Below are 144,179 nucleotides of genomic sequence, written 5' to 3' on the forward strand. Positions count from 1 at the left end.
TAGCCCTCGAAGCACGGAACAAATTATCAAACAAAATACCAATGCTATCAATCCACAAGCCTTTAAGCAAACTATCCAAAACATACAAATCCCGAACCTGAATCTTGGAACTCTCAACACGACCAAACAAGGAGAAACTCAAATACTTATGAAAGAAGAACACACAATTGTCCTTAATCAACTTGCTTGAAGAGTTTTTGGAATTAAAATAATCTTGGTCCGAAAGAGTTTGCCAAACCGCATCATTATCAAAAGCTTTAGGCTTATCATAAAAATCAGAAGTAGGGAAACCAAACATATTTCCCATTGCTTCATAGTCAATGGTGTAAGGGATACCATTATTCCTAAAAGAGATTGAAGTTTTCTTCTTGTTCATGGTCAAAGTGACCAAAAATTCCACTACATATTCATTAATACACGGGAAGCGCATATGAACGAATGCTTGCCAACCCAAAGCTTCAATAAAGGTATCAATTCGAGTAGAGAAATTTAATGCTCTTACCGAATGGAAGTCTAAGAAGTGCATATCAACAAATTGGCGGTCGGCTTGAGAAAAATGTTTGAAACGAGCGGCTTCTTCCTCCGAATAGATGTCAAAATAAGCTCCACATTGAACCCGAAGGCGATTAGCTTCCGTAATGGCGGGCTTGTTACCAACACGCTTAGTTCTAACCATGGTGATGGTGTTTTGTGTTTTTAGGGTTTGAGAAGAAGAAGAAGAAGAAAAAGGAATTGAGAGAAAAAGTAAAGCTTGAAGATGAGTTTGGGGTTTGGAATATGGAATTGATTGAATAGAAAAGAGGATAGATATTGCAGGAAATAAATTGGGAAGAGTAAAAGTAGATTTTTGGGGAAGAGTTTGGAGTAAGGGATTGGGTAAAAATAGAGGTGATGTGAGGTTTGTGTAAGAGGTAGGTTTATATAGGGTTGTATATGTAGGTGAATAGGTAGAATAGGAATAGGAATAGGCAAAATCGGATTGAAAAGGGAAAATTATACGCGTGTCGCGACCGCGAATGGCAAAGCCACGGCCGCGGCACGCGATTTTCAGGCAATTTTCGCCCTGAAATTCTGCCAAAGTTGCTGCTCATATCGAGAATTAATGAATTCTCGGTAGAGAATTGGTAAAAATGGCCTATTTTGGTTCCTTTTGACATGGTTTGTGCAATTTTGTTGAGGAAATGGTTCCTGAACTTAATATTTAGTGTTCCTGCACTTAAAACTTAAATAAATGTCATTAATTCCAAGGAAAACCAAAGGTTGAAACTTAATAAATTGAATTAAAGTATAATAAATTGATTATGAAGAATTAATGAAACTTAAATGTTCATGTATGCATATAAGTTAAGAGAACCATATTAAATGCATAATAAGTGCATGGTAATACATATTTAATACATGAATTGAATTGATTAAATGAAAACCTAATGCATTAAAAAGAAATTGAGTTATAAATAAAATTAAATGTAGATATACGTGTGGAAAAATAGAAAACCATATTAGTTCAAGTGAATCCTTTTTATCTTAATTTGAGTAAGAAAAATTAGAAATTACTCATATGAAATATGCTAAGTATAGATAATGGATCAAATGGATAAAAATTAAGAATTGAATGAAATAAGATCGTTATTATTTTAACATATGTACAAGTAATGAAAACAAACTAATAATTAATACAAAACAAAATATATACAAAAAAAAAATAAAATGAAAAACATAAACTATTCTACATATTCATCCCTATCTAACGGGATATTTCTAGCCTTAATACGATCAATTTGAAACTGCACGAAAGTTTCACGTTCCGGTGCAGACAAAAATTGAGGCCCTGCTCGAAAGAGACGTTTTACAAGTCCTTCGTGCTCGAGAAATTCATAGTCAATTGTCGGGAAGAATTCATTATCACTCCAGGGAACATCAATGGTACCCTTTGAACCGAGAATTATTCCACAGATTATATTGCCGAACCCAATCTTCTTATCTTTGGATCGAGAGGCGGCGACAAGACCCTCCATCAGAATTTTGGAAGAATCCACTACATTTCCCTGGAATATATCTCCAAGAACATATAAATATGTGTCACGGACCACACTACTGAATGTGCGCCCGAATAAACTGTGACACAGAAATTTGTGTAAATACAGCATGGAATTGGAGCGAAAAGAGTGATTATAGGCGAGTTTTGAATTGAATCGCCAGAATCCAGTGAGCATTCTCCAAATATCCGAGGATGTCATGTCTCATCCAGGATGACGTTTGATTGTATCCCTCGGGGGAAAACCAAACCAAGCATGCAACTCAGGATAGCCGAAAGTGAAGATTTCGCCTTCTCGACGAAAACTGAGACGTACTCGTCGTTTATTAGTGAAACGCACGGTACAGAAGAATTCGAGCAGTCGCCTATTATTGGAAATCGCATTTGGGCGAATTTTGTCCACCCTAGGCGCTCCATATAGCGGCTCATGTCATCAGAAATGCCTAATTGGCTATTAAGAAATTCATCCATATACAACATTCCTGTGAAGAATTTGTAACGGTGATTCCAATAACGCCTACCTTAATCGTGACTGAAGATAGGAAAAGGCGCCCCATATCGCTTGGATAAGTCTGGGCGTTTGTTGATTGAGGCAGCATTGTGCCTAGATGGGTTGTTCTTGGTAGGCATGGTGCAAAGTTTGTGTTACTTTAGCAAAGAACGGTGTTTGTGAAGAAAATCAGAGTTCTGACAAAGATGAAAAGAATTGTAACAGAACTTGAATCCTCTAAGATTAATTTATAAGAGTTTAAGATGAAAAGAGGTATCGTTTCAATTATGAAAAGGTATAAATTGCACCTTTCGAGAATGAAGAAACTTAATGTTTCGTTTGCCAAGAGGTTTGTCGAAAGGGTTAGAGTGTTTCAGACCTGATAGTGCAGGAAACACGCGTGTCGCGACCGCAAATGGCAAAGCCGCGGTCGTGACACGCTGATTTCCTTGCGGAAATCAGGCGTCTAAGCTACCTCCCGATTCACGGTAGAGAATTTAAAATTCTCGGTATGAACAGAGAAATCCTAACCTATTTGGACTGTTCTAAAAAAGAGGATTCTCGGCAGGGAATTCTAAATTCGCGACAGAGAATTGCCTGAAACTTCAAATTCATCTTAATTTCCTAAAAATTAAATCTAAAATCATGAAATAGAAATATTTTATGCATTTAAATCATAGCATAAAGTCATCTAATCATAAAAATGGCATTTTGGAAAAAATAAAATAAAATAAAATATAAAAAAAAAAATAAAAATAAAATAAATGAACAAACATATAAAAACAATAAAACAAAATAAAATGTGTAAGAAAAACTGAGTAATTTATACGTCAGACAATCTTGTTACGAACTCAATTCCTGGTTGGAAAATATTTTCGTAATAGATTTTACATCGATTACCATTAACTTTGAATCGAACTCCGGTAGGACATTCCAGTTCTAAAGAACCATAATCGAATGTTTTGACGACTAAATATGGTCCTATCCATCTGGACTTAAGTTTTCCTAAAAATAAACGAAGTCGTGAATTAAATAACAGCACTTTATCCCCAACATTAAAGTGTTTGACTTTAATTTTGGCATCGTGCCATTTTTTTACTTTTTCTTTATAAATCTTTGCATTTTCGTAAGATAGATGACATAATTCATCTAACTCATTCAAATTGAGCAAACGTTTCTTACCTGCTTGTTGTAAATCAAAGTTAAGTTCTCTAATAGCCCAATAAGCTTTATGTTCTAATTCGACTGGCAAATGACATGTCTTCCCATACACTAAGGGGTACGGAGTCATTCCTATTGGTGTTTTAAATGCAGTACGGTATGCCCATAATGCATTATTGAGTTTAGAAGACCAATCTTTTCTAGAAGATGAAACTGTTTTCTCGAGAATCCATTTGAGTTCTCTATTTGATATCTCTGCCTGACCATTTGACTGAGGATGGTATGGCGTTGATACGCGGTGGCGTACTCCATATTTTTTCATAAGCGTTTCAAAACTCTTGTTTATAAAATGAGTACCGCCATCACTAACGATAACTCTTGGACAACCAAATCTACAGAATATATCGTCAAGAAAATTAACGACAACTTTAGAATCGTTCGTCGGGGTTGCAATTGCTTCAACCCACTTTGAAACATAATCAACGGCGACTAATATGTAAGTTTTACCATTGGAAGGGGGAAAAGGTCCCATGAAATCTATTCCCCACATATCGAAGACTTCAACTTCTAATATGGTTGTGAGGGGCATCTCATCTTTCCTTCCTAGATTTCCTGTTCTTTGGCACTTATCACAACGAGTAATAAATGAACGGACGTCTTTAAACATCGTAGGCCAAAAGAAACCGCTTTCAAATATTCTAGCAGCTGTCTTGTTAACTCCATTATGTCCTCCATAAGAGCTAGAATGGCATTCCGACATTATGGATTCGTATTCATTTTCACCAACGCATCTCCTAATTATCCCGTCACCACAAGTCTTGAACAAAAAGGGATCTTCCCAAAAATATTGTTTAATATCGAAGAAAAATTTCTTCTTTTGTTGGAAATCTAATCCTTCCGGAACAATATTGGCTGCAAGATAATTAGCAATATCTGCAAACCATGGTGACATGGCACTTTTTATTTGATAGAGGTGTTCATCAGGGAAATCATCTCGTATACCGGTAGTTTCACCTATAGGACCGTTTTCATCTTCAAGTCTCGATAGATGATCGGTGACAAGGTTTTCAACTCCCTTTTTGTCTTTTATTTCTATATCAAATTCTTGCAACAATAAAACCCATCTAATTAGACGTGGTTTTGCATCCTTTTTAGTAAATAGATATCTTAATGTAGCATGATCAGTATAAATAATAACTTTTGAACCTAATAAATATGACCTAAACTTGTCACATGCAAAAACTACGGCTAACATTTCTTTTTCTGTTGTGGTGTAGTTTAATTGTGCACCAGACAGTGTGTGACTTGCATAATAAATGACATGAAGTTTCTTATCTTTCCTTTGACCTAAAACACATCTGACAGCTAATTTCAAATGGTAGATCCCAATCGGGTTTAGCAATAACAGGTGCACTGACTAAAGCTGTTTTCAATGTTTCGAACGCTTTAACGCATTCTTCATTAAAATCAAAGGTTGAATCTTTCATGAGTAAATTAGTAAGTGGTTTGGAAATTACAGAATTTTTTTTAATAAATCTTCTGTAAAAACCAGCATGTCCTAAGAATGATCTTACTCCCTTGACAGTAGTTGGAGGGGGTAATTTCTCTATTACTGAGGTTTTTGCTCTATCTACTTCTAATCATTTTTCAGATATTTTGTGACCTAAAACAATTCCTTCGTCAACCATGAAATGACATTTTTCCCAGTTTAATACCAAATTTGTTTCTTCACACCTAGACAAAACTTTATCCAAATTTTCTAGGCACGAATCAAAAGAATCTCCATAAACTGAAAAATCGTCCATAAAAACTTCCATGATATCTTCAATGAAATCATTAAAAATCGCAGTCATACAACGTTGAAATGTTGCAGGTGCGTTACATAGACCAAAGGGCATTCTTCTATATGCAAATGTTCCGTAAGGACATGTGAAGGTTGTTTTATCTTGGTCATCCGGGTAAATGTATATTTGAAAGAATCCGGAGTAACCATCTAGAAAACAGTAGAAAGCGTGACCAGCTATCCTTTCGATCATTTGATCAATGAAAGGAAGAGGAAAATGATCTTTCCTAGTTGCTTTATTTAAATTTCTATAATCTATACAAACCCTCCAACCAGTGGTGGTTCGCGTAGGTATTAATTCACCTTCTTCATTCCTTACAACTGTTATGCCTCCCTTTTTAGGAACACAATGGATTGGACTAACCCATTCACTATCCGAGATAGGGTAGAGGATTCCATTGTCCAGAAGTTTAGTAATTTCAATTTTTACTACTTCTTTCATGTTCGGATTTAGGCGTCTTTGCCTACCCGCTTTAGGTGGCTTATCTTCTTCTAAGTGAATTCTATGCATTACAATACTTGGATTAATACCTTTTAAGTCTGAAATTTGCCAACCCATACTTCCTATCCTATTTCTAACAACTTCTTTCAATTTCTCTTCTTGGACTTGTGTTAATTTGTTAGAGATAATAATAGGTAGAGAATCGCCTTCGCCTAAGAAAGCGTACCTCAAATGACTTGGTAATTCTTTAAGTTCTAATTTAGGTGGAACTACAATTGAAGGCGGAACTGGTCCATCTTCTCGAATCAAAGGTTCTGGGTCCTTATCTTCTAGTTCCCCACTCATTATAGGTTCTATTATTTCTTCTTTTTGAACAATGTCATTTACACATTCTTCAATTAAATCAAGTTTCATACAAGCGAAATCTTTCATAGGATATTTCATTGCTTGGTTCATATCAAACTCAATCTTATCATCTCCTATTCGTAAAACTACTTTCCCTTCCGACACATCAACTAGAGCACGTCCCGTGTTCATGAACGGTCTACCAAAGATTAGCGGACAATTTACATCATAAGCAAAATCTAAAATAACGAAATCGGTAGGAAAAATAAATTTGTCAACTTTAACTAAAACATCTTCAATTATACCGTATAGTCTTTTAGTGGTTTGATCCGCTAATTGTAAAACCATATTGGTACGTTTGATGTCTTCTTCTAAGCCTAACTTATTAAAAATAGATAATGGCATCAAGTTAATACTTGCTCCTAAATCACAGAGACAACTGGGAAATTCAATATCTCCCAATTTACACAGAATGGTAAAACATCCGGGATCCTTGAGTTTAGTGGACAAATTGCTTGACACAATTGAACTACAATCTTCAGTTAGCGAAATGGATGAAATTCCTTCCCAACTGATTTTCTTTGAAATTAAATCTTTGAGGAATTTACCATAATTGGGAATTTGTGTAATCGCATCCATAAATGTTAAATTAATATGCAAATTCTTAAGTTTGTCTAAAAATGTTAAAAGTTGTTTGTCATAGTCCTTGTTGCGGACTTTGTGTGGAAAAGGTGGTTTGGGTACAAAAGTTTTTGTACTAGAGTCAATCGGTGCATCTTTTTGTTTTAATATATCTTCTTTGGGCTTCGGTAAATCAGTTCCAGGTAAAGTCGAATTTCCGGGCATTTTCGGGCCTAAGTAATTTTTCCCTGAACGAAGAGTGATAGCCTTAACATGCTCTTTCGGATTTTCTTCCGTATGGCTTGGAGACTTCCCTCTTTGCGGGATGGAATTGATTTAGCGAGTTGTCCAATTTGAATCTCCAAATTATGGATGCTGGATGATTGGTTTTTAATAAGCTGATCGAATTTATTCTCGATCCGTTTAAAACCATCGTCGTGATTACTTATTTTTCCACTCATAGCATCAATAAATTTGTCGATTTTAGAAATTAGTAGTACGATTTTGATTAGCATTAACATTATTATTGTCTCTCCAGTTAAAGTTAGGATGATTTCTCCATCCAGGATTATATGTATTGGAATAAGGGTTATTATTTTGGTTTTGCCCTTGGACAAAATTTACCTGTTCAATTTCACTCATACCTTCGTAATCCACATCTGTTTGGATTGGCTTACCATTAGAATCACACGGTGCTATAAACCTATCAATTTTGTGCGATAAGGCAGAAAATTGGGCTTGCAACCTCGCTACTGGATCAAGATTCACTATACCTTTAACTGATGATGTTGTTGAGGATGATGGTTTCGCTGATGGTATGTGTCCACGTTCCGCGGGCCACATACTGCTGTTGATTGCCATTTCCTCCAAAAGTTCTCTTGCTTGGGCAGATGTTTTCTTCATGAATAACCCTCCAGACATAGCGTCCAATGAACCTCTAGTTGTAGGATTTAGTCCATTATAAAATGTTTGCATTAAAAGTTCAGCGGGCAATTGGTGGTGTGGGCACAAATGTTGAAGTTCTTTAAAACGTTCCCAAGCCTCATAAAGAGTTTCACTATCATTTTGAGAAAAAGATATTAACTCTTTAATGACTCTTGCGGTTTTTGCTAAAGGAAATTTTTTTGATAAAAATGCTTGGGCTAATTGCTCCCAAGTCTCAAATGTTGCGGCTGGCATAGAAGTTAACCATTCTTTGGCTCGAGCCTTCAAAGTAAAAGGAAAAAGGCGAAGATTGATTGCTTCTGCAGTCACATTTGGTATTTTAAAAGTGTCACAAATTTCTAAGACATTTGTCAAATGGGTATTAGGATTTTCGTTAGGTAACCCGTAAAACGTTACATTATTTTGCAACATATTAAGCAACACAGGCTTAATTTCAAATTGGTTTGCATTAATTTGGGGTCTAACTATATTGTTTGTTACACCGGCCACTCCTGGCCTAGCGTAATCCATAAGTGTGGCCATAACTTCTGGCTCGGTAATTTTAGTTTTTATTGGGGTTTTGTTTTTGTTTTTCTTCTTTCTTGTTCTCTTTAAGAGTTCTTTCAATTTCTGGATCAATAGGATCTGGTGACGTGCCCGAACTTCGAGAACTGCGCATGAACTTGAAATTTCGCACGAACCGAAACTACCTAAAAAACAGAGTTTGAAAAATAAATATGTTAGTAATTGAAAATAAATAAAATATAAAAGTTTGAATAGGTATGAATAAACCTAGATTCGTACTAAAACACGAAAAATTTAAAATTTTGTCAAAAATTTTGGCGTTCCCCGGCAACGGCGCCAAAAACTTGTTGAGCGATTTCCGCAAGTGCACGGTATACGCTTGTAGTAATAAAAGATATCGATCCCACAGGGAACGTTTTTCAACAAAAACTTATTTTGAATCGGTTAAATTTACTTTTAGGTTTATAATATGGGAAAATCGTTTTAATTGGTTTTGGTTTTGAAATTGCTAGAATGAGAATTAGATTAGAATGTGAAGACGTTAGAAAGTATCTGATCTAAGAATGAATTTGCAAAACAGGATCGTTTTAGTACTTTAGAAAAGTAAACAAGTATATTTGTTTGCATTAAGCAAAGAAAACAACTTTAAACTTTGTACGAATTATAAAGATGAAATAAATGATGGATCCTCTAATTAATAGGCTTTGAACGCGACAAAACCCTTATCCGGGATAATTGCCCTTAACCAAATTAAAACTCTACCGAGATAATAATTTGCCTAAGTGTTCAACAAAGTTTCCTTGTAAAGATTTTGAATTAAACCACGTTTTAATGAAAACACCAGCAGTCACTTTAGTGGATTGGTTACCATAAGTGCTGTATAAAAATCTATCGAATAGAACAGACTTTATTAGATGAAATATAAATTGATACAAGTTTACAGAGAACATGGAGCATTGAATTCTTCGACGGCGTGCAAGTGAACGGGTTGTCAATCCTTTCCTTGGGGTTCGTTAGAGTTTGTCAGGCTCAAGGGCGAATCCTCTACTCAATCTTCTCGCTGAATCTTCGTAATAGAGACTGGGTCGGTCCACTACCAAAATATATACTAAACTGGAACAATGTCTAAACGCTACTGAATTTGTTATTATTTTGTAAACAATGTGTGTACATCATATTGCTTTTGAACAGAATCGAAATCTAATTTCTGAATCACTTGATTCGGAATTTCTGCATAAATTCTACACTAATCTCTTTCTTCTACACATATCATTATATTCAACTCTCCATCAACTCTTTATTTATAGATGTTGAAGAGTCTTGATTGAAGTGTCGTGTCCGTTGTGAAGGATCGTGTCTGCTGTGAAAGGACGTCTTTATCCACCCGAATGATCACATTTCATCGAAAACGAAAGTGTGTAACTAGGCTTCTAAAATCTCCTGCTCGTACCGAGAATATTAAATTCTCTACCGAGAATGGGGGATCATCAACTGTACTTCAGACGAAGGGAAGGAGAGGCTGAGGGACGCGTGTCGCGACCGTGAATTTGGGGGCCGCGGTCGCGGCACGAAGCATTTTTCACTTCTTCGCCCTCGTTCGTGTCCTCGACTTGGCGTTATTAATTTTCGTCGTCTTCAACTCCTTTTGTAGGGTTTTTCTTCTATTTTTGAGCTCTTTTTACTCCTATTTGGATTTTACCAAATATTTATGTACCTTGCATGAAAGAAATATATTCGAGAGTAAAAGCTTTCTAAACAGATATAAATAGCATAAATTCGTAGCAATATTGATGTAATTATTGATGATATTTTAGGTATATTTTGGGCTTAACACAGAGCCAGATCTAACCAGCCATTGGGATGCAACTAACAGGCAGTGATATCAAAATAAGCCAGGATATCCGCCATCATCTTTGGGAGAGGTAGACGAAATCCCCTCTCTACATGACTACTATACACGGATAGATATCCGCCTGGCGGACAGGCTGGTCGCTGATGGGCATCTGCTAGTTGGGTTTCATAATTTTTAATCCACGGAAAGCGATCCGCCAGGCTCGCTAGATCGGCAGAGCTCATACGGGATGAAGTGGACTCTGCTCGGGGATTCTTTTTCCTAGGTCGGGCGGAAGGAGAGGCCATTGTCCCCGAAAAACGCCTAAAATCTACGTCCAGAGCAATACCGGTGGCCGAAGTAGAAAGAATTTGACTCCTAGTGGAACGGGTTCGATAGCGATTACACGCCGAGTTACGCAACTCAACTAAATCGGAGCTAACCGTGTCTTCGGAGGAAGATGAATTTCCCGATGATGAAGTGGTCCAACTAAAACTAACTACAATTTCGGGAGGAGGGGTCAAATTAAAAAGCTCAGAGGTTGATCTAGAGGATGACGAAGAACTCCTAAACATTCAGAAAAAATAGAATGAGAAAAGATGAACTTACATGTAAGCGAAAGCTTTGAAAGAACTCTGAAAACTCCCAGGAAAAGCTTCGAGCAATGAAAAGGTAAATGAAGACGTAATGGGGAAGAGAGAGAAAGAGAAGGAAGAAGAAGGCGTCTTCTCTTTCCTTAGACAGTGCGCCCGTTACACGTGTCACTCTACAATTGGCATCGAACAGAGTGCTCATTAATGCAGGTAGTCATGACGGCGCGTAGAAGCTCAAAAGCCCTAAAGGACTTTAAGGGAACTTTGGGGGGGGGGGCTTCTGATAACATTGAGATATTATCCCGAGGACCAAAATGGATATTCACCTAAAGAACGCCGCGTATTGATCCTCCAAAGAGATCCGACTGGCGGATCACCAAGGTCCCATCAAAAGAGACCCACCAGCGAACCTATGAGGCGAATCTCCTTGAACACTCATTCACCATTAGAACGGCTGGGCCGACCGGCCATAAAGACTACTAATGAGCTATCAATTAGCTAACCGCCGGCTTAAAGGTAACTTGTAACCGCCATTAAAGGAACATTAATGGAGACTTTCTAGTTACTGAAAGTTACAACTTTATAGCTATATATAGCCTACGTCTCAGGCTATCAAGGTACACATTCACTTACCCTTTGTCAATTCAGTTTGCCCTCTTATTCTTCCTTACTGACTTTGGCATCGGAGCTTCCCCCCGTCGAACCCAACGACGCCCCCTCAGGGACGAAAGTTGATCAGAATTTCTCCGCTTGTCATCATTCCTGCAAATCGGCCTTTGAAGCATTTACCCTCAACAGGTCTGGTCCTATCTCTGATACTTGGAAATTCATTTGGGCGCTAAAAATCCCTTACCGTATTAGGAGTTTCTTGTGGCTGGGGGTTAAGGACAGATTGCTTACTAATTCGGATAGGCATAGACGACATCTGGTGGATTCAGGAGCTTGCAGTAGATGCAGAGGCCATGATGAAACCTTGTGCCATGCTCTTAGGGACTGCTCTAAAAGTAAAGAGGTGTGGAAGAAAATTCTCCCACACCACATTCTTTCTTCCTTCCTTGCCCACTCTGAGCGTGACTGGTTCTCTGATGGTGTTAGTGGGAAGTTACTGGCGAACATGGAGCATGGCGATATCTTCTTTGCTATCATCTGTCACCAAATTTGGAAGTGGAGGAACGAGGAGATTTTTGGTGATAAAGCTGTCTTTATTTCTAACTTAGCTGAGTTCTTTTCGAAAAAACTCTCTATTATTACTGAGAGCTTCAAAAGGGATTCCCTTGCCAGGTCTACTCAGAAGAGAGATGTCCACCTCATTGGTTGGAGCAGGCCGAGAGAAGGGGTGGTGAAATTGAATACGGATGGCTCCTGCCTCAATGATGGGAAGATTGCTGCCGGAGGTGTTCTTAGAGATGCGGGGGGCGCCTGGCTGTCTCGGTTCATCCAGAATTTGGGGTTAGACTCTTCCTTTTCTGTGGAGCTTTGGGGTATTCTCTCTAGTATCAAGCTTGCTAAGAGTCTGGGTTTTAAGTTGTTATCTGTGGAGTCTGATTACATGGAGGCCATCAAAATGATTTCTGATAATCATGCTATTTGTCTTAATAGCCGAAACCTTATCAAAGCTATTAAAAGACTATGCTCTTCCTTTGAGGTCATAAAGTTCAGCCACATTTTCAGAGAGCAGAACCGGGTTGCTGATCGCTTGGCAGCGGCTGGTCATGAGGGGATGCTGGGCGTCACTACCCTTTCTGATCCTCCTACCTTTCTCTCTTCCCTTCTTTTAGAAGATAGGATTGGGGTCAGCTTCCCTAGGCTGATCCCAAGATATGTTTTCTTTTGTTGGTTGTTTTTCTTTTCCTATTTCTACCAATATATATATATATATATATATATATATATATATATATATATGTTTTTTTATTTAAAAAACAACTCTTTGAATGTGAAGAAAATAAATTTTAAAGTCTCAAGTAGTGTCTTAAATTTCACATAAAAAAATTCTAACTCACAGAGGTCTAGTAACTCTTAAATTGATTTAAAATGTTATATTTATAAAGGTCTCAATAGCCCTTCAAATGTTATATTATTCAATTTAATTTATTTAAAATGATTTACATCAACTATCTAAATATATTTAGAGTGATTTATGACCTCTAAATTTACTCAAAGTAATATCTATTTTAATTTTTCAAAATCCAATTTTATTCCGTCACCTAAATTGAAGAAGTTAATAATATCATTTTAAACAAATTGGACTTACGAGATACTTTATAAATTTAGGAGGCCAATCAGCTTTTTAAGCCAAACAAACGAAACCTTATTAATCTTCATTGATAAACGGTTTTTTTTTACAAAACTAACTCAATGGAGATGCTCATTTACATTTTTAAACTCATTTAGACTCATTATACCAAACTAGAGTCTTCCAATTCCGGATTACTCAAAACACCCTTTATTCACATAAACCCCTCACATTCTCAATCTTGTTTGATTTTTACGAAAGAAGAGGTGATTTTCGAGGCAATTTTTGGTGATTTGCGAATAAAAAACAAATAGAGATAATGGTCAAATCTGGAAAGAAGATGAAATATGTGGATAAAACCAAATTAAAGGTAAGTTTCATCCATTTCTTTTTATTGTTACATTATGTACTTCAGATATGTTATAGGCTTATGTTTAAGGTTTGATTTTATGGTAATTTAGTATGAATTGAATGTGTTATGTTTGGTTAGAGTTAGTGTTAATGGGTATAATGATGAGTTTCGAATTCATTTGGTTGTATTTGTGTGATTTATTGGTCTATAACTTCTAATTTTTGGCTTCAGCATTCATCTGCATAGTTCAAAATTTATGATTTTGCTTTACAATTACAAAATTACGAAACAATAAACCGATAAACCCTCATCCAGAACTTTGCAAATAAGTAAATGAGAACACTTTTGCTGAAAAAGGGCTTCGTAATTCGTCATAAGTCTTCGCATTTGCCTATTTGCGATGCCTTTTTTTTTCCAGCAAAAAGGCTTTGCAAAATGTATATTGTGAACATTCAACATGGATTGTGATTCACAATTTTTAGTCTGTTTCACAATTGTATGTAAATGCGAATAGTTTTTCTTTGTAATTAGTTAAATGTGAAGTTATTATATTTTATCTGAAATGCAAATATTATTGTCTGAAATGCAAATGTATTGTCTGAAATGCAACTACTTTCGTTTTCACAAAGTCAAGTGCCAAAGGTAAAAAAGGATAATGGTGTTAAATTCAAGTATCTGTGGGACTAGGGTTCAAAAGGCATAGTAACAATAACATGTGATATTGTTGGCATGATTGAATTGCAAAGTAGATTGACGCCTTTATAAATAAAGAATTTCAGAAGTAGATGTTTCAGAAATCTTATGGATTTGGATAAGTGGGTTGCTATATACCGCATCCAAATTCCAGTCCACCGCCCATTTTTGACATATTTGTCCTCCTCACTTTTTCTAACAAAAAATTCAAATTCTCTCAAATTCTCTCTACCTTCTTAGGATTTTCAAAAAACCGAGCTAAAATTCAAATTCTCTCAAATCCTCGGTACCTGAATATACAAAAAATGCATAATAGGTTATCATAATGTACATTAAAAATAAAAAAAAATAGTTCGGGGCAATTTCTCCCCATTTTTTGGCTGAACGGGCAGCCTGCCCGTTTCACCATGGGTGGAAACGGGCAGCGCGTACTGCCCGTTCCGTAGGTGGAACGGGCAGCGCGTACCACCTGTTCCATCGGTGGAGCGGGTGGCGCATACCACCCGTTCCATCGGTGGAACGGGTGGCGCATATTGCCCGTTCCCTAGGCTGAACGGGTAGTTCACCCGTTCAGCCTACGGAACGGGAGTACGCTCTACCCGTTCAGGCAAAAATCGAAAAAATAAATAAAAAATTAATCAAACACGTATTTAAGAATCGTAATATTACCTCGTGTTCGAAATCATTACCTTCGGGAATGTTTGGGTCCATTTTTGTAAAATCCAGGATTTTTGCTCGGGAGAGAAAGGGAGAGAGAGCTTTTAAGGTTTTGGATGAAATAAAATGAGAAGGGCAATATGGTCAAGAGGGGGCGATGGACCGGAATTTGGGTGTGGTGAATAGCAATATCCTTTGGATAATGTCTCCTTTTTTAGTGCCATTGTCCATACGTTGTTAACTAGGGAGATTGAGGATAGGATCTCTCCCTATGGAGATGTGGTTCTCTATTGAAGCAGTTGAAATGAGGTTTTTTGATTGGGAGTTTGGGCTTTTCTCTAGTTTGCGGTTTGGTGACGAAGAGGATCAAAAAGCTAAATAGAAGAGAAATAATCAGGAAGTACTTCAAAGGGGTAGATCTCATAACTCACCATCACCTATTTGAAGTGTTTAGAGGTACTGATTGTAGCAAGAATGATGATAGTGAAGCTGTTAGTATTGTGTTGTTTTTCATAATTCACTGTTTGATCACCATTGAGAAAACTTGGTTGGTGAATACTGATTGGCTAGTGCTTACTTATCATCGAACATTGTTTGATGCCTTTCCATTAGTAGAAGTGGCTTGGTATGAGACTTACAAGCCACCTCTCCCCAAGGCAACACATCAAACAATGTTGGATAATCAATAAGCATTAGCTAATCAATATTCACCAACCAAGTTTTCTCGGTGGTGATCAAACAACGATGTATGAAAAACAACATCTCAATACTAACGACTTCACCGTCATACTTCTTGCTCCAATCAATATCTCTGAACACTTCAAATAGGTGATGGTGAGTTATACGATCTACCTTTTTGAAGTACTTCCTGATTATTTCTCTTATATTTAGCTTTTTGATCCTCTTCGTCGTCTTCTTCAAACCAAACCGCAAGCTAGAGATAAGCTCGAACTCCCAATCACCAAACCTCATTCTAACTCATCCAATAGAGCCACATCTCTCTAGGGAGAGATCCAACATGCTCAATCTTCCTAGTTAACAACCTATGGACAATGGCACCGGAGAAGATGACATTATCCAAATTCATAAGATGTTCGAAACATATACTTCTGAAAGTTTATTTGTGAGGGTTTCAATTTACTTTGTACTTCAATCATACCAGCAATATCACCTCTTATTATTATTGTGTCTTTTGAACCCAAACTCTAGATACTTGATTTTACACCGTTATCTACTTTTACCTTTGACACCTGATTCTGTAAAAATGAAAACAGTTTGCATTTCTAACAATACATCTGCATTTTAGACAATATATTTGTAGTTCAGACAAAACAGAACATCTTTGCATTTCATCTTAAAGTTTCTCATTTTAACTAATTACGAAGCAAAGTATTCATATTTACATACAATTACGAAACAGACAAAAAATTGAGAACCGCAATCCATGTTGAATGTTTGCAATATAAATTTTGTTGGGTTTTATGTCCTATATAGACAATTGTTTTATGATATAAATAGTTGTAAATGAATTGTTCCTTTAATCGTTTGTTTAATAAGATATAGTATGTTTAACTATGTAAAAGCATTAATCTTTTATCAGAACTAATTAAGCTAAATAAAAGAAACCCCAAGTTTATTTAAGCAATTATAAAGTGTTCATACAAGCATGAAGTGAGACCATACTTTATAATAAGTCAATAAACTTAAATCAACCCAAGTCAAGTAATATATTCATGGGATTAATATACTGCTATGGAGAATTGCATGTAATAGTGTCTTTTGTTGTGAAAAAAGAGCTGATCTCACAAGCTGTAGGAGATATCTAGGCAATTACTTGGATCTGATGAAGGAGTTCATTAGGATTGGTGACCCGACTTGAGATAACAACATGGATGGATTTATCTAGTGTCACATCTTCATCTTATTGGTATTAGTAGGTATAAGTAATCCTCAGACTCAAATAAACATTAATTAGTAATTCTAGATTATGGATTGTGATACTTAGACTCTGGTTGTGTGCGAGCAGACGTTGGGTATCACATGAAGTAATTGTAGGGTAGTTAATATTAGATTGAGCATTCGTCACTCCTGATAAATAGGAGAAATATCCAAGGACCGCTTGTGGAGAATTAATTGAAATCCTTGCAAGGTGATAGAGTTAAGAGTTGAAATGAAGATTTCACTTAAACTATCTTTCAGAGTTAATTCTACATGGACAAGTAAAATAGACATCTAGTTATATGTAACTCGACATATTCCATAGTTATAAGCTTTGTCTAAGGATATAGCCGATGAAGGATCGAATTATACTAGGCCTAATACGGAAAGATAAATGTCAATATCAACCTGACTTCTTATCGCTTTGGGGGGAATTTTTACTGATCTGCTAGTAACAATCCTCGAACTCATTCCGTTATATATTTAGTTAAAATTAATCAGGTTGAATTAATTCCAATGAATGTATACACCTAGTAGCGATAAGAACCTAATGGGTCGCACATGGGACTTGGAATCGGAGAACGAAATAGTAATTCTGAGGATGAAGATCATAGGGGCCAAAATTTATATGTGCAGGGATTTAATTAATTTAATTGATAAATGTAATTGGATTATAATTATAGTTAAATTAACTTATTATGTGATAATATTAATTAGGTTTGATGTGATTAAATCTCTAATCAAATCAATTCCTTAACATAAATAAATATCTAATTAGGATTAGAATCACTATTTATTTATATTAAGATATAGATAAAGATAATAATTATATTTATTTATCTAATTAGAAAACCTATTTGGAATAGAATTCTAATTAAGTAATTTAATCTAATGCGATTAGGGTTAGAAATTGAAAGACTATATTTAGTCTCCCATACCTGCAAAATTCGGCCAACACAGTCTCAAGGGAAGAAAATTCTTCTGACCTCCATTCGTCTAATTTGCTCTTTCGTTTACTCTCTTTGATCTCGTGTTGATTCCTTTAAAGGCAGTCAATTTAGATTGCTATTTATTGGTTCATATCTAACTGTTTTCTTTTCTATTGATTTCATTGTTTGTGAAACTTGGTTAGAGGATTAGTGGGCATTTCATTTGCAACGATAGATAGAACGATAGAAAAGGTGCACTTGTTTAATCCATTTTTATATGAAATAAAGATTAACATATCTTGGAAAAAGAAAAATAGATAAAATAGATAGAATTTTCTAATTTCGTTGTGCCTAGACTTGTCTATTTTCCTTCACATTCATGAAGCCCTTTTTCGCCATTCATCACAAGTCTTCGCATTTGCCAATTTATGAAGCCTTTTTGGAAAGTTTCGATTTAGAAGCAAGAATATGCACGTGTAGGAAATGACAACTATCCGAGTTTCCATGTAGACACGTATGTAGAGTTGCGTCTGAAATTCGGTTAACTAATGCTTTTATTAGTGGATAGATAGTTACTACAAAAAAAAAATGAAACACTTAAATTGGCTTACGCTGAGTCTATATGTATATCCAGTTGGCCACTAGTCTGAATGGAAGACATGTGATAACTCTATGAAATTTATCCCCCTGTAATTGGAAGACCATCCACCGGTCGATCGAGAAGTCAAAATAGAAGACCATCTCAAAGTGAAGATGTAGTTCCCAAAAGATGTAGCAGGTGCGGGCTTGATAGGCATAATCGGTACAAAGGAAACAAATAAGTATTAGGCATAATCGGTATAAAGGAAACAAATAAGCAAGTAAATTATATTTTTACAATTCCTATATAAACAAAATATATATATATATATATATATATATAATTCATACCTCAACTATGTGTGCTAGCCATCCTAGTTGATATTTAGCATGAACGATCTTTTCTTTAGACTCAAAAGCTTGCCGTCTTTTAGAGATAGCTATTGTTATAGTCTTGTAAGTCTCATACGAAGCCACCTCACCCCACGGGAACATATAAAAAATGTTGGATAATCAATAAGCACTAGCCAATCAGTATTCACCAACCGAGTTTTCTCGGTGGTGATCAAACAACGATGTATGAAAAACATTGCAATGCTAACGGCTTCACCATCATTATTCTTGCTCCAATAAGTATCTCTGAACACTTCAAATAAGTGATGATGATTTATGAGATCTACCCTTTTAAAGTACTTCCTGATTATTTCCCTTCTACTTAGCTTTTTGATCCTCTTTGTCATCTCCTCTAAATCACCAAACCGCAAGCCAGAGAAAAGTCCGAACTCCCAATCACCAAAACTTATTTCAACTCTTCCAATAGACAACCACATCTCTCTAGGGAGAGATCCAATATGCTCAATCTTCCTAGTTAACAATGTATGGACAATGGCACCGAAGAAGGAGACATTATCCAAAGTCGTAAGATTCCCAAAACATCTACTTCTGAAAGTCTTTATCCATGAGGGCGTCAATTTACTTTGCAATTCAATCATGCCAACAATATCACCTCTTACTATTATTGTGCCTTTTGAACCCAAACTCTGCAGATACTTGAATTTTACACCACTGTCTGCTTTTACCTTTGCCAATTGACTCTATAAAAATGAAAACAATTTGCATTTCAAACGATACATTTGTATTTCAAATAATATATTTGCATTTCAGGCAAAATACTTGCATTTCAGACAAAACAGAAGAACTTCGTATTTCACCTTTAGGCTTCACATTTAACTAATTACGAAGCAAAACTATTCGCATTTACATATAATTGAGAAACAGAGTAAAAATTGCGAATTGCAATCCATGTTGAATGTTTGCAATATATATTTTGCGAAACCCCTTTGGTGAAAAAGAGCTTAGCAAATAGACAAATGCAAAAACTTATAACGAATTGCGAAACCCTTTTTTAGTCAGAGGGCTTCACAATTCATCAGAAAATTTCTCATTTACCTATTTGCCAAGTTCTAGACGAGGATTTATGGGTTTATTGCTTCGCAATTTTGTAATTATGAAGTAAAATAATAAATTGCGAAGTATCGTAGATGAACACTGAAGCAAAAAATTAGAAGTTCTAAACCAATAAACTACAAATATACAAACCCAAATAGGTTCGAAAATCATTATTGACTTTAATCATAACCAAACATAACAAATTTAATTCATGCTAAATCACCATAAATCAAAACTTTAAATATAAACCTATTACATAGCCAAAATACACAATGCAGGATCCAAAAGAGACGTAGGAAACTTACATTTGATTTAGTTTTATTCACATATTGCATCTTTTATGTGTGGATCCATGTTACATATGTCAAAATATATATGAAAGGTCATCCATTTGACATGGAGAACCAAATGCTTCTAATAATTTGTTTTGGTAACCCAAAATTAGAAAAGTCTAGTATAATGCAATGAATTTATATTCTAAAAAGTAAATGAGAATCCATTAGGCTGAGTTTATTAGGTTTGCTCATAGAGCAGAACCGCGTTGCGGACCGTCTTGCGATGGAAGGGCACTCTAGGTTGTTGGGTCTTTCGACCTTTTCTTCTCCTCTGGTCTTCATCTCTTCTTTGATCTTGGAGGATATGGTGGGGTCAGTTTTCCTAGACTGATCCCGGGTTAAGCGGTTTTTGGTTTGTTTTTTTTTCTTTTCCTTTCCTTAAAAAAAAAAAAAAATTAGGCTGGTTTTGTAAAAAACCCTTTAAAAACTCGTTAATCTAATATTTTTTAGATTACATTAATTTATTTCCATTAACACCTCCTATCTCCTATCAAACAAGGGCTAAAATATGGCAAAAATATACAGTTTCAGTCTCTCTCACACACAATCAAATATGGCAATTCTTATTCATGTATGCACTCTTGTTTTCCTCCTAGCTTTGCTTTCCCTATCATCCCACGTTTTTGAACCTTCAAACTCAGGTACGCTGTCCTCTCTTGCTCTATTATGACGGAAAAAAGTGAAATAGTTTACACCTTTGCCTTTTCTGCAGATATACCAAAAGTACCCAATTTTGCGTTTTATTGTCTTCATCAATGATGATGTTTTCAAAGTGTTCGATTCATCTCCAATTTAATGTTTATGCTTCTTTGGAGGTTTTATTTTTCTTTAGGTTTTAACTCTGTCTAGAAGATGTTGTTAGAAAATAAAGGTTATTTTGTTAAAATAATTCATCATGTTAAGCTGATTTTACTTTTTTGCTCCACGCAAGTTTTATTTATGTTGAAAAGCTGAATTTGTTCCAAGCATATTGGAAATGTAATATGTGCCAATGGCTTCAAAACACTAGGGATTGGTTTCAACCTTTTGGACTTTTCATGTTAGAATGCTCAGCAGTCCCAATCTTAGCAAAATACAGTATTATTTAAAGATTAATGTCAATCCAGTACCTAAAGATTAATGGATGCTGATTCCTGCTGTTATTCTGAATTGAAGGACAACTATTTCCATCTGTCTGCATAGCTTCATGGATGGGATGCATTTGGGAATAATGTTTCTTTTGGTTCTGTTTAACACAAACTTAGCATGCTCTTTGTTTGTTTATGTAACTAAAATTAAAGATTGAGCTGTGCTTTTTGGTTCACTTCAAGTGGCTTTTTTTCAGGGTATCTAGATGTTTCCAACTGCCTGGCCTTTTGGAACTTGGAGACAAATATTTGACAAATTTTTTCCAAGATGCAAGTTTTTATACGTCAACAAGATCAATTTCAAGCAACTGAGTCATTAATTGTGCCCCGTATACCAGTAATTACACTTTTATTACTTAAACGTTCATTTATGAGCTCGACGTTTTGGAGGTTTAACTTGGATGATGTTTCCTTGGTGGATGACCTGTTCTTGCTCTTGAAAGTGGTTTTGTCCGATTCAATATTAGGTATTCTGATTTCTCTCACTCTGACTGCTGATTCCGCGACTCTGCTTTTGTCTCCGATGCTAGTGCAATTTCAGCAGCCAATTTGGGAAGAGTTTTCTGTGAAAAGAGATGATAATAAAGCCAAGAGTTTAATCCTAGAGGGCTGTGTAGAAGTGCTCAATGAAGCCCTTCAGTCAGTTCAATATCTTGGGTACTATCTACAAACCTTTTGGTATAATTAACTGTATATTATGTTTATATACTATGATCCCTGTAAACATATATTACTTGTTTATCTTTTAGGCCTAATACACAAATAACCCCCTGAACTTGTCCAAATGTTGCAACTGCCTCCCGAAGTTTCAACTGTAACAACTTACCCCTCAAACTTGTCCAATTGTAAAACATAACCCCAAATTGTTGACATGGACTGCAATTGAAGAAACACGTGAAATACAAAAGCTGCAACGCTCGTGGAGTGTGATAATCGGATCTTTGGCGTGATACGAATCCGGGGAAACGTTTTTATGGTTGCTTGAAGTACGGGGTAAAAAAATTCTCAATTTGGGGTTATGTTTTACAATTGGACAAGTTTAAGGGGTAAGTTGTTACAATTGAAAGTTGGAGGGGGCAGTTGCAACATTTGGACAAATTCAGGGGGTTATTTGTGTATTAAGCCTATCTTTTATATATGTACACATATATTATTTAGAAATCAGAATTTCAGCAGTGAAGATACTGTTCAGATTTCTCTTAATAGGCTAAAGGGAAATGATACAAACCTCTAATTGAGGCTACCTTTTCATATATAATTTATTTTAACAGCGCTTGAATATTTTGGTGCTGGGAATTTTTACTTGAATTGTGTTTTTGGGGAACTTTATTTGCGCTTATGGGCTATGTTTCAGGCAGAGAATCTCACTTCAGGCACAGAATCTACTTTACCAGCTAAGCTCATAGAAACTACTGAGCTGAAACTACTGAGTCGTTACAGTGGCAACCTCTTCAGACGTATGTTTCTATCTCAAAACACTTTGCAGTCAGAGCTAATGGGGTCAGATTTCAGGGCACAATTAATGACTGCAACCTTGTCATGCAACAACTCTTATACCACGTGAGTAATCCCCTTTACTTTGAAGTTTTTGAATTCCATATCAATTGCATTTTACTGTGTCACAACAACTCATATATTTGATGCATGATCTGCTTGTGGCTCCAACCAGCATTAACTTAATAAACTCTCTCTGTTCTTATCTTTCTTTTTAGAACAAGGGAGGAGAAGATGACACAGTGTTGTCAGTGAAATTAAACGATACCTGACACTATAAATTCATTAGCTGTTGTAAAAGTTATACGCCAAACACCAATAAATTCATTAGCAGTTCATAGTAAGTGAAATAGTTGATGCAAACTTCTGTATTAGACTAGTTTTGTTACAGATTCCATGTTTGAAATTAATTTCTTGAGGTCTTTCGAAGCTTTGCTTGATCTTTTTGTTTGTAGCTCTGGCACGTATTCTAGTCAAGCGTTGTGAATTAAATGAATATTGGATATCCTCTTTAATAATTGAAAGATAAATTTCATTTTGTGGGTGCAGCCCTTGGCTCAGCTGTAATAATTGAATTTCTAATGGTGCTTTCTCTTGGAGTAATTCTTCTATTCTTCACTTGCAAATTTGCAATTCTTCTTGTGGATGAAAAACAAAGCAGAAAAATCCAGAACTTGCAGCAGACCAGTGTTCAGAATACGCTGAAGGAATCTGTAAGTGAGCCTTTGTATACATGATGCACTTATTCATCGATTTTTTCTTCAATATCTTACAGCTGATTATTTATTATATAAATGTGTTTTCATACACTTGTTGGATAGCTTATTTGGAGCATGAGTTCTTATATAAATTGTTTGAATTGCTATTTGAGAACAAAACTTCCTTCACTAGGTGTTGTTCAAGACTTCTTTCACTCTGTGGTCCACCCTCGAACTTAAGACAGCATAGCTTCCATGGAAACAAATTGTATATTCAAGAGAAATGAACTTTAACTTTTCTCTAATATACTTAGGATTCACTATCAAAACCCTTCTGTAACAATTTGTCATCTTCAAAAGATTCTTCCTGGTTTTCTCCTAACGAAAAGCCAAATCATATTTAATATGTTTGATTCATATAGGTCACTGCAGATCCCGTATATTATCACAATGCTTCATTGTTAAATCATGTAAACAAATAGCTTATATTTTACATTCATTACTTGCCTAATATATTCAAAAGGGCTTCTACTATGAAGCAGTAAAAGTAGAGTCATTTCATTGGGATTTCAAGAAGAAGAAATGAAAATCACGAGCAGAAGACAATAACAACTTTCAATACGTTAATAAGTTTTCAACAATTTAAAAAGATAATAGTGTGAAAAGGCTGCATTAAGCTTAGTAATTCATGTTGAAAAGGCTGCTTGATTCTGCAAAATCAACTGATATTGAAGCTGATTCTCCCTCATCCTTTCCCATTGATTCTCCTGGATAAAAAACAGGCCTAGGAGGCAATTTGAGATTTTTCATCTCTACAACTTTGTTCATTGGAGGGTGCATTTGTATACACCATAAATCTATCATGATCAATTTCCTTACTATTTCTTCTCTTCTCTGTTGCATCTTCTATTTCTAACTTTCTATTTGAGAGCTTATCATAAACCCAAAATGGATAGTAAATTTTAGCTTAAATTCTCTATTGATGCGTCCTCTTTAGGAACTCTCAAGTTCTTCCTTTTTCCTGCCATTTCCAATAGCAGCATTCCGAAATTGTATAAGTTTATTCTGCGAAATCCCATTTTAAAGAGGTACAATGATTCCTGATCACATAAGATATCCTTCCCAAAATAGGATTCTACCAAAAGAGGATTCTAACTGATAAATACTAATATATTCCTAAATAATAAAACTCCTAAATAGCAAAAGACGCCTAAACAATAATAAAAACACCTAAATCTGTCTTAATAATAAATAATAACAACTCTTAAATAATAAAAACCCCTAAATAATAGAACATAAAATAAAACAATTGTAACAAATGTTGAAGACAAAATTTGTCTAATGACAAGATAATATCATCAAGCAAGCTTGTATTAACAATGAATAAGATTATTAAGTACTCAACAATTTTAAAAAGATAAAATAGTATTTCTTCCAGAGTCTAAATCCATTTACTACAAATATTATTAAGTGTGATTTTTAATGAGGCTGCTAGATTCTGAAACATCAACTGAAGATTGCTCCCCATCCTTTTGCATTGATTCTGCCGGATATAAAAGAGGTCTCTGAGGCAATTGCAGACCTTCCAAATCTCCTTCAAGCATCTCCACAACTTTGTTCATTGGAGGCCGATTTGATGGTTCCATTTGTATGCACCACAATCCTGTTATGATCATTTTTCTTACTATTTCGTTCTCTTCATCTGTTGCTTCTTCAATTTCTAAGTTTCCATCTGAGAGCTTATCGTAAACCCAAAATGGATAGTATATTTGGCTCAAATTCTCTTCTGGTGCATCTGATGGTGGAGCTTTCAGGTTCTTCCTTTTGCCTGCCATTTCCAATAGCAACATTCCAAAACTATACACATCGGCTTTGTATGAGACACGTCCAATATTCTTGTAAAATAACTCTGGTGCCATGTATCCTATTGTTCCTCTTGCAGCTGTGAGAGACGCAATGCTTCCTGTTGTTGGATAGAACTTGGCAAGCCCAAAATCAGAAATTTTTGGACTGAAATTTTCATTGAGAAGAATATTATGAGGCTTAATATCAAAATGAAGAATTTGAATGTCGCAACCTCTATGGAGATATTCAATACCACGAGCAACTCCGAGAGAAATCTCGTATAGTTTTTCCCAACTTAAAGAAACAGATCTTTCTGGGCTAAAAATATGACTGTCAAGAGATCCATTAAACATGAATTCGTATACGAGAGCATGCTTTGACTTCTCGGAACAAAAACCAATCAATCGCACAACATTAGCATGGTGAATCCTGCCAATGGTTGCAACTTCATTGATAAAATCTTGTCCATTGGCTTTAGATTTTTCTAACATCTTTATTGCAGCAAATTGGCCACTACGAAGTTTTCCTTTATAGACAGAACCAAAGCCTCCTTTACCCAACAGTTCCTTGAAGCCTCCGGTCATCTTCTTGATGTCTGAGTAAGCATATCTTATAGGCATAAGATTGTTTTGGCCTTGTAGAAATTCTTCAATTGTGTCGTAGCCTGATAGATGTCTCCTTCGCCACTTATAGATTAAAAATGCTAGTACCAGTGGCATCCCACATAAAAATCTTAGAGTCAGAATAATTCCTGGAAGAAATTTTTTAAAGCATTCAATAGCAAGGAGTAATGATCATAATGAATTAATAGGGATTTCAGTTTTTATACACTGTCATCTTTAAGATGAATTACCAGGGAAACTCAATGCATAAATGCCATATGTGAACCAAATTATAGTAGTAGCATCGCTGCCGGCGTAGTTTTCTGCGTGGAATATGAAAAATAAATAATGAGATTGTCCAAGATACGTTGATATCAGATATAAAAGTTTTTTAATTAAAAACATTAAACTTGAGCACAAAAGTAAATAAAATTCACAACTTAATAAAATTAAAAACAACTTTTTAACTTCTAAACCGCGGTTGTGTTCTCGAGAATTCCCATGGAATAATCTACTATTCCATCAATATGAACAGATAGTATAGTATTTATATTTATTTATTCATTATCATTATATAGTCAGTTGATAAATTGGATATTCTATAAATAGTTTAGTGCATAAATATTAAAAATTAAAAGCTTATAGTCAATTATATAAATAGTTTAGTACACAACAGGGCCAATTTTACATTGATGTAGACAATAGAACAAAGTGAAAAGATAAGTGAGAAAGATGTCAAGGAAAAAAAGCATAAGTGTTCAGTACATTACAAAAGTTTTAAAAGTCAAAGAAATAAAAAAATAAAACATGTACGGCTATTTTTATCTAAAAATATTAATGTCAGCTTTCTTTTACAAGTTGTGAAAACTCGCTACAAATTGTAAGCTTTTCTTGAAAATATATTTTATAGCTGGAAAAGCTGTAAAACTGCTTTTAAGGTCCAGTAAAACAATACCAAACTGACTCTAATATACATGAAATATACATGATGTTGAGAGATAATAATAGAAGGAGCAACGAACATACCTTGAATATTTCGTAGTATATCTAGATTTAGATGACCACCTTCATTAATTAATTAAGAAAAGAATATGTGAATCAGACAATATATATAAAGGATATTAGGATCATATTAAAATTAGTTTGTAATAAATACTTAAAAGGTGTCATTTGCTTTCAAACTTGAATTGAGTACTTTATTAGAAAAAATCTAGTAGAATTTATATACAAATGAACATGAGTTCTTTGGTATTTGGTATATATGTATATACACATGACATTTTAAAAATGAATTCGAATTCGACACCTTCAAATTTTTTTTTTACAGATTGCTGATTAATATTTAGAAAGTATTTGAATTTATATTTTTTCAAATGTACTTAATTTAAATTCATTTCTTAATAAATTTCAACATTTTATTCACAATTAACGCCACTTAATTAGTTCCACCAAAAATTTGAAAAGTGCTAAAGTTCAAAAGGAAAAAGTTTGAGTCCTAATTTCGGTTCTTAGCCTAGTATGCCCTAGCACCGTCTGGTATATTTTTATGGGTCGTTCGGTATTTGGAGGAGATATGGATAAAGATAAAGGTTGAGATATAGATAATAATAAATGATTGAGATAAGCATAAAAATAAGATAGTAGGACTTGTAAAACAACTTGATTAATTATTAAGAAAGTCTTGCATCTTTAACGAGGGTTACGACTAGGGTTTTGCGTCTTCATCAACGGATTTGTCCATTTGCTTGCTGCTCCATCTTTCACCATGGATCTTGAGATTGCTTTCATTAATGTTGTCATCATTGAAGAGGAAAATCAACTTCGGTTGGAGGTACTTGTAGAGGTTTTGACTGAGCAGGCTGTCCGTCGCACTGGAGCTTTGTAGGGCGGCTGCTCACTGATAGGTCTTTCAAGGTTCCGATAATGAAAAACACATTTGCAGAGCTATGGCAACCGACGGAAGGCTTATGGGGGGGGCATGGACGTTCGAACAAAACACCAATGCTTTCGTTCATTGTCCTTGTTTTCCACAGAGCTCTGGGTGTAGGTCTTTGCCCTCCCAAATGCCTTCATGTCTGTCAGGGTGGCTGCCAATGTCGGGCATTTCTTGGGCAAATATGGAGAGGCAGATCTTGATAACTTCACTAGGGAACTGCGAACCTATATGCGAATCAGAGTTAGCCTGGATATTACGAAACTGTTAAAAAGGAAAATGCAGATTGGCATGGTAGGGAGTGTGTTCTCGTGGATCATGTTCCGCTACGAGCGGCTCACTACATTCTGCTTTTTTTTTTGTGGATCCATCAAACATGTCGAAATTTTTTGCGCTCGATTGTTAGAAGTTTAGGACCCTGATAAGGCAAATAGACCATATGGTAGCTGGTTACGGGCTTCGACTCGTCGGTCCCAAGCTCATCCACAATCCTGATTTCTCTTATCAGCGCCCCCGATAGCGTCTATTTGGTCGGTTTAGCAGAGTACTATGAGGAACCCTAAGTCAGGTGAGTGTCCACATGGGAGATATTATGAAAGAGCAGGTGGGAGGGGCTCAAACTGGTTGACTCTCTTTCAAGTGGCAAAGGTTACTTATGAGGATGCTAGCTGTGATCATGTCATTTTGTACCTAATAGTCCAATAGCAGTGCGAGTTTCAGCATAGAAGTTTTCGGTTTGAAAACTCATGGTTTCTGGAGGAGGGCTTGTTGGAGTGGATTCTGGAAGCTTGATATGGATCTGAGGCGACTGACTTAGTGTCACGGCAACGTAAATGTGGGATGGCTTCGAAGTCGGTTTCAGGACCAAATGTGGGTGTGCAAAGGGGATATAAGGAGGCTAAAGAGGAAAACTTTTAACATGTCCCAATCTTTATTTCTTGAAGCTTGTGAACGTCTGGAGTCCTTGCTGCTACAACATGAGGCCTTTTGGTGGCAGCGATTGTGACATCTGTGGCTAAGTTCAGGGGACCTCAACTCGAGGTACTTTCATGCTTTGGCTTCAGGGCACCGTAAGAAGAACGTCATTCACCCGCTGTTGGATGACTCGGGTTGGCTTAACTGGTACAGTGAATTGGATTCCCATCTTTTGCATTATTTTCAATCCATTTTTTTCGTCTTCTGGGTCTAAGCCAGATTATATCCTCCATTATGTTACACCTAAGCTTTCGCCAGAGCTGAGTGCATGATTGGCAAATTAGCGATCTTGGTTATAAAGGCTCAAATTTCACTTGTTCAAATGGTAGATAAGGGGGAAGTGATCTTAGAACGTTCAGATCAGTTTTTTTGGAGACATGATCTTTTTCCTCTAATGTGTGTCTAGACCCTATCTCATCATGGCTCAGATCATTACCATATTTGCTTGAGACAGATGGATTTTTGCTTAGTTATAAGAAACATAAATGACCATTCCGCATATTTGCTTGAGACAGATGGATTTTTGCTTAATTATAAGAAACATAAATGATTTGAGAGGACGTGGATGCGTGAAAAACAATGTTAGAGGGTTACTGAGGAAGCGTGGTGAGATGAGGGGTGGTGTTACTACAAGGTTAAAAGGTGTGTCCACCAATTAAAATAGTGGAATGCATCTTCCTTCAGGCATGTGAAAAATCGGCTCTGTCAACTTTACTTATGAGCTGCATGATATTAAAAATAGGGAGTATATAGATGATGTAGTAGCGGTGTCTAGAAAGGGTGATAGAATTATGAGTGTTAAGCTTGTGATAGGGGATGAGGTTGTGAATGTCATAAGTGCATATGCACCACAAATAGGATTAGACGTCTCTGTAAGACAAGCTTTTTGGAAGGACTTGGAGGAAGTGGTGCAACAGGTTCCTAGGGATGAGAAGATGGTACTAGGTGGTGATCTCAATGGACACGTGGGTTCTAGGCGAGATGAGTTTGAGAGTGCTCATGGACGTTTTGGTTTTGGGGAGAGAAATGAAGCAGGAAATGATACTCTGGAATTCGCTTCAGCCTATACACTTGGTTTACGAAAAGAACCTCCCACTTAGTGACTTATCGGAGTGGCGGCAATGCGAGCCAAATTGACTTCTTCCTAGTAAGGGGTGCTTGGAGAAAGAGTTATATTGATTGTAAGGTGATCCTTGGTGAGAGTATGACAACCCAACATAGAGTAGTGGTGCTTGATTTTCGAAGTAGGAGATGTATAAAAAAACGAACATCACAAGGGGAGACTAGGATTAAGTGGTGGAAACTGCAAGGGAAGAACCAGCAAAAATTTGTGGATGAGATGGCCACAAAAGATGTTTGGACTTGTAATATGGATTCAGATGTAGATTCGACATTGAATAAGATGGAGCATAGTATAAGGGAAATAGCGAAGGAAGTTCTAGGGGAATCTAAAGGTAGCATGCCACCGGATAAGGACACATCTTGGTGGACAGAAGAAGTACGACAAGCAGTAAAGAGTAAGCGAGAATCCTATAAAATATTGGGGAAATGCAGGAGTGATGAGAACGTCGAAAAGTACAAAGAGGCTAAAAAGGAAGCAAAGAAGGTCATACGAGATGTTAGAGAAGGTGAATCAAGATTTGTATACAAGATTGGATACGAAGGAAGGGGAAAGAGCCATATATAGAATTGCTCGGATGAGAGATAGGAAGACGCGAGATCTCGGAAAAGTTAAATGTGTGAAGGATGTGAACCAAAAAGTCCTAGTTGGAGATAAAGATATCAAGGAACGATGGAGGTCCTATTTTGATGACTTATTTAATGGAGATTGTAGACAAGATGTTGGAGATATAAGTATCTCTCATGATATGATAAATCATGACTGCATGCGGAGAATTCAAAAGGGTGAAGTCAAAATGACATTAAATAAGATGGGATTGAAGAAAGCAGTAGGACCTGATGGCATCCCTATTGAGATCTGGAGATGTTTGGGAGAGAGAGGAATCGAATGGTTGACGACATTCTTCAACAAAATTTGGAGAAACAATAAGATGCCATCAGAATAGAGGAAAAGTATCCTAATCCCTTTGTATAAGAACAAAGGCGATGTCTAAGATTGTGCCAATTATCGAGGAATCAAATTAATGAGTCACACTATGCAACTTTGAGAGTGAGTGATCGAACAAAGTCTAAGGAGGACAGTGAAGATCTCGGAAAACCAGTTTGGCTTTATGCCGGGAAGATCAATTATGGAAGCCATCCATCTAATGAGACAATTAATGGAGCATTATTGGGATAAGAAGAAAGACTTGCATATGGGTTTCATTGATTTGGAGAAGGCATATGATAAGGTACCAAGAGAAGTACTTTGGTGGGCCTTAGTAAGGAAAGGTATTTTGCGAAAATATATTAACATCATAATGGACATTTATGAGGGAGCGGGCACGAGTGTACGCACCAGTGTTGGGAAGACTAAAGAGTTCCCTATTACAATTGGAGTGCATCAAGGTTCTGCACTTAGCCAATTTCTTTTTGCCATCGTTATGGATGAACTAACGAGTTCACTTCAAGACGGTATACCATGGTGCATGTTGTTTACAGATGATATTGTGTTGGTTGATGAGACAAAAGAAGGTGTGGAGAGGAAGTTGGAACTATGGAGACGAACTTTGGAATCTAGTGGCTTTAAGTTGAGCCGAAGTAAGACAGAATATTTGGAGTGCAAGTTTAGCGGCGATAGGAGTAGGGAGGCCGGGACAATCATCCTGGCTAGGAGAGTTTTCCGGGGCTCGGATTGCTTCCGGTATTTAGGCTTATTATCCAAACGGATGGAGAAGCAGATGGAGATGTTGCTCATAGGATTAAATCTGGTTGGTCGAAGTGGAAGAGTGCTACGGGTTTCCTTTGTGACCCCGGCATGCCAAATAGATTGAAGGGAAAATTCTACCGTACGACAATTAGACCTGCATTGTTATATGGTACGGAGTGTTGGGCAGTGAAACATTGGCACATTCATAAGATGTCGGTGGCGGAGATGCGTATGTTGAGATGGATGTGTGGTCATACGAGAAAGGATCGAGTGAGTAATGAAGTAATTAGGACAAAAGTAGGGGTTACACCTATTGAGAATAAAATGAGGGAAAACCGACTAAGGTGGTTTGGTCATGTAAGACGAAGATCGCTTGATGTGCCGGTTAGGAGGAATGAAGAGTGGCAAAGGGAGATAATGGTGAGGGATAGGGGAAGACCTAAGCAAACTTGGAAGAGGGTGATCGAGAGTGATATGAGTTTATTAGGGATTGAGGAAAATATGATACTCCCTCCATTCTCAAATAAGTGTCGTTTTAGATAATTATTTTTATTCTTTTTTAAGTGTCGTTTTCGTTTTTCAATAAAATTTAGTATAGTTTTTTGGTCTAAGCATTTAAATTTTATCTTGATTTATGTGTTTTTTAAGCTTTCAAAGTTTCTTCTCCAATCATTATAGGAGAGAGAATTTTTATTTAGTTAATCCATGTAAATTTATTAATTTAAGTGCACATTAATTATGTTTCTTAATTTGTGTGAAAATTCTAAAACGACACTTATTTGAGAATGGAGGGAGTAGTGGATATGATGGAGTGGAGGGAGAGAATTTATATCGTTGACACGACTTGATTTCACGGTTTTCTATGATGGTTCATGTTAACCGATTCCGAATCATTTCGGGGCTAAGACTTTATTGTTGTTGTACAGAGATCTATGAGTTTCAATTAATGGAGGAGATAATGTGAAAACAACGGGCTCTTACGACCTGGTTTAAGGAAGGTGATAAAAACACTTGTTTATTCCATGACAAGGCATCTTCACATCAGAAGAATAATCACATTCAACGAATTCAAAATGGTGGTGGAGAGTGGGTTAATGGTGATGTGGTAGTTAGGGGTGTGATTGAATATTATATTCTAGATATGTTTTCCCCAGGGCAGTCTCAGATTCATTGAGGAAGTGGATTGTAGTGTTTTATAAAAAAAAATTCGAATTACTGGATCAACCATGAGGAGAGATTAAAGCTGATATATTTGAAATTCATCTGAAAAAAAGTTCATGGACCAGATGACATGCCTTCTCTTTTTTTTATCCATCTTATTGGGATATAGTTGGGCATGATATGATTCAAATGGCTATGGATTTTTTCTTTTAATTTGGAAATTATGTCGAATGAACTGAACCATACCAATGTTACTTTTATCTCCAAGGCCAACAATCCCTTGAGACTCTAGGACCTTCACCCCATCAATCCGTGTAATGTTCTATATAAGGTTTTTTTCCAAATTTTTAGCTAATCGTAGTAACCTAACCTTAAATGATGTAATTTGTGAGATAGAGTGCCTTTGTACAATGGTGCACCACCATTGATAGTAACCTATTATTGGATTCAAAGTTTTTCATTTTATAAATAAAATATTGAAGGGTAAGAAGGATGATTTTGCATTTAAACTTGATATGATCAAAGCATATGACAAAATCAAATGGGTTTATCTAGAGAAAATTATGGATTGAATGGTTTATTTGCCTCATTTTATTTCTGCTACCTTTTCCTTTCTTGTCAATGGGCAACTAAGGGGTCTTGTGAAGCCGTGCAAGAGTACACGTCAAGGAAATCCCTTATCCCTTTATCTGCGCCGAGGGCTCTTAGCAAGAATAAGGAAGGAAGTGGTTTGAGGGTACTCTTCATGGAATTAAAGTAGGGCATGAGAGTCCGATTATAAGTCATTCATTGTTTTGCTGATGATTCTGTAATCTTTGGGCATTCTAATGCAGAGGAAGGAGCCACGGTGAAGAAGATTTTAGCCCACTATGAGCAGGCCTAAGGTTAAATGCTGAATTTTAATAAGTTAAGAGATCTCTTTCAACTGTGGTGGTGATCTATCCTGAAAGCGTGATCTTATTCAGTTAGCATGCGTGAAGGAAATTGTCCATTTGCTTAAATGCCTCGGGATGCGGATGCCTAGATTGGTCGGTCAAAAAAGCTATTTTTCACTTTCTTTTAAAATGATTGGCTAAAATAGCACTCGTTGATGATATTCTCGGGTGTAGGCTGTCACATGAAAATTGGAAATTGTTTTTCCAATTTGAAAATCAATAGGAAAATATTAGTGCTTAATGTTCAAGATTGTCTTGATCTGATTACATGGAGAAGTTTTAACAGTAGTTGTTATCGCCTGGTTCATTTGGTATAATAGGAATAAATGGGTGCATGACAATATGCATGTTGATGCAAGGACTGTTATAAAGAAAAGATCAGAACCTCAAGGAAGATTGGAAGCATTCGATGAGGAGGGAAGATGGTGTTATTGGTTCACTGCTAACACCGACGAGATGCCTCTTGCGCTTTAGCAGTCTCTAGAGTCTTCGTTTGTCAAGATTATTATTGACGCTACGTGGAAGGAGTGGGTGGATGGAACGCATGTATCAGTATTCGTGATGAAGGAGTTTTTATATTGAACACCCGGTCTGTTAGGTCACTTGGATGACTCCCAATTCACACTTGGACACGTATATTGTGACCTGCTTAATAATTAAAATAGTGAGGTCTCCATGTTACACATTGCAAAATATGTATGGAAGGTCATCCATTTAACATGGAAAACCTGATGCTTCTAATAATTTTCCGTGATGAAAAGGGTGAAGTTCTCCTTGTTGTAGCCATTTTGACCCGTGTTAGCAAAACTACAATTTGTGTTTTGGGCTTCGAATTCGACAAGGACGGGGCTGGCGGTATATAGTGTTGGAAACAGACAACTTGATAGTGGCCAATGCTTTAAACATAGAACGAAATTAATCCAAAATCCAATTATTCTAATGGAAGAAGCAACTCTTTTTAATCGTTAACTCTTAATATTTAGAAAAAATGATGTTACATATGCTAACAAATATTTTTATTTTTGTAAATGAAATATATATATATATATATATATATATATATATATATATATAAGATCTAGGCTTATTAAATCTAAGTATTAGTATTTGTTGAATCTCCACCCTATAATTTTAATAAGTTTAGATCTAACGGTGAATGATAAACTCTCTCTCTCTCTCTCTATATATATATATATTCAACCAAGTTATTGAAATAGTTCTTACCGCATAGATTCAAAATATACTGACACCAATCTGCAAAACAACAATAATAATTAATTTTTACAAGAATAAATGAATATCATAATTGTTGTGCGGAATTAACGAAAGATAAATAATAAACAATTGAAAACACAGATTTACGTGGTTCACCAACGTTGTGTTAGCTAGTCCACGGGCAGAAGGAGAATAGTATTTATTACTTACAGAGAAGAACAGATTACATGATTAGGTTACATAATGTAGTATTTATAATAGTCAATCTAACCTAATCCTACTTGGAACTCATGATCCTAATCCAACTAGGAACCCATGATCCCAATCCAACTAGGAACCCATGATCCCACAATGTCCCCACGATTCCGAATCCAACTAGGAGTCCGAAACACACTACTACTCCGAATAGTATACTGATTCAAGGCATTACGACAAATCTCCACATTGACTTGAATCCGCCTGGAAACATAACAGTTGCACCCATGATAGTGCCAGATGAACAGACTTCTCCCTCTGCCTCAGAGTTGCCCACAGGCAACTAGTAATCTCTGATGTTTAGCAAGTCCAAACAGTGTTGAAACTTGCTCTGTGGAACGGGCTTGGTAAACATGTCAGCAGGTCAGCAATGCCTACCTTCTTCACCTTGACCCTCTTCTCACTTCTCAGAAAATGATACCTCACATCTATATGCTTGGTCCTCTCACGATGAACCTGATCCTTGGCTAAACAGATTGCACTCAAGCTGTCACGGTATACTGTAGCCTGATCATGATGTAGACCAAGATCACTAACCAGTCCTTTAAGCCAAATCCCCTCCTTAACAACTTCAGTCAGTGCCATGTACTCTGCTTTCGTAGTAGACAAAGTCACTGTAGGCTAAGTAGCTTTCCAACTGACAACTGAACCGCCAAGAGTGAAAACATAACCAGTCATAGATCTTCTACTGTCAACATCTCCAGCATAATTAGAGTCTGAAAAACCTGTCACCAAACACTCTGTATCACCTCCATAGATGAGACCAACGTCAGATGTACCTCTTAAGTATCGAAAGATTCTCTTCACAGCTTGCCAATGCTCCTTGCCAGGTTCACCCATAAACCTGCTAACAACACTAACAGACTGTGCAAGATCAGGTCTAGTGCAGACCATTGCATAGATCAAGCTTCCTACTGCACTAGCATAGGGAACTCGAGACATGTACTCCTTCTCTTCAACAGACTTAGGTGCAAAGGCAATAGACAGACGTACACTTGCAGCACTAGGAGTATCTATGGGCTTTGCGGTAGACATGCCAAATCTTGATAAGATCTTCTGAATATAGCCCTTCTGCGATAGAAAAAGCTTCCTTTTGCTTCTGTCTCTGTAAATCTCTATTCCCAGAATGTTCCGAGCTGCACCCAAATCCTTCATCTCGAACTCAGCGCTGAGAAGACCCTTCAACTTTTGAATGTCGTGCTTCTTCCTCGCAGCTATCAACATGTCATCTACATACAACACCAGATAGATAAAAGATTCATCTTCTAGTTTATTGTAATAGACACAACAATCATATGGGCTCCTGGTGTAGCTCAGCTGCATCATGTAGCTGTCAAACCTCTTATAGCACTGTCTGGGAGACTGCTTAAGTCCATACAAGGACTACATCAACTTGCAAACATAATTCTCCTTTCCAGGAATCTGGAAACCATCTGGCTGAGTCATGTATATCTCTTCCTCCAAATCTCCATATAGAAAGGCTGTCTTTACATCAAGTTGCTCAAGCTCCAAATCCTGATGTGTAACTATAGCTAGCAACACTCTAATAGAGGTGTGTCTGACCACTGGTGAGAATATCTCATTATAATCCACTCCCTCTCTTTGATTGAAACCTCTAGCAACAACTCTAGCCTTATACTTGACTCCATCTGCATGTGATATCCATTCCCTCATCTTGAGAACCCACTTGCAAGTAATAATCTTTCTCCCTGGAGGTGGTATGACTAAATCCCATGTTTGATTCTTATGAAGAGACTCCATCTCATCTCCCATAGCTGCAAGCCATTTCTCAGAATCGGTGCCTGAAACAATTTCTTGGTAAGTTGATGGTTCACAAGTGTCCACCTCTTCAGCAACCTGTAGTGCATAGCCCACCATGTCCTCATACCTCATAGGTGGCCCAACTCCAACCCTCCTAGGTCGATCTTGAGCTAAGCTACGATGTGTAGCTTCAGATGGTTGAGAAACTGATGGTGTAGATTCTGGTAGCTCTATTTCTGCTTCTAACTCTTGTTCCTTCAAGCCACTCTCACTCTGTATGACCTGAAACTCCACCTGTTTATCAATGCTATCAGTTTGTAGGCTTCACAATGGGTCTAAGCATAGATTTTTCGTTAAAGACCACATTTTTGCTCAGAATGACCATTTTCTCTGATGGAGACCAGATCCTGAAGCCTTTAACTCCATCTCCATAGCCTACGAACACTCCCTTCTTGGCTCTTGGCTCTAGCTTACCCTCATTAACATGGTAGTAACCCAAAAGCTTTCAAATTTGAGTAATCAATAACTTTTCCTGACCACATTTCTGTAGGCGTCTTGAGCTGTATGTCGGTGTGTGGTCTGCGGTTAATCAGATAACATGCTGTGTTCATCGCTTCAGCCTAGAATCTTCTATCTAACCCAGCGTTAGAGAGCATGCACCTCGCCCTCTCCAGTAATGCCTGGTTCATTCGTTCAGCTACACCATTATGTTGCGGTGTATTCCTGACTGTGTGATGTCGAGCAATCCCTTCATCCTTACAGAACTGATCAAACTCAGACGAGCAGAATTCCAGACCATTACCAGTTTGCAGCCTCTTATCTTCTTTCCTGTTTGGTTTCTTCTTTCCTGTTTGGTTTTCCACCAATGATTTCCACTGCTTGAAATGCTTGAAAGCTTCACTTTTATGCTTCATCATGATGACTCAAGTCATCCTTGAATAATCATCAATCAGAGACACAAAATATCCGTGACCTCCCAAAGACTCAACTAGAGATGGACCCCAACAATCAAAGTGGATGTAATCAAGTGTGCCTTTTGTTATGTGAATAGCTTTGGGAAACTTGCTGCGATGTAGTTTCCCAAAGACACAGTGTCCACAAAACTCCAGACTCTTGATTTTATGACCACCAAGAAGATCATCCTTTGATAGAATTTGCATCCCTCTTTCGCCCATATGACCAAGTCTCATATGTCATAGCTTTGTCATTTCTTCCTGGTCAATCTTTGACGATGCATCATTAGCTGAACCTGTAACAGTGGAACCTTGCGAGAAATACAAAGTACCATGCTTCACACCTTTCATAATCACATCAGAACCTTTACAAAGATGCAGAACTCCATCTTTTCCTGACCAGCTGAGACCCCTGCTGTCTAGCAGACTTAGAGATATCAGATTCTTCGTCATCAACGGAACATGCCTGACTTCATTCAACGTGTAGAACTTACCATAATGTGTCCTCAACTTGATCGAGCCTATTCCAACTGCCTTGCAGACATGACTATTAGCCATTGAAATGCTACCTCCATCTACCTGCTTATAAGTTGAAAACCACTCTCTCCTTGGACAAATATGATAAGATGCTCCAGAATCAAGACCCCACACATCAGAGTGATGAGTGTGTCCATCAGCAACTAGAGCAATATCATTTTCAGAGCTGGTGTCGCCATCTGCTACAGCAGCAGAACCTGGTTGATTTTCTGATTTCTTCTTCTTTGGACAAATAGTTTTCCAATGTCCTTTCTCCTTACAGTAATTACAGGTGTCGTCTGGCTTGGGACCCTTTGAGAACGGCTTCTTAGACTTCTTCTTTCCACTGTTACCCTTTCCCTTACCGCCGCTGGCAAACAGTCTAGAGCCCTTATTATCTGCACCTGTATTGTTCGCCTTATGGCGCAACTCCTTGCTATGAAGAGATGACCTAACTTCTTCCAGAGTCACAGAATCTTTACCAACAATAAATGATTGAACAAAATTCTCATATGAAAGCGGTAAAGACAACAACAGAATCAAAGCAGTATCTTCATCTTCAATTTTCACATCAATATTACGTAATTCTAGTAATAATGTGTTCAATTGATCTAAATGATCCCTGAGTTGCGTACCTTCCTGCATTCGTAGGCCAAATAGACGTTGTTTCAGAAGAAGTTTGTTTGTTAGAGATTTCGTCATATATAAGCTCTCTAACTTCATCCACAGACCAGCAGTAGTCTCTTCGTCTGAGACCTCAGTGATGACGTCATCTGCGAGGCACAACATAATTGTCGAATGTGCCTTTTCTTCCAGAATCGCCATCTCAGCAGTGACTTCTCCCGTTGTCTTCTTCAACGGCGTCCACAGACCTTGTTGTTTTAACAAAGCCCGCATCTTGATCTGCCATAGACTGAAACTATTTCTCCCAGTAAACTTTTCGATTTTCACGTTCATTGCAAACATCTTTCTCTCCAGAAAACAAAACCCCGATCGGAAACCGAAAGCTCTGATACCAGTTTGTTGTGCGAAATTAACGAAAGATAAATAATAAACAATTGAAAACACAGATTTACATGGTTCACCAACGCTGTGTTGGCTAGTCCACAGGCAGAAGGAGAATATTATTTATTACTTGCAGAGAAGAATAGATTACATGATTAGGTTACATAATGGGTATTTATAATACACAATCTAACCTAATCCTACTTGGAATCCATGATCCTCATCCAACTAGGAATCCATGATCCCAATCCAACTAGGAACCTATGATCCCGCAATGTCCCCACGATTCCGAATCCAACTAGGAATCCGAAATACACTACTACTCCGAATAGTATAGTGATTCAAGGCATTACGACAATAATAATTAGGGTAAATAATTATGAGGTCTTTATGTTTTTACTTAACACGCTAGTAAGTCCATCATATTATTATAAGGTCCTTAAGTTTTATCTTGATCAATTTTTTAGTCATTCCATTTGTTTTTATAAATAAAAGTTCAAAATTACCCCTAGTTATATACATAAAAAATTTTATTTTTTATTTTTAAATTTAATCTAATTAATTTTAATGAAGTTTTTGATCTTCATATATACCGAAATTAATATACTTGAAAAAATGTATTATTCATTTTCTTAAATTTATAATTATTTTTTAATATAATACCTTTAAACTAACATTAAATATTATTATAATTTTTTTAAAAATCATATATATATATTTTTTTTCTTTATTCGGTAAAATTTATTAGAATTGTAAAAACTTTTTACAATGATAGTCTTACTCCTATTTTAATAATTTTTGAAATATTTTTCATTAATTTTTTAATCAATAAATTTTACGTTATTAAATTAAAGTTCTATAATTATATAAAAATTAATAAATCAATTACTTTATATTGGAGTTTATATTGAAGAGATTGTGATTATGTAGGAAAAAAGAAAAAAATATAAAATAAGAAAAATAGATGTTTTATTATTAAAACATAGAGTAAAAGGTAATTTTAGCATTTTAAAATTTATTTAGTATAGTTTGACCATTGACCCAAACATAAGGAGTAAGGACTGAACAAAAACAAAAACTCGGGGACTATATAATTATTTCTAAAACACAGGAATTGGATAGTGTATTAGATAAAAACACACGAACCTTGTAATTATAAACCTTAATATTTATGAATATCGATTTATGAGGAATATTTAAGAGAAACATATATACAAAGTTAAATTACCTTGATTATAAAAAAAAAGTTACATTACCTTGGACTGCCAAGCGTACTGTCCAGACATAATCTACAAATATATAATTTCAAAAATATATACCATTAATTTTCACTCAAAAATATGAAATTTATTACTCCCTCTGGTCCATAAGAGAAGTCTTTCTAGAGAGTCTTTTTTATTCCACAATACATGACATTTTGTTTAAATCTATGCACATTAATTTACTTTTACCAAATATACCCCTATTTAAGTTGACTTTTTATCTTGGGAATAGATAAAGTTACTAGTGGATGCAATTATTACAAGGTTAATAAAGTCTTTTACTTAAAATTAATTGCATTTCTTAATTAGTGTGCATTAACCTTAAAAGACTTCTATTGTGGACCGGAGGGAGTAACTAGTAATCGTTAGTAATACATATATAAATTATATGGTATCTAAGAGTAAGGAGAAGTTACCTTCGAATAGGTAGGGAACCCGCCCTTGCAAAAACAAAACGCGACAATGAGAAGTCAGTATCTTCATTATCTCAATTAAAAGTATAATCACAATATATATTGTTTTAAAGGTCCAATTTATTATTCCAGTTGTCTTTTTGTCTAGTTCGTTTTTGTTGTACATGCTTCAAGCTCAAAATGATATTTACGTGTGGACATATGTCAAAAACTAATAAAAAAAATGGGTAAATAATTTATTAGTCTCTTACGTTTTACCCAACACACTGTTTAGTCTTCTTATTTTGAAAAATATATTATAAGGCCTGACTTTTACTAACCCTTTGGTCATTTTGTATATATTTTTATACTTTTAACTGTTATATTTGGGATAAACAGACATACATATGCCTGTCCTAAAAGTTAAGATATGTTTGGTTAAAAATCTAAAAAAAATAGACAAAATGACTAAATGGTTAATATTGACAAAAGATAGGAATCTTATAATATGTTTTTCAAAATAGAAGGACTAAAGAGTTTGTTAGGTAGAAAGTAGAGAATTAATAAATTATTTACTCATACAAAATTCTTATTGGGCTTTATAAGCTTAAATTTTTGGGAAAATTACATGAATATCATAATTAACTACAAAATTACAATTAAATCACATTACCAAACTTAATTCTTAATATGTCATTATTCTCTATATATTAGGATTTTACACTACAATTTAAAAATTCTAGACTTCAATTCATAAATCATAAACCCTAAAAAAAAATATTCTAAACTTCTATTTTATAAATTCTAATCCTTAAAATATATTAAAAGTACTGATTTTACTAGTTTGATATAATCCAAAATTATGATTTGATATAGTTGTAAATAATTTATAAAAGATGAATTTCGGTGTAATTTTCCCTAAATTTTTAGTTTAGAAAGAATCTTAAAGCGACCATTGTAAATAAATGATGTATAATAAATTATATGAAATGTGTGGAAATGATTAATCCATTTGTATAATAATGCACAAAACATTACATACCTTGTTGTTTGCAATTAAAATTTTATTTACTGTCTACATAACATTGTATAAAATTGGTATGGTGGTTAAAACCGGATCAGAATCGGAAAAAATAGAGGGTTAAGGATTAGAGGTTTAATTGGAGTTCAAAAAATCATGTGAAAATCATATTTATATTCACAATTAAAATTATAATATACTACAATATTAACAATATTAATAAAATTATACTAATAATAATATTTCTTTAATATCAATTCATAATATTTTAAGATATTAATATGACAAAATAAAAAATTATTAAAATTCAATATATATATATAAATTGAAAAAAAAATAATCTCTTTGTTTTTTATGAATAAAGTTTAGCTGTGGTGTTTATTTCAAAAGGTTGGCCATCTCGTAAGCTACCGAAGTGAAGCATGATCTTATTTTCCTAAAATTTATTAATTTTTATTAATATTTTATCATGTAAATACAATATAATAATAGAATATGTATTTTATAGTTCAATTTAAATTATACAAATTTATTAGATATTTAGATTTATTTGTATATATTTAAAGTTTAAAAACAAAAACAAATATTTAAAGTTTAAATACTAATTAGATGTTATTAATATTGAGCAAATAAAATAATTACGATATTTATCTAAGTAAAAAAATAGTAAACATAAATAATCGTAAACATAAGTCAAATTGTTTAATTATTTAATAATATTTCATTATTTAATTATGATATAATTATATATTCATAAATAGTTAATAGAAACATAAGTCAAATTGTGGTGTAGTGGTGAGTATTAATGTTTACAATTGAAGGGTCTAAAATTTGAATCACTTTCCAATCTAGAATTGTGATCGGTTCGGATTGAACTGGTCGACCATAAATAGAATATTCAATAAAACATGTAGTAATTTAAAACATGTACTAAAATAGTAGTATAAAATTATTATTTATTCTTTTAAATTTTTATTCTCACCTTTTTTTTATTGTTTTATATAATATCTTTTGATGAGGACATTTTTAGCTCAAAGGGGTAGGCACCGGGTCACGCGGAGCATGAGTTAAATCACGCGGAGCGTGGACTCGTTGCTAGGAAAGGAGGAGGAGAGCCGTTCGAAGAGGGCCATGTTCAGGAGGTCGTCCACGCGGAGCGTGCTTCAAGACACGCTGAGCATGGATGTATTGCTCGAGAGGGAGGAAGAGATGCATCCGTTGAGGGCCAAGCTTAGGAGGTCACTCACGCGGAGCATGGAGGCTATGGGTAGACTTCCTCGCCAAGCATTTGATGGAGGAAACAAGGGTTGAACTTCACTTAATTACTGTCTTTCCACTGTCCATTATTTACACCACTGCCATTACTTATTATCACCCCTAACTTACCCCTAGAAGTACTTCTTTGATTGTACCCTAGGGTGGGCTTACTAGTCTTTATCCCCTTATTTAGAGAGGGTATAAAAACCTTTTATTTTATATTGAAGAACTTTATGATTATCAAACTTTTACCCTCCATTGGAGCTTGGATTTATCCAATATTAGGATTACTCATCCTTCAACTCTAGCTTGAGAAGTTTGTAATCTTTGTCGGTTTACGATTAAAACCGTCATATCAACTTAATCTACATCAGTTGGTATCAGAGCCGAGTCGTTTTTCTTTCCGGAGACTTCTTCTCGAAAATGGTTCAACCACATATCCAATGCGAAGCCATGAGATCCAATGAGCAAAGATTTGAAGCAATAGAGGGCGTGTTAAAATAGTTGACTGATTCGCTTCGAGAGTTAGATGGGAGGCACCAAACGAGTACCCGGGAGTTAACTCTCGCCATTAAGGGACTCAAGCTAGAGGGCCGAAATACCCAAGGACAAATAGCCGGAGATCATCACCGGCGACAAGAAGAGCCTATCCGGCCTTACCCCGATCGACAATCGACACCACCCCCTAGAAAGAACCACATACCACAACCAATGGACCTTCGGGTTCGTGAGGTAAGGCGTCCTAACGCTGCTATCATTAGAAATGCCGATAGTGACAGTGATTTGTTTGATGATTTTGAGATAAATAGGATTACTAGAACTATTGGTATTCGGAATGATGTTGGTATTGTGGATGATAGACATATACATGCTAGGAATATGAATGATGTTGTTGGTCCTATGCATATGAATGCTAGGAATTTGGATGTTTTGAAGGATAATGCTGTAGGTGGTCACGAAAAGGAAATTATGTTATGAATGACCTGTATGGGGGTAATGAGAATGAGAGAGGCGGATATAGAGATGAGGTGAATGGAAGATGTGGGTATGGAGGAAACTTCGATAGGGATGATGCCTTCAAATTGAAAGTTAATCTACATTCGTTTGGAGTGGAACTTGACATAGATGGGTTCCTTGATTGGCTACTAGAAATGGAGAGGTTCTTCGATCATGCATGCATACCGGAAGATAGAAATGTTTGGTTAGTGGCATATCGGTTGAAAGGGGAGCCTCGGTTTGGTGGGATAACGTGAAAGAAGGGAGAAGAATGAGAGTGTTAAATTTATGCTTTAGTAACTGCTATCTTATCCTGTATTTATCTGTATGATTTTAGTCAGTTGCAGTGGTTATTAAATCACTGATTTATAGGAAGTAGTTATTGCACAGTTATTCTGTAACTGTGTTTCTGCTGTATTTAAACTAAGTATCAGATCAATAATATATATACTTTCTACAGCAAATTGTGTTGTTATAAAATCAGCTCATTCATTTTCCAACAAATGGTATCAGAGCTCTCTTCTTGAGGGACTTGTGAATTTTTTATTATTTCTTTTTCTCTTCTTCTTTATGGATTTGTCACAAACTCCATTTATTGCATTAGCACCACCTGTTTTCAATTGTGAAGGCTATCATATTTGGGCAGCAAGGATGGAAGCACATCTAGAGGCTAATGATCTCTGGGAAGCTGTTGAAGAGGACTACGAAGTTCCTCCATTGTCCAAGAATCCAACTATGGCGCAGATAAAAAATCACAAGGAGAAGAAATCAAGAAAGTCGAAGGCCAGGGCTACGTTATTTGCTGCAGTCTCATCTGATATCTTTATCAGAATCATGACAACGAAATCAGCTTTTGAAGTCTGGAATTTCTTGAAGAAGGAATTTGAAGGAGATGAGAAGATCAAAGGAATGAAGGCTCTTAACTTGATCAAAGAATTTGAATTTCAAAAGATGAAGGATTCAGAAACTGTCAAAGAGTATTCAGACAAATTGCTTAGCATTGCTAACAAAGTAAGATTACTCGGTACTGAATTTCCTGATTCTAGATTAGTTTAAAAGCTTCTTGTCACTGTTCCTGAAAGGTTTGAAGCAACCATTTCTTCTCTGGAAAACACTAAGGATCTGTAAAAAATTAGTGTGGCAGAGTTGTTGAACGCTTTGCAGGCACAAGAGCAGAGGAGACTTTTGAGGTCTGAGAATTTTGTTGAAGGTGCATTATTTGCAAAGGGTCAATCTAGCCAGGGAGAAAAAGGGATGAAGTACAAGAAGAATAAATCTGACTTTCCTCCTTGTCATCATTGTGGGAAGAAAGGTCATCCACCTTTTAAATGTTGGAGACGACCAGATCAACAATGTGAGAAGTGCCAAAAGATGGGACATCATCAAAAGATTTGCAAAAGCAACACTCAACAAAATTCAGAAACCCATGAGAAAAATGTTGCTCAAGTTGCTGATCACGAAGAAGATGAAGATGAGTATCTTTTTGTGGCTTCATGTTTTGCTCCTGGAAATTCAAGTGATAATTGGCTTGTAGATAGCGGATGTACGAACCATATGACTTATGATCGTGCTTTGTTCAAAGAGCTAGATAGATCAGCAGTTTCCAAAGTTAAAATTGGAATGGAGAGTACATTCCAGTGAAGGGAAAAGGTGCAGTGGCTATTAAGAGCACTTCAGGTACAAAAATAATCAAAGACGTATTATTTGTGCCTAACATAAATCAGAATTTGTTAAGTGTTGGCCAACTTCTTGAGAAGGGTTTCAAAGTTTTATTTGAAATAAATCACTGCATTATAAAGGATTCAGCAGACAAAGATGTCTTCAAAGTGAAGATGAAAGGCAATATCTTTGCATTGAATCCATTGAAGGAGGAGCAAAAAGTGTTTACTGAAACACAAATTAATTCATTAGTCTGTGAAAAGATGATCTCATCAGGTTTGAGTTAAAATTTTTTGAAAGAGGCGTTGATTCAACAGAAGGAAATTCAAGAGGAGGCTGAGGAGAAAAATCCTACTTATACTACTGCCTTTGTTTTAGCTGAAGAAGAAAATGCCAACGATCAAAAAGAAGATAAAGAAGGGGACTTTCACGATTTTAATAGTTTCTCTGAAACTCAAACTCAGTTTGGTGATTATGATGAGATTGATGAGCATGAGGAGAAATTACTTGAGTCATTTTTGTCCAAAGACTCATGTCCACAGCGCACACTTGCAGATCTCATTATTAAAAAAAAAAAAACAGGACACAAATGTTTCTTTAGAGTTCCTTAAAAAAAACAAAGCAAGGAGGAGTGTTAAATTTATGCTTTAGTAACTGCTATCTTATCCTGTATTTATCTGTATGATTTTAGTTAGTTGCAGTGGTTATTAAATCACTGATTTATAGGAAGTAGTTATTGCACAGTTATTCTGTAACTGTGTTTCTGCTGTATTTAAACTGAGTATCAGATCAATAATATATATACTTTCTACAACAAATTGTGTTGTTATAAAATCATCTCATTCATTTTCCAACAGGGAGGAAGGGAGCCGATTAGATCTTGGTTGAGGATGAAGTCGATGTTGAGGGAGCGATTCTCACCACCCGACTACGAGCAGTACACTTATAACTCCTACCAGAATTTCTCACAAGGGTCTAGGAGCGTGCATGAATACACCTCAGAGTTCTTAAGGCTTTCGGCAAGAGCTAACTTGTCGGAAACCGAAAGCCAAAAGACTTCAAGGTATCTTGAAGGACTACGGTATAACATTGAAGACAGAATCGGGACACAAATGGTGATTCGGGTTCAAGACGTTAGGAATCTTGCCTTGAAGGCCGAGTCTCAACTGAATGTGAGAACACGTGATGGGTATAGAAGAGCGGGGAGCGAGAATACTTATGGTGGAAGAGGAGCGTCCAAGGGGGTTGATAAAGGGAAGAGTGTTGCTAGCTCTAGTGACCCCAAAGTTCCTAGTGCGGGTAAGGCACCTAGTGGGGATGTAAGGCCCTTTAGGGCGGCACAACCTCTTAGGGGCAATAACTCCTATGCCAAGCCAGCTCCGTTCAAATGCTTTAGGTGCAATGAGCTGGGTCATCGCTCCAATGAATGCCCAAAGAGGAGAAGTGCTAACATGGTAGAACGGTATGATAATTAAGATGACTATGAAGATGACTATCAAGTCCTTTGACCGGTGATTGGGAAGTTCATTATTGTCTACTTTGATGACATCCTCGTCCATAATAAGACGTTGGAAGAACATGTAGAACACTTGAGAGCCATATTGACATTACTCCGGGAGCACCAATTATTTGCAACACGAAGAAGCGTGACTTTGTGATGGAAAGCCTTGTGTTCGTCGGGTATGTTGTGAGTAGGGATGGAATCCGGGTTGATGAAGAGAAAGTGAGGGCTATCCAGGAGTGGCCGACTCCGAAAAATGTTGGGGATATTAGAAGCTTCCATGGGTTAGCCACATTCTATAGACGGTTCATCCGGAATTTCAGCGCCATTATAGCACCTTTGACCGAGTGTTTGAAAAAGGGAAGAGGCTTCAAGTGGGAAGATGAGCAAGAGGACAGTTTTGCATTGATTAAGGAGAAGCTAAGCACGACACCAGTGTTGGCTTTTCCAGATTTTGACAAGCTATTCGAGGTGGAATGTGATGCAAGTGGAGTAGGAGTTGGGGGAGTATTGATGCAAGAGAAGAGGCCGATTGCTTACTTCAGTGAGAAGTTGTGTGAATCACGGCAAAAATGGGCTACCTACGATAAGGAGTTTTATACGGTGGTGCAAGCTCTCAAGACATGGGAGCATTATCTCATACGGAAGGAGTTTATGCTATGCACCGACCACAAAGCCCTCAAGTACTTGGGAAGTCAAAAAAACAAGGTGGCGGATGCCTTGAGTAGAAGAGTGAGACTTCTCAAAACTGTGGCTTTGGAGCTAGTGGATTTTGAGCACATCAAAGGAGAATACCGAGAAGATTCGGACTTTGGAAGTGTGTGGAAGAAGTGTATAGGGGAAACCGAGAGTGGTGAGTATCAGTTGATTGATGGGTTCCTCATGAGGGGTAGCCAGTTGTGTCTTCAGGGCACGTCAATGCGAGAGAGGGTGATCCGGGAGTTACATGGAGGGACTTTGGGAGGCCACTTTGGTAGAGACAAAACATTCAAGGCTGTGAGTTCCCGCTATTATTGGCCCAAGTTGAGGAGAGATGTGGCTTATATTGTGGGGAGGTGCGAAAGTTGTCAAACTTCCAAAGGCATGCCACTAATGTCGGCATACGTATGCACCTACCGGTCCCAGAAACTATTTGGGAAGATCTTTCCATGGATTTTGTGTTGGGGCTGCCGAGAACTCAACGTGGCATGGATTCCATCTTCGTGGTGGTGGACCGATTTTCAAAGATGGCACACTTCATACCATGTCGTAAGACTAACAATGCCACCGCGATTGTCAAACTATTTTTCCGGGAAGTAGTGAGGTTACATGGGGTCCCGAAGAGCATAGTGTCGGATAGAGACACGAAGTTTGTTAGCCATTTCTGGCGAACATTATGGGCCATTCTTGGCGCCACATCGAAGTTTAGCACCACGGCTCATCCACAAACAGACGGACAAACTGAAGCGGTCAACCGGACCTTAGGCAATCTCTTAAGAAGCAAGTTTCGAGACAAGCCCAAGATGTGGGACTATGTCACAGCTCAAGCCGAATTTGCTTACAACTCAGCCGTGAGCTCCATGGCCGGAAAAACCCCATTTGAGGTTGTGTATACAAAGGCACCTAACCACCCATTCGACTTAAGAGATGTTCCGAAAGGGGAGAAAATGAGTGTGGCTGCCCAATACTTGGCTAATGAGTATCACTAAATGCATCAAGAGGTGAAGCATAGTATTGAGGAGAAGAATAGTAAGATCAAATACAAAGTTGATGAGCACTGGAAAGATATTCAGTTTGAGGTTGGCGATGAAATGATGATGGTGTATTCGAGTAAAGAGAGGCTTGTGCACGCACCAAGTAGCAAATTGAGACCAAGGAAGTACAAGCCATATAAAGTGGTCAAGAAGATTAACGTCAGTGCGTACCATATAGCCCTTCCTAATTGGCTTGGAAAGATTTCACCCTCTTTTAATGTGCAGGATTTAAGCTTGTGGAAGTCGGATGGGTCGTTGCCTACCGAGGAACATGGAGGCCAACTCTTCGAGAGAAGGAGAGAATGATGAGGACATCTCTAGCTCAAAGGGGAAGACATCGGGTCACGCGGAGCGTGAGTTAAATCACGCGGAGCATGGACTCGTTGCTAGGAAAGGAGGAGGAGAGCCATTCAAAGAGGGCCATGTTCAGGAGGTTGTCCACGCGGAGCGTGCTTCAAGATACGTGGAGCGTGAGTGTATTGTTTGAGAGGGAGGAAGAGATGCATCCATTGAGGGCCAAGCTCAGGGGTCACCCACGCGGAGTGTGGGTGTATTACTCGAGAGGGAGGAAGAGATGCATCCGTGGAGGGCCAAGCTCAGGAGGTCACCCACGCGGAGTGTGCTTCAAAACACGCGGAGTGTGCTTCAAAACACGCGGAGCGTGGAGGCTTTGGGCAGACTTCCTCGCCAAGCATTTGATGGAGGAGACAAGGCTAAACTTCACTTAATTACTGTCTTGCCACTGCCCATTATTTACACCACTGCCATTACTTATTATCACTCTTAATTTACCCGAAATACTTCTTTGATTGTAACCCTATGATGGGCTTACTAGTCTTTAACCCCTTATTTAGAGAGGGTATAAAAACTTCTTATTTTGTATTGAAGAAGAACTTTATGATTATTAAACTTTTAACCTCCATTGGAGCTTGGATTTATCCAATATTGGGATTACTCATCCTTCAAGTCTAGTTTGAGAAGTTTGTAATCTTTATCGGTTTACTATTAAAACCGTCATATCGACTTAATCTACATCATCTTTAAATTAAACATTAAATATTATTATATTTTTTATAATTCTAATCTTTCTTCATTTCATCCATAAAGTTTATTTTTGATAGAAATTGGGACGAGACAGAACTTTGGCGGAGCGAGCACCCATGGCCCAAAAACTGACAAACCCGCAATATATAAATAAAAGAAAAAAGTGTGTTTGAACAAGAGAAGAGGAAGGAGAACAAACAAAGAAGGGGGAGGAGAAAAGATAGGAAAAGTCAAGAAAAACGCAATTGTGAAATACTACAAATGTCATCGTTGATAAATCTGTGGCAAAAAGCAGGAGCTGAAGGCCACCAATTGATCACGGAGGAAGAGACTCCAAACTTTGCCAATGCATCAACAACTTTATTTCCTTCCCTAAAGATGTGAGAAAAGATAATGTTCATTCTAGAGCAAATGCCGAGACAATGCAACCACTCTTGCCGAATACTCCAAGGAACATCCATAGAGCGATGTCTAAGCAGATTAACTACGTATATTGAGTCTGACTCAATCCAAAGCTGATGCCAATTTTTCTCCCAAGCAAGTTCAATTGCGAAAATAGCGGCTGTCAATTCAGCCATATAAGCAACATGAGGGGGTAGAAAAAGTAAAACAACCTTTGGGAAAGCCTCGATAGTTGCGAAAAATGCCTCCCGCTCTTGCCTCGCCAGGAGTGCCAAAACAGATTGTCCATATTGACTTTAACCCAGCTCGGAGGAGGTTTAAGCCAATGGACCGGAATAATGTTGGGAGCAGGAGGCAGCCTAAGAGAAGCCAGAAGGCGGGATAAGATAGCAGCATCTCTCCGAGAAGAGCAAAAACCTTTAGAAGTGGCCAAAGACTTTGGAATCATTCAAAAGAGGGTGATCTTCGAGTGCTGAATAGAAGGAGAAACTTCCTTAAAGATTGCTTCATTCCTGCAATGCCAGATTAATCAGATGCAAGTGAAAGCGGCAACACGCCAGATCATCGACACCTGTGAGCTAAAATGAAGGCTACGAAGAGTGCTGAAGAAGTAGATGAATTGGGAATGACGATGCAAAGAGCAGTCAAAATGAATCTCAAGGGCCCTCCAAAGAGAATCTACAAAAGAACAGCTAATGAATAAGTGGTTAATGGACTCAGCATCCCTACCACATAGAGCACAACGAGATGCAATGGAGAATCCTAGACGCTGTAGGAGGTCATGAGTTGGAACCCGTCCATGCAAAACTCTCCAAAAAGTGAAGGAATGAGAATGGGGAGTGTGAGCATTCCAAACAAATTTATACCAGTCCACCGAGGAGGAACTAGGACTGATAACCGAATAGTACTCTTTGGCAGAGAAAATACCCTTCGTAGAGGGCTGCCAAGCGCAGAAATCAAAATCATCTCTACCCCGGTGAATAGATCGAATACTGTCTTGAACAATCGAAGGTAGATTATCTAAGTCAAGCCACTCCGAATTTACCAAAAATCATCAACAAAATTATAGCGAGAACGCTTATCCTGATGATCAAGACCCAATCTGTCCGCCACCGATGGTACGATCCACCTATCTGTCCAGAAATTAAGCGATGAAGACTGGCTAATCCACCAAAAGGTCATGCCCCAAATGGATGAATAAACAAACTTACAAGAAGACCAAATCGAGGAAAGAGCAATGGTAGCTTTAGGCAAACCAGAGACAACAAAAAATCTAGACTTCATCAGAGAAATAGCTAGACTGGTGCCTTGAATCAATTCCCAACACATCTTACCCAAGAGAGCCTGGTTAAAGGTCCTAATGTCTTAATGCCCAAAGGAAACCATGATTAGCTTCCTCTGATCAATACAATCCGTCCAAAGGAAATTCCTAACACTTCTATTGAGCTTATTCAACAATCCCACTGGCCACTTATAGATCAAGAATGAGTGAACCAGAGAACCAATAATAGCAGACTTAATTAGAGTTAAACGTCTTGCAAAGGAGAGAGAGCTACATTTCCACTTGCTAAATTGAGAGAGAAATTTGTCAGTAAGACTACTGAGATGACGAGCCCCTGGAGCACATTTGAACTCCTAAGTAACTGAAAGGGAGAGACTCCAAACGGATGCCAAGACAGTGAGCAAGACGAACCTTCCTCGGAGGACTCACCTGAGAACCAAAAAAGATAGCAGATTTGTCCCAACTAACTTGCTGACCGGAGATCTGTCCATAGAGCAGGAAGAAATCATTGAGTGCATGCAAGTTGCTCAAGGATGTCACTAAAAAAATGAGCATGTCATCAGCAAAAAGAAGATGAGAGGGAAAAGAATTTCCTCCAGAATAATACATGGGAGAATAAGTACCCTCCCTCACCATCTTAGCAAGCCAACGAGAGAAAAAATCTTCAGCAATGTCAAACAGAAGAGGAGAGAGGGGGTCCCCTTGTCTAACCCCTCTAGAACAAGAAAAGTAGCCATTTGGAGAACCATTAATCATCACAAAAATACGAGAACATGCCAGAATGTTTAGGATCCAATCCCTGAAAGTGAGAGAATAACCGAAGGAATCCAACACAGCCAAGAGGAAGTTCCAATCTAAAGTATCAAAAAGCCTTACGAATATCAATTTTTAAGACCATGTGTCCACCAAAACGTTTTCTGTCAAGCATATTAACTTCCTCAGAAGCTAAGACAATGCACTGCTGAATGCTTCTACTTTTAAGGAAACCATACTGGTTGGGAGAGACAATTATATATATATATATATATATATATATATACTTTTACAATTGTATACATTTTTATTCCTATTTTAATAATTTTTAAAATATTTTTCATTTTTTAAAGATTTTTTATTTATTTTTTCTAATAATAAGTTTTTTAATTATGTAGGAAAAAAATTGAAAATAAATATATATTAAATTATTAAAATATAGAGTAATGGATAATATTAGTATTTTAATTTTTTTAATCTAATTTGACAATAAATGTGTCATTATAAAACTATAAAACGTCATAAAAATAACTAAACTTTATATTTTCTAATATTATGACAATTAAACTGTAACTAACACTTTAAAGTCTTCATTAATGACCTGAAAATTGAAAGTCTAAAAATTAAAGTTGTTTTGTGAGACATTTATAATGAAACCACATTTTTTGTTTTCCAAAACTAACAATTGTGGAGCTCTTTCTCTTTTTATAAATTCATTTTCTCTCCTAACCAAATAATATCTAAATACCCTCAAAACGAAAACTTTGAAGAATTAAAGTTGCTTAAAATATCATCAATTCTTGAAATGTTTTAATTTGAGGTCGTCAACGGTTATTTAGTGATGTGAATTGAAATTTAGTTGTCATAATGAAAGTGTACAATTGAGTCACTTTTATGCTACTTTTTGAAGTTTAGTAGTCATACTGTGAAAATGAGTAAAGTTCAATGGCCATGAGTATAATTTACCCTAAAAACTAAACAATTTTATAAAAGAAAAACGAAAATTAGACATGAAAATTTCAAATTAAGCTTATGAAAATAAGAAAAGAAGCATGATAAGTCTCATTTTCCATAATAAATTATATGAATTTTGTGAAATAATCGTATAATGACATACCCGTAGATTCTTTGCACCGAAAGCCGCCATTGTAGTCTAGGTAGCATCGGCCCTCACTACAGTTTCTACAGTAGATGTTGTGCCAGGAAAGCTCAAATCCAAATGCCATTTCACTATGAACCTCAATGAAAGATGAAATCATGTAGTACCAGCTGGGGTATTCCGATGCCTGCATTACTGACACCATTTCTAAGCTGCAACCGTCCCTCAAATCATATCCTTTCATTTCACCAATGTATGCATAGGTATACATTCCGAGTGAAGAGTTAATACAGGGACTAGTGTCCAAGTAATCAGAAGAGTTTACAGGATTTTGGCACTTTATGAAACCCAATTCCTCTATTGACATATAACATGTGTATCGATTACTTGTGTATAGTTCATAATTAATGATAGAAGTTGTTAAAGGAAAACTAGGCATGGAGGAGCAATCATCTTTATCAACCCCGGCATCCACCAGTCGGATTGTGAAGTTGTCATAGTTGATTGCCTGAACCTGATATTTTCCTCCATTTAATAGATGCAAGACTGTCAAATTATTTTCACAAGATAGGTTATATTGATTATCTCCGCAGCTGATTGGATCGGTCTCAAGTCTGAAAGGATAACTGATATTTATTCCTCCACATGCTGAGGGAGGACAATCAGCTGTAGCCGCAGCAACGCCAATCTGAAATAGTAGCACTAAAATAAACAATGAAAAGATAAGCCTAACCATTGCAATGCTTAGGATGAAGAATACAGTTCTATATTCTTAGTACATACAACTTAAAATAACACCTTCAACATCATTGTGGAAAAAAGTAAAAAAAATTCTATGGAGTTGTTTAGTACACGTCAACACTGTTTTTCTTTGTCTGATCATATAAAAGCCAGAAGAAATTAGCACCGCAAGTGTCGAGTAGAAGGACCCATCCTCTTCTTAATTTCGTGAAACCTTCCTCTATGTCTTGTTAGAAACATAATTTACTACTAGGACCCATCCTCTTAAATTATTGGAACATAATGGTGTTAATTTCGTGAAAACTTCCTCTAAATTGAAGCTAAAAACTGCATCCCACTTCCTAGATTCAACATCATTGTGGAAAAAAAGAAAATTCTATGGAGTTGTTTAGTACACGTCAACACTGTTTTTCTTAGTCTGATCATATAAATGCCATAAGACATTAGGACCACCACAAGTGTCTATGTCCTTTTAAATTATTGAGTCCAAACTAGTCAAAGTCCATGGATCCTGAAAGCTTCCTCTAAATTGAAGCTAAAACTGCATCTGTATCCCACATTAGACATATTATATGGTAAAGATGGTTGTATACTTGTCTTTCTTCTTACTCTTCTTTGCATTCACCATTTGTGTCCATACGAATGAGTGTCATTCCTCAAAATGTGGGAGCAAAGGACCGCTGGTCCGGTTTCCATTCCGAATCCAAGGCAAGCAACCACGCCACTGTGGCTATCCTCAACATAGGTTTGTTCTGTCTTGCTCGGAGAATGATGATACTCTTCTCCAGTTGACGCCTTCATTGCAACTCTTCATCAAAGAAATTGACTATAAAGCTCAACTCATCTCTGCATACGATTCTGAAGGTTGCCTTACGAGGAAGCTTTTGAATTTCAATCTCTCTGGTTCTTCCTTCCAGTTTAATATTGAATACTATTACAATTTCACGTTATTCAATTGCTCTTCAGCAATTCAATACGATTCTAACCTGATTCCATGTCTTAGTGATCCACACAATGCAGTCTATGCTATTGCTTCAGATGAATATATTAGTGATTACCTGCATCTGCTATCTTGTACCAAGATACATGATATGTCAGGACTTCCGTATCGTTACGTTTTGCAACAGGAAAATATTTTGGAATTGAGTTGGTCAGATCCAAAATGTAGATCTTGTGAAACAAAAGGAAAGTATTGTAGATTACAAAGTAACATCACTGGATCTAAAACTGAATGCTATGCCAAGCTCAAACCAGGTATGTCTTCTCTTCTTCCAAGTGTTATTCTCAAGTAACATTAGCAATTATATCTCTTCTTCCAAGTGTTATTGTCAAGTAACATTAGCAATTATAAATTTTAATCATTATTTTTATTTTTCATGATTATTGTTTTTTATGGATAAATTACATTCATAACAATTGAACTTTGCATTTAATAACTTTAAACTACAAGTTGCAAAAATTTAAGAGAATGCTAACTTGAACAATTGTGATCACATCATGAATTCCTTGTATGATCCAAATTATTGTTGCTATCTTGAATTTACCTAATGAATTAACTAAAATTATTTTGCAGGGCCATCAACCAATCTAATAGCAACATGTTAGTGGTCTAATCTGTACTTCTTTCAAGAAAAAGAATCGAAGAAAATCATTCTTGTTTTCAATATGGTGACAATTTTTTTCTTTTTTGGAATGTTTTGTCATAGGTGCAACCCTGGGATCTATTCTTCTTGTGGGAGCATTAGTTATGTCCCATTGGCTGTACAGCTCAAACAAAATGGATAGAGAATATCAGTCCAAGATGGACAAGTTTTTAGATGATTACAAATCTTTCAAACCTTCCAGATTTTCTTTTGCTGATATTAAGAGAATGACAAATGAATTCAAGGATGAATTAGGCCAAGGAGCTTATGGAACTGTGTATAAGGGAAAGCTATCTCATGAAATTATGGTTGCTGTTAAGGTCCTTAGTAACTCCAAAGGAAATGGTGAGGAGTTTGTGAATGAAGTTGGAACAATAGGCAGAATCCACCATGTGAATGTAGTTCGTTTATTTGGATTCTGTGCTGATGGGTTTCGTCGAGCTCTTGTATATGAGTACTTGCCCAATGATTCACTGCAGAAGTTCATATCCTCATCACAAACCAAAAGCCCTTTCCTTGGCTGGAGAAGACTTAAAGATATTTCTCTTGGCATAGCAAAAGGAATTGATTATCTTCATCAAGGATGTGATCAAAGGATTCTCCATTTCGATATCAAACCACAAAACATCTTGCTTGACCATGATTTCAATCCAAAAGTGTCCGACTTTGGCTTGGCTAAGTTGTGTGGTAAGGATCAAAGTGCAGTGTCTATGACAACTGCTAAAGGGACAATTGGGTACATGGCACCTGAAGTGTTCTCTAGGAATTTTGGGAATGTTTCATATAAGTCCGATGTTTATAGCTTTGGAATGTTGGTGTTGGAAATGGTTGGGGGAAGAAAGATTGGTGAAGAAAGAATGGGAAATGATGAGGAAATATATTATCCAGAATGGATATATAATCTGTTGGAAGAAGGAGAAGATCTAAGGTTGGAGATTGAAGAGGATGGAGATGCTAAAATAGCAAAGAAACTTGCAATTGTAGGACTATGGTGCATTCAGTGGAATCCAATGGAGCGCCCCTCTATGAGAACTGTTGTCCAAATTTTGGAAGGAGAAGGAGAAAACTTAGCAGTACCTCCAAATCCTTTCAGCTCTGCAGTTTCTGCAAGAAAGAATGCAAAAATGCCACAAAGACGCCTTCATCTAGAGCTGGAAATCATTTCAGAAACAGAATAATCACACATATATATATATATATGTAAAGTAGAAATAAGTTGAGTCTAGTTTTACATTATCAAAATTAGAATCATATATAATTCTATTTCTTGTTTCTCTATCTGTGTTTCTTATTCTGAGCTGTATTAGTTTCCTCTCTAAAAGTTATACATCACAAAGAATTCAAATGTTATTACTTGATTATTCTGAGCTGTATTCTCGTTTCTCCGCTGTGCCTGTGTTTTGTTGGAAATATGCTTTAGTTAATTTATTATGAGATAATGTTTTATTTAATTATTTTGAATTCAGGAGAAGTTATTTAGTTATTGCATAAGTTTAGGAGAAGTTATGGAAGTCAGTTGTAACTGATGTCTGTATTTCTGTATAAATTTCCTGAAGTTCAATAGAAGTTTATGTTGGTTCCAAACTCTTAAATATTAAATACTACAAATTGGTATCAGAGCATATTATCTTGAGGGATCTGTGAGAATGGAAGGAGATGCAGTCTCTTTTAATCATGTTACTGCACCAGTTTTTGATGGCCAGAATTATCAAGCTTTGGGCTATTAAAATGAAGGTGTATCTTGATGCATTGGATCTTTGGGAGGCTGTAGAAGAAGATTATGAAGTTGCTACGCTTCCACAAAATCCAACAATGGCACAGATAAAGAATAAAGGAGAGAAAGACAAGGAAGTCAAAAGCTAAAGCCTGTCTTTTTTCTTCTGTTTCCAACACCATATTTATTAGAATTATGAGTCTGGAATCAGCAAAAGATATATGGGACTACATCAAGAAGGAGTACCAGGGAAATGAAAGAACCAAGAACATGCAGGTTCTCAATTTGATTAGAGAATTTGAGATGCTGAAGATGAGGGAGTCAGAAACAATTAAAGACTATTCTGACAAGATGCTGGGCATTGTTAACAAAGTCATGCTGCTTGGTAAGGAGTTCTCTGATGAGAGAATTGTCCAAAAAATCCTTGTTACTTTGCCAAAAAAATATGAGTCTAAAATTTCTTCTTTGGAGGAGTCTAAAGATCTGTCAAACATATCTTTGGCAGAACTAGTTAATGCTTTACAGGCTCAAGAGCAAAGGAGAATGATGAGAAAAGAAGAAATGGTAGAGGGTGCTTTCAAGGCCAAAACTGAAAGTTCAGGAGGTAGCACAGACAAAAATTACAAGGAGAAGAAGAATAACAAGTTCAGCAGTGATAACAAAAATGATGTGAACACACCTTGTCCATATTGCAAGAAGATGAATCATATGGCAAAAAGATGCTGGTGGCGGCCTGACATCAAGTGCAGGAAATGTGGTAATATGGGCCACATGGAAAAGGTTTGCAGATCACAACAAACTGAAGCCGCAAAAGTTACAGAAGAAGAAGATGAAGAGCAACTCTTTGTGGCAACGTGTTTTGCAATTAACAACAACTCCAGTGATGCGTGGTTGATAGATAGTGGTTGCACAAATCACATGACCAAAGATCAAACTCTTTTCACAGAAATAGATAAAACTCTCATTTCTAAAGTCAAAATTGGAAATGGTGAGTTTATCTCAGTGAAAGGAAAAGGAACAGTGGCCATTGAAAGCTTAGCAGGTGTAAAACATATTACTTATGTTTTATACGTGCCAGACATTGATCAAAACTTGCTTAGTGTTGGACAGCTTGTTGAAAAAGGGCTTCAAAGTTATTTTTGAAGACAAGTGGTGCTTCATCAAGGATACAAGGGGCAAAGATGTGTTTAAAGTGAAGATGAAATCCAAAAGTTTTGCCTTGAATTTGATGGAGGATGAGCAAGCAATACCAGCAAGTCATGTTAGCAATCAACTTACAACACCTTACACACCACAACAGAACGGTGTAAGTGAGAGAAAGAATCAGAGTGTCATGAAGATGGATAGATGCATGCTTCATGAAAAGGAATTGCCAAAAAGTCTTTGGGCAGAAGGAACGAGTACTGCAGTTTTTCTACAAAACAGGCTGCCCACTAGAGAAAATGGGAAAATTATTGTGAGCCCAGATGTCAAGTTCATGGAAGATAAACAATGGAGTTGGGAGGAGTCACTTGAAATGCAATCACCAACTAATTTGCAGATTATTGATGAAAATATTGATGATGTTCCTGTTCGTGGCACAAGATCTCTATCTGATATCTATGAAAAAAGTAATGTTGCTGTTTTTAAGCCTTCAGAATTTAAAGAAGCCGAGAAGGATGACAAATGGATAGAAGCCATGAAAGAGGAGTTTCGTGTGATTGAGAAGAATGACACTTGGAAGCTAGTTGACATGCCTCAAAATAGAAAGAAAATTGGAGTTAAATGGGTTTTCAGAACCAAACTCAATGCTGATGGTTCTATCAACAAACACAAAGCGAGGCTAGTTGATAAAGCGTAGTCAAGTTTCTAAATGGCTATCTTCATGAAGAAATTTTTTGTTGAGCAGCCAGAAGGTTTTGTAAATACTAAGGCAAGGAGGAGTTTGTTGGAAATATGCCTTAGTTAATTTATTATGAGATAATGTTTTATTTAATTATTTTGAATTCAGGAGAAGTTATTTAGTTATTGCATAAGTTTAGGAGAAAGTTATGGAAGTCAGTTGTAACTGATGTCTGTATTTCTATATAAATTTCCTGAAGTTCAATAGAAGTTTATGTTGGTTCCAAACTCTTAAATATTAAATACTACATGTTTCTTATTCTGAGATGTATTAATTTTCCTTCTAAGAGTTATACATCACAAAGAATTCAAATGTTAATACTGATTATATTTAGGGAGAATACAAGAGCAAACAAGACTAATTGTAACCGGAATGCATAAACCTCGGTTTTTAACAGTGAATAAAATTATTTAAAAAGATATATTCTGAAGCCGTGAGAGACACAATGCTTCCATTTTTAATGAGGCTGCTAGATTCTGAAACTTCAACTGAAGATTGCTCCCCAGCCTTTTGCATTGATGCTGCTGGATATAAAAGAGATACGAACTCTCATAACCACGTTTGCATGTGAAATGTGGTCGAATTTAATTTACTCACACAAGGTTTTATATGTCGTTAAATTAACGACACCCAATTTAATGACACTTATAAGTTATAATGACACTTAGAAAAATGTAAACGTTTAGAAACGATGAAAAGCGTCGTTAAATCATGAATTCAATATGACACATCAATAAAAATAAATATTTTATTGTGTCACATTAGCAAAGTTAACAAGTCACTCTTAAAGTTTACTCGCCACCTCACAAAGGTCTTATTTAGTTAAGAGACTACCGTATACTTCACAAGACCTTTGCTTAGTTTAGGCTCTGATACAAATGTCACAGGGCAAGGTCGGAGCAGGGTCAAAATCCCGTGTGGCGCCTCGACTTTCCAAAAGTGTCGGCCAGCCAAATCCTTCCGAAAGGGTCTATCCCCTTTAAGTGTCGCGTCACTACATACGTCGGTATTCCATCCCGGAGAGGCTCTTTGTGATCAAATCTCACTCAAGAATGGTATGCACTATGGGCTGTCGGCGGCCCCATAGTGTTCATAGAGTTCCCTTATATGTAGACATCCGCCTCCCTTCACGAAGGACGTATGTCCGATTCTTTGTCCCTAATGGACGAGGGTTGATTGCTTAAACCAGTTCCGACTACTAACCCATGAGTGATGGAGATCCAACGCTAGGGTACTCCCCCTATAGTGTTCCTTATACCAACTCCGTCTCTTCCATCACCTAATGTTGATATGTTCCATTTGTCACTCCATGCCAAAGCCTTTTCGTAGCTTTGTCAATGCTTAGAGTTGAGTTTTCCTATGGCCAAACTTTTCTTGCATACGTACGACATCATCAAAATCAAATTATGATGTCATTAAAAACTAACACAGTTAGTTAAATTTCTTTTTAAGCTATGCATACCCTCTTATATATACCACACAGAATACATTTGCAAATTCTTAAAACAAAGGGTTTTTAGAAAAAAAAATCTCTATTGCTTATATACCAAATTTTCTCTCATGGTAATTCAACTATTATTCAGTGAAATTACAAATTGTGGAAGAGTTATCTGAAACTAAGTGGGTCTGAAAATGGATTTCCATTACGAGTTTGGGATTCTCTCAGGCTCATGTTGCCTGAAATTAAATAAATTGGAACATAATGCTATTGAACTGAAATCATTTATACTAAAAATTAAGTGACAAACAACAGATATATCAAAATGCATTTTGATCATAAATTTACAAATTATTTTCCTTTTGTCATATATTTGCACAAGTGAAATTTCAATTCACTGTCAACATCATCGTGGAAAATACTAATTCTATGGAGTTGCGTCTTCTTCTGATGTTATAAATGGCATTGAATTCCATAAGAAATTAGAACCACAAGTGTCTATTTCTTGTTACATTGTGTAGTCCAAGAAGGATTAGTCAAAGTCTTCATCCCTCCATGTTTTTTTGAAGACACAACTTAAAATATCTTTGCAATCTTGTCCACTGCTAACATCATTGTGGAAAAAAGAAAAAAAGAAAATTCTATGGAGTTACTAACACGGTTTTGCTTCGCCTAATCCTACAAATTCCATGAACTTCCATCAGACATTAGCACCACAAGGAATAATCAAAGTTCATATCCATCATAGCATCAATTTCCTGAAAGTTTCCACGAAATTGGAAGCTAATAGACTGCATATGCATCCCTCTATTATTAGTCATTAGAAATACTATTCCATTAGCCATTGCTTTCACCGTTTCTGTCTATACTAATCAGTGTAATTGTCGGGGCAACATTTGAACTAAAAGTTTAAATTGATAGTTAAAGTTGAATGTCTTTTATTATTATTTTTAACACCCATGAACCTAAATGCTCCCTCCACTTGAAGCGTGCATAACATATACATGCTATCATGTGTTGGAATCAGGATTCAATCCTGATTCCATTTAGTCTAAAAACTCTAATATATACTGATACAGATTGAAAGCGATAAATGGAGGTTTTAATCGTAAACCAACAAAAAGGTTCTTCTCTAGCTGAACTCGAAGGAGTGAATCCCAAGATAAAAGGTATTAAACCTTGAATTCTCAAAGAGAAAGAGTTTTGATGGATAAAAGTTGCCTCATCCTTACAAAATGAGGGTTTAAATACATCCCCTTAAAGATAAGCAAAGGACAAGGACTACCCCTATTAGGGTTACAATGTGGTTAGTAATAAAAGGGTAAAATGGGCAATACGCCCCGACAAACAGTACACAGGTACAGGTACGGAGCGTCAGAGTTGTTGGTGAATTCCTTCGGGAGGAAGTAACCTAGAGATTCGCCCAGGTAGACGTTGATACGCCTCCATGCGTACTCCTAGATTCTCTCCGCTCGCTTGTCTTGGGGATCCACCCTCCTAGGTATAACCTCTGTGGGTATGATGCTTGGGGATTCGCTAGAGCGCCTATGATCAGTGATCTCAGTTAGGATGTCCGCATCATTCTCTCCTTCTTTAAAAGAACTCGGCACCGATTCACCCTGTTTGAACTCCAAAGGACCATGCGACTTCCATGGGCTAAGGTCACGGATGTTGAATGCTGGTGAGATTTTACCAAGCCAGTTCGGCAGTGCTATATGATAGGCATTGGAATTGACCTTCTTGGTGATTTTATATGGCCCGTATTTCCTAGGCCGAAGCTTACTACTGGCGGCGTTGGCGAGTCTCTCTTTGCCCAAATATACCATAACCTCATCCCCGACTTCAAACTGTAGGTCTCTGCGGTGCTCATCCACCTTAGCCTTTAATTTCTGATTTCTCTCCTCAAGAGTCTCTCTCACTTCTTGGTGCATCTGTACATAATCCTTGGCCAGCTGGTTGGCAGTCACGTTTCCTTTAGGAAGATGGGCTATATCAAGGACGTGATTCAGGGTCTTTGTGTATACCACCTCAAATGGAGATCTCCCGGTTCCCGAATGTACAGAGCCATTATAGGCGAACTCAGCTTGGGCTAGAACCACATCCCACATCCTGGGCTTATCCTTACACTTGCTGCGCAGTAAGTTTCCCAAGGTTCTATTGACCACTTCTGTCTGTCCGTCTGTTTGAGGGTGGGCGGTGGTATTAAACTTCAGAGACGTATCGTACAAAGCCCACAATGTCCGCCAGAAGTGACTGAGGAACTTCGTATCACGGTCCGAGACAATGCTCTTAGGTACAGCATGTAGCCTGACAATCTCTTTGAAGAATAGCTTAGCAGTCGCAGATGCATCATTAGTCTTGCGACATAGTATGAAATGAGCCATCTTTGAAAACCGATCAACCATAACAAAGATGGAATCCATACCCCTCTGAGTTCTGGGTAATCCTAGGAGAAAGTCCATGGATAGATCCTCCCATATGGTATCTGGCACAGGTAAAGGTAACTGCAAGCCCGCATTTGTAGTGCGTCCCTTAGCGGTCTGGCAAACATAGCATCGTTCTACTAAGTAGGCAACATCTCTCCTCATCTTAGGCCAGAAATAGCGGGAATTCACTGCTTCATATGTCTTATCTCGCCCAAAATGCCCTCCCAGGGATCCGCCATTAAGATCCCGAACAACCTTCTCGCGAATGGAAGTGCAAGGTAGGCAAAGTTGGTTGCCCCTCATAAGATACTCATCCATCAGGTGGTACGCTCCATCTCCATTCTGATTCTTACACCTTTCCCAGATATTACCAAAGTCAGGATCCGCCACGTATTCTCCTCGGATGTGTTCAAAACAATCGGTCTCCAGGTTAACTGTCTTGATTAGTGACACCCTTCGACTTAAGGCGTCCACCACCTTGTTCTGTTTTCCAGCCTTGTGGATAAGCTTATAGGGAAACTTATCTATGAAGGCGGACCACCGGGCATGCATGGAGCTTGGAAGTTGTTTCTGACTTCCCAGGTATTTGAGAGATTGATGGTCAGTGTAGAGGATGAATTCTTTTCCCACCAAGTAATGTTCACATACTTTCAACGCCCTTACTACAGCATAAAACTCTTGATCATACGTTGCCCACTTCTGCCGTGCCTCACAGAGCTTCTCACTGAAGTAGGCAATGGGCCTCTTTTCTTGCATCAAGACACCACCAATCCCAATTCCACTGGCATCACACTCAACTTCAAACAGTTTATCAAAATCGGGATACGCCAGCACTGGCGTTGTACTCAGCTTTTCCTTGATCAAGGCGAAGCTCTCTTCTTGGGCGTCCGCCCACTCGAAACCCCTTCCCTCCTTCAAACATTCCGGCAATGGGGCCACTATGTAACTGAAGTTCTTAATGAATCGGCGATAAAACGTTGTTAGCCCATGAAAACTCCTGATATCCCCCACGTTCCTCGGAGTGGGCCATTCTCGGATGGCTCGTACCTTTTCCCCATCAACTCGGATCCCATTCCCACTGACCACGAATCCAAGGAAAACCAGGCTCTCCATGACAAAGTCACACTTCTTGGTGTTGGCGTATAGCTGGTGTTTCCTTAACAGGTCAAATACCGTCTGCAAGTGCTCCTCATGTTCCGCCAAGGTCTGGCTATGAAGCAGAATATCATCAAAATACACAACTACGAATTTCCCAATCACCGGGTGAAGCACCTGATTCATCAGCCTCATAAAAGTACTAGGGGCGTTGGTCATTCCAAATGGCATAACTAACCATTCATACAATCCATCTCTCGTCTTGAAGGGGGTATTCCACTCATCCCCAGATCGGATTCGTATCTGATGATAACCACTCCTGAGATCAATCTTGGAGAAGACTCGAGATCCGCCGAGTTGGTCCAGCATGTCATCCAACCTTGGAATCAGAAACTTGTACTTGATGGTGATCTTGTTAATAGCCCTACTGTCAACACACATCCGCCAAGACCCATCCTTCTTCGGTGTAAGTAAAGCTGGAACGGCGCAAGGACTCATACTCTCCCTAAAGTATCCCATCTCGATGAGTTCCTCCACTTTCCGTCTCATGATGTCATTCTCCTTTGGGCTTGTTGTCCTCAAAACAGACTCTAGCAAGTGCACTAGATACAAGTAATAAAATGATAAGTAGAGTATCGTCTCCTCAGGGATTGATGACCAAATTTAACTAGAAAAACCTTGCAGAACATGGTGTTCGTGGTGTGTGATTTTCTTTAGTTGAGAAATGATTTGATATGGTGAATAGAAATACTAATGATAAAGATTGAGTCTCAGAAAATGTGTTTTGGTTATGATAAAAAGAGGGAACAGGCTAGGCCACATCGGAACAGGTTACATTCAGCCTCTAAACATCCTATTTATTCATGAATGACATAAAGTGAAGTCAAGGTCTCTGTTTTAAAGCTCACTTAAGTCAACTTTCATGTGTTCTTAAGATTCTAAGATGTACTACAACAATAAGGGCCCTTAATGTTGGTTCTTTCTTGCATTATGAGCGAAACAACATTTCTGTTTAGAAAACCCTTGATACAATCCCCTAATATTCCTATTTCGGGTCTTGGACGTTTGATAGAGAGTTCGGTGAAGATGAAAGTAGTGTCCTATCATTCATCTAACACTAAGATACATGCATTCAGCAATAGAGTGAAAGCTTTATCAAGCACATCAACATATAGCATCATTCATTCATAAATAAGAAAAATAAAAGACTTACATAACCAGCCCTTCCTGGCCAAGCCCGTTCAGTTGACTACTCACTCATAATGATGAGTGAACAACCACAGAAATTGCAATAACTACCCCATTAATGGAGTTAGGTCTCCAAATTAAAGAGAACTCTCGTGGAAGATGAAGTTTCAGCCCCCTAAAAAGTTATCTCTCTGTCCTCACACAGTAATCTATTTAATTAGGAGGAAAGACACATAAAATATACTAAAAAGTACTAAAAAGTACACTAGACAGACCGTTCTGACAGATTATGGCCACTTGAACACTTCAAGGCCCTAATCTTCTTCAACAAGCTAGATCTCCACTGGTCCCACGTCTTTCCTTAGCTGTCTTCCATCTCTTTACATGCTATTACCCTTTGGTCCATAGATTTCCCTTTAATTTGTCCTGCAACGGGCTGTTTGACAGCAGTTTCCATTTTTCTTCACAAAATCTGCAATAAGGGTTATTTAGTCCTAAATTGATAATAATTAACATCCCATAAGCTCATTTTTAGTGAAATAAAATATGGTTATTAGGGTCAATTATGAACCCATCAAATACCCCCAAATTAAACTTTTGCTTGTCCTCAAGCAAACACAACAGAAAATAGAGAAAAGAACAACAAAAAGGGAAAAGCACAGAAAATAAAAACAAAAGGGAATGACATAGAAACAAGGCAATGGAGAAAACATAAGAACAAGAACTGCAACAGATCTAGAAGAGATAATAGAGAAAAAAAAGAAAAAAAAACAACAACAGCAGAACTTTATTCAACTTTCAACTAACTCAACCTTTGATTAGCACACAAGACCTTGATAAAAATGTGGTTAGACCAGATCTAAAACATGCATTCCAATTCAAGAAATTCATCAAAGCTTAAGGTTGAACTTCAAAATTCAATCAAAGCGCCTCACCAAGGAAGGAATTTTCACTCACTCTCAAATGGCCTTTGTTGCCACAAGGAAGGGAATGGAACTTCACTCCTCAGCTCAGTACACACATCAATAGGCTATGATTTTGCTTATTGGCCCTATCTCCACGGATTAAAAATTATCCAAACATAGTCAAAAAGTCTTAAACATAGGTTGTAATGTTAGGCTAATGCTAAGGTATGGAAGTGAATGGCTATTTAAGTGTAAGAATTCTGTCTACATGCGATGAAATTCAACCATACTCAGTTCTTAACACTAAGCAATTCTGCCTCAACCTAATCACTCTACGCAGCCTGTTTCACAACATTGGCCAAACTATTCTTCAAACACACAAAATACAACCATCCAAACATTTCATTTCAGGCTCAAGATATAAACATGTGTCCTGAAAATGAAAAGACTTTATTCAAACATATTTTTATTATCTTCTAAAATTCCTATTTGGGATTTTTATTTATTTATTATTATTTTTTTTATTTTTCTTTTGACCTTCTTCAAAATGTGGTCCTTACTCCAACATCATCCCTCAAATGTCATCATTTCAACAATTTTATCATTATACACTCAGATTTTTTCAAAAATGTATTTTTCTTTAACTAGAGCAGCTTGTTCTGAGGCATGAGACAAATTCAAGGCGTTTTGGGATTAAAGTGAAGGGAATAGGTTCTTTTAAGTAGTGTTTCAGAAAGAATAGGCTAAGGCACAAGTTGGTTATCCTAAAAGTGTGAGTGCACTGCTCGGGTAAGCTTTTTGTGGAGTGAATTTGGGATCTAAATGCCTTTTTCATCCTATGTTCTTCCAAAATTTTACCATTTTGACTAGGCAACTAAAGCAAAACCTACTTAAAAACAATATATACTAGCCCTCTCACAAAGAATCAATGCATTTACATGCTAATGTAGGCTCAAATTCTCACAATTTAGGGCTTTTACATGCACTAGGGCTTAAAGTCATCTAATTGAATTTTGAATTAAAACCCAAAATTTTCAGAACTTCTATCTTTTTAAAAATTAAATTATCACTGGGTTCACCACACACTAAATTTGAGGTGCAAGCATGCAATCATTGATTGGCAATTGAAAGTCTTTTTTTAATATATATATTATTTTGCTGCTATATACAGAAAGAAAGGGAAAACATAGAGCAAAAACTAGAAACAGAACATGCTGTTCAGAAACAGAGAACAACACAGAATTTTTAGACATTTAACACAAAGTACGAGGAATTAATAAAAACTATGAACATGTACTAACATTTACAAGACAGAAAAACGAAAGGGAATGACACAACATTTGGGGTTCGAATGACACACTAACAACCATATCAAGCAAGTGTTTAATTTTTGAGTTTCCTCAAATTTTCACAAGCTAATTTCACCTTTCAATCATAGTTTTCATCAAAATTTTAGGGCTTTTATCCCGTTCTCACAACAAATATATCAAGATATTCATTTTCTTTCCCCACCCCCAAATTAAAATATAACATTGTCCTCAATGTTAAACTTAAACACCGTGAGAGTGGAAATTTGCAGATTATCAACAAGCATGCAGTAAACAGGAAAATAGAAGTAGGGTTAGATTCGTTACCGAAAAAGGAAGACATCAAACACCCCCAAATTAATTTGGTAAAAATTCAAACTCCAACCTAATTTTAGGAAATGAAAGTTTAAAACCTTTGCCAACAAAATTTAGGAAGAACCACAAAATTCAACATTAGTCATGTTAGTGCATAAAAATAACAAAATTAAAAAGGAATTTAACACAAATCTAACTAAGGGATAGATAAATTGGGGGTTGCCCAATTAGTTTGCTGCAATTGGTGTTTGCAGCGAACACACTGTTCTCTTAGTCATGGTGGATCCTGGAAGTGGACGGTCTCAACTACTCCTGGTTTAAAAATTTCTACAGCCCCATGAAGGAACACCTTGTTCACAATGTAAGGTTCAGACCATCTGCACTTCAATTTTTCAGGGAACAGCCTCCACCTGGACTTATACACGAGCACTTTCTGCCCTTCATGGAATTCCTTCCATTGAATCTTTTTATCATGCCACCTTTTGGGGGTGGGTATATGATGCGTCCTCGGAGAAGACTCACTAAGGGATAAGTGTACCCCGTCGTTATCAAGTAATAAATTTCTGGTTAAGACCAGGTTATCGTCCACAGGATTTATTTCTGCAAGTACCGAGCTACTCGATCTCGGATGTTATCTAGGCTTAGGGGTTTTTGAGTTGGTTTGTTTAAATTAATCTACTCCTAGGTTGAATTATACTAATCCTAGCTAAGTTATCTAATTCTAACTAAGTTATCTAATTCTAACTAACTTATTCTACGCCTAACTAAGTTACTCTACCCCTAATTGATCTTTCATTAATGCAATTATCCGAAGGAACATGGTATGAACGATAATAATGAAGATAGATTATTAGGTCTATTGAATAAAAACCTAATCTGAGTCACTTGTATTCAAGGCGATTAACCCTACTTACCCTCTTGAGGTTTCTAGCGCGTGATTCCCTAAGGACGAAACTAGGTCTAAGGCTCAGTAAATTGGCGCTTAATCAACTAAGAGGTTGTCAATCTCCTAGGCTCTGACTAGGTCAGATTCAGCTCGCAATATGTGCCTACTAGATTTTGGGGCTTTTGAATGAGTTAAACCAATTGAATAAAGCGTAAGACAGAGATTAGACAAATAATCATAGAACAAAACAAGAGCTAAATTATTATTAAAGGCGAAGATAAATGTCACAAGATACAATAAGTTAAGTTCGGCAACTGTATCAAAGAGTACAAACAAGGAAAGATAAGAGAAGATACAAAAATCCCTTTCAGGGAACCTGTTTACTCTGCAGCCAGCGACTTAATCTTAAGGACGGACCTTGAGAATTCCTCGAGAAAAAGCTTTGAAGGAGCTTCAATGGAGGTTGGAGAAGATGGAGGAGATGGAGAGGAATTACAAGGGGAAAGCTAAGATAATTTACAAAAACGGAAGATGTCTAATTTACATTGGAGAAACTCTATTTATAGACGCCGTTCGGGCCTCTTTTTGACCTATTTTCGTGTCCTTGTTAGTGTAGGAAGACGTGGGGTCAATCGTGGCTTCGTGGGGGCGGAATTGGTCTTTTTGACCAATTCCCGCAGGTCTGCTCGCCGAGCAGGGCGAGCTGCTCGGTGAGCAGGGCTACTCGCGACGAGCAGCCCCCTGCTCACCGAGCAGGCCCCTGGAGGCCTGCTCGGCGAGCAGAAATGGCCCACGGGGCCCTGCTCGTCGAGCGTTTTCGCCTGGCATGCTCTCGATGCTTGCCGAATGTCCTTGATGTCCTTTTTCGCCCGAACTTACACCTGCGCACGCATAGAAACTCCAGATAACATTAGTCCAAAAGCTAAATTGATCTGTCAATCGCTTATTTTGAGCAAACGCTTCGTTTGGTGCCACTTTTGACGGACCAATTAGCTTCAAAAGATAACGGAATTATACTATGCATGCTATTTCGGCCGTATTTGCCTAAATTGATCACAAAACGAGCCTAAACGATGAAAAGTAAATAGAACGTTTCCAATTTCTAACTAACTCACACAAAAGCATTTAAATGCGAGAATTGCTCGCTTATTAACTAAATAACGCTAAAACCCATCCTAAAACAGTACCCAAAGATAGGGGTTTTTGACCCCTATCAAACCTCCTCACACTTAAAACTTTACTTGTCCCTAAGTAAACTAAAAAAAACTAAACCCGCCATCACAAGCAAGCTAGAAAACCTCCCGGTTTGACTAGGTGCTTGACACAATTTCGACCATCTGTAATTACATGCATTCGGAAATACAAAGTAGAGACACGATATCCAAAAGCCGCATTTCAATTATCATGGGTCATAGTTTTAAGCAAATGGACACATGTTCAATTAAACGAGCTTGAGGGGATCTCTAAGTAAAACACCTCACCATAGGTAGTTCACTCATTTCACACAATTTTTGGTGGCTAAGGTGTTTGCTCTCGGCTTATGTTCTTGCTTAGGATTACATTGATTTTGCACGTTCATCCGCGTTCCTCTACTATGCTATATGATTCCGATGATATCAAAAACAGCCTCTAATCGGGGTTGTAATGTGGTTAGAGGGTTAAGGGTACAACAAGGGTTAATAGTTCTAGCGCTACAAAAACAAAGTTTAAATGGCTTTAGCAAATATGAAGTGACTGAGCTTTTTATTCATCCCTTATTATTTTCTTTTTGGGATGTTTCCTTGAGACGTTTTTTATTTTTTTAAGAACTGGGGAATGAAGTTCTTCCCTTTTGTTCGTCTCTTTTCTTTTCTTTTTCTTTTTCTGTTTTTCTCTTTTTCTTTTTGGGATAGTGATGCTCATTCACTTCTTAGCCTTTTGGCTTGCTACTGTAATGCCATAAACAAAGATAAAGCGCTAGAAGGAAACAAAGGCTCTATTTGAGCTTTGCAAAAGAAAATGGGTTAAGTAGCGAACCAAGTTGTGGTTTGCAAAAACAGGTTAGAATGAAAGAAAAATCTATAAACTACAAAAACGTAGGCTCAGAGGGGCTTCCTAGAGTGGATGAAAAAGAAAAAATAAGGTAAAGAAAAGGGTTAATTCTAATGAGGCTGATTCATCGTTTATCATCTCAAACCATTGCATGTAGGTTCAACACAGTATTAGGTGCAAAATCTGTAATCTTCCACAAGTCAAAGCATTCACACAAAAATGTCAAGAAAAAGAGCTTTTTGATGTTCGCTCTTAGGCTCAAATTCAACTCACAATTCTTTGGGTTTCAATTTTGTGTTTACTAGTTTTCCCCAAACTCAAGTTTAATGTCACATGCCTTCAATTCTTAAGTTATCTACCTAAGTAATGATTTTAGCATTTCTTCAAAAGTAGGGTCTAAATGCAAACTTTAGCTCATGCTTTTACAGATACAAGAGTTGTGTCCTACGCCTAAACTAGTTGTCATGCAATTTTAGATTCGGTTCTCAGCCCTCAAAGACAAATAACGAAGTTTAGATTCGAAGGAGGTTCACGGTTTTAGGTCCTAAACATGCAAAAACATAAACAAAACCCAAAAACGCTAAACTAAACTAGACACGATGCAACAAAAATTAAAAATTTATACAATTTTTGTAAGTTTGTCTACCCCTCCTCCTCACACTAAAAATATGCAATAAGTTCCAACATTGCATCACAAATCATGAAGTACGAGTGTAAAGGGTTAGGGTGGAGAAGACAACTTACTGATCGGCCGCCCATTCTGTGCTTGTCTGTAGGCGCAGAACTTGCACGTCCGAATCGTTCTTGCCAAGATAAAGCTTTAGGCGGTGCCCATTTACCTTTTGGGTGGCTCCATCCCTCCCTTTGATTTCAACCATTCCGGAGGGGTGTGCGTTGATGACCGAGAATGGCCCGTGCCATCTACTTTTGAGTTTGCCCGGGAAGAATCTCAGTCGGGAGTTGTATAGTAGTACTTGGTCACCTATTTCAAAGGTTTTCTTTTGTACTTTCCTATCATGCACCCTCTTGGTTCGTTCTTTGTATAGCTTGACATTTTCGTAAGAGTTGTACCGGAGCTCATCCAGTTTGTGCAGCTGAGTTAGTCGTAGTTCACCTGAAAGTTTTGGGTCAAAATTCAAATATTTCAGCGCTCAATAAGCCTTATGCTCTAGTTCAACCGGTAAGTGACAAGATTTTTCGAAAACTAAACGATAGGGGGACATTCCTATTGGAGTCTTGAAAGTTGTCCGATATGCCCAAAGAGCATCATCCAGCTTAAGGCTCCAGTCTTTTCTAGCATTCCCTACTGTTTTTTCAAGAATACGTTTCAACTCCCTATTTGACACCTCTACCTGGCCACTCGTCTGAGGGTGGTAGGGTGTTGCAACCCTATGAGCTACGCCATACTTTTGGAGCAACATGTCAAATTGCCTATTACAAAAATGGGATCCCCCATCACTGATGATGGTCCGGGGGGTCCCGAATCTGGTAAAAATATTCTTTCTCAGAAATCTCATCACTACTCGAGCATCATTTGTGGGTAGAGCTTCTGCTTCTACCCATTTGGAAACATAATCAACCGCCACAAGAATGTATTGGTTGTTGTGTGACATGGGAAAAGGTCTCATGAAGTCTATGCCCCAAACATCAAATAGCTCACACACGAGTATACCTTGTTGAAGCATCTCATTTCTCCTATAGATATTTCCTACTCTCTGACATGCATCACAGTATTTAATATAGCTATTAACAACTTTATGCATTTGTGGCCACCAAAACCCACTTTGGAGGATTTTTGCCACTGTCCTATCTGGCCCGATGTGGCCACCTGGTTCCCTAGAATGACACATATTAATCACTGAATCTACCTCCTCTTCAGGTATGCATCTCCTAATTATGCCATCAGTGCAGAATCGAAACAAATATGGTTCTTCCCAAAAATATTGTTTGTTTTCAAACATAAACTTACGTTTTTTTCTTGCATCTAAATCAGGGGGAAGAATGTTACCGACTTTGTAGTTCACGATGTCCGCAAACCAGGGGAGAGATCGTACCGAATACAATGTTTCGTCCGAAAATACCTCCTTGATTGTCTCATGCTCTAAGGTTTGTTGATCTGACTCTAACCTGGATAGGTGGTCTGCTATTACGTTTTCCACCCCTTTTTTGTCTCTGATCTCGATGTCAAATTCTTGGAGTAGTAAGATCCAACGGATCAGCCTAGGTTTTGCATTCTGCTTGCTCATCAGATATCTCAAGGCTGCATGATCAGTAAAAACAATTACCTTAGATAGCACCAAATAGGATCTAAATTTGTCAAAAGCAAAGACTACGGCTAGCAATTCCTTTTCAGTTATTGAATAGTTCTGTTGTGCATCATTCAAGGTTTTGCTAGCATAGAAGATTGGGTGAAAATTTTTATCCACCCTCTGCCCAAGACAGGCTCCTACGACCAGATCACTGGCATCGCACATTAACTCAAAGGGAAGGGACCAATCCGGGCTTACCATAATAGGTGCTTCGATTAATTTCTTTTTCAGTAATTTGAATGCAGACATACATTCTTCATTGAAATCAAAATCAGCATCCTTTAGTAATAATTGAGTGAGGAGTTTAGTGATTTTTGAAAAGTCTTTTATGAACCGTCTATAAAACCCCGCATGTCCTAAAAAGCTCCTAACCAATTTTACATTGGTAGGAGGTGGCAGTTTTTCAATTACCTCAATTTTTGCCGGATCGACCTCGATCCCTTTTCCCGACACCTTGTCTCCTAATACTATACAATTTTGGACCATGAACTGACACTTTTCCCAATTAAGTGCCAAGTTCTTGTCTTCACAACGTTCTAAGACTCGATCCAAGTTTTCAAGACATTGGTCGAAAGTAGGTCCTACAGCATTAAAAGCATCCATGAAAATTTCTAGGAACTCCTCGACCATGTCAGAAAACATAGCCATCATACAATGTTGGAATGTGGCAGGGGCATTACACAATCCGAAAGGCATCCGCCTATATGCGAAAGTCCCATAAGGGCAAGTGAATGTGGTTTTCTCTTGATCCAAAGGGTCCACAGGAATTTGCATATAGCCGGATAGCCCATCTAAAGTACAGAAAAATTGGTGCCCTGCCAACCGTTCCAACATTTGATCAATAAACGGTGAGGGAAAGTGGTCTTTATGGGTGGCCTCGTTTAATTTCCTATAATCTATGCATACACGCCAACCCGTAACCTTTCTATTTGGGATTAATTCCCCTTTTTCATTTTCCATTACCGTTGTTCCCCCCTTTTTAGGCACGCATTGAACCGGGCTTACCCATTGGCTATCAGAAATCAGAAAGATGATACCTGCGTCGAGGAGTTTTATAACCTCGACTTTTACTACCTCTTTCATGTTAGGGTTGAGCCGTCGTTGAGGTTGGGCAGATGGCTTGATCTCTTCCTCAAGGAAAATTCTATGCGTGCAGATTTTGGGGTCGATGCCTTTGATGTCGTGGATCGACCATCCAAAGGCCCTTTATGTTGCATCAGCACCTCCACCAATTTTTCTTCCTGTTCAACTGTCAACAAAGAAGAAATAATAACGGGTAAATTTGTGGGAGGTTGAAGAAAAACATATTTCAGATTGTTGGGTAAGGGCTTAAGCTCCAATTTTGGAGGTTCCTCTAACGAGATTTTGGGTTTAGGTTTGATCTCACGACCAAGGTCGTCTTTTCTACCATTAACCCAATAACATTTTTCAGGTGGGAGATCTTCAAATGGTTCATTCGAGTTTTCACATTCCTCACCACCTAGACCGAGTTCTAAAGAGGCATTTCTTATGCTAAGGTCAACTTCCTCAATACATTCATCTATTAGTGCATCCACAAAGTTACAACTTTTGGAGCGTTCTTGAGGAAATTTTATAGACTCATAAACGTTAAATGTTACCTCTTCGTCCTGCACCCTTAGGACCAATTTACCTCCATGGGCGTCTATCAGTGTCCTACCGGTTGCAAGAAACGGTCTCCCAAGAAGAATGGGGACGGAGTCATCTTCTTCCATGTCGAGGACCAAAAAGTCGACCGGGAAGATCAGTTTGTCCACCTTCACCAATACATCTTCAACTATGCCTCTAGGCCGTGCGATCGACCTGTCCGCCAGCTGCAGTGTCATGTTTGTTGGTTTAGGCTCTCCGAGTCCCAATTTCCTGAAAATTGATAAAGGCATAAGATTAATACTTATTCCTAAATCGCATAATGCCCTATCTATGTGCATGTTGCCTATCCTACACGGGATGGTAAAGCTCCCTTGATCTTTAAGCTTGGGGGGTAATTTATGGGTGATTATGGCCGAGCATTGTTCTGTTAAAGCCACTATCTCATTTTCCCCAAACTTTTTCTTTTTCGACAACATGTCTTTAAGAAATTTTGCATAGTTCGGCATCTCCTCTAGTGCTTCCATTAATGGAATGTTTATTTCTAATCTACTAAGGATTTCCGAAAACCGAGCAAATTTCTTATTTAAGTTGGCCTTTTTCTGCTTCTGAGGGAATGGCAGTTTTGGTGTGTAAGGCCTAACCATTTTTTCTACAGCTACTTCAGGAGCTGGAGTTTCAGATGCGGGACCGGGGTTGCTTACCACTTCCGGTTCCCTACTTACCTGAGGTGACGGATACGTTTGCGATGGAGGTGCCACGAGTGTGTCCACTTCCTTTCCGCTCCTTAGGGAGATGGCGTGAATTGCCTCTTCTTGTAAGAGGAACGCCTCTTGGCATTCCCTTTCTTCTTGTCTGATTGTGGCAAGCTGGTTACTCAGGGTCCTGCAGGCCTCCTCGTTGGCTGCCAATCGAACGAATATCTCTCTTAAGAGGGTCATTATTCCTTCTGAGTACCCTGTTTGCCTGCCATAAAAATCAGAGTTAGAATGGGGACATGGAAGGGTATCCACGGGTGCCATGTAGGGCGCCGGTGGATATCGTGTATGCTCCTGATCTTAGTAGTTGTAAGTTGAGGGTTCAGAATTATACCTTTGATGATTACCCAAATAACTTACATTCTCACCTCTAGGTACGTAATAGTTGATGTGGCATACCCTACCGGGGTGATTCTGGCTGCATCTCTCGCAAAATGGTGTCCTTGGTTGGTTATTATGGCTGTATGAAGCCACAAGGAAATCCATTTTTGTGTTAAGATTGTTCATGGACGGATCTGACGCTCTGTTGTCCATAGTTGCTGAAAGAACGATTTTTATAAGTACAAGTAATGTTACAGAATTTAAGTAATCAACCAGTATATATATAAACAAGTATAACGATATTAACCAAGGATATATTCACAAAGAATGCCTAAACTAACAAATCGACCTTTGGTTCGATATTGCAGAAGAAATAAATCCCCGGCAACGGCGCCAAAAACTTGATGCGTCCTCGGAGAAGACTCACTAAGGGATAAGTGTACCCCGTCGTTATCAAGTAATAAATTTCTGGTTAAGACCAGGTTATCGTCCACATGATTTATTTCTGCAAGTACCGAGCTACTCGATCTCGGATGTTATCTAGGCTTAGGGGGTTTTGAGTTGGTTTGTTTAAATTAATCTACTCCTAGGTTGAATTATACTAATCCTAGCTAAGTTATCTAATTCTAACTAAGTTATTCTACGTCTAACTAAGTTACTCTACCCCTAATTGATCTTTTATTAATGCAATTATCCGAAGGAACTTGGTATGAACGATAATAATGAAGATAGATTATTAGGTCTATTGAATAAAAACCTAATCTGAGTCACCTGTATTCAAGGCGATTAACCCTACTTACCCTCCTGAGGTTTCTAGCGTGTGATTCCCTAAGGCCGAAACTAGGTCTAAGGCTCAGTAAATTGGCGCTTAATCAACTAAGAAGTCGTCAATCTCCTAGGCTCTGACTAGGTCAGATTCAGCTCGCAATATGTGCCTACTAGATTTTGGGGCTTTTGAATGAGTTAAACCAATTGAATAAAGCGTAAGACAGAGATTAGAAAAATAATCATAGAACAAAACAAGAGCTAAATTATTATTAAAGGCGAAGATAAATGTCACAAGATACAATAAGTTAAGTTCGGCAACTGTATCAAAGAGTACAAACAAGGAAAGATAAAAGAAGATACAAAAATCCCTTTCAGGGAACCTGTTTACTCTGCAGCCGGCGACTTAATCTTAAGGACGGACCTTGAGAATTCCTCGAGAAAAAGCTTTGAAGGAGCTTCAATGGAGGTTGGAGAAGATGGAGGAGATGGAGAGGAATTACAAGGGGAAAGCTAAGATAATTTACAAAAACGGAAGATGTCTAATTTACATTGGAGAAACTCTATTTATAGACGCGGTTCGGGCCTCTTTTTGACCTATTTTCATGTCCTTGTTGGTGTAGGAAGACGTGGGGTCAATCGTGGCTTCGTGGGGGCGGAATTGGTCTTTTTGACCAATTCCCGCAGGTCTGCTCGCCGAGCAAGGCGAGCTGCTCGGCGAGCAGGGCTACTTGCGACGAGCAGCCCCCTGCTCGGTCGTATTTGCCTAAATTGATCGTAAAACGAGCCTGAACGACGAAAAGTAAATAGAACGTTTCCAATTTCTAACTAACTCATACAAAAGCATTTAAATGCGAGAATTGCTCGCTTATTAACTAAATAACGCTAAAACCCGTCCTAAAACCGTACCCAAAGCTAGGGGTTTTTGACCCCTATCATGTACCACCACAAAAGTCACATTCATCAGAAAATGAAGGTTCACTATGAATGGAAGACACATTCATCTTGCTGATTTGCTTAACAAGTTGTTCCACTTGAGTTGTCAGCTTTGAAACGACATCAGAATCTGAAATCTTCTTCCCATCACTCCTCACCGAGTGCCAATTGTAACTTGTATTGACCACCCTTTCAAAGAGATCATATAGAGCTTGTGGTTCAAGATCTTCAGGGCTACCATTTGCAATAGACTCAATTTGAATTTTATAGGTATTGGTGACTCCATTATAGAAATTCTGAACTTGCATCCACAATGGAATGCCATGGTTTGGTACCCTTCTCAAGAGCTCCTTGTAACGTTCCCAAGCCTCGGCTAACGACTCATTTTCTTCTTGCATAAAACGAGAAACCTCGTTTCTCAACTTGATAGCTTGCCGTGGTGGGAAGTACTTCATCAAGAACGCACTAGCCATCTCTTGCCAAGTAGTTATTGATCCGGGTTGAAGGTTCTTCAACCAAACTCTTGCTTTATCCTTTAGAGAGAAAGGAAACAGCTTTAGCCTTATAACATCATCGGCTACCCCCCTATTTGTTCTGAAAATGTTACACATTGCAACAAAATCTTGAATATGAGCATTGGGGTCTTCATTGTGGTATCCACCGAACTGAACAACAGTTTGAAGCATTTGTATCATGGATGACTTGATTTCGAACAGGTTGTTCCCCTCATTAGGTAGCACAATACATGATGAGTTCCCTTCAGTGGTAGGTCTGGAGTAATCTCTGATTCTCATGACTGGTGGATTATTGTTTTCACCTTCTACTTCTTGAACAGGTTGTTCTGGTACTCTTCCAGCCATTCTTCTTTGTCTTGCTCGTCTAGCTGCTGCCTGGTTCCTTCTACACGTTCTTTCTAACTCAAGATCGATAAGAAAGGCTGTACTATTAAACAAACAGATTAAAAACACCTTGTTTCACAGAAATTTTCAAATAAAATTGTTCCTTTCAATCCCTGGCAATGGCGCAAAAAACTTGTTGTCCTCAAAACAGACTCTAGCAAGTGCACTAGATACAAGTAATAAAATGATAAGTAGAGTATCGTCTCCTCAGGGATTGATGACCAAATTTAGAAAAACCTTGCAGAACAGGGTATTCGTGGTGTGTGATTTTCTTTAGTTGAGAAATGATTTGATATGGTGAATAGAAATACTAATGATAAAGATTGAGTCTAAGAAAATGTGTTTTGGTTATGATAAAAAGAGGGAACAGGCTAGGCCACATCGGAACAGGATACATTCAGCCTCTAAACATCCTATTTATTCATGAATGACATAAAGTGAAGTCAAGGTCTCTATTTTAAAGCTCACTTAAGTCAACTTTCATGTGTTCTTAAGATTCTAAGATGTACTACAACAATAAGGGCCCTTAATGTTGGTTCTTTCTTGCATTACAAGCGAAACAGCATTTCTATTTAGAAAACCCTTGATACAATCCCCTAATATTCCTATTTTGGGTCTTGGACGTTTGATAGAGAGTTCGGTGAAGATGAAAGCAGTGTCCTATCATTCATCTAACACTAAGATACATGCATTTAGCAATAGAGTGAAAGCTTTATCAAGCACATCAACATATAGCATCATTCATTCATAAATAAGAAAAATAAAAGACTTATATAACCAGCCCTTGCTGGGCAAGCCCGTTCAGTTGACTACTCACTCATAATGATGAGTGAACAACCACAGAAATTGCAATAACTCCCCATTAATGGAGTTAGGTCTCCAAATTAAAGAGAACTCTCGTGGAAGATGAAGTTTCAGCCCCCTAAAAAGTTATCTCTCTGTCCTCACACAGTAATCTATTTAATTAGGAGGAAAGACACATAAAATATACTAAAAAGTACTAAAAAGTACACTAGACAGACCGTTCTGACAGATTATGGCCACTTGAACACTTCAAGGCCCTAATCTTCTTCAACAAGCTAGATCTCCACTGGTCCCACGTCTTTCCTTAGCTGTCTTCCATCTCTTTACATGCTATTACCCTTTGGTCCATAGATTTCCCTTTAATTTGTCCTGCAACGGGCTGTTTGACAGCAGTTTCCATTTTTCTTCACAAAATCTGAAATAAGGGTTATTTAGTCCTAAATTGATAATAATTAACATCCCATAAGCTCATTTTTAGTGAAATAAAATATGGTTATTAGGGTCAATTATGAACCCATCAGGGCTCATTCGATAATGTGGGAGGCTTGGTAAGCTAGCCCCAGGCACAAGATCGATATGATGTTGGATGTCATGGTAACCCACTTGGAAGCTCTTCAGGGAACAGATCTTGATAGTCGCCAAGTAGGCGGGTCACTTCAATCGGCATCTCCCTTTCGCTTCTTTGGGCGAATCCGTGATTCGCCTTAACCATTACCACATACACCATTTGGCTCTCTTCACATTCGTTGACAAATGATTTGTGTGTAGGGCAGACTACCAAGGTAGACTTCTCGTCAGCCTTTGGCTCTCTCATCATTGGCGTAAGTACAAACTTTACCCCCTCCTTCACAAATCTGCAAGTGTTCTCTCTTCCTGCATGGGTGACGTTGTTATCAAACTGCCAGGGTCGGCCCAACAATAGGTGGCAGGCATCCATATCGACCACATCACAACAGACTTCATCACTGTAATCACCAATCACAATAGGTACCTTGCATCTCTGGGTCACCCTAAGTTCACCCACGCTTTTGATCCATCCCACCCTATAGGGGTCGGGATGCACCTCCGCCATTAATCCGAATTTTCGAACGGTGCTACTGCTCACAATGTTCTCTTGGCTCCCACTGTCTATTATCACATTGCATCGCCCGCCCTTCACAAGACAGCGGGTTCTGAACAGTCAGTGCCTCTGATCTCCCTCTATCCAGCTGGAGACCAACAAACGTCGTACCACATGAATGGCGTATCTCTCTTCGCCTGCCTCATCATCATCTTCTCCCAAGGGTTCACAAAACACTTCATCCCCTTCGTCACAGTCATCTTCATACCTCTCCATCATATTGGCACTCTTCCTCCTAGGACACTCGTTGGACCTATGGCCTAGCTCATTGCACCGAAAGCATTTGAAAGGTGTTGGTCGGGCGTACGGGTTGTTACTCTTAGGTGGTATAGGTGCTTCCTTGTATGGCCTAGTATCTCCGGCAGATCCTCTTCCCACACTGTTGACCTTGGCCCCACTGGCACTCGCCACTTGCTTGCCTTTGTCATAAGACCTCACGTTATCTCTTGATGCGGTTACTGTGAAACCTCACTAAGGGATAAGTGTACCCCGTCGTTATCAAGTAATAAATTTCTGGTTTAAGTCCAGGTTATCGTCCACAGGATTTATTTCTGCAAGTATCAAGCTACTCGGTCTCGGATGTTATCTAAGCTTAGGGGGTTTTGAGTTTGGTTTGTTTAATTAATCTACTCCTAGGTTGAATTATGCTAATCCTAGCTAAGTTATCTAATTCTAACTAAGTTATCTAATCCTAGCTAAGTTATTCTACGCCTAACTAAGTTACTCTACCCCTAATTGATCTTTCATTAATGAAACTATTCGAAGGAACATGGTATGAACGATAATAATCAAGATAGATTATCAAGTCTATTGAATAAAAACCTAATATGAGTCACTTGTATTCAAGGCGATTAACCCTACTTACCCTCCTGAGGTTCCTAGCGCGTGATTCCCTAAGGCCGAAACTAGGTCTAAGGCTCAGTAAATTGGCACTTAATCAACTAAGAGGTCGTCAATCTCCTAGGCTCTGACTAGGTCAAATTCAGCTCGCAATATGTGCCTACTAGATTTTGGGGCTTTTGAATGAGTTAAACCAATTGAATAAAGCGTAAGACAGAGATTAGACAAATAATCATAGAACAAAACAAGAGCTAAATTATTATTAAAGGCGAAGATAATTGTCACAAGATACAATAAGTCAAGTTCGGCAACTGTATCAAAGAGTACAAACATGGAAAGGTAAAAGGAGATACAAAAATCCCTTTTAGGGAACCTGTTTACTCTGCAGCCGGCGACTTGATCTTAAGGACGGACCTTAGTAATTCCTCGGTAGAAAGCTTTGAAGGAGCTTCAATGGAGGTTGAGGAAGATGGAGAAGATGAAGAGGAATTACAAGGGGAAAGCTAAAATAATTTACAAAAACGAAAGATATCTAAATTACAATGAAGAAATCCTATTTATAGTCGCGTCTCGGGCCTCGTTTTGACCTATTTTCGTGTCCTTGTTAGTGTAGGAAGACGTGGGGCCGAACGTGGCTTCGTGGGGGCGGAATTGGTCTTTTTGACCAATTCCCGCAGGGCTGCTCGCGACGAGCAGCCCCCTGCTCGGCGAGCAGGCCACCAGGGGCCTGCTCGGCGAGCAGGCATAGCCTACTCGTTGAGCAGGCCTCCGGAGGCCTGCTCGGCGAGCAGAAATGGCCCACGGGGCCCTGCTCGCCGAGGGTTTTCGCCCGGAGCGTGCTCGAATCTCACCGAGTGTCCTCTAAGTCCCTTTTTCGCCCGAACTTACACCTGCACACGTACAAAAACTCCGAAAAACATTAGTCAAAATGCCAAATTGATCCGTCAATCGCTTATTTTGAGCAAACGCTTCGCTTGGTGCGACTTTTGACGGACCAATCAGCTTCAAAAGATAACGGAATCCTAATATGCATGCTATTTCGGCCGTATTTGCCTAAATTGATCACAAAACGAGCCTAAACGACGAAAAGTAAATAGAACGTTTCCAATTCCTAATTAACTCACACAAAAGCATTTAAATGCGAGAATTGCTCGCTTATTAACTAAATAACGCTAAAACCCGTCCTAAAACCGTACCCAAAGATATGGGTTTTTGACCCCTATCAAACGTCCTCACACTTAAAACTTTACTTGTCCCCAAGTAAACTAAAAAAACTAAACCCGCAATCACAAGCAAGCTAGAAAACCTCCCGGTTTGACTAGGTGCTTGACACAATTTCGAGCATCTGTAATTACATGCATTCGGAAATACAAAGTAGAGACACGATATTCATAAGCCGCATTTCAATTATCATAGGTCATAGTTTTAAGCAAAAGGACACATGTTCAACTAAACGAGCTTGAGGGGATCGCTAAGTAAAACACCTCACCATAGGTAGTTCACTCATTTCACACAATTTTGGTGGCTAAAGTGTTTACTCTCGGCTTATGTTCTTGCTTAGGATTACGTTGATTTTGCACGTTCATCCGCGTTCCTCTACTATGCTATATGATTCCGATGATATCAAAAACAGCCTCTAATCGGGGTTGTAATGTGGTTAGAGGGTTAAAGGTACAACAAGGGTTATTAGTTCTAGCGCTACAAAAACAAAGTTTAAATGGCTTTAGCAAATATAAAGTGACTGAGCTTTTTATTCACCCCTTATTATTCCTTTTTGGGATGTTTTCTTTGAGACGTTTTTGATTTTTCCAAGAACTGGGGAATGGAGTTCTTCCCTTTTGTTCGTCTCTTTTCTTTTCTTTTTTCTCTTTCTTTTCCCCCCCTTTTTTTTGGGGTAGTGATGCTCATTCACTTTTTAGCCTTTTGGCTTGCTACTGAAATGCCATAAACAAAGATAAAGCGCTAGAAGAAAACAAAGGCTCTAATTGAGCTTTGCAAAAAGAAATTGGGTTAAATAGCAAACCAAGTTGTGGTTTGCAAAAACAGGTTAGAACGAAAGAAAAATCTATAAACTACAAAAATGTCGGCTCAAAGGGGCTTCCTAGAGTGGATGAAAAAGAAAAAATAAGGTAAAGAAAAAGGGTTAATTCTAATGAGGCTGATTCATCGTTTATCATCTCAAATCATTGCATGTAGGTTCAACACAGTATTAGGTGCAAAATCTGTAATCTTCCACAAGTCAAAGCGTTCACACAAAAAATGTCAAGAAAAAGAGCTTTTTGATGTTCGCTCTTAGGCTCAAATTCAACTCACAATTCTTTGGGTTTCAATTTTGTGTTTACTAGTTTTCCCCAAACTCAAGTTTAATATCACATGCCTTCAATTCTTAAGTTATCTACCTAAGTAATGATTTTAGCATTTCTTCAAAAGTAGGGTCTAAATGCAAACTGTAGCTCATGCTTTTACAGATACAAGAGTTGTGTCCTACGCCCAAACTAGTTGTCATGCAATTTTAGATTCGGTTCTCAGCCCTCAAAGACAAATAACGAAGTTTAGATTCGAAGGAGGTTCACGGTTTTAGGTCCTAAACATGCAAAAACATAAACAAAAAACCGAAAACGCTAAACTAAACTAGACACGACGCAACAAAAATTTAAAAATTTATACAATTTTTGTAAGTTTGTCTACCCCTCCTCCTCACACTAAAAATATGCAATAAGTTCCAACATTGCATCACAAATCATGAAGTACGAGTGTAAAGAGTTAGGGTGGAGAAGACAACTTACTGATCGGCCGGGGGGTATGGCCAAGGCATGTTGTAGCGCTCGCAGTAATCTGCCGCTACGTATTCAAGACCCGAAAGCCTTCGGTCCATGTTCTGCTCAAAGTTGGTGAACCGTTGGTCCATCTGCTGAACAGTGTTAAAGGTCCGTAGGTTAAGATCTCGCATTTCTGCCATCATAGTGTTGATGGCTTGGAACTGGGCCTCCGTCCCCGACGCTTGGTGTTCCCTTTGGTCTCCTGCTGTTGCAGGTTCTTCTTCCTCAGGTTCCTCGTCCCTTTGCTATTGTGGAACTCGTGCTCTTTTTCTCCCCCCTCTGCTAGAGCTTGCTTCTCCGGTTGGGTTCCTGTTTAAGACTTCTTGAAAAGTAGATTTTCCCAAAAACTTGGAGTTAAGCAAAGTAGGGTAAATAGCAATTTCGGGATTGTCCAAATTTTTGAATTGGCTCTCAAGCAGGTTGGTAACTAAGTGCCCAAGACCTAGAGAACCGAGTTTCCTACTCGTTTGGCTTGAGAAGCCTTCAAATATGGTCTTAACATTATTCACGTGTTTGTGGTTGGCTACACACCATAGAATGAGAAATTCTGTCTTTGAGACTTTATTGCTCTCGTTTTTGCCCAATAAGTTGTGGGCCACAAATTTGTGAACAAGGTTGAGAAGTGGGTCTAGGAGAGCGACTGGGCTAGCAGTATGGGAGTTAAAGTCTGATATGCCTGTCAATTGTTCCTAAGCTATATCTTTTGTTATAGGTTTCTCAAAGTCTGAGATTGCCTCTGGGTTGTTATAGACTCCCATTAGGGCTGCTAGTGTGGTGCCATCGAGACGGTAAGGTTTACCGTTTAGTCTAAAAGAATGCTTCCCACCGCCCAAGGGTAGCTCTTTTTTCCAAGTGGTCAAGAATTCCATAGTGAAGTTGTGATAAACTGGAGTCTGTTTTGTGGCTAGTCTATACCAGCCGTGGAATTTGAGGATTTCATTGAAATCCTTCTTTAAACCTATACTCGATAAATAAGTTTGATCAACAACTATGTGTGTAGCAAGATCTTGCTTGGAAAATCTATCGTACAATATCCCCTCACGTTCATCAATAAGACCAAAGGGTGGATCATACTTAGCTTGGAGGCTTTCGTCGAACTCGACCTCAGATTCGGCTTCATTCTCGACGACGACCTTAGCTTTGCCCTTCCGACCCATAGTTCATGAGGAATAGACCAAAAAAATGGAAAAGTTAGGGCATATTTACAAGTTTCAACATAAACCCCCAAACAAACTATTCATAGGCATAAACCATAGCTTTAGGAACTTAGGGACTAAACCATAAGTATTTAGTCCCTAAGTGTTTTACCCGTAATTCACAAATTGATGCAAAATTGGAGATACCCAATGACTAAAACATGGTAAAAATGCAATTCACAACTCCATTGACAAGTTTCTAACTATAATTTGAATAGTTGAACTTTGAGCTAAAAATGGGGATTTTGCCCAAATTGAGCAATTTCTCCAAATATCCACAAATTGAGAATGGAAATCACACCCAAACTATAAATCAATCATTATGTCAACCTAAATTGCAAGGAAATCAAGAATTTAAAAGCAAACAAGAGATTAATTTGAGAAAAGAGAGAGAAGCCTAAAACCTAGGTTTTTCTTAAATCTCAAAATTTATCACCCTAAGCTAAAATCTAAGCCTAGAAACATGTTAGAAATCAAAAATGAGTAAAGATTCATACCTTATATCTTGAATTCGGGTAAGAATGGTGGATTTGGGGGGTTAGGTTTTGAAGAAGCAAAAGGAGAAGGAGAAGGGAAGAAAGAAAGAATGGAATGAAAGAAGGAAGAGAGAAGGGAAGAAGAAGGTGGGGAAGGTGATGATGAGTCACCCCCCTCTTTTTTTTATTCTTTTCTCTTTTTCTTTTATTGATTCTTTCTTCTTTCTTTCTCTTTTTTTTTTGGTTCGGGATTTTTAAAATCCCGAACAGCCCGTGTTGGCCTAGCCGGCGGACTCGGCCGACCAGCCCGGCGAGCTGGGCATTGCCTAACTTGCCCGGGTTGGGTAAAATTCGTTTTTTTTTAATAATAGAATACGGGGGAACAAAGTTTGACAGCGTAAATAAACAAACGAGATTAAAATTCAATTAACCAAAACAATAAAAGAAAATAAAAACAAAATAAAAACAAAAAGAAAAGGGAATGCATAATCAAATTGTTCAAACTTTGAATTAAAAACCGAGGAGAACCCGATTTCTCCCCCTTACTCAATCCTTTCTCAGGATCTTTGGATTCTTCTCCGTTGTGCTCGGGAGAGAACCCTGTGGCCTTTCCTGCCTGTCCCTATTAATCTGAGCTACCTGATTGCTCAAATCCTTGTAGAAGGCTTCGTTGTTGGCAAGCCTAGCCGAGATCTCCTTCAAAAGAGTGATCACTTCGTTAGATTCCTTAGGGTGTTGCACTGGCCCTTGATTTTGCTGTTGGTATGGGGGCATGCCAAGCCCCTGCTCTCTATGCTCTTGAACAAAACCGCTAGGAGGTCGAAGCACATTTTGATTTGAATTCCCGTAAGAGAGGTTCAGGTGCTGAGGCCTCCTGTAGTTGCCATTGTTGTTGTTGTTGTTGTAGGAGTTGTAGTTGTTGGGGTTGGAGTTGTTATAGTTCTGATTGTATCTCGGCTGCCCCCCAATATAGTTGACCATCTCCGCCCCATCTCCAGCGAAAGGGCTACCTGCTTGACAATCCTTTCCATTGTGGTCGCCGCCACAGTGCACGCAGGTGGGAGGTCGGCTAAGCGTAGCCAACAGTACATCCATCTTCCTACTCAAATCCGCAACAACTGGATTTTGTTCCTGTTCTTCCACAGCAAATACCCGTTGCCTTGTGGGGCCGATGAGCTTCTGTTCTTGCCACTGCACACTCTTTCTGGCCAGCTCGTTAATCATGTCATATGCCTCTGTTGCTGTCTTTCTAAACAAATCTCCACCCGCTGCGGAGTCTACAATGGCTCTGTTGGTGGGTGTTAGTCCGTGATAGAAGACGCTTACTAACTGATGCTTGGGTATGTCATGATGAGGGCACATGCGCAGCATTTTTCTGAATCGAGTCCAAGATGTGTGGAGCGCCTCATGCTCGGGTTGGTGGAAGGATGTGATCTCACCCCTGAGCATTGCAGTCTTCGAGGGAGGGAAGTAGTAGGACAAGAATTCCTTCTCCAACCCTGCCCATGTCGTGATTGAACCGGGCTCCAGTGTTCTCAGCCATTCCAAAGCTTGCCCAGTCAGAGAGAACGAGAACATTTTCAGTCTAGCAGCATCTTGGGGAACCCCATTGGTCCTTGCGGTGTCTGCGCATATTAGGAAGCGATCCAGATGATCATTCGGGCTCTCATGTGCTTCTCCTCCAAACAGTCCGGTTTGTTGGATCAAGTGAATTATACCAGACTTGATTTCGTATGTATTCGCCGGAATGTTTAGAGCAGCAATGCCGGACAGATGCTGGTGTCGATGCGGTGCCAGGATCTCACTCATCAGACGAGTGTCATTTTCTGGTCTGGTGTTCTCAGTATCCCGCTCATTGTTCCGTTCATTGTCAGTCATCTTGATAGGCTTGATAGGCTCGATGATCTCGTCTTGCTTCAGCTTTCCGATCTGTTTGCTCCTGCGAAGGGCACGTTCAAGTTCAGGGTTAAGAGGGACACACGGTATTTTCGCTGATCTCGTAGGCATATGCTGAGAAAAGGTAAATACAGAAATAAATGAAAGCTGAAGAGGAATCATACACATCATACAGTTTTGTACAAATATAATAACGGTATAAATAAACACATACAGACACGTACAGATGAAGTTGATAACTACCTGTTCGTACAAACAAATATGAACAAGTGTAAGTATAAACAAGAACGGTTATCATAAATGAGTATGTATAAACATGTGTATATAAACAAGTATAGACGGTATAGATTTGTATGAACAAGTATCATGATTATAAACACGTATATATGATATTAACAAAGGATATATTCACAAAGAATGCCTAAACTAACAAGTCGACCTTTGGTTCGATATTGTAGAAGAAATAAATCCCCGGCAACGGCGCCAAAAACTTGATGATTGGCGGTTGTCGGGATTTATAGAATTAATCTACTCTCCCCGGCAACGGTGCCAAAAACTTGATGCGGTTTCTGCGAAACCTCACTAAGGGATAAGTGTACCCCGTCGTTATCAAGTAATAAATTTCTGGTTTAAGTCCAGGTTATCGTCCACAGGATTTATTTCTGCAAGTATCAAGCTACTCGGTCTCGGATGTTATCTAGGCTTAGGGGGTTTTGAGTTTGGTTTGTTTAATTAATCTACTCCTAGGTTGAATTATGCTAATCCTAGCTAAGTTATCTAATTCTAACTAAGTTATCTAATCCTAGCTAAGTTATTCTACGCCTAACTAAGTTACTCTACCCCTAATTGATCTTTCATTAATGAAACTATTCGAAGGAACATGGTATGAACGATAATAATCAAGATAGATTATCAAGTCTATTGAATAAAAACCTAATATGAGTCACTTGTATTCAAGGCGATTAACCCTACTTACCCTCCTGAGGTTCCTAGCGCGTGATTCCCTAAGGCCGAAACTAGGTCTAAGGCTCAGTAAATTGGCGCTTAATCAACTAAGAGGTCGTCAATCTCCTAGGCTCTGACTAGATCAGATTCAGCTCGCAATATGTGCCTACTAGATTTTGGGGCTTTTGAATGAGTTAAACCAATTGAATAAAGCGTAAGACAGAGATTAGACAAATAATCATAGAACAAAACAAGAGCTAAATTATTATTAAAGGCGAAGATAATTGTCACAAGATACAATAAGTCAAGTTCGGCAACTGTATCAAAGAGTACAAACATGGAAAGATAAAAGGAGATACAAAAATCCCTTTCAGGGAACCTGTTCACTCTGCAGCCGGCGACTTGATCTTAAGGACGGACCTTAGTAATTCCTCGGTAGAAAGCTTTGAAGGAGCTTCAATGGAGGTTGAGGAAGATGGAGAAGATGAAGAGGAATTACAAGGGGAAAGCTAAAATAATTTACAAAAACGAAAGATATCTAAATTACAATGAAGAAATCCTATTTATAGTCGCGTCTCGGGCCTCGTTTTGACCTATTTTCGTGTCCTTGTTAGTGTAGGAAGACGTGGGGCCGAACGTGGCTTCGTGGGGGCGGAATTGGTCTTTTTGACCAATTCCCGCAGGGCTGCTCGCCGAGCAGGGCAGGCTGCTCGGCGAGCAGGGCTGCTCGCGTTGAGCAGCCCCCTGCTCGCCGAGCAGGCTCCTGCTCGCCGAGCAGGCACCTGGTGGCCTGCTCGCCGAGCAGAAATGGCCCACGGGGCCCTGCTCGCCGAGCATTTTCGCCCGGAGCGTGCTCGAATCTCACCGAGTGTCCTCTAAGTCCCTTTTTTGCCCGAACTTACACCTGCACACGTACAAAAACTCCGGAAAACATTAGTCCAAAAGCCAAATTGATCCGTCAATCGCTTATTTTGAGCAAACGCTTCGCTTGGTGCGACTTTTGACGGACCAATCAGCTTCAAAAGATAACGGAATCCTAACATGCATGCTATTTCGGCCGTATTTGCCTAAATTGATCACAAAACGAGCCTAAACGATGAAAAGTAAATAGAACGTTTCCAATTCCTAATTAACTCACACAAAAGCATTTAAATGCGAGAATTGCTCGCTTATTAACTAAATAACGCTAAAACCCGTCCTAAAACCGTACCCAAAGATAGGGGTTTTTTACCCCTATCATATCTCCCTCCAGGCGTATACTCAGTAGTGGCGGATCTCCTGGATCTCCCTGTTAGTTGAGATTCAGCCTTGAGGGCTAAATTCCTGGCATCTTGTACCCGAACCACCATTTGTGTGCCAATACGATCCTGGATGTTGTATCTCAACCCTTCTAGATACCTAGAGGTCTTTTGGCTTTCAGTTTCCGACAAGTAGGCCCTTGCCGATAGCCTCAAGAACTCTGAGGTATACTCATGGACACTTCGGGTCCCTTGAGAGCATCCCCTGTAGGAGCTGTAGATATACTGCTCATAATCCGTCGGTAAGAACCGCTCCCTCAACATCGCCTTCATCCGTAGCCAAGATCGAATCGGATCTCTGCCCCCTATTCTTCTCTCTTCCCTCATCTGGTCCCACCAAACTGACGCGCCACCCTTCAGGCGATACACCACCAGCTTTACTTTCCTCTCATCAGGAATCCCAGCATACTCAAAGAAACGTTCAACTTCCGATAACCAGTCTAAGAACCCCTCTATATCCAGTTCGCCTCCAAAAGACGGTAAGTCTATTTTTAGCTTAAAGGCATCATCTCTATCAAAGTTTCCTAGATTTGGTTCTGCCCTAGCAATACCCACACGTCTATCGTCAATCGGACCAACATCCCTCATATTTCTAAAGGCACCATTATCCCCAATATCCTCAAAATCATCACTATCGCTATCAGCGTTATGCACAAGGACAAAGTTGGGTCTCCTTACCTCAGGATCCCTAGGAACCATTCGTGGAAGTTGGACATTTGCCAATGGCAGTTGAGGTGGCGTGGGTTGCCTTTGGGGTCGTTGTTCAAGGACTCCTTCCCTCCTTTGGTCTGACTCCCCGGCGGCTGGTCTGACCATTGCACGGATCTCCAATCTGAGGTTTTCCAGGGAAGCGGTTAGCTCCTAGAACCGCTGGTCATTTTGCTTCTGCCGTTCAAGGCTGGCCTGGATTTGTTCCGCGAGGTGCTCTCTCAGCTCCTCATATCTCCGGTCACTGGTTTCCATGGAGTCTTGCGGTTGTCGGGGTTGAACCATTGCCAAAAGAAGTTTCGGGTCAGGAAATGATCGGCTCTAATACCAACTGATACAGATTGAAAGCGATAAATGGAGGTTTTAATCGTAAACCAACAAAGAGGTTCTTCTCTAGCTGAACTAGAAGGAGTGAATCCCAAGATAAAAGGTATTGAACCTTGAATTCTCAAAGAGAAAGAGTTTTGATTGATAAAAGTTGCCGCATCCTTACAAAATGAGGGTTTAAATACATCCCCTTAAAGATAAGCAAAGGACAAGGACTACCCCTATTAGGGTTACAATGTGGTTAGTAATAAAAGGGTAAAATGGGCAATACGCCCTGACAAACAGTACATAGGTACAGGTACGGAGCGTTAGAGTTGTTGGTGAATTCCTTCGGGAGGAAGTAACCTAGAGATCCGCCCAGGTAGACGTTGATACGCCTCCATGCGTACTCCTAGATTCGCCCCGCTCGCTTGTCTTGGGGATCCACCCTCCTAGGTATAACCTCCGTGGGTATGATGCTTGGGGATTCGCTAGAGCGCCTGTGAACAGTGATCTCAGTTAGGATGTCCGCATCATATACCTGTTAATAATGGAGCGAATACCCTATGATATCGATGCTGATAATTCCTAGTTCAATCAGCGGCAGCAGACGAACTAGATTGGAATATACTACATCTTTAGTTTAGTTTATATCTCATTCCTCATTCCCACCCCATCCCCATCCCCTTTAGGAAGAATAAAATTACTCCATCTCGGTTACATGGGGATTTTTATTGGTGATTCCCCATCTCATTTACATCCCTAATCCTAAACATCCTTTTGTCCTAGTAACTTTTATCTGGGAATAGAAATTGGCATTAGGTTTCTGCTAGAGTTCTTCCTTATCTTTTTAGGGTTCCAACATAGCTGGCGGTGCATGATTTGGACATTGGAGGAGGGGAAGTTAGACTATGTCAAAGTTCATGTATTGTGTCGGTTAGCCATTTTGGCCCTTTTTTAGTGTCACCATCAATTAGAGGTCACTAGTAGATTTTCTCCAAAGCTAGATTCCAACACGGAAAATGAAATTACTTGGGGTGCAAATCCACATATCTATATGTGATTTTTATCATTTAGAAGTTACTAATGTGTTTTTCTTTAGTTTCGAGAAAATATAAGGTGAAATGAATGAAGAACGAGCGAGAAATGTGAAAAACGCACTTCATGATTTAATGACGCTTTTCAGTGTTTCTAAACGTTTACCTACACTTTTCTAAGTGTGGCTATAAGTGTCATTAAATTGTGTGTCGTTAATTTTAACTACATATACAACTTTATGCAGGTAAATTAAATTCGACGACATTTCACATACAAATGCTGCCAACGCTTATATTTTAAACGTTGTCATTTTTATCATATTATTTATCTTTAATTTTCAAAATTTTCTAGTACATTATAATGAAGCGTTGTAAAATTGACGAGTAAATAATTTATGTTGTTCATAGCATTTTAAATACACCAACCCTTTAATTGGAAAGCATCTTTAAATTCGTAACATTTAATTATATAAACATTGTCCTAATTTAGGAAAGTTCAGTATAAATTGTTTATTAAATAAAAATGTTACGTTGTTATTATTGTTATTCTTATTTTATTATTGAATATTGTATTTGAAGTTATAAAATAAAATAAAAAAACTTAAATCGCACATTGATAGCAAAAAAAAAAAAAAAACCATAAAGAATCATATGAAACATCCAAATATCAATAAACTATTTTGCATTTTATTAAACCACTTTAAATACATGCAAAGAATCATTACAGATATTCAAAATCTAAAGCTTAGGTTAATTAATATTTTATTGTAGTTAATATTTTATTGTAGGGTAATTTTTTTTGAAACTGAAGAAGATATTTATTGATCAGAAAAAAGCGCAGAAACAATACATGGAGGGGGTACAGACACCCAAATCTCCTTGCTTGAAGCAGATGCAACTGCTCTAGCTGCACAATGAGCAACAGTGTTTGCTGACCTATAGATGAAAGAAATAGATACGTTACCAATTTCCTGTAGCAGGGATTTGCAATCTCCAATAATTAAATCGAGAGTCGAACTGCAGCCAGTTTCTCGCTGTATAGCATACACTAGCAATTGAGAGTCTGTTTCTACTAATACGTTTTGCCTTCCTGAGTCCTTGAGCCAGCTCAGAGCTTCTCGGCATGAGATTACCTCTACTAAGAATGGATCCAATCGACATTGGATTGCTCCATTTCCCGCTGCCAGAAAAACTCCCTCCTCATCACGTACTACAAAACCGAACCCAGCAAAGCCGTCAGCCTGAAACACTGCCCCGTCGACATTTAATTTGATGAAGCCTGGCGGGGGGCGCTGCCATCTCGGTCGAACAGACGGACCAGCAGAGGGCGGAGAACTGACCTGAACCTGAGCTTCCTTCCATCTCGAGAGATAGGCCGCCGCTAAACTGTAAGTAATGGCCGGAGGGGTCTGTTTTGAGGACCAAACTTGGCTGTTTCTGTTAATCCATATGTACCAGCAACACGTTGCAGCTAATTCCTCGTGCATTTTAAAGTAACGAAAAATTACCTCCCAGAAATCATGGAACGAGGAGCTGCGGTTGCTTAGCAATGGAAGCGGAGAGAAACTCCACACTGCACCAGCTGCCCGGCACGAGACCAACGCATGAAAGATGCTTTCCTCATCCTGACCGCACATTAGACAAACTGTATTTATCGGAACCTTGCGCCTAGCTAGCTCGATCAGCGTCGGTAAACAGTCTGTCAATGCCCGCCACACCATATTTTTAACCTTCGGCGGAATTTTCATATTCCATATGTTCTTCCAAAAGATATCAGCCCCGGCGGTGGTACTATTAGCACTTGCCTGTCCTTTTCTCAGCTCTGTGTAAACACTTCGGACAGAGAATTTCCCTTTGGGATCGCCTCTCCATTCCCAGGTATCCGGAACCGCTCTCAAGCTAAACGACGTATTTAAAATTAGCGATGCGTCCCTTTCCACAAAAATTCCGTTTATCAAATCAGTATTCCACTCCCCGAAATCCATGCGAAGGCTATCAACCATTGAGCTACCCAGGCCTGCGAAGTGGTCACTTTCGACATATGGGTTAGTCGGGTCGGCTAGCCAAGGATCCTCCCAGATATTTATCGAAGCGCCCGAACCAACCACCTTTCTGCAGCCCGCCGACAACACAGGATGAGCAGCAACTAGACTCTGCCAAATATAGCTCGGTCTATTACCTAAATCAGCGGCAAGAAAGGACGAAGAAGGATAGTACCTGGCCGTGTAAACCCGCGCAACCAGCGATTCTGGCTGTGTGATAAGTCGCCACCCCTGTTTTGACAATAGTGCAAGATTGAAGAGGTTTAGTTTTCTGAAGCCGAGACCCCCCTCACTCTTCGGAATACACAACTTATCCCATGCCTTCCAGTGGATGCCTCTGTTAACCGAGCCAACAGAACCCCACCAGAATGAGTTCATCTGCCTTTCTAAGTCCGCACATAGCATTTTTGGAAGGAGAAACAGACTCATAGCATAAGATGGAAGAGCTTGTATTATGGATTTTAGTAATACCTCTTTGCCTACACGGGACAATAGCTTTGATTTCCAACTTGTAATTCTGGCACGAACTTTATCAGCAATAAATTGAAAGACCCTGGATTTGCATCTCCCAACCAGAGACGGAAGGCCAAGGTAGTTGCCAGCAGTAGCTTCCAGTGAGATCCCAAAAAGTGAGCTTAGTTGTAACCGCAAGGAGACACCACAGTTCTTACTGAAAGAAATTGAAGACTTTGAGAAGTTAACCTGCTGGCCAGATGCAGACTCATAGAGCTTAAGGAATTGTTGAACCGTTTGACATTCCTCCCTTGAGGCTTTAACGAAGAGGTAGCTGTCATCAGCAAAAAATAAGTGGGAAATTGGTGGAGCTGACCTCGCTATGCGGCACCCATGGATTAGATTCTGATTTTCCAGGGCTGATAAAGATGCTGATAAACCCTCAGCACATATGAGGAACAGGTATGGAGAGATTGGGTCTCCTTGGCGGAGGCCTCTCTGAGGACGAATCGGTCCCATTGTGTGGTTATCATGGATGATTTTATATTCAACTTTGGTGACACACTGCATAACCAGAGATACCCACTTAGTATCAAATCCCAGCTTTAACATCATTTGTCTCAAGAAATCCCACTCAACCCGGTCGTAAGCTTTAGCCATATCAAGTTTAAGAGACACATAACCTTGTTTCCCTCTAGTCTTTCCCCGAAGATAGTGATTGACTTCAAAGGCCAGCATGATGTTGTCTGTAATCAGTCTTCCTGGGATAAAGGCACTTTGAGCAGGAGAGATAATGAGATTGAGGACCCTCTTTAGCCTGTTAGCTATAGCCTTGGCCAAAACTTTGTAGATCACATTGCATAGTGCAATAGGTCTGAGATCAGAGACTTTTTCTGGCACATTTTTCTTTGGGATCAAAACGATGTTTGTTTCATGGATACGGTCAGGGAATTCTCCATCATTCAGCCACTGGATACAAGACTTAATCACCTCGGGCCCAACAAGACTCCAGTAATGCTGATAAAAATATGGATTAAACCCATCAGGACCTGGGCTTTTATCCGGGTGCATAGAGAACATGGCCTGCTTAATTTCGACCTCTGTAAACGGCTTGAGCAATTCCTCATTTGTCGCAGGAGAGATTTTGCATTGTACATTTGCCAGAATAGGGTCCGGATCGCATCTTGAAGAAGCAAAGATGTCTGTAAAATAGCTAGTGATTAAAGGAGCCAAACCTGAATCCCAGTCGACCCAGCTGTCAGTACTATCTTTCAGTCTGTTTATTTGGTTTTTCCTTCTTGTACTGTTTGCAGCAGCATGAAAGAATTTAGAATTTGTGTCCCCAGCCTGTAGCCACAATATTTTGCTTCTTTGCTTCCAGTATAGCTCCTGTTGGAGCAAAGTTTCGTCAAGCCTAGCTCGGGAATTTTGCAATGACTCTTTTGCGCTACTGTCTGACGAATTCCTAAACCTCCGGATGTCATGCTTACATTGTTGAATTTGAAGCTTGAACCGGGTACGCACTGCAATTCCCCATTTATGTAATTTTGAACCACACCTTGCCTGCCTGATTAATAGATCCTCATCCGGTTCACCCATCCAGGACGAATTTACCTGATCATCGCAGTCCTCCTCATGCGTCCAAGCATTTTCAAATCTGAATAAACGAGAAGGAGGGGCAGAATTAGGCTTCGGGAGCAAAATCAACGCTGAGTGGTCACTACATGAAGCGTCTTCATTACGAACATATGCCGAACTGAACAGAGAAAACCAAGCTGTTGAGGCAAACGCCCTGTCAAGCTTTTCCTCAATACAATTAGCAGATCCCCTTCCCCTTTCCCATGTAAAACGGTATCCTGACATGTGAATTTCTGATAACCCGCAATCCGCCACTGTCTCACTGAACCCCTGAAGCAGCGCTAAGGGGTGCCTGTTCCCTCCACGCTTTTCTGACTGAGAGAGAAGATCATTAAAATCTCCTATGATAGCCCAGGGTGCTGAGTTATTTGAGCTAAGGCTACGCAGCAGCTGCCACGAGTCAGACCGCCGAGACCGTTCAGGGAAGCCATAAAATCCGGTTAATCGATACTCCGGCAAACCAAGAAGAGAAACATTGATATCAATATAATTAAGTGAGAAACCCAACAGCTGAACCGAATTTGCAGTTTTCCATAGTAGAGCAAGGCCCCCGCCTTGATTAACAGGATCCACAAAGAACATGCCTGTAAAAGAAATTGTTTTCTTAAGAGCTTCAATCTTCTGACGATTGCACTTAACTTCCATCAGAAAAATAAAATCGGGGTGAAAGGTAGATACCAGCTCCACCAGCTGACGAACTGTCCGGGCATTCCCGATCCCCCGACAGTTCCAAGAGAGAGTGCTCATTGCCCATCGTGAGCCAGATTGGTCCGGCTCGCTTCCACTTTTTCATTCATCGCACCTGCTAAGTCTTTAACCACTGAGCTTTCACAATCCATAGAACCTGGTTGGTGTTGCTGAAAGTTAAGCTCCTTCCCAAATACACGCTTTCGTTTAGGATCAGTGAATTGTATACCCTCTTCGTCTGTATCCGTCTTGTAAGCCTTGGCCTGTTTTAAGTTCCCTTGCTGTTGGTTCTCCTTTCCTGACCCCGTGTCAATCCCCTGCTTGTGTCCGGTGCTGAACCCCGGAGGAACTATTGTTGCAATTTTTGGAATAGCTGGGGGGGGGTTCCTGTGTTTCCGGTGTCGATCCCTGTAGAGGGATCTGGCAATGTAGTAGTAGGCGTATGAAATTGGAGGGGTCTGTTCAGTAGAAATCTAGACTGAGGCTGGTTAAGGGAGCACCGAGTAGGTGCCCGTAACCAAGAGCCGTAAACACGCTCCACAGCGTTTGGGTCGTCGACTTCCAGTAGTGCCTGACAGAATTTATCAGCATGCCCAATATGACCACATATGAAGCAAAAGGTAGGCAGACGTTCATACTTGAAATTCACCCAGAATATACTGCCACCAGACAAGCTTATTTGCATTTTCCGTTTGAGAGGAAAGCTCACATCAATAGAAACCCTGATTCTAAGATAAGTTCGAGAAGCACCCGTGAAGTTATTAGGATCCGCCTCGACAAACAGGCCCATATAGTTTCCTATACTCTTAGCTACTTTCTCGGACATAAACCCCACCGGAAGATCATGAATCTGAATCCAGAAATCAACATGTGAGAGAGGTAAATCCGATGGGTTCTGACCCTCCTCGATGCAATTCAGAATCAGTAGTTGTTGTTCAAATGTCCAAGGACCCCCCTGTAATACTCTATCTCGTTCCCATTGATGATAAAATTCGAATCGGAATAGATTTGGACCTAAGTCCTCAACAAACATACCTTTAGACGGGCTCCAAACATTGGCTAGCGTTCATTTCATGAAAGCCGATTTAATCGGCCGATCGGTGAGGAAGCGACCTAACAGACACCAAGCTTTGGGCTGTTGAGTGGCGGTGATTTCATCAGGTTGGAGGACGAGGCCGGTGCGCAACTCTTCCTCGAGCGTGAACTGATCGGAGTTGGTGCCTTGTTCCATGAGGATCGCAGCGAACAGCAGGATATTTGGGTGAAGGTTGTAGGCGGCGGCGGAAAAACGGAGGCTCGGCAATAGCGAGGTTTTCTGATTTTCTTAAGTTGTTGGAATCTTTAAGTTTAATAATTGGGGTTGATTACTTACGGTTATTGTAGGGTAATTTGGTTTTTTATTTGTAATGAGTTTTAGTTATATACGAGGATTTATCAACCTACAACCCTTTTTTTTTTCTTTTTCAATTTTTTTTTTCTTTTATTTTTTTTGGCTCCTTCTATTTCTTGAACAGTTTCTCAAAAAATAAAAAATTGTTCCCATCTTCCTTTCCAATTTTCTCTTTTTCCACCATTCTTTTCTCATTTTCTGTCCAAATTTCATCATCTGCTGAATATCAAATTGTCCTCTTTTAAAGATCTACTTTGAGTAGGAAGAAGGAAGGAAGTTTGTCTTCCTTCTTCCTACCACACCGGATTAGATTTTATGCGTTTTACTTTATTGTTTTTTTCTTTTTAGTCAGTTTCCATATATTTTATCGGATCTCTTCATCCATTTGAATTGTATCTGCTCTCTGTTATTCTTTCATTTATATCATTTTTGAATTTAGCAAGTGCGGAAACGGTTTATCTTATACGTGGATCAATATATCTACGTGGTTGCATTGTATCAAAAGAAAGGACTCAGATCTGAATGTTCGGAATGAGCTAAATGTTGAAGACTGGATTGCATCTACTTTTTCTATAGATTTCGATTTACGATAAATATATATGTTTTGTTGTTGTTTTGTGTTTTTTTATACCTTTATGATCTTTTTTGCTCTCTGTAACCATTTTAGTCTCTTTGTAGATTCTGTAAGAATTGATTTCTTACGGTTGTTTTCTTGTTGTACTGGTTGTGTTTTAATCTAATAAGCATTTTAATAAAAAAAAAAGACCTACAACCCATATTAGTATTTTTTTCTTTTTTCTTTTTTAAACAACCACGTTTTAACAACCCACAACTTTTTCCTTATTTATGTAATTTTTTTTAATGAAACTATGTAAACTTTTTCATTTACAAAAATAAGGAGGTAGCTTCTTTGTTTTTTCCCAGTAGGAAGTGTTTCTTCAATACAAACCTATAATATAAAAAAATCACATAATTACAAAATATATCAATTAAAAAGATATATAAAATAAGTTTTTTTTAATATGGAGAAAAAACCAAAAATGTTTCTTCAAATTAAATAAATATATATATTTTATCGACACAAAATTTAACCTGTTTTTAGTTTTCAAAAATACTGACATTTTTTTTTCAAATGTGTAGTTAAATTATTAAAAATTACATAACAAAAATTAAAAGCGTCATTAAATGATTATACAAGGGGATACAAATCAAGAACGTGCTTGAATATTAAAAATATAGAGATAAAAATAAAATTATATTCAAATAAAAAATACCGAGACACTGCAAATTCTAAACTGTCTTTAATTTTAAAAAAATACCGATGCTTTGCATAGTTACTTTTTTAAAATACCAGCGTATAATAAAAAGTGTCTTTAAGTGTCAATACAAATCGACACAAATATAAAAGCGTGGTTAAATTTTAAAATATAAAAACACATGTTTTAAAAGCGTCGTTAAGCAAGTGTCATGATAGACCATGTTTTTTTTTTGTAGTGATGACTTTATTGTAACTTTAGGGACAGCCAATTGCCAAAGCTATATGGACCACCAATCCGTGGTAATGAGCATGCTTGGGGTATCCATCGCGCGAATCCTAACGCCACTTGGCAATAGACCGAGCTTTAACAGCCCCTATAATATACTGACTCTTACTATAGTGACAGATTTTCTCATGATAGAAATGAGTTGTATATATTTTGGTACCATTTCATGGAACATGATCAGTTAAAGTCGATAACTCTAAGAGTTTCGCTCATGGATGGCAATTGATTCGTTTGGCATTTTATATTGGTGTTTGTGAATTATACATGAAATACAATGATATTTATGTAAACAAAGGTTGATTTAGCTTAATATATTAAATTTTTGTATTCAAGCTAGTATTTACTATCAATTACTTTTTTATTTGGTAAATAATTATTTTAATATTTATTATCCAATAAAGAATCGATATTTTAGCTGCGAAATGTCGTTGCATTTTAGTTATAATGGATTTTATGTAGCCAAATGTAGACATTTTTTTTAATTAAATGTCGTCAATTTGGAGACGCATTTAAATTAAAGTGTTGTGATATTTAAGACATTTCGATATTGTTTGAAGCGAAATAGCGACAAAAAAAATATTAAGTGTCATTCGGTGTGCAACGCTTTATTAAAACGTAGTGGAAATTTTTGAAACTAAAAATAAATAGTACGAAAACAATCATGACGCTAAAAAATATAAGTGTTGGAAACATGACAACGCCTGTATGCAATATGTCGTTGGACTAAATTTACTCACACAATGTTTTATGCTCGTTAAAATTAACGACAATCAATTTAATGACGCTTTAAGAAGCGTGGGTAAGCATTTAGAGATGCCAAAAAACGTCGTTAAATCTTAAATTTTAGGTTCGTAATAGACCACTTTTGTATGGAGTTTTAAATCTTCTTCACTGTCAACATCATTGCGGAAGATAATAATTCTATGGACTTGCTTCATCTGATCTTATACTTGAAGATATTATATTGTGAAATAGTTGTATACTCGCCTTGTTTCTTACTCTTTAACTTGTGTCTATAAGAATGAGTGTAATTGGTCATTATTTAAACTAAAAATAAAAATTTAAATTGATAGTTAAGGTTCGAGTAAATTATATCAATGGTAGCTAAATTTTACCATATTCATATTTTGGTATCTGGATTATATTTTATCCAAAAAATATACCTAAAGTAATGATGACTGAACAATTTAATATATCGGTCAATGGTCGGTCAATGCGAGTTTGATGAGTAAATTACACTGATGGTACCTGAACTTTATCATAATTCACACTTTGATACCTAGATTTTATTTCGTCTAAAAAAACACCTCAAGTAAAGATGACACAATATTTTAGTACATTTGACCGATCAATTAATGGAAGAAGAAGAAGAAGAAGAAGAAGAAGAAGAAGAAGAAGAAGAAGAAGAAGAAGAAGAAGGTATTTTTTATATTTATTTTTAATTTTGGGGTTTATTTGTGATAATTAGATAATTAGGGGTGTTAATTTATAAAATAAATAAATATAAGGACCAAATTAACTCTTTTCTCTTTGAATTTTAACACCGTTAGTCAATTTACCATCTGTTTGCTAACGGTTTGTAACACAGACCTCCGTTTGTAAAAAAAAACCCACAGGGCTGAGTTCGCAAATCCGGTATACCACATGCATTTTTCTTGTACTTATCCCTTTAATTTTTTTATTTCTCTCTCTTCTCTCTCCTCTTTATTAATTTCTCTTTCTAAAATCAATGGAATTTCCACCCTTTTCCAAATCTAATAAATTGAATCTAATTTTGAAAAGAAAAACAAATTAATTAATAAACCCCACGCTCTCATAAGAAAAAAAAATCAACAGGGATATATTATCGTTAATAAACAAAATGATGTTTCAATTAGATTAGCTGTTTAGGATCAACAAGTTCTTTAACTTCAATGGTGTGGTTCGTGAAATACCAAGATTCCTTATCCAAACACAACTTCATTATCACATTGAAGCGCCTTCTTACCTCCGATTCTGATCACGCTGAATCACTATCCAAAATCGAAGGCGTAAATCAAGTACTATTCAACTTGATAAAAGATAATCTCACCTACTATCACAAAATCTTCTCTAACAATCATCTTTCACCTACTTTCATCTTCTCCGTCTTCAACGATCAGATCAGAGTTCGTTAAGCTCGGTTTGATCCCGTTACTCCTTGAAATCATCGTGGATTCTGAGAAGAACATATGCGAAACAGCTTTGGGAGTGTTTGATAAGCTTTGTGACAGTGAAAAAGGGAGAGAAAAGCATACAATAATGCATTAACATGGCCAGTTTTAGCGAAGAAAATCTTGAGAGTATCTGAATTGGCTATGGAGTTTTCGGTCTTGGCGATTTGGAAGCTGATGAATAAGTATGGAAGAAGAGAAGAGAAAGTAGCAGTAGTAGTAATGGCAGAAGCTCTTCAAGTTGGTGCTTTTTCAGAAGTTGGTTTTGTTGTTGCAAGTTGGGTGTAGTGATGATACGAAAGAGAAAGCTACTGAGCTTTTGAAGTTGATGAATCCATATAGAAATGGATTGCAATGTATTGATTCTGTTGATTTTAAGCATCTTAAACGTTGGTTTTGATGGAGTTTATTTAACTTTTCTCCACATGATTTTTTTTTCTTACGAGAGTGTGGAGTTTTTTTTGGTAGACAAGGAAAGAAAAAAAAAAACAAGCAAACAAAGAAAACTACTCTGGGATTAGCCTAGGAAGGCTAACCCCAATCCTATCTTCAAATAAAAGAGACGAAAAAAAGATAGGAGGATCTGATAGGGTAGAAACACCTAACAGCCCCTCATTCCCAGCAGCCGCCAAGCGATCCGCAACCTGGTTCTGTAGTTAATTTATTTTTCTTTTCAAAATTAGATTAAGTTGCTTAGATTTAAAAAATAGATGAAAATTCAATTGATTCTAGAGAGATAAATTAACAAAGATGATAGAGACAAGAGATAGAAAGAAAAGAAATTAAAGAAAGATGAATAAGATGGTATATTTTATTTTTATTTTTTATTTTGAGATTTGTTTGTAATAATTAGATAATAAGGGGATTAATTTATAAAATAAATATATATAAGGACTAAATTAACTCATTTCCCTTTGACTTTTAACACTGTTAGTCAATTTAGCTTATGTTTGCTAACGGAATGAACCTCCAGGTACCATTTTGCTAACTTTTAAATCACACAAGTGCTGATCGAAAACATGTGTAACCACATGGTTTATTTTTGTACTTTTCCCAATTTTTTATTATACCAAACTCTATTTAATAATAACCTCCCAATTGTATACAAATAGCTTGATCGCAAGTGTATTCTTGTATAGAGGTTTTACTGTAGATAACAAGCAGATGAAGTCTTCCAAAAAAACAAAGCAGATGAAGAAACCCACAAAAATACCATTCTTTAAGCTTGTCGCTTCCAAATTACAAGTTCAACGCCAATCATCAATTAGAACAATTAAAAGGGATTTTTTGTGATTTTTTTTTTTATTTTTGAAAGATACAAAAGCGAGTTTCTTTCTTATTCTGTATGAGTTCTTCTGGTGCGAATTTTTGCAGTTAATTGTCGTTAGATTATGAAAAATTGGAAATTTTTTTTATTGAGTTTATACTTTCTAATTATTCTCGCCAGTGAAGAAGAGTTACTCCAAACAAGTTATTTTTGTAGTTGTACACTCGAACATGATAAACATTTACATCATAGAGACCACATAGAGGGCAAACCTCCGAGACTGGAACTTATCGAGAATTAAGAGCTATTCTAGTTAGAATGCAAGAAGAGATAGATCGTGAAATTAAATCTTTAATTCTAGGAGGAACAATTAATTTCCACATTTTACTTTAGAAATCTGAATTATCAGCTTGTTGATTATGAGCTTAGGTAGAGAGGATTTTGTATCATTCCTTCACTGCTTTATATACCCGAGCCACTAGAGAAGTACGATATTCAAGAGTCTCCACCATTGTTTCGCAAGCAGAGCCAAATTAAAATCCCACATTTTAGTTTTTTTATTAGAACATGGAAAGCCAGGGATGGATTAGGCAGACATCCCAACTAGGTTGGCACCCTTGCCCGCAACAAAGAACCTGGTTCCGATATTATTAAAGAGAAACGAAAAAAGAGTACAAAGAACATTGACAAAAGCTATGAGAACCTATAAACGGTCTGACCCGTGAAATTACAAAAAAAAAATCAGAAATGCAAAAAGATGGAATGCTATCTCATCAGGCCGAATTGGTGATTGTTCTGCCATAGTTGGCTAGGAGGTCTGCGACCTGATTTCCTTCCCTGTAAACATGTGAAACCACTACTGTCATATTACGAAGCTGCTGCAGGCATCGAAGCCATTGATGTCGGATAGACCACGCAACTCTCAAAGTTCGATTCCGGATTGCTTGAACGACGTAGGTAGATCACTCTCTACCTAGATTTTGGTCCATCCCTTATCAAAGGCCAAGCAAATAGCGTGAATAGCAGCAGAGAGTTCTGCGATATAAGAAAAATGAGATTGCAATTGGATAAGAAAATGCTCCTATGAAGCTCCCAGAATGAGAGCGGAAGACGCCGCCGTATCCCGCTGGTTCTAGCGTTCTGGTGATAGATGCGTCTGTGTTGATTTTAAGCCATCCCGGTGGTGGAGGTTGCCAGCAGACAGAGCATATATGAGGTGCACGGTGTAGCCGAGCAGGAAGCTCCAATTCCTGTAAAAGCTGTTTCTCAACCAGCGAGTTCCACATACTACCCACCTCAAACCGTCCAGTTTCTCTGATAGCACGCCATATTCGTCTTAGAGCTATTGAGATGCAAGAAATTTCCTCTTCAAAAATGGCCATGTTCCGCGTCAGCCAAATTACCCAGATTCCATGGACTATAGCCGAACACCATAGGGCATGTACCTGAGTGCTTAACGTCTGCTTCAATGCTGCATCAATTAAGTCCATCACGGAGGATTCATTGCGAACACTCCGACCAAACAAAGCTCCAATTCCCTACCATATTTGTAATGAAAATGGACAATTGATAAACAAGTGATTAGAAGATTCCATTTCTGCCTTGTATAAATAGAATTGTGATACAATTATGCAGCCTCTCGCTCTGAGAAGATCATGCATCGGAAGAGCGCCAAGCACCTCTCTCCAATATGTCATTGAGTGGGATGGCGAAATGAACGGTTTTTAGATGAACCTACACCACTGCAGCGGGACTGATATTGGACGCATCCAGGCGTAAAATAATTTCACAGTGAACATACCATAACCCGAGGGGTCCCAAACACAAATGTCCCATGCATCACCTCCTTGTGGGATTTCCTTAATTCGTAAGGTGATTTCTTGGGGCAAAGCCGGCAAATTTTCCCAAGCTGTATGCAAAAAGTCCTCAACCTTCTCAGTCGATTTCCTTTGAAGACAAGCCGACATTCCGATTTGGTCACTGATAGTAGGCGTGATCCACCTGTCATTCCAGAAACTGAGCGAAGATTGTCGCCCGATCCACCAAGTGCAGTGATCACGTAACACCCTATAGACAGTGAGTTGATCCCCATATTGAAGAATTGACGATGTAGTCCCGCTATATCCCGACACAGATGTTGGAGTTTAGTGTCCTATAGTCAATTGTTGCGGGATACAAACTTATTGTAAATGAATTGTTCTTTATATCATTTGTTTTAATGAGATATATGTTTTATAACTATATAAAGGCAATCCCTTTTAAAACACTAAATAAAGTCTAATAAAAGGAAATCCGTAAGTTTGTTTAAAGTGATTATAAAGTGTTCATACAAGCATGAAGTGAGACAAAACTTTATAATAAACTAATAAACTTAAAACCACCCCAAGTCAAGTGATATGTTTAGGATTGATATATCACGGTTGAGACTTGTATGTAACAATGTCTTCTGTCCGACAGAAAGCTGATCTCACAAGCTTCATATATATAGATATCTGGACAGTTACATAGATCTAGTGAAACGTTGTTCATTAGGATTGGGGATCCGATTTGAGATAACAGGATGGGTAGATTCATCCTTGTCAACTGTTCATCTCATTGGTATTACTAGGTATAACTAATCCTCAGACTCAAAAGAATGTTAATTGGTTATCCTGAATTACTGAATGTGAGACTTTGATCCTGTGGTCCCACGATCCTTAACAGAGATGACTCTGGGGTGTGAACTGCAAAGTTTGGGTGTCACAGGAAGTAATATCAGGGTAGTTATACATTGGATTGAGCATTTATCACTCCCGATTAATGGGAGATACATCCAAGGATCGCTTGTGGAATACTTGACTCTAAACCCTTGCAAGGTGATAGCTTAAGAGTAGAAATACAGATTTCACTTAACCTATCTTTTTTGAGTTGACTCGGCCAAGAACAAGTAAAATGAACGTCTCGCTATATGTGACTTGACATTACCCATAGTCATAAGATTCAGTTCAAGGATGTAGTTGATAAAGGATCGTATTATACCGTAACTAATATGGAAGGGTTAACGACAGAATCAACCTGTCTTCTTAACGGACTCTGGGGGAATGATTACAGACTTGCCAATAACATACTTTGTACATCATTCTGTTATGCAAAGGATTAAATATAATTCTTGAAGAAATTAATTTAATAGGTTGCATATGGCCAGAAGTAGTAAGGACCTAATGGATCACACATAAGACTTGGAACCAAAAGAGAGATGGATATGATTAATAGATGGAAGCCCAATTGAGCCCAGTAAGGCCCAAATATAGGGAGGGGGCCGAAATTTGTATGTAGTAGCAAGGAATTGATTTTATTCCATTAATCCTAATTTGATTAGGATTATGAATTAAATTAATTAAGAGATAATTAAATTAGGAGTTTTAATTAGATTAATATTCTCCTATTATTATCCAATTAGGTTATTTATTATTATCCTAAATATATTAGATATATAGTGAGATAATAATTAGGAATCCTTTTCCGAATTGGATTCCTATTAAGTAACCTATTCCTATCTAACTAGGGTTTAGATACAAGCTAATATATATACCCCTCCCCCTAATGAATTTCGACTAAGCCTACATCCCTCCCCTTAAGTGATTTTCGAAATTGCTTATTCAGAGAGAGAAAAAGAATTCCATCCCCTAGTTCGTGGACAAGAATTCATACGGCATTCCATCGATTGATTAATCTTATTCATCCCTCTTTCTCCTTGATCTTGTGTTGGTTAATTAGAGGCAATCTATTTTGGTTGCATCTCATAAGGGTTGATTTCGTCTTAACCTCACCGTGTTAAACTTCGTGGTTGGAATCTCGGAGAAGAATTGTGGGCGCTTCTTTAACAACGGTAGATTGTTCATCGAAAGGTATTCCTTCTTATCCCTCTTTATATGAAATAACGATTAACGGATTCTATGGTTAAAAGGAAATAGGCTAAAAAATTTATATTTCCGCTGCTTTACCTTAGCCATAATTTCCTTCAACAGAAGATAAATCTCGATATGAGGAGTGAGAAGCAGATTGAACTATACTGCAAAATTCCCCACGCCATTTTCCCAAGGAGAGCAGCGTTGAGTGTGCGCAGATCCTTTCCCAAACCGCCTTCCTTGACTGGGCGACAACATGCGATCCAACGGACAGTAATGAGCTTCTAACTATCAATTGCTTCAATCCAGATGAAATTCCGTATGCAGCGTGACATGTGTGAGAGCAAATTAGCAGGCCACTTGTAGAAAATAAACGAATGGATAAAGCTATTAGTGATCACCGAGTTGACTAGTGCCACCCTACCAACCATCGAAAGACACTGTCCTTTCCATTTTGCAATCGTGCCAAAATCCCTCATTCTAGTGAAATCAATTCCATCAACATATTTTGGAAGACATAATTTATTCCAGGAAGTCCATGGAATGCCTTTGTCATATCCATCATTTGAGCCCCACCAAAATGAGTTCATGAGACGCTCAAGCTCCGCGTAAAGTAAATCTGAAATTAAAAACAAGCACATAGCATAAGAGTAAAGTGACTGAATGATTGATTTAATCAGCACTTCCTTACCTGCTAAAAAAAGAAATCTACCCATTCGCGACAGTTCTAACTTACAGTAATTATTGATCCTGACGACTATCAACTTGTCAAAAACGAGTCATTCTTACTCATTTTTAAATATCTACTCGTTAAAAGCGAGACAACTCGTGATCCATATAAACACATGTAAAAGTATTTAAGATGATTATTTAGAGCAAATAAATAGAGTTGGAAAACATATTAGTATATAATTTTTTGTGGGTATAAATATTAGTACAAAATTTGTAACAAACTTTGTAAGGTTCATAAATTTTAAAGAAATTTACAAAACTAGGCTTTTGGGAGGTCCATTTACATTTTTAGATCTATTTCAACATGTGCTACGAAACTAAATACTTTTAAGTAATATATCCAAAATACGTTTAGACACCTCATTTTCATACTTCCCAGCTTTTCAAATCATTGAATTCTGCAAAGATTTTTTCACCCGTATACCCATATGTTAAGCTAATTCTGATGGACTATAAGTTGATGAACTTCGACTTTAGTGATCCATTGAGGTAGAGTAAGTAAAAAAAAATTATTGTTTGCGGAAATAAATATAGCTAAATGAAGGTTTTAATCGCAAACCAACAAAGAGGTTCTTCTCTAGCTAAACTAGAAGGAGTGAATCCCAATAACAAGGTAAAAACCTTAGGTTCTCAAAGAGAAATGATATTTTTGATTGATAAAAGTTGCGGCATTCTTACAAAACAAGGATTTAAATACTTCCCCTTAATGATAACAAAAGACAAGGATTAACCCTACTACGGTTACAATAAGGCTATCCCTAAAAGGGTAAAATACGTGATACGCCCAGACAATCAGTACAACGGTACATGTACGGATTGTCAGGGTTGTTGGTAAATTATTTCGGGAGGAAGTAAACCGAGATCCGCCCAGGCGAAGATGTTGATTCGCCTCTTGGTGTACTCCTAGATACGCCCTGCTCGTATATCCTGGTGATCCGCCTTACTAGGTACAACCTCCGTGGGCTTGATGTCTGAGGATCCGCCAGAGTGCGTATGATCCGCCATCCCAGTTAGGATGTCCGCATTATTCTCTCCTTCTTTTAAAGAGCTCGGCGCTGATTGGTTTGTGTTGAACTCCAAAGGACCATCCGGCTTCCACGGGCTAAGGTCACGGATGTTGAACGCTGGTGAGATTTTACTGAGCCACTTCGGCAAGGCTATATGATAGGCATTGGCATTGACCTTCTTGGTGACCTTGTATGGCCCGTATTTCCTAGGCCGAAGCTTGCTGCTTGTGGCATTGGCGAGTCTCTCTTTGCCTAAATAAACCATGACCTCATCCCCAACTTTAAACTGTAGATCCCTAGGGTGCTCATCCGCCTTAGCCTTTAATTTTTAATTTCTTCCCTCAAGATTATCTCTCGCCTCTTGGTGCATCTGTACATAATCCTTAGCCAGCTGGTTGGCAGTCGTGTTTCCTTTAGGGAGATGGGCTATATCAAGGACGTGATTCGGGATCTTTGTGTATACTATCTCAAATGGGGATCTCTCGGTTCCTGAATGTACAGAGCCGTTGTAGGTGAACTCAGCTTGGGCTAAAACCACATACCACATCCTGGGCTTATCCTTACATTTGCTGCACAGTAAGTTTCCCAAAGTTCTATTGACAACCTCTGTCTGTCCGTCTGTTTGAGGGTGGGCGGTGGTACTAAACTTCAGAGACGTATCGAACAAAGCCCACAATGTCCGCCAGAAGTGACTGAGGAACTTCGTATCACGATCCGAGACAATGCTCTTAGGTACGCCATGTAGCCTGACAATCTCTTTGAAGAATAGCTTAGCAGTCGCTGAGGCATCATTGGTCTTGCGACATGGTATGAAGTGAGCCATCTTTGAAAACCGATCAACCACGACAAAAATGGAATCCATGCCCCTCTGAGTTCTGGGTAATCCTAGGACAAAGTCCATGGACAGATCCTCCCATATGGTCTCTGGTACGGGCAAAGGTAACAGCAAGCCTGCATTTGTAGTGCGTCCCTTAGCGGTCTGGCAAACATTGCATCGTTCTACTAAGTAGGCAACATCTCTCCTCATCTTAAGCTAGAAATAGCGGGAACTCACTGCCTCATATGTCTTATCTCGCCCAAAATGCCCTCCCAGGGATCTGCCATGTAGATCCCGAACAACCTTCTCACGAATGGAAGTGCAAGGTAGGCAAAACTGGTTGCCCCTCATGAGATACTCATCCATCAGGTGATACGCTCTATCTCCATGCTGGTTCTTACATTTTTCCTAGATACTACCAAAATCAAGATCCGCCAAGTATTCTCCTTGGATGTGTTCAAAACAATCGGTCTCCAGGTTTACTGTTTTGATTAGTGACACCCTTCGACTCAAGGCGTCCGCCACCTTGTTCTATTTTCCAGCCTTATGGATAAGCTTATAAGGGAACTTATCTATGAAGGCGGACCACCGGGCATGCATGGAGCTTCGAAGTTGTTTCTGACTTCCCAGGTACTTGAGAGCTTGATGGTCAGTGTAGAGGATGAATTCTTTTCCCACCAAGTAATGCTCCCATACTTTCAACGCCCTCACTACAACATAAAACTCTTGATCATACGTTGCCCACTTTTGCTGTGCCTCACAGAGCTTCTCACTGAAGTATGCAATGGGCCTCTTTTCTTGCATCAAGACACCGCCAATCCCAACACCACTGGCATCACACTCAACTTCGAACAGCTTATCAAAATTGGGATACGCCAGCACGAGCGTTGTACTCAGCTTTTCCTTGATCAAGGCGAAGCTCTCTTCTTGGGCGTCCGCCCACTCGAACCCCCTCCCCTTCTTCAAACATTCTGTCAACGGGGCCACTATGGAACTGAAGTTCTTAATGAATCGGCGATAAAACATTGCTAGCCCATGAAAACTCCTGATATCCCCCATGTTCCTTAGAGCGGGCCATTCTCGGATGGCTCTTACCTTTTCCCCATCAACTTGGACCCCATCGCCACTAACCACGAACCCGAGGAAAACCAGACTTTCCATGACGAAATCACACTTCTTAGTGTTGGCGTATAGCTAGTGTTTCCTTAATAGGTCAAACATTATCCGTAAGTGCTCCACATGCTCCACCAAGGTCTCGCTATGAATCAGGATGTCATCAAAATACACAACTACAAATTTTCCAATCACTGGGCGAAGCACCTGGTTCATCAGCCTCATAAAAGTACTGGGGGCGTTGGTCATCCCAAAGGGCATAACTAACCACTCATACAATCCATCTCTTGTCTTGAAGGCGGTCTTCCACTCATCCCCAGATCGGATTCGTATCTGATGATAACCACTCCTGAGGTCAACCTTGGAAAAGATTCGAGATCCGCCAAGTTGATCCAGCATGTCATCCAACCTTGAAATCAGGAACTTGTACTTGATGGTGATCTTGTTAATAGCCCTACTGTCAACACACATCCGCCAAGACCCATCCTTCTTCGGTGTAAGTAAGGCTGGAACGGAGCAAGGACTCATACTCTCCCTAACGTATCCCATCTCGATGAGTTCATCCACTTTCTGCCTCATGATGTCATTCTCCCTAGGGCTCATTTGATAATGTGGGAGGCTTGGTAAGCTAGCCCCAGGCACAAGGTCGATATGATATTGGATGTCCCTCAAAGGTGGTAAACCACTTGGTAGTTCGTTAGGGAACAGATCCTGATATTCGCCAAGTAGGCGGGTCACTTCATTCGGCATTTCCCTTTCGTCCCTTTGGGCGGATTCATGATTCGCTTTAACCATTACTACATACACCATTTGGCTCTCTTCACATTTGTTGACAAACAATTTATGTGTAGGACAGACTACTAAAGTAGATTTCTCGTTGGCCTTCGGCTCTCTCATCATTGGTGTAAGGACGAACTTCACCCCATTCTTTACAAATCTGTAAGTGTTCTCTCTACCTGTATGGATGGCATCATTATCAAACTGCCAGGGTCGGCCCAACAATAGGTGGCAGGCATCCATATCGACTACATCACAACAGACCTCATCACTGTAATCACTAATCACGATAGGTACCCTGCATCTCTGGGTCACCCTAAGCTCACCCATGTTTTTTATCCATCCCACTCTATAGGGGTCGGGATGCGCCTCCGCCAACAATCCGAACTTCTGAACGGCGTTACTGCTCACAATGTTCTCTTGGCTCCCACTATCTATTATCACATTGCATCGCCCGCCTTTCACAAGACAGCGGGTCCTGAATAGTCGGTGCCTTTGATCACCCTCTATCCGGCTGGAGACTAACAAACGTCGCACCACATGAATGGCGTATCTCTCTTCATCCGCCTCATCATCATCTTCTCCCAAGGGTTCACAAAATACTTCATCCCCCTCGTCATAGTCATCTTCATACCTCCCCACCATGTTGGCGCTCCTCCTCTTAGGACATTCGTTGGATCTATGGCCTGGCTCATTGCACCGAAAACATTTAAAAGGCGCTGGCCTAGCATACGGATTGTTGCTCTTGGGTGGTATAGGTGCCTCCTTGTATGGTCTAGTATCTCTGCCAGATCCCCTTCCCACACTGCTGACCTTGGCCCCACTGGAACTCGCCACCTGCTTGCCTTTGTCATAAGACTTCACGTTATCTCTCCCTCCAGGCGGATACTCAGTAGTGGCGGATCTCCTGGATCGCCCGGTTAGTTGAGATTCAGCCTTGAGTGTTAAATTCCTGGCGTCTTGTACCCGAATCACCATCTGTGTGCCAATACGATCCTGGATGTTGTATCTCAACCCTTCTAGGTACCTAGAGGTCTTTTGGCTTTCAGTTTCTGACCAGTTGGCCCTTGCCGAAAGCCTCAAGAACTCGGAGGTATACTCATGGACACTTCGGGTCCCTTGAGTGCATCCCCTGTAGGAGCTGTAGATATACTGCTCATAATCCGGCGGTAAGAACCGCTCCCTCAACATCGCCTTCATCCGTAGCCAAGATCGAATCGGATATCTGCCCCCTCTTATCCTCTCTTCCCTCATCCGATCCCACCAAACTGATGCGCCACCCTTCAAGCGATACGCCACCAGCCTTACTTTCCTCTCATCAGAAATCCCAGCATACTCAAAGAAACGTTCCACTTCCGATAACCAGTCTAAGAATCCCTTTATATCCAGTTTGCCTCTAAAAGACGGTAAGTCTATTTTTAGCTTAAAGGCATCATCTCTATCAAAGTTTGCTAGCCCTGGGTATACTCTAGCAACCTCCACACGTCGGTTGTCAACATGCCCAACATCTCTCATAGTTCTAACAGTATCATCATTCCTGATACCCTCAAGGTCGTCACTATCACTATCAGCGTTATGCACAATGACAAAGTTGGGTCTTCTTACCTCAGGATCCCTAGGACCCATTTGTGGAAGTGGTTGTTCAAGGGCTCCTTCCTTTCTCAGGGTCGATCCTCCCACGGTTGGTCGGATTAGCATCAGAACCTCCAGCTTGAAGTTGTCTAAGGAGGTGGTTATGTCCAGGAACCGTTGATCGGTTTGCCTCTACCGTTCATGGCTGGCTTGGATCTGCTCCGCGAGGTGCTCCCTCATCTCCTCATACCTCCGGACACTGGTTTCTATGGAATCTTGCGGTTGTCGGGGTTGAACCATTGCCAAAAGAAGTTTCGGGTCAGGAAACGATCGGCTCTGATACCAACTGATACAGATTGAAAGCGATAAATGAAGGTTTTAATCGTAAACCAATAAAGAGGTTCTTCTCCAGCTAAACTAGAAGGAGTGAATCCCAATAACAAGGTAAAAACCTTAGGTTCTCAAAGAGAAATGATATTTTTGATTGATAAAAGTTGCGGCATTCTTACAAAACGAGGATTTAAATACTTCCCCTTAATGATAACAAAAGACAAGGATTAACCCTACTAGGGTTACAATAAGGCTATCCCTAAAAGGGTAAAATAGGTGATACGCCCAGACAATCAGTACAACGGTACAGGTACGGATTATCAGGGTTGTTGGTAAATTACTTCGGGAGGAAGTAAACCGAGATCCGTCCAGGCGAAGATGTTGATTCGCCTCTTGGTGTACTCCTAGATACGCCCTGCTCGTATATCCTGGTGATCCGCCTTACTAGGTACAACCTCCGTGGGCTTGATGTCTGAGGATCCGCCAGAGCGCGTATGATCCGCCATCCCAGTTAGGATGTCCGCATCATAGAGTAAGTAAAAAAAAATTTATTGTTTGCAGAAATAAATATAACAAAGCTCAAAACAATGAGAAGATATATTGGATTCACAAATTAGCAATTTGTGTTGCATTTTATGAAATGACAACCCCAAACCAGTAAATTTACTTTAGACATTAAAAATAGACAACTTTTCTTAGTATTTCTATTAGTATTCATATGTATTCCTTCAATTAGTGTATTACAAATCTTCCAATTGTCTTCTTTGTAGAGTATGAAATTAAATTGAATAATAAAGTCATTATTATTATTTCTTCACATTTTAATGACACAAACATACACTACCCACTTTTTGTTTATTCTTTACTCACCACTATCCCTTATTCTATTTCACTCCTCTTATATACACTACAATTACAAGGACTCAATTTTTATAGGAAGATCATGTCGGTTACAACCAAAAAGAAGACAAAGAAAGTCAAAAAAATCTATCAATTATTGTAACAATATCTTTGATATGTGATCTTTAATAATTCATCTAGAAATTTCAATTAAAAAGTCGGTGATGTTTATTATTTTAATACTCCCTCTCAACATCGACTTTTAATACTTCGTATTCTTTGCCATTCCAAGTTACTTTCTAAAGTGTTCAAATTTTGTACCGTTAAATCCTTTTATAAATATATCAGCAACTTGATCTCTGGTCTTCACATACTGCATCGTGATGTCTCCACGTTAGACTTTCTCTCGTACGAAATGATAATGCACCTCGACATGTTTGGTTCTAGCGTGGAACATTGGTATTTTCAGTCAAGTGTATTGCTAATTGATTGTCGCAGTATAACTGTACCGAGTAATCTACTGGCTGATGAAGATCTTTCATAAGTTTTATCAGCCAAGTACATTCTTGAGCTGCGGTGGCTGCTTTCCTGTACTCTGCTTCGGTACTAGATGATGAAATTGTAGGTTGTCTCTTGCTGCACCAAGATATAGGTCCTGATCCGAGACTAAACACATAACCTGTAGTCGAACGCCTTGTATCATGATCTCCATCATAATCGACATCACAATATCCACATACCTCATTCTTTCCTCCTTTCTTGTATAGGATACCATAGTCCATCGTACCTCGAACATATCGAAGAATTCTCCGGATAGCTTCTAAATGAGGCTTCTTCGGATTCTGCATAAACTTGCTTACCATACTTAGTGCATATGATATGTTTGGCCTCGTCAGAGTAAGATAGATTGGGCTTCCAACTAGTTATCTGTACATGGTAGCATTCTCCAAGTTCTTTCCTTCAGCGGAACATAACTTTGTGTGTACCTCCACTGGGGTCGTAATAGGCTTGCATTCTAGCATCCCAAAAACTTCTCCAAAAGATCTTTAGCATACTTATGCTGACACAAGAAAAGTCCTTCCTTCGTGAGTTCAACTTCAAGACCGAGAAAATGATTTAACTCTCCCAATTATTGCATTTGGAAACGTACTGATAAGTTGGCTCTGACTTTATTGATCTTAACAACATCATCACTTGTAATGATAAGGTCATCAACATAAACTAATATTATAGCCAACTTCTCATCTTGGGCTTTCACGAACAAGTTGGAATCAGTTGGTGCCGTCATGTAGCCACTTTGAATCAGGAACTCTGCTATCTTCCCATACCATGCTCTTGGTGCTTGTTCAATCCATACAACGCTTTCTTAAGTTTGCTTACACATTGTTTGGCTGAGTCTTGCTCTCGAACCCTTGAGGTTGATCCTGTTGAGATTATGATTTTTCTGATTCAAAGTTTGTTATTAACTAAGTTAGTTTTAACGAGTCTTTATTTGTTAGTGAGATAATTAGTGGATATTTTATTGTTTGCTTTAAAATCTCCTTTATTGTTGTATTATAAGCCTATAAAAATGCATAAATCTGTCTTTTTCATTTTGTGCAGAACATTGACAAATGGAATAAAATTGTTAGCATGATTTTCTTATTTTCTTATGTATTCTTTTCAAAGAATCCCAACAGATCCATGTAAATCTCATGATCCAATTCGTCATGTAAGAAAGCATTCTTCATATCCATCTATCAAATCTTCCAATCTTTACTAACTGCAAGTGCTAATAGAACTCGTACTATGATGATTTTTGCAACTATTACCATGGAAGGCAAAACATTCACATGTTATACATTGAGTTAGTTGCTCGCTACTGTCTGATAATAACTCATTTATTTTTAACATCAGCCTTTGGTTAAATGTTAATTTGTTAGTGCCAATGATCACAAGTCACCATTGAAGGATCTAGCTGCTCAATGCTAAAGAAATAAGACATTTGCCAAAGTACCCGATATTCCTTCTATGCTTGGAAGATCAAAACAGGAAGCCATTTAATGATATATTGAACACTAATTTATAGTAAGAATATTGTTTGTAATATTATTGATAAACATGAATATTTAACCATTTGTATAAAGTTGTATTAAAGAAGAAAACAATAGTTAATTTTCAACATAAGAAAGTAATGGACTAGTTAAATCAGTTAGTCAATTCTTCTAATAAAAAAGTAATCAGCTAACCTCTAATATAATCGGCTAACATAAGAAAGTAATGCATTGATGTTGCTGGATATAAAAGAGGTCTCTGAGGCAATTGCAGATCTTCCAAATCTCCTTCAAGCATCTCCACAACTTTGTTCATTGGAGGCCGATTTGATGGTTCCATTTGTATGCACCACAATCCTGTTATGATCATTTTCCTTACTATTTCATTCTCTTCATCTGTTGCATCTTCAATTTCTAACTTCCCATCTGAGAGCTTATCGTAAACCCAAAATGGATAGTATATTTGGCTCAAATTCTCTTCTGGTGCATCCGATGGTGGAGCTTTCAAGGTCTTCCTTTTCCCTGCCATTTCCAGCAGCAACATGCCGAAACTGTACACATCTGCTTTGTACGAGACACGTCCAATATTCTTGTAAAATAACTCTGGTGCCATGTATCCTATGGTTCCCCTTGCAGCCGTGAGAGACGCAATGCTTCCTCTCGTAGGATAGAGCTTGGCAAGCCCAAAATCTGAAATTTTTGGAGTGAAATTTTCGTTGAGAAGAATATTGTGAGGCTTAATATCAAAATGAAGAATTTGAATGTCGCAACCTCTATGGAGATATTCAATACCACGAGCAACTCCGAGAGAAATCTCGTATAGTTTTTCCCAACTTAAAGAAAGAGATCTTTCTGGATTAAAAATATGAGTGTCAAGAGATCCATTAAACATGAATTCGTATACGAGAGCATGCTTTGATCTCTCGGAACAAAAACCAATCAATCGCACAACATTAGCATGGTGAATCCTGCCAATGGTTGCAACTTCATTGATAAAATCTTGTCCATTGGCTTTAGATTTTTCTAACATCTTAATTGCAGCAAATTGACCACTACGAAGTTTTCCTTTATAGACAGAACCAAAGCCTCCTTTACCCAACAGTTCCTTGAAGCCTCCGGTCATCTTCTTGATGTCTGAGTAAGCATATCTTATCGGCATAAGATTGTTTTGGCCTTGGAGAAATTCTTCAATTGTGTCGTAGCCTGATAGATGTCTCCTTCGCCACTTATAGATTAAAAAGGCTACTACCAGTGGCATCCCAGATAGAAATCTTAGGGTCAGAATAATTCCTGGAAGAATTTTTTTAAAGCATTAAATAGCAAGGAGTAATAATCTTATAAATTTTATACATTGTCATCTGTAGTTAAGACGCTAGCTCTTACCAGCGAAACCCAATGCATAAATGACATATATGGGACAATTTAATCGGCCAAACCAGTTGAAATTCTGTTCTGTGGAATATGAAAAATAAATATGTCCATATCAGCTATAAAAGCTTTTTATTTAAAAATATAAATTATGATCATAAAAGTAAATAAAATTCACAACTTAATAAAATTAAAAACAATTTCATAACTCCTTAACTGCCTCGTGTTCTCACTTCCTATGGAATAATCTACCATTCCATCATTATGAATTTTATTTATTTAAAACTTAAATATTCATAAATACTAGTTTAGTGCATAAATATTCAAATTAAAAGCTTATAGTCAAGTAAGCAACCAAATGTGAACGAACATACCTCGTATTCTTCTAAATATATCTAGTTTTAGCTGATCACCACCACCTTCATTAATTAAGAAAGAAATATGTGAATTAGACAGCATACATTAAAGGATTAAGATTGCATTAAAATTATTTCCTAATAATTACTTAAAAGGTGTCATTTGTTAAAAAACATTCACCAAGAATTTAAAGCCAAATGTTGCATGTAGGAATAACTTCCACATAAGTATATTCTACTTAGGAATAACCTCTAATTTATAAGATTAGAGTTTAGTCATAAAAACTATTGAAATTATCTATAAATTAAATATACAAACTCAAACTTCCAAGTCTAAATATTTAATATTTTTCAATGATGCTTATATTTATCCATAAAACTCTTACAATTATTTATAGAGACAATTACTAAACTAGCCCTTTTTAGGTTTACAAAACTAACCTATTTCAACAAATACTTCCAACTTTGCCCTCGTCATAAATGAAAGAAATTCATTTCTCTAACACCCCGCTCTCTCTAACCTAACACCCCATGATCTTTCTAACTTACACTTTCCGGCGATTCATTGCGTGAATCCGACGATTTCCTTTGGCGAATCTCTCTAACTTCGAGTGGACATGGCGAGAACGCAAAGCGCAAAGAATGAAGCGGATGCAGAAGGAATGACGAAAACTAGGGTAAATAACTTGATTTTACTTATGGGTTCTTGTATTGTATGTACATTTGCTGGGTTTGAGAAGGAATCTTTTGTTTTGCTTACTTCTTTTGGTTTTAGGGTTCATCTGGGTTTGCAGTTGCCGATATCAAAGTGATATCGACAAACCCTACATTCCTTGTTTATTTTCTATTTTCGTGCATATATTTGTCTATAACAATCGATATCCTATTTCCAATTGATAAGTGTTTGGTCGGTATGTGTCGATATCACATAGATATCGACAACCTAATTGACGATATCACCGACAACCTGATTGACAATATCACATAGATACTGACTGTAACAATGTGAATGCAATAAGGTTCTTAATGAGTTTGGGTGCATGCAAAACATTGTTCAACTTTAATGGGTGAGATTTAGTGTTTAAGGATGCATTACCAGAACCACAAATAGGAATACAATGACCATTACCGATAATTATTTTATCATTGAGGCTTGAATCAAAATAAGAAGTGAGCGTACCTTTGTGAGCCGTCATGTGAGCCGTGGCTCCTGTGTCCATGTGCCACTGATCAGGAGGTGGTGTGATTGACATAGTATGCATGGCAGTGGCAATATCAGTTGGAACATAAGCCTGATTGGCTACATTAAGATGTGTTTAGTGCATATTAGGCCGAGGACCAAGTATCCCTGGTTGAGATGGACTGCCGGAGGGCATCGGGTTAGCCCATGTGTTTGTAGGGTATGGGCATGGTGGGGTGGCCCATGGTTGTTGTGGTGGCCAGGGGGAATGTGGAGCCCATGGTTGACTGTACGGGTACCGCGGGTGGGATCCGGTGGAGCGGGATTGGTGTCGTCCCCCATGTCTGCCGCGATTGTACCGCCCTCCGTTTCTGCTGCCGCGCGAATAATAAGGTGCACGGTGGTGCGGCGGCCGCGTAGGAGAATAGGAAGATGGCGGTGGCGCTGAGGTGGCGGCAACCAGTGCGACAAAATCCGTAGGGGTGACGGATTTTCGAGCACGGGCTGTTTCTTCGAGAATCAGCATTGAACGGGCTTTGGGAAATGTCGGAAGGGGGTCTCCGTGTCGGATCTGTGTTCCAACAGTATCATAAGCTTCGGTCAGTCCAGAGATGAGTTGCAGAACCATCTGATCATTGGTGATAGGGCTGTCGACGTTGGATAATTGATCAGAAATAGATTTGATGTGTTGACAATAAGATGAGATGTCAGAAAAATCATCTAATTTGATTTTGGAGAACTCTTGTTGAAGGAACAGGGCGCGGGAATGTTTGTTGTCAGAGAAGATATCCTGTAGGCGGGTACAGGCTCAAACGGCAGTGGAGTCAGGTTCTATGATGGTGTGAAGCAATTCAAGTGAGATAGTGCTGTATATCCATTGTAGGACAACCGCGTCAATTCGAGACCAGAGATCAGGGTTTGTGGTTATCATAGGGTCGGCGGAAGCAGGAGGGATGATGTGGTCCAGGACCTGGAAAGCTTTGGCATGAAGCTTAAACAGAGCAGCCCAGGTTGGGTAAGGTCCTTTTTCATTGTCTAAGGTAATTTTGATGAAGGTGGATATATTAGAAACTGTGAGGGATGGGTGAGTGTTGTTTGATTTATCTGGATTTGTGTTTAGGGTTTCGGAATTATGAGTTTGAGGAGTTTCATTGTTCGAGCTTGCGGAAGTGTTTATCATGATTTTTGGTGGGGAGGAGATGAAATCGGCGACTACGGCCGAGAGGAGGAGGGGTGATCGGCGGCGGCGGCGGCGGCCGAGGGGGGGGTGAGCTTTAGGGTTTCGGTTTTGGGAAGATAGAGAGGAAGGAGAGAGAGGTAGGTTAGGGTTTGGTCTCTGATACCATGTAACAATGTGAATAGCTCAGTGATTGTTATTCATGTGTAAAACCAATATATACAGAGTATGTGATTACATTGTAGTGAAATACTCATCCTATATTCTAGGCTATAACTAAGGAGTTTAGTTGTGTATTGAATATACAGATAAGTGCAAATAATATACTCTAATACTGACAACCTGATTGTCGATATCACATAGATATCGACAACCTAATTGTTGATATCTCTCTTATTTTAGTCTATGTTAGCTTATTTTAGCTTAACTTCTTTATTAGCTTACTTGTATGTTAGCTTATGATATATCTGCAATAAATTTCAGCATGATTCTGGACAAAAGATGAAGAAGAGATGAGCATGTCTCTTCTTCCAAACAGACGACTTCTGCCTCGAAGAAAGCCAAGGAAGGTTCAGAATATAAGTATGAAAAAGCATTTGGAACGGAAAGCGTCATCACAGTTAGGTGTAACCGAGATTCAGCAAAAAAATAAACAATTTAACATCAAATCAAAAAAAGCTATTTAAGCAGAGTTGCTTCGGGCAGTATTGTGAGATGAAACTTACACAATTTGCAGGAGTCATCTGTCATACACTTTTAACAAGAGAGATCAAAGGGAGCTTTGCTTCAAAGTTAGAGGTACTGAGTTGAGATGTGGAGATTGGGAGTTTGGACTGCTAAATGGGTTACGGTTTGGAGATTTGGAAGCATTTAGGGCAAAGTTTATTGCTCTAAAGAAGCCGGATAGATTTAGAAAGAAGTTTTTACACATTGAGAATTGTTTTTCGTACAAACCTCTATTTAGTAATAACCTTCCAATTGTTATACAAATAGTCCGGTTTCAACTACATTCATATATAGATGTTTTAACATAATAAATATAATAAAAAAATTTAATTAGATGTTGTATAATAATAAAAAAAATTGGGTCCTTAAATCTCACCACTTTTAATCAACAATTAAATGAGAAAATAAGGGAGGAGGAGGGGTTCGAACCTCGAGATGTAGAGAAGCACACACGCTCATATCTTATCGTTGGGACACTTGTTTTTGTTTGTCCATTATACAATTCTTTTATTTATATATTATTAAGTGCATCTGATGCTAAAAAAAAATCTAATACTGTATTTTTTAAATAAAAATATATTATATATTTTAATAAAATTTCATATTAATATTTTATTTATATAAAAAAAATGCAATTTTTAAAACATACGTTAGAACATATATTTTAACTTTTAAAACATGAACTATGAAGTTTAGAACGTACGACATATTTTTTAGAACATACGTTATGTTTTTTAGAACATGCGTTATGTTTTTTCGAACATGAGTTATAAATTATATTATAGAACAAATGCAAAAACGATCCAGATATCTACTGATTGTTTTAGAACATAATACTTAATTTTTGGAACACAAACTATAAACTTTAGAATATACGTTATGTTTTTTAGAATATGAGTTATAGATTATATTATAAAACAAATGTAAAAATGATCCATATATTTACTGACTTTTTTAAAACATTATACTTAATTTTTAGAACACAAATTATAAAGTTTAGAACATATGTAACAATATTTAGAACATCGTCCTTAACATTTTAAAACATAAATTATAAAAATATAGAGGAGTTAAATAAATAAGAAATTAGAGCATTTTCTTGGATTTTTTTCTATTAATGATTCATTATTATGCACATTTCTTTTTTTATATATTAATAATTCATTGTTATGCATATTTAATCGATATTAATAAGTGCACACGTCAAATATTAAACAATACAGCAATATTTGGGAGTATAATGGCTTCACAGAGCCTGCTTATTTCAGGGGCTAGACGGGTCACTGGTTCTGGAAATGACATCCGAATTTGGGAGGACCCATGGTTGCCAGACGACACGTTCCCGTATGTAGAGAGCCTGCGGCCTGACGGATGGAACTGTATGACGGTCAGTAGCCTTCGCACCCCTGACAGCCGTCAATGGGACATGAATATTGTAAACGGATTATTCAACGAAAGAGACGTTGAGTTGATCAGAAGGATCCCTTTCAGTCGTCGCGAAGTAACTGATTCGTGGGGCTGGCACTGGGACATACGAGGGATGTTTTCCATAAAGGCCGCTTACCGGAGATTGAGAGATGTGGAGGAAGGGGATCAGGCTGCTGGTTTGAATATTAACTGGGCTGCTGTGTGGAGATTACGAATTCCACCGAAGGTCCGTGTTTTTATGTGGAGGTCAATATCCGATTGTCTCCCTACGAAGGTGGCTCTATCGAGTCGCCACATTCCGGTTACGGTAACCTGTCTGATGTGTCAGGGGGAGGCGGAAACAACACTGCATGCTCTGGTTGATTGTCCATACAGCAAACACGTGTGGATTATGCAACGACGGGTATACGTGGAAACTGCTTCACAAACTTTGCTGAGTTTTGGCACTATATCAGCAGGCCTAACGTCTTGGTAGATACAGTTCAGACGATGGCAATTTGCTGGTGCATCTGGTTAAATCGGAATAACATGGTTTGGAGGAGTGCAGCAGTTCCAACAGGTTTAACGTATCACAAAGCGGTTACCTTTCTCCAACAATGGCGTGCTGCTAACCCTGTCGACAGATGTGCAAGTGCAAGCCAAACCAATTCAAACCAAAAATAGGTGGCGCCAGCTGAAGGCTCGTGGAAAATGAATATGGATGGAGCCTGTTTCAACGAGGCGAACATGGGAGGTTATGGCTTTGTCCTCTGAGACTCGGACGGGAGGTTTGTAGCGGGGCTAATGGCGTTTTGCAGTGCTCTCTCGATCCTTTTCTGATCGAAGTCCTCTCGTGCCGTGAAGCTCTTAGCTGGATAGTAGAGACGGGTTGGGAGAATATAATTCTAGAATCAGAATCTCAAACTCTAGTGTATGCCTTAGGGCGAGAAATTAGAAGCAATTCGTGCCTGGACCTGTTAATCGGCGACTGCCAGTACCTAATACAGAGTATTACTAGTTGTTCTGTCACCTTTGTCCGTAGATCAGCGAATTGGTTAGCTCACGCCTGTGCTAGAGCTGCGATCTCCCAGTCTGATAGAGGGGTTTGGTTAGACTTTCCTCCTGTTTTTGCTTGTACTGCTCTTTCAATTGATGATTAATAAAGACTATTTTTTTCAAAAAAAAAAAAACAATAGAAGCTATAAGGACAATGGTATATTAAGCAGCGCACGACATAATATAAAAGAAAAGCAATTGTCTCAGTGGTATCCAGCATGGAGTATAAGTGAAGTGGCCAGGGTTCGAATCCTATAGTTACTTCTTCAGGGCCATCTTTCGGACATGGAGATTCTCTAGGTTCGCAGTTAGATGATAAGTCGTACCGAAGTCAACAAGCCAATCTGAGGCGCTGGGATTAGTGGTGGTTGTCATGGAAGAGGGTCTGATGTTACTTCGGGTGTTTAGATTGAAGTGGGGCAATGGACACTGTTTGCTGATATGCCCAACGCCTCTACATTTGTGACAAGTGATGCTGCCGGCATCAAGAGGAGCAGACATGGTACTGGTATTTCCATGATATTGATTACTAGAGTAATTGGTTCTGCCACGGCCTCTAAAACGACTGTTGTTTCTGGCGGAGTAATTGACAGATGGAGAAAACATGGGTGTTGCATTTTCACGATTTAATTGTCTTTCTTCCCTCAACAAGAGACCAATTAAATCATCATATGACACGTTTACTAACCGAGCTTCGAGAGCACGAACAAATGGTCTGCCAGGTAGTTAGCTGATCGTTAAGGAGTTTTGCATTTTGTACATAGGAAGAGGTACTTTCATTTTTCTCTTTTTAAATTATATAGGCCATATTTGAGATCCGTTACTTGAGATCGCGAGCCAATTGAGTAAGCTTTGTTTAGCTTTTTCCAGGCATCAGCAGCAACTTCAGCCCCTACTATCTGAGGTAGCACATCAGTTGAGAGAGAAGAGATAATCCAACTGAAGACTTGGTCTTCTTGTTCCCAAGAGATATTTGGTGTGTCAGATGGGCCGATTGAAGGGATTTGGAAACGAAATTGGTATTATTTGTGTTTACTGGGTTGCCATTTTCTGCCACTGTTGGGTAGCGATGGAGGAAATTTTTTTTGAAGAGAATTAGGGAAAAAAAGGGATCGACAGAATTTGGGGAAAGGAGGAGAGTTGTTAGACTTCTATTTCAAAGATATATGTAATTAATGAAGTTACAATTTTCAAAAAAGTTTTTTGAAAGTGCTAAAAATAATATTTAGAGAAAATTTATGGAAAATAGAGCAAATTGAAACGATACCATTACAGATGAAGAAAGAGGCAAGACCAACGAGAAAAGCAAGCGTATAAGCTAAAAACATACAATTTCTAATGGAAATTGAACGTAATACGTCAATAATCTCAAAAATCGATAATGATTGGTATCAGAAATTGAAGAAGAAGAAGAAGAAGAAGAAGAAGTAGAACGATGATTGAATAGAACTAAGGATAATTTTGTCCAAAATGGTTGTACAACGATGATTGAATAGAACTAAGGATAATTTTGTCCAAAATGGTTGAAAGTGTCTAATTTGATAAGATGGAAGCAAAGTGGGTTAAATATGTAAAAGGCCCCTCTTAATTAGGCTAGATTTATAATTAGCCCTATATATTTTGTCCACAAAGTTATCTAGTTGTAAGTGTTGAAATAGTACTTACCACATATATTCAAAACATACGTGCACCAACCTGCAAAACAATAATAATAATAATAATAATTGTTTTTTACAAGAATAAATGAATATCATAATGATTATATATATAAACCTTAATAAATCATTTACCGTCACAACTTGTCCAAAAAGTTTGATTATCCCCTGAATTTTTAAAGTGTCCGATAGTTCTCTGAACTTGCGTAAAATTTAATCAATTGATTACTTAGTTGTAAAAAAACAAAATAAGTTAAATGCAGCAGATGTATTGTACGCATTTTCGGTACGCATCTTAAGAAAAGTCAAACGACAAAGGTCGGGGTATATGGTATAAGTTTTGTAGTTGAGCAAGTAAGAATTTAATTTTTAATCTATTCTGTGAATTATGTAATAACATTCTAAAACGCGTGCAATACATCTTCCGCATTTAACTTTATTTTTTGCAATCGAGTGATGAATTGATTACATTTTACGCAAGTTCAAGTAGCTAACTGAACATTTTATACAAATTGAGGGAGCTACTGAAACATTTTAAAAGTTAAGGGACCAATCAAATTTTTTTAAACAAGTTAAAGGGGGAAATGATATATTAAGCCTACTTATAAATATCTATATTCGTTAAGGAGAATACTAAAACTATATTTGACAGAAACTTATATATGAAGGTTAAGTTAAATTACCATGAACTGCGAAGCCTACTCTGTAGACAACATCTACAATATATCATTTCAAAAAAAAAAACACAATTAATTTCCACTACACAAAAAATAGAACTAATTAACTAGTTAATTGTTAGTAATATATAAATTATATTAGTGTTTATATAAATTACATTAGTGTTTATATGGATACTAAAAGGGTATTTGGTTGCTGCTTTTTGACCTCCTATTTTATTTTCAATTGCGAGTTTTAGTTGTTTGGTTAGACACTTCTTGTTTGTCTTTTGTAGCTAAAAAGTAGCTTTTTTATAAAAGCATGGAATCTTTGATTTTTGGAAAAACAACATTTTCAAACAGCAAAGCGTAACAGGAAGCAAACATCAGGTAAAACAAACGGGCCCTAATTAATCAAATCAATTTAAGAGCTGTTTTTTCCACTTAATTTCAATATAAGCTTATTTCTAAAACTCCGGAAAATCGGTTTAAATATTGTTTGCATTCATTTATTCATCCTTTTTAGAGTGCTTTTGTCCGAATCGGTTGATTACAGACAATGCCATAATTGCTTTTGAATTATTCCATTCAATGGAGTATAAAATTAGTAACAAGAAGGGTGTCTGATATAATAGGGTGGAGTGGTGCTTTGTGAAAGATATGATGAGTGTTATGGGTTTTCCGATTTGATGGTTAATTTGATTCAAAGCTGTCTGTCTTCCGTTTCCTTTTCTTTCTTTATAAATGGGGTGCCAAAAGGCTTTGTTAAGCCGAGCAGTGGTCTCCGTCAGGGGATCCTCTATCACCTTATTTGTTTTTAATTTGTGCGGAAGGGCTTTCAACATTGATTAGGAAATCTCAGATTAATAGAGCTTTGCATGGTATTTGGGTTGGCGATTCCAGGCCATCTATTTCACATCTTCAGTTATCTTTTTTCAAGCTACAGCTAGTGAGTGTTCTGCTGTTAGAGAGTTGTTGAGTATGTATGAAGCTGCTTCTGGGCATAGAATTAACTATGAAAAAATTGATATTTCTTTTAGTAAAAGGGTGAGTGTTGATAATCGCTCCAGGTGTACAGACTTGTTAGGGGTGCGTGAAGTAGAGTCTTTTGAGAAATACATGGGTTTACCATCTATTATTGGTCGTTCTAAAAAGGTTCCCCAATATATAATGAGTTGTTTTTTGCTCCCAAAATCTTTATGTTAGAGCAATTAATGGCTAGATTTTGGTGGAATCATGAGCCGGGTAAAAAACGTATTCATTGGATTAGTTGGGAAAGATTATGTTTATCTAAGGATGAGGGAGGTTTGTCTTTTAAGAATATTTATGCTTTTAATCTTGCTATGCTTGCAAAGCAAATTTGGAGAATGATTGAATTTCCCGAGTTTCTATGTTCCCAAGTTTTTAAGCATAAGTAGTTTCCAAGGGTGGGTGTTATGGAGTCTAGTGTGGGGTTTTGTGCTAGTCATATTTGGCGGAGTCTTGTAAAGGCTCGACAAGTTATCATTGATGGTAGTTGTTGCAGGAAGGGAAAGATCCGTTAATTTATTGGATTCAGGTTGAATTCCAGATGTCCGGTGTTTCTTGCTAGATTGACTTTGATGAGTTCTGTTGGAAAAGGGAGTTAATTTATTTCTGTTTTTCAACGGATGTTGCTGATTCTATTTTGAAAATCGATTAAGTAGAAGAAATATCACTTATACTTTATTATGGACCTTTTCAAAAAAGGGTAATTATCTTGTGAAATCGGGTTATAGGATAGCAATGGGAATTTTGAAGCTTTCTTCATCATTGGCCTCATCTTCATCAGGGTCAGTGCTTTTTGGAAATCTCTCTAGAAGGTCAAAGCACCATTAAAGTTTATTCACACTATTTGGAATGCGGCCAATATCTTGCTTTGTCTTGATAATCTCTTGAAAAAAAAAAGAATTAATGTGTTTGGCCAATGTTGCTTTTGTGGTTTTCATACTGAAATGTTACTCCATATTTTTAAAGATTGTTCTGACACTTATTTGTATTGGAAACATGCGAATATATTATACCGTGCGTATAATATTGAAGGTCTGAATTATCTAGAGTGGTTTGCAGCCGTTTTTAAATTTTTACCATCAATGAAGTTTTCTATGTTTCGTGGAATTATTCATTCCATCTGATTTGAAAGGAATCATGTAATTCATGATAAACCCCGTTTTGGAGTGATTAGATTGATGAAATGGAAATTGTGAAGGAATTAGTTCATGGATGTCTAATTCTGGTCCTGCCGAGGATGCTAGCTTTTTGAGGAATTTAATTATTATGGGACAGATTTTTGTGGCCAAGCTATTGTTAATAGACCTGGTGTTAGTGAATTAATTAATTATGGTGTGGATGTTACACAAGTGCATGGAATTGAATTAATTGGCGGCTTAGGTGATTAGCAGGTCTTTAATAATTTAATTGCAGGTGGACAATTTTATTCTAGCGATTCTACAGGTATAAGGTTGGTTGGCAGCTTCCAGATTTCAAGTTCGTTAAACTCAGTTGTGACAACATGCCAATGTTCTTTCGGAAGAGTGGTTCATGATAGCAATGAGTTGATTTCAATTTCTGGTGGAGGGCCTATTGGTACCACTATATCTGCTTTACACGCTAAATTATTAGCGATTTTGTTTTCTTTGTGTGTGGTTAAGAACTGTGGTTTTCAAGAGATCCTAGTTGCATCTAATTCCATTTCGGCCATTTCATTACTAAAAGGAGTTCAAAATTTATCCAATTGGCACAGTGTAGTTCTTGGAGATATAATTAAGTTGACACATAGTTTTGCTTCAGTTGAATTTGTTTATAAAAGACGGCAAGTGAATGTTGTTGCACACCATTTGCCAATTTGGACTCGATCTCTTTCTTGTATGGAAATTTTCGTTGAAAATTTTCCAGATTGTATTTCCTAAATTCGTTCATAAAGAATTGTGTAAAATATAATAATAATTATCACTAAGAAAAACATTTTTCAAAATAATTAATATAAAAGATATAAAAAAATATTAAATTAGCATGCGCAACACACGGATATATGACTTTAAATTATATGGTTACTAAGAGAAAAGAGAAGTTACCTATGAATAGGCGGTATACGTAGAGCGGCCATGAATAGTTAAAACCTTCATATTATATGTATAATACAATTAAAATATAATCAAATATATTAAAAATTAAGTGGAAACTTCATATGACTTTTAAATATACTAAGTAGGTGTTTGATTGCTCATTTTCGATTTTCCGTTTGCCTTTTCATTTTGAAAATAAGAGTTTTTAGATGTTTGGTTAGACACCTCCTGTTTGCCTTTTATAGCTGAAATTAGCTTTTGTAAAAGCAGAGAATCCATGCTTTTTGAAAAATCAGTCTTTTCAAACAACAAACTGTAACAGAAAACAGTAAACAGCAAACAGCAGGTAACACAAACGGACTCTAAATATGAATTTTACGTGGCTTCTATTTTTTAGTTTGCTACGGGCAGCTCTAGTTTATTGTTGCTAGATAGGACTGTAATCAAATAGAGTCAAGTCGAGCCGAGCTTTGGCCTGCTCAAGCTCTTTTCGCTATAAAATTAACGAGTTTGGGCCCGAACCGAGCTTTGGTTTACTCAATCTTGGCTCATCTCATTAGAAAATAAACGAGCTCGAGCCGAGCTTCGAGCCTAAATTCCTTTTTGAATTTGGTTCATTAAAAAAATTATCTAACCATTAATTGTTTGTAAGCAAATAACTTTTTAATTGTGTACATAAACAAACTCATAAGCAAAGTTCGTGAATAAATAAACAAGATGCTTATAAATAGTTCGTCTAATACTTAGTTATTATTGTGAAGAACTCATCTAATAGCAAATGAAATAATATTAAGTTTAGATATTTGTGAACCAACACAAAACTATATAATTTTCTACAAAAAAATAAAATGAAATTTGTTCATAAATGTTCTAATCGAGTCTGCTTGCGAGCTTTCGAACCGAGTTTTGACCTTCTCAAGCTCGGCTCATTTAGGAACCGAACCAGTAAATTATGCTCACGAGCGGCTCGTTTACTAATCGAACCGAATTAAACCAATCCTTTATCGAGCCGACCACTGAACCGCTCATTAGCGGCTCGGCTCGTTTACTCGATCAATAAGAAAACCGCTCATCGCTCCCGGAGACGTAGGCAATTCAAAACTGCCGAACTTTGTTAACAAATCCTTGTGTTCGATCTTTGCTTGTTTAATTTCTGTATTATTTAGCTTTGGTTTGAACAATTGGTATCAGAGCATCGTTGAGAAGCTATGTCATGAGGTGCGAGATTCGAAGTTGCGAAATTCAATGGCCATGGAAACTTCAGTTTATGGCAGACAAGGATGAAAGACTTGTTAGCGCAGCAAGGGCTGTTGAAGGCGTTAAAGCCGAGAAAGCCATATGGGATTGATTTGGATGATTGGGGGGAACTGCAAGCGAAATCGGTCGGGACCATACGGCTGTGTTTGGCAGACGAAGTCATGTATCACGTGATGGCTTTGAATAAACCAGGAGAAATATGGGCGAAATTGGAAGCACAGTTTATGTCGAAAACCCTAACGACTAAACTGTATCTCAAACAGAGGCTGTATCAGTTGAAGATGAAAGAGGGTAGCGATCTGGGACAACATGTAAACTCTTTCAATCAGATTGTCTCAGACCTAGCCCAACTCGAGGTAGCAATTGAAGATGAGGACAGAGCGATGATTTTGCTTTGTTCATTGCCACCTTCTTACGAACATATGGTGACTACTCTGACATATGGAAAGGAAACTATCAAAGTTGAAAGGAAAGTTTGAAACTCCCGGTCTAACAGCGTATTGTTCCATCTCCTAGCTCAAACTAAGAGCAGTTTGGAATGAAACTTCCTCCCGGGTCGAGTTGGCTCATAACCAGCGGAAGCAGAATTTGGGAGAGGCATCCTCTCAAGGTGATAGTTTATTTGTTAAGAGTGACCAGGATCGTGGAAGAAGGAAGGAAAGGGATCAATCTGGAAAACCACATTCTAGGTCGAAATCCAGGGGCAAAGGGACGTTTCATTGCTACAAGTGCAAACAACCGGGTCATATTAAGAGGAACTGTCTGATGATGAAGAATCAGTCTGATGGTCAGAACAACAATTCTTCTAAGTCTATAAATGTGGCAAAGAATGACAGTTCAGATGGTGACGACGGTGATATGCTTTCAATTGCGACTACTCAGATGTCAGAGGCTTGGATTCTCGACTCAGGTTGTTCCTATCATATTACTCCTAACAAGGATTGGTTTACCACATATAGGTCAGTTAATTCTGGTTGTGTCTATTTGGGTGATGATTGATGTTGTAATATTGCTGGTATTGGTGATGTCAGAATTAGGATGTATGATGGTATTGTTAGGAATTTAATTGATGTTAGGCATATTCCCGATGTGAAGAAGAATCTGATTTCCATGGGTACTTTACATAAGAATGGTTTTATTCCTAAGGCTGATGAGGATAGAGAAACCATTAAAATTGTAAAAGGGCCATTGGCTGTTATGAAGGGAAAATTGACTGCTAGAAATATATATAAACTATTAGGGAGTACAGTTGTAGGTGGAGTTCAATCTGTTGAGTCAAGTAGTGATGATACAAAACTGTGGCATATGCGTCTTGGTCATCTTATTGAGTCTGGTATGGCTGAGTTGCATAAAAGAAATCTGTTGCATGGTGTTAAAAGTTGCAAGTTAGATTTTTGTAAGTTTTGTGTTCTTAGGAAGCAGACAAAGGTCAGTTTTAAGAAAGAAAAGCACACAACTGAAGGAATTCTTGATTATGTGCATTCTGATGTATGGGGTCCTGTCAAAGAGTCTTCATTGGCTGAATCTGTGTATTATGTGACTTTTACTGATGATTTTTCTAGGAAAGTTTGGGTATATTTCTTGAAACAGAAATCTGAAATCTTTGCCAAGTTTAAGCTGTGGAAAGCGGAGAGGGAGAATCAAACAGGAAGAAAAATCAAATATTTGAGGACTGACAATGACACGGAATACACAGATTCGAGTTTTATCCAGTTCTGTGAGGATCATGGAATTCAGAGGCACTTCACAGTGAGTAAAACTCCACAACAGAATGGTGTTGCTGAAAGGATGAATCGGACTTTGACTAAAAGGGCTCGTTGTTTGAGACTGAATGTAGAGCTTCCTAAGCGCTCTTGGGCAGAAGCAGTGAGTATGGCTTGTTATCTCATCAATAGATCACCAAGAGCATCTTTGGGAGGAAAAACTGCAGAAGAGGTATGGACTAATAAAGATATTGATATTGGTCATTTACGTATTTTTGGTTGTCCTGCTTTTGTGCATGTAACTGGAGATGAGAGGTCGAAATTGGATGCAAAATCAAAGCAGTGTATCTTTCTGGGTTACAAGAGAGGTGTGAAGGGCTACAAATTTTGGGATCCAGTTGCCAAGAAGATGGTGATTAGCAGAGATGATGTTTTTGATGAAAAATCCATGCTAAGCAGAATAAAGAGATAGAGCAGATAGATACAGATCAGAGTCCAGCAGAAACAGTTGAGATAGGTGAAAGCTCGGATTCACCTTCAGGTGGTTCCAGCACCACTGATTTGCAGGACTATAAGTTGGCTAGAGACAGGAAGAAGCGCACAAATGTTAAGGCTCCAACCAGATTCGAGTTTGAAGACATGGTCTCTTATGCACTTCATATAGGCAGTGATGATCCAGCCACTTTTCAAGAAGCAATCACTAGCCGGGAGAAAGAAAGATGGATGGGTGCAATGGTAGAGGAGATGGAGTCCTTACAGAAGAATCAGACTTGGGAGTTGGCTCGACTTCCAAAAGGAAAGAAAGCTCTTCGGTGTATGTGGGTTCTCATGAAGAAGCCATCAGTATCAGAAAAGAGGAGGAGAAGTTCAAGGCTCGATTGGTAGCCAAAGGTTTTACACAGAAGAAAGGAGTGGATTATGATGAAAGATTTTCTCCTGTTGTCCGACACACTTCAATCAGGTCAGTACTTGCTCTTGTTGCCACTCGGGATTTGCATTTAGAGCAGATGGATGTGAAAACTGCTTTCTTGCATGGTTATTTGGAGGAGGAGATTTATATGCAGCAGCCTGAAAATTTTGTTCAGCCCGGCCAAGAGCATTTGGTTTGCAAGTTGAAGAGATCTTTGTATGGACTCAAGCAGTCCCCGAGGCAGTGGTATAAACGGTTTGACTCCTACATGATTCAGATTGGCTATAAGCGATGTGAGTATGATTGTTGTGTGTATGTTAAGAGTCTTACTGATGGTTCTTCTATTTTTCTGCTACTGTATGTTGATGATATGTTGATTGCTACCAAGAATATGGATGATGTTGCTGGTTTGAAAGCTTTGTTGAGCCAGGAATTTGATATGAAGGACTTAGGGGCTGCTAAGAAAATTCTTGGAATGGAGATTCGTAGAGATAGAAGCTCTAGGAAACTGTGGTTATCTCAGCAAGGTTATGTTGAGAAGGTGTTAGACAGATTCGCTATGAGCAATGCAAAGCCTGTGAGCACTCCATTAGCAAATCACTTCCAACTTTCTGAAGAACAGTGCCCTGAGACAGATGAGGAGATTGAAGATATGACTAAGGTTCCTTATGCTAGTGCAGTTGGGTGTTTGATGTACGCTATGGTATGCACTCGTCCTTATTTAGCTCATATTGTTAGTCAAGTTTGCAAGTACATGTCTAATCCAGGAAGGCGACATTGGGAGGCAGTCAAATGGATCTTCAGGTATTTGAGAGGTACTGTTGGGCATGGGTTATTATTTGGTGGTCAGCATGGTGATCCGTTGGTTGAAGGGTATGTGGATGCAGATTATGCCGGTGATATGGATAATAGGAGGTCTATGACTGGGTATGTGTTTATTCTAGGTGGATGACCTATTTGTTGGAGGTCAACTCTTCAGTCTACTATTGCATTGTCGATGACTGAAGCAAAGTATATGGCATTAGCTGAAGCTGCAAAGGAAGCTCTATGGCTTACTGGTTTGGTGAAAGAATTGGGTGTTCAGCAAGTTGGAGTTGAATTGCATTGTCACAGTCAGAGTGCCATTTATTTGGCAAAGAACCAGGTGTATCATACTAGAACCAAACACATTGTTGTTAGGTATCATAAGATCAGAGAGTTGATTGCATCTGAGGAGATTTTGTTGCTGAAAGTTCATACTTCAGAGAATGCAGCTGATATGTTGACCAAACCAGTTACTTCTGACAAGTTAAAACATTGTTTGAACTTGTTGGATATTCGCAGTTGCAAAGATTGAGTGGTAGCCGGTCCACATAGCGTGTCTAGAGGATGCTTATCTTCTAAGGGGCAGGTTTATTCACCAAGGTGGAGATTTGTTTATGGCTCATAATATCAAAGGGGCTTATCTGGAGCGGAGCGCATCGAGCGGAACGACATTGACACGCTAGGATTAGTGGGCCGGGGGTGCGTGGGCAGAGCCCCCTTAGTATGGTACAGGGGTATTTTGGTAATTTGTAATCGCATTATAAATACATGTAAAAACTGTATCTTTGAGTTACTCGGTCAATAAGAAAACCGCTCATTGCTCCCGGAGACCTAGGCAATTCAAAACTGCCGAACTTCGTTAACAAATTCTTGTGTTCGATCTTTGCTTGTTTAATTTCTGTATTACTTAGCTTTGTTTTCAACAAAAACAATCAAAATTCAAATCTTATTAATAAAAGATGAGTTTTTGTACACAATTAATTTTTAACTGAACAAGAATCAATTGAAAATCAAATTTTTTAGCAATTTGCAGCAGTATTATTGTTATCTATGCAGTCTCCTTTTAGTGTCTCCTTGGAGGAAGTTTAAACAAGGTTTATTAAAGGGAGCGGAGGTGAGGTTATTTAGTTAACCTTCAAATCCCACCAAATTGGTGAAACTAAAAATTTGAGTTATTTTTGTGCAATATATATTAATATAAGATCTAATAATCAGTTCTTAACTAACAGCTTTAGTTTGTAGTTGAATCGGTTCATGACAATTTCAAGGTTATCTAAGCAGCATCTCTTTAATTAACTTCCTCTAATCCCAAAACAAGAGCCACCGTGGCCAAATCGTTTAAAACAATTGATTGTATAGTAATGCAGAGAATGTACATACCCGTTTTTATGCAATGAAAATTTTCTTTGCTGTCTAGGTAGCAGTTGCGCGAACTACAGTTTCTACAGTGGATGTTGTACCAGGAAAGCTCAAATCCAAATGCCATTTCCCTATGAACTTCAATGAAAGAATAATTTCCAAATAGACTTCTTGGCAACATTACTGACATCATTTCTAAGCTGCAACCGTCTCTCAAATCATATCCTTTCATTTCACCAAAGTATGCATAAGTATACATTCCGAGTGAAGAGTTAATACAGGGACTAGTATCCATGTAAACAGAAGAGTTTACAGGATTTTGGCACTTTATGAAACCCAAATTCTCTGCTGGTAAGCTTTCCCATGTGAAGTTATGCAAGGTGTATGGATCTCCAAACGAAAAGCTATTAGTTGTTAAAGGAAAACTAGGAATGGAGGAGCAATCATCTTTATCAACACCGGTATCCACCACTCTGATTGTGAAGTTGTCATAGTTGATTGCCTGAACCTGATATTTTCCTCCATTAAATAGATGCAAGACTGTGGAATTATTTTCACAAGATAGGTTATATTGATCATCTCCGCATCTGATTGGATCGGCCTCTAGTCTGAAAGGGTAACGGATATTTGTTCCTCCACATGTTGAGGGAGGACAATCAGGTGTATCTATAGCAAAGGCAATCTGGAATACTAGAAGTAAAATAAACAATGAAAAGATAAGCCTAACCATTTCAGGATGAAGAATACAGTTCTATATTTTTAAAATAATTTTGCAATCTTCTTGTTAGCAAGATAAAATTAGCACCACAAGTGTCTATGTCTTGTTAGCAAGATAAAAAAAAGCACAAGGTTACATCATTGTAGAAAAAAAATAAAATTCTATGGTTTTGCTTGGTCTTGATCCACAAGTCAATAGCACCACAAGTGTCTGTCTTGACTAGGAGGACCCATCCTGTTAAATTTCCTGAAAGCTTCCTCTAAATTGAAGCTAAAACTGCATCTTCATCTCATTACTATTGAACTGTGAACATGGCTGTGAACCATATAACATGGGTCAAAGGGTTGTATATAGGCATAATACCCAACTTAAACTATCAAAGAACTAAGCAAAAATTATCAATTGAGACCCTATTCCTAGATTGAATTAACAAGGATGTTTGAGGTGCTCAATTAATAATTTTTGCTTGCTTACAAAAATAAAATAAAATCTAGAAGCTCTACCAGAAAATGGATATAAGTCACTCCATAAGCTGTCGCAGCTAGAGGTCAATACTAACTCCATAACCGACATGACATTATGGTTGGAGAAGACTTGAAGATATATCTCTTGGCATATCAAAAGGGATTGATTATCTTCATCAAGGATGTGATCAAGGGATTCTCCATTTCGATATCAAACCACAAAACATCAACTCAAAAGTGTCCGACTTTGGCTTAGCTAAAATGCCACAAAGACGCCTCCATTTAGAGCTGGACATCATTTCAGAACAGAGTAATCACACATATATATAATGCTTGAATTTTGTTTCTAGGCCTAATACATAACCAGCTTTATGAACTTGTCTATAGTAGTAAACTGGCTCCATAAACTTTGAAAGTGTCTCACTAATTCCCTAAACTTATTTCGTATCACCAGCTCTCTAAAACTTGTCCATAAAAATTTATTAGCTTTCCCAACTTTGCAAATGTCTCGCCCGCTTACTAAACTTGCTTATTTTGTAACAACTAAATACAAAAATTTATTAAACTTAAATTCTAAAAATATATATTCATCTATTTGTGATGTAATTTTTTTCTCTTCCCATACCTTTCAACCTATTATAAGAGTTAGTGTTGCAGGATTAAGAGATCGAAATGACGATGATCAAGAGTTAGTAGGGTTAATGTGCAAAAATATCCCTAACGTTAATAATTTGGGTCAATTTCAGACACTATTATAAAACACAAATATTTTTGTTACTTATTTTGCACCAATTACATATCGATGTAACAGATTGAATAGTTTCGTGATTGTTATTGATCAGTAAACCGATATATATACATCGTATAGTTTATATAGGAGTTAATGACTGGTCCTATAATGTAGGCTAAACAATAGGGAACTCAGTTGAGTGATATCTTTGCAGATAAATACAAATAAATAATGTATGGAATAAATACTATATTCTAATACTCCCCCGTAGTCGATGTGTTCGGAGGCCGAACATTGAGACTAGCTCGAAAATCTTCAAAAAGAGGAGAGGGGAGTCCTTTTGTGAAGATGTCAGCAATCTGATACCTCGATGGAACATGAAGAACACGGACTTCACCTTTGGCAACCCTTTCCCGAACGAAGTGAATATCCATTTCTACATGTTTTGTTCTGTGATGTTGAACTGGGTTACCTGTGAGGTAAACCGCGCTGACATTGTCGCAGTAGACGACGGTGGATTTTTGAATGGGACAGCCGAGCTCAAGTAGAAGGTTTCGGATCCAATAAGTTTCAGAAACCACATTTGCAACCCCGCGATATTCTGCTTCGGCACTTGAGCGAGATAGTGTCGGTTGTCTTTTAGCAGACCAAGAAATGAGATTATCACCGAGATATACACAGTAGCCTGAGGTGGATCGACGAGTGTCAGGACAGCCCGCCCAATCTGCATCTGTGTATGATATCAATTGACCGGGAGATGAGGCAATGAGATGGAGGCCGAGATCAAGGGTGCCTTAAACATACCGAAGAATGCGTTTCAGGGCAGCCATGTGTGATGTCTTGGGATCATGCATAAATAGGCAGACTTGTTGAACAGCATAAGAGATATCAGGTCTGGTGAGAGTGAGATACTGAAGGGCACCTGCTAATTTGCGGTATTCTGTCGGATCATGGTAGGCGGAGCCTGCAGAAATACTGAGCTTCTGTTTGGTGTCGATGGGAGTACTGACTGGATTGCAGGATTCAAGACCAGCTTTTGCAATTATTTCTGAGGCGTACTTGCGTTGAGACAAAAATATAGAGCCTTGTGTGTAAGTGACAGAAATACCCAAGAAGTAGTTCAGTTGGCCCAAATCTTTCATTGCAAATTCTGATTTCAGTTTGGAGAAGATTGAAGTTTGAAGTGTATCAGAAGAGGTAACCAGGACAATGTCATCAACATAGAGAAGGATGTAAGCCGTGTCTATGTCGTGGCGATAGACAAATAGTGAGTGATCGGAGATGCTGTTAACAAAGCCCATCGAAGTAACATAGGTGGCGAAGCGTTGGTACCAGGCCCGTGGGGCTTGTTTAAGGCCGTATAGAGACTTTTGAAGCAGACTGACATGATCAAGATGTTATGAATCTCGGAACCCCAACGGTTGGTGCATGTAAACAGTTTCACTTAGGTTGCCATGCAAGAAGGCATTTTTGACATCCAATTGGCGAAGATTCCAATTTCTGGCAAGAGCAATACTAAGGACAGCTCGAATGGTGGTCGGTTTAACCACAGGGCTGAATGTTTCACCACAGTCTATGCCTGCCAATTGTCCGGACCCATTGCCTACTAGCCGTGCTTTATATCTTTCAAAAGTGCCATCAGCTTTAGTCTTGTGCCTGAAAATCTTATTTTCAATAAGAGCCTCAAACTCATCAGTCATGGCCAGTGACCAATTCGGGTCATGCAATGCAAGTGCTGGTGTTTTGGGAATAGGAGATATGTTGGGAGATACAGAAGTGGAAAGGTTAAGCATGCGACGTGGTTTGTGGATACCGTGCTGTGCACGTGTGGTCATTTTATGAGCAGTATGTGGGGGAATGTTGGTGATGGAAGGTGCTATGGTCGAAATTGTGCGAGGAGAGGAATCAGGAGAGCGGCTGATGTTTTGCGATGGATTGGGTGAACATGGGAGAGTCGTGGAATTTGAGTCAGGGGATGATTGAGGTGACACGGGAGAGATTGACGATAGGAGAGGGGCTGACGACACAAAAGAAGAGGACGATGGGGGAGATGACGACGGGATTGACGCTATAGACGGACGGGACGCTGGACTGGTGGGAATTGGTGCGACGGGTGAAGGACTGGTGGACTGGTAAGTGGAAGTTTCAACAGGTGATAGGAGCCCATCTGACGAGGTCGTCGATGTAAGCGACGGAGTACGATCGGTTTGGTGTTTAGAGAATGGAAATGTGGTTTCACAAACACGACATGGCGGGAAACGACGATTCTGTTTTTGGAGGGGTCAAAACACTTATAACCCCTGTGAGTGGACGGGTAACCAAGGAAGATGCACGGGTAAGATCGTGCTTCTAACTTATGACGTGACGGAGAGGGAATAAGTGGGAAGCATAAACACCCAAAAATCCGCAAGTGTGAATAAGACGGATCCCTTTGATAGAGAATTTTGGTGGGAGAGTGGTAACCTAGGACTTTGTGAGGATAGATGTTAAGTAGGTAAGTGGCGAGTTCTAGGCCATGGTGCCAGAAATTAAACGAGACAGAGGCATGATTCATAACCGTACGAATAACATTGTTTATAGTCCGAATTGTGCGTTCCGATTTCCCATTTTGAGGGGAGGTGTATGGACATGAAAAACGAAATTGAATACCATTAAGTTGACAGAATTGACGAAAGGAGTTGTTGTTAAATTCGCTCCCATTGTCACATTGAAAAGCTTTAATGTCACGTTCAAATTGAGTGCGGACAAATGAACGAAAATTAAGGAACACAGAGAAAACTTGTGATTTTTGAGCTAATGGAAAAGTCCATAGAAAATTGGTGTAATTATCGAGAAAAATCACATAGTAACGATGACCGCTAGAGCCTAAGACAGGAGACGTCCATATATCACTGTGAATTAAATCAAATGGCATGCAAGCAGAATTATAAGAGGACTGAAATGGTAATTTTACTTGTTTTCCATTAACACAAGAAGAACAAACAGAAAAAATTTTAATCCTATTACAATAAATCAAATTTTTATTGAGCAAATTTTGCAAAATCGGTGGTCCAGGATGTCCCAAACGACTGTGCCAAACTTCAGAAGACAAAGCAGTAAGTGCAGAATGAAATTTTGGTGGGGCGGAGGAGGTGGACATGACTGGGTAGAGGTCTCCCGTACTATTACATCTCATGATAAGTGTCCCCGTCTGTAAATCCTTCACAGAGAAACCCAAAGGGTCAAATTCCACAGAAACTTGATTATCAACAGTAAATTGACGGACGGAAATAAGATTTTTAATGAGCTTAGGGGCATGCAAAACATTGTTCAAAGTTAAGGGGTGGTGTTTAGTAGACAGAGTTGCATTACCAGAACCGCAAATAGGAACACAATGACCATTACCAACAACAATATTACCATTGAGGCTCGAAGGAAAATAAGAAGTGAGCGTACCTTTGTGAGCCGTCATGTGAGCCGTAGCTCCTGTGTCCATGTGCCATTGATGAGGAGGTGGTGTGATGGCCATAGTGTGCATAGCAGCGGCAATATCAGTTGGAACATAGGAGTGATTGGCGACATTGAGATGTGCTTGAGGGGTGGGAGGCCGTGGTCCAAGAATTCCTTGCTGAGATGGATGGCCGGAGGGCTGTTGAGGAGCCCAGGGAGTTGTAGGATACGGGCATGGCGGAGTGGCCCAGGGTTGCTGCGGCGGCCAAGGAGTGTAGGGAGTCCAGGAGGGACTAGACGGGTAGCGATACCGTGTGCTGGAGTGGCGTGAAGGGTAACGCCCACCGTGTTTGCCTCGGCCAGATCGTCTATGGTGTCTGCCACGATATGAATGGGTGGGGCGGTAGTGCGGCGGCCGTGTAGGCGGAGAGTGTTGGAAATTAGGCTAATGTATAGCAGCGGAAATATAAAAATTTTAACCTATTTCCATTTAACCACAAGATCCGTTAACCGTTATTTCATATTAAGAATGATAAGAAGAAATACCTTTTAGAAGTTCTATCTACCGTTGCAAACGAAGTGCCCACAACTTCAAAAGAGATAGAAATTGTCTACCAATCTTCCCCTATCCGAAACAGACATTCCAAACCTCCGAACGAAAATCCCTTCAGTGAAAACATGGAAGAATATGTCTAGAAGCTCCTGTCCAAAACTCGCGACGATCCGACGGTTCAATCTCCGGGAATCCGCGAAATCGTGAACTGACCTGATGTAGGAGTAGTAAAACGAATTTCTCCCTTTTGTTTGTTTTTCTTCTTCGAGTTCCCAAACACGAAATAAAACACGGGAAGATTAATTTAGTATCAACCGTTGAATAGCAACCAAAGTAGATTGCCTCTAACTAATCAACACAAGATCAAGGATAAAAGAAATAGATGAAAATTAATTTATCAAACGAAGCCGTAGAGAAATCTCGTCCTCGAACTAGGGGTGTCGAATTTTCTCTCTTGGACTAGGTGAATTTCGAAAATCACAAGTAGGGTATGGCTTGCTTGGATTTCAAAAATCTCAAGGGAAGAGGTATTTATAATCTCTTGTATCTAATCCCTAGTTAGATAGAATTAGGTTACTGAATAGGAATTCCATTCGGAATAGAATTCCTAATTATTATCTCACTATATATCTAATATATTAAGGATAATAATAATAACCTTATTGGATAATAATAGGAGTATATTAATCTAATTAAAACTCCTAACTTAATTATCTCTTAATTAATTTAATTCATATTCCTAATCTAATTAGGATTAACAAAATCAAATTAATTATTCATGTATGTCACTACATGAATTTCGACCCCCTTATGTCCATGGACCTTATTGGGCTCAATTGGGCTTCTATCAATTAATTAACATCTATCTCTCTTTTAGGTTCCAAGTCTTATGTGTGATCCATTAGGTTCTTATTGCTTCTAGCCATATGCAACGTTATTAAATTAATTTTCAAAGAATTATATTTAATCTTTGCATAACGGAATGATGTACAGAGTATGTGATTAGCAAGTCCGTAATCATTCCCCCAGAGCTATAAGAAGACAGGTTGATTCTGTCGTTAACCTTTCCGTATTAGTTACAGTATAATTCGATCATTTATCAACTACATCCTTGAACTGAATCTTATGACTATGGGTGATGTCAAGTCACATATAGCGAGACGTTCGTTTTACTTGTACAGGCCAAGTCAACTCAAAAGGATAGGTTAAGTGAAATATGTATTTCTTACTCTTAAGCTATCACCTTGCAAGGATTTAGAGTCGAGTCTTCCACAAGCGATCCATGGATGTATCTCCCATTTATCGGGAGTGATAAATGCTCAATCCAATATATAACGACTCCGCAATTACTTCCTGTGATACCCAACATCTACTGTTCACACCCCAGAGTCATCTCTGTTAAGGATCGTGTTACACCAGAGTCAAAGCATCACATTCTGTAATCCAGAATACCAATTAATATTCCTTTGAGTCTGAGGATTAGTTATACCTATTAATACCAATGAGATGAACAGGTGACAAGGATGAATCTACCCATCCTGTTATCTCAAATCGGATCCCCAATCCTAATGAACAATGTTTCATCGGATCTATGTAACTGTCCAGATATCTGTATATATGAAGCTTGTGAGATCAGCTTTCTGTCGGACAGAAGACATTGTTACATACAAGTCTCAACAGTGATATGTCAATCCCAAACATATCACTTGACTTGGGGTGGTTTTAAGTTTATCAGTTTACTATAAAGTTTTGTCTCACTTCATGCTTGTATGAACACTTTATAATCACTTTAAATAAACTTACGGATTTCCTTTTATTAGACTTTATTTAGTGCTTAAAAGGGATTGCCTTTATATAGTTATAAAACATATATCTCATTAAACAAATGATATAAAGAACAATTCATTTACATTAAGTTTGTATCCTAGAACAATTGTCTATAGGACACTAAACCCCAACATACTCCCACTTGGACTAAAGCCAATTGTTTCTAAAACTTATCCCAGTAGAAGTTAAATGACGATCATGTATTCTCTGGGTTAAAGGCTTTGTCAACGGATCTGCAACATTGTCCTCTGTAGGTACTCTTTCTATTCTCACATCTCCTCTAGCCACAATCTCTCTAATGATGTGGTATCGCTTAAGGTAATGCTTGGATGCATTATAAGACCGTGGTTCCTTTGCTTGCGCAATGGCTCCATTGTTATCACAGTACAGAGTAATGGGATTAACAATGTCAGGCACCACACCTAGTTCTGCAATGAACTTTCTAATCCAAACTGCTTCCGCAGCTGCGATATACTTTGACTCGGTCGTAGAGAAAGCTACGCTTCCCTGCTTGGAACTCTTCCAACTGACCGCGCCCCCATTCAAGATAAACAGGTATCCTGATTGGGATTTATAATCATTCTCATCTGTGAGATGACTTGCGTCTGAAAATCCTTCTATTTTCAGATCACCTTCTCCGTACACTAGGAACATATCTTTAGTTCTTCTCAAGTACTTAAGAATGTTCTTGACGGCAATCCAATGCTCGTCTCCCGGATTCCTTTGGTAACGACTCGTTACAGATAACGTGAACGCTACGTCAGGTCTAGTGCATAGCATAGCATACATAATCGAACCGATTGCGCTGGCGTACGAGACTACAGCCATGCGTCGTTTATCATCATCGGTTTTAGGACATTGATGATTGTTTAACTTTACTCCATGTAACATAGGTAAGTTACCTCGTTTCGATTCAAGCATGCTAAACCGATTTTAGCACCTTTTCAATGTATGTAGCCTGTGAAAGACCAAGCAGTCTTCTCGATCTATCTCTATAGATCTTTATACCAAGTATATAAGCTGCTTCACCAAGGTCTTTCATTGAGAAGTTACCATATAACCATACTTTCACTGACTGTAAGAGAGCAACGTCATTTCCCATTAATAATATATCGTCCACATATAGTATGAGAAATGCTATAGAGCTCCCACTTGCTTTCTTGTAAAT

At 38.3% G+C, this 144,179-nt stretch overlaps 3 protein-coding genes, 1 long non-coding RNA gene, 1 other non-coding gene and 1 pseudogene across 20 annotated transcripts; 4 read left to right on the plus strand and 2 right to left on the minus strand.

Moving 5' to 3' along the window:
- The first annotated feature begins 7,928 nt into the window (after window positions 1-7,928).
- LOC136225174 (small nucleolar RNA R71) lies at window positions 7,929-8,035 on the plus strand. The gene has a single exon (XR_010686904.1). It is a non-coding gene; the product is annotated as a small nucleolar RNA R71 (small nucleolar RNA).
- A 12,447-nt stretch (window positions 8,036-20,482) lies between these two features.
- Window positions 20,483-46,798, plus strand: LOC136222436 (uncharacterized). Of its 5 annotated transcripts, none has more exons than XR_010685642.1 (5): window positions 20,483-20,619; window positions 21,303-21,762; window positions 22,460-22,665; window positions 23,149-23,312; window positions 46,707-46,798. It is a non-coding gene; the product is annotated as an uncharacterized lncRNA (long non-coding RNA). The 5 variants fall into 5 exon arrangements; XR_010685639.1 differs by lacking the exon at window positions 46,707-46,798 and adding an exon at window positions 32,388-34,198; XR_010685641.1 differs by lacking the exon at window positions 46,707-46,798 and adding an exon at window positions 33,456-34,198.
- On the minus strand, window positions 24,573-54,555 carry LOC136222434 (LEAF RUST 10 DISEASE-RESISTANCE LOCUS RECEPTOR-LIKE PROTEIN KINASE-like 2.2). Of its 2 annotated transcripts, none has more exons than XM_066010192.1 (7): window positions 53,682-54,555; window positions 40,941-40,964; window positions 40,519-40,551; window positions 34,782-34,811; window positions 26,771-26,809; window positions 25,996-26,067; window positions 24,573-25,845 (listed from the first exon to the last, which is right to left on the minus strand). In XM_066010192.1, exons 1-7 carry the CDS (start codon window positions 54,397-54,399, stop codon window positions 24,764-24,766), a joined length of 1,998 nt encoding a protein of 665 aa, XP_065866264.1. In that variant the 5' UTR covers window positions 54,400-54,555; the 3' UTR covers window positions 24,573-24,763. The 2 variants fall into 2 exon arrangements, with proteins under 2 accessions (XP_065866264.1, XP_065866263.1); XM_066010191.1 differs by having other exon boundaries at window positions 24,574-25,893.
- A 114-nt stretch (window positions 54,556-54,669) lies between these two features.
- On the plus strand, window positions 54,670-57,418 carry LOC136222435 (rust resistance kinase Lr10-like). 2 transcript variants are annotated; one of them, XM_066010193.1, is made up of 3 exons: window positions 54,670-55,658; window positions 55,978-56,004; window positions 56,111-57,418. In XM_066010193.1, exons 1-3 carry the CDS (start codon window positions 54,977-54,979, stop codon window positions 57,223-57,225), a joined length of 1,824 nt encoding a protein of 607 aa, XP_065866265.1. In that variant the 5' UTR covers window positions 54,670-54,976; the 3' UTR covers window positions 57,226-57,418. The 2 variants fall into 2 exon arrangements, with proteins under 2 accessions (XP_065866265.1, XP_065866266.1); XM_066010194.1 differs by lacking the exon at window positions 55,978-56,004.
- A 43,963-nt stretch (window positions 57,419-101,381) lies between these two features.
- Window positions 101,382-102,618, plus strand: LOC136222586 (U-box domain-containing protein 21-like; annotated as a pseudogene).
- Window positions 102,619-116,655: 14,037 nt separating this feature from the next.
- LOC136222433 (rust resistance kinase Lr10-like) lies at window positions 116,656-136,765 on the minus strand. Of its 10 annotated transcripts, XM_066010186.1 has the most exons (9): window positions 136,512-136,765; window positions 135,312-135,980; window positions 129,267-129,311; window positions 126,202-126,234; window positions 125,529-125,558; window positions 118,336-118,380; window positions 117,977-118,045; window positions 117,365-117,883; window positions 116,656-117,283 (listed from the first exon to the last, which is right to left on the minus strand). In XM_066010186.1, exons 1-9 carry the CDS (start codon window positions 136,579-136,581, stop codon window positions 116,784-116,786), a joined length of 1,980 nt encoding a protein of 659 aa, XP_065866258.1. In that variant the 5' UTR covers window positions 136,582-136,765; the 3' UTR covers window positions 116,656-116,783. The 10 variants fall into 10 exon arrangements, with proteins under 10 accessions (XP_065866258.1, XP_065866252.1, XP_065866253.1 ...); XM_066010180.1 differs by having other exon boundaries at window positions 116,656-117,883; window positions 136,512-136,764; XM_066010181.1 differs by having other exon boundaries at window positions 116,656-117,883; window positions 135,312-136,323; window positions 136,512-136,764.
- Between the last annotated feature and the right edge of the window lie 7,414 nt (window positions 136,766-144,179).

This window comes from Euphorbia lathyris, chromosome 3 (genome assembly GCF_963576675.1).
Source record: "Euphorbia lathyris chromosome 3, ddEupLath1.1, whole genome shotgun sequence".
NCBI classification, from domain to species: Eukaryota; Viridiplantae; Streptophyta; class Magnoliopsida; order Malpighiales; family Euphorbiaceae; genus Euphorbia; species Euphorbia lathyris.

Excerpts from the sequence above, each read along its gene's own strand:
- LOC136222434 (XM_066010191.1), bottom strand. The coding sequence starts at position 54,399 with ATGGTTAGGCTTATCTTTTCATTGTTTATTTTAGTGCTACTATTTCAG. Across the intron at positions 34,812-40,518 it reads AGTACGCTTGGCAGTCCAAG|ATTGGTGTCAGTATATTTTG; the intron begins GTAATGTAACTT and ends GTTGTTTTGCAG. Across the intron at positions 26,810-34,781 it reads GTATATTTTGAATCTATGCG|GTGGTCATCTAAATCTAGAT; the intron begins GTAAGAACTATT and ends TAATTAATGAAG.
- LOC136222435 (XM_066010193.1), top strand. The coding sequence starts at position 54,977 with ATGGTAAAGATGGTTGTATACTTGTCTTTCTTCTTACTCTTCTTTGCA. Across the intron at positions 55,659-55,977 it reads CTATGCCAAGCTCAAACCAG|GGCCATCAACCAATCTAATA; the intron begins GTATGTCTTCTC and ends ATTATTTTGCAG. Across the intron at positions 56,005-56,110 it reads AACCAATCTAATAGCAACAT|GTGCAACCCTGGGATCTATT; the intron begins GTTAGTGGTCTA and ends GTTTTGTCATAG.
- LOC136222433 (XM_066010180.1), bottom strand. The coding sequence starts at position 136,581 with ATGTCGGTTATGGAGTTAGTATTGACCTCTAGCTGCGACAGCTTATGG. Across the intron at positions 126,235-129,266 it reads CGTATACCGCCTATTCATAG|ATGTTGTCTACAGAGTAGGC; the intron begins GTAACTTCTCTT and ends GATATATTGTAG. Across the intron at positions 118,381-125,528 it reads GTATGTTTTGAATATATGTG|GTGGTGGTGATCAGCTAAAA; the intron begins GTAAGTACTATT and ends TAATTAATGAAG.